Source organism: Macaca mulatta, chromosome 7 (assembly GCF_049350105.2).
Source record: "Macaca mulatta isolate MMU2019108-1 chromosome 7, T2T-MMU8v2.0, whole genome shotgun sequence".
Lineage (NCBI taxonomy): Eukaryota > Metazoa > Chordata > Mammalia > Primates > Cercopithecidae > Macaca > Macaca mulatta.
In genome coordinates, this window is record NC_133412.1 from 17,454,212 (window position 1) to 17,596,084 (window position 141,873).

Genomic DNA, 141,873 nt, shown 5'->3' on the forward strand with positions numbered 1-141,873 from the left:
ACCCTCTTAACAAAGGAGAGCAGGGAGAATTGGTTTTGGGCAGGCCATGAATACTAACAGTTGCAGTGAAGCTTCCTAAGGCCGGGGAGGCAGCCTGTGTACAATGTGACAGTGAACAGAAACTGAGACAAGCTGGTGGAGAGCAGTGTCTGTATCCAGAGATACGTTTTAGGGATACACTGTCCCTGAAACTACCTCATGCCCAGTTCCCCACCTCAGTGAGAATTATCAAGACCACATGGTGTAGAGACAAACCCTAGACACAGTCAGAAGACTCCTCTGCAAATCTTCCACAGCCGCCTCAGCATTTCTCTCTCCCTCCTCCATGTGCCCCGGCTTCATATGATGCTCCTGCTAAACCTCTGACCCACTGTATTGCAATTATCTTTCCACACAAGGCTGTCCTCACCCACTAGACCGGGGACGACTTGGGGACAGAGATTCTGTCTTGTTTGTATTTGTGATCCCTTGCCCAGTTAGTGCCTGACATAAAATAACAATAACAATAACAAATGCTCAATAAGGACAAGGGGCGGTGGCTTATGCCTGTAATCCCAGCACTTTGGGAGGCTGATGCAGGAGAATTGCTTGAGGCCAGGCAGTCAAGACCACCCTGCGCAACATAGCAAGACCCTGTCTCTACAGAAAAAAAAAAAAAAAAAAGCCTGGCATAGTAGTGTGCATCTGTGGCCCGAGCTACTCAGGACGCTGAGGTAGGAGGATCACCTGAGTTTGGGAGGTAGAGGTTGCAGTGAGCCATGATTATGCCACTGTACTCTAGCCTGGGCAACAGAGCAAGACCCTGTCTCCAACAACACAAAACAAAAACAAAAAGACCCACAAATGCTCAATAAGGATTTGTTGACTGAGCAACTGATTGACTAAATAAAGGAATGGTAGTTGGGTTGTGCTGCCTATCCTAATACACTGGGTGACCTCAGGCAAATAAGTTTTCTGAATCTGGGTACTTCATCTGTCAATTGGGAGAGGTGCACTAGAACATCTCCAGGACCCCTTCTCACTCTGACATTTGGTGATTTTTAACTCCCATAGAACCATAGAACTCCCACCTCTGGAGTTATTTATTTGGTTTGAGGTGTTAGCTATCCAGATATTCTCTGTTAAAATGTACATAAACCATATGAGGAAGTTATCCAAATAAGAACTCCATCAGCATCACTGTGGAAAAATCTCTGGCGTTATGATTAGCAGGTCTTAGAGTGAAGTGTCTCGAGAGAGTGAAGCGCAGAGAGATAAGCTTTGATGTGGACAGGAAAGTCTGAAGTGAGATATACTGTCCAGTCACTTTGGGACTCGTTGAGATTCTGCAAGAGGAGACAGGGAGCCTGGGTAACTGGTATGTAGGTGACATAAGGACAGTGGGGAGTTACGGAGGCACAGAAAGGTGCCAAAGAAAGTGCCATTCGTTTGTTCATGCCTGTCTAGCAGAATAGCTGAACATGAATGAGCCAGGCTGTGTGTTGCAGAGGGGCACTGGGACAGGGATGGAGCAAAAAATGATGCTTTGATCCAATCAGGGTGGCCAGAGGACCTGATGGGAGACTCCTCTGGGCAGGTTGTCAGGGTGTGGTCTGCGGCCATCTGTCTTCCACTGCGATACCCCATGGGACAGACCTTTCCCTGCATGGCTGAAACAGAATGAAAGAGGGAAGAGCCTATCACTTTTTCATGCAGTCTGTACCTTCGTTCAGCCTGCACCACGGCATGCACAGGGAGAAAGTCACACACAAGGCGAGTGGCATTCTTCCCAAGGTGCGTACTTTTGCCTTTTTTTATAACCTGTCATGCGCTCTCCCCCTCATACATATTTTTGCCATGAATATAATGGTATTAATTTATTATTAATCATCTTCTTGAGTAATTTACTTTTTTTAAAACCTCAGGTACATTGGATTAACCATAGTCTTTGGTCTATAACACTCTCTTTTTACTGATCCAGGCCTGGCCCATCTTTGTGCTTCTTTTTGTTTAATTATTTATTTATTTCAAAATAATATAAGAAACACTCACAAACTACCACCCGGGGCTAGAACTAAAATATGAAGCAGACCCACATGTACCTATATGCTCCTCATCCATTCTATCCCTCTGTCTGTTGTCCTGCTACCCCACATAGATTATTATTATTTTATTTATTCATTTATTTTGAGACAGGGCCTTACTCTGTTGCCCAGGCTGGAGTGCAGTGGCGTGATCTCAGCTCACTGCAGCCTCGACCTCCCAGGTTCCAGTGGTCCTCCCACCTGAGTCTCCTGAGCAGCTGGGAGTACAGGTGCACGCCATTATCTCCAGCTACTTTTTTAGTTTTTGTAGAGATGGGGTTTCACCATATTGCCCAGGCTGGTCTTGAACTCCTGGGCTCAAGCAATTCACCTGCCTCAACTTTCCAAAGTGCTGGTATGAGCCAACGCACCCAGCCAAGATTTTTTTTTTTTTTTTTTTTTGAGGCAGAGTCTTGCTCTGTTGCCCAGGTAGGAGTGCACTGGCCTGATTTCGGCACACTGCAACCTCTGTTGCAACCTCCTCCTCTTGGCTGGGTTCAAGTGATTCTCCTGCCTCAGCCTCCCAAGTAACTGGGACTATAGGCGCGTGCCAGCTAATTGTTGTCGTTGTGTATGTGTGTGTGTGTGTGTGTTTTGTTTTGTTTTTTTGTTTTTTTTTTTTTTTGAGACGGAGTCTCACGCTGTTGCCCAGGCTGGAGTGCAGTGGCGCCATCTCGGCTCACTGCAAGCTCCGCCTCCCGGGTTCCCGCCATTCTCCTGCCTCAGCCTCCTGAGTAGCTGGGACTACAGGCGCCCGCCACCGCGCCCGGCTAATTTTTTGTATTTTTAGTAGAGACGGGGTTTCACTGTGGTCTCGATCTCCTGACCTTGTGATCCGCCCGCCTCAGCCTCCCAAAGTGCTGGGATTACAGGCTTGAGCCACCGCGCCCGGCCTTGTTTTTTTTTTAGAGGGAGTCTTGCCCTTGTTGCCCAGGCTGTAGTGCAATGGTGTGATCTGGGTTCACTGCAACCTCCACCTCCCGGATTCAAGTGATTCTCCTGCCTCAGCCTTCCTAGTAGCTGGGATTACAGGCATGCCCCACCATGCCCGACTAATTTTGTATTTTTTGTAGAGATGGGTTTTCTCCATGTTGGTCAGGCTGGTCTCGAACTCCGGACCTCAGGTGATCCACCCGCCTCAGCCTCCCAAAGTGCTGGGATTACAGGCGTGAGCCACTGCGCCCGGCCAACTTTTTAAAATAGAGACAGGGTTTCGCCATGTTGCCCAGGCTGGTCTTGAACTCCTGAGCTCAAGTGATCCACCTGCCTCGGCATCCCAAAGTGCCGGGATTACAGGTGTGAGCCACTGAGCCTGGCCATCAGCCTAGATTATTAAAAAATTTTGATCTCTTAAACTGTGTGAGCTGTGAAACCGTGAGCCGGTGTGAGGCTTATAAAGAATCACACCTACTACCGCAGTTTAGTCATCAGGACCTGAGCCAGTGCTTCTAAGTCCTAACTGGCTGAATTTGCTTATGCCTAGAGGGACCAGAACGTCAGTCAATGACACATGTTCACAGCCTTGTGGCTGGAGTCCCCAGCTTGCAGTGAAGTAAGATTGTCCACAAATATATTTCACATTGTTTTGAAATTTCACCTAAGCTAGGGTGTCTCAGCTTCGGCATTACTGACACATTGGGCTGGGTAATTCTTTGTTGTGAGGGGCTGCCCCGACCCTTGTAGAATGCTTAACAGAATACCTAGCCTCTACCCAGTAGATGCCGGTAGCACTCCCAGTTCAACAAATTCTGCAGATAAAGTTTCCCCAAAATACAATGCCCCTCCATAAAAGAAAATACAAGGCTGGGCACGGTGGCTCAAGCCTGTAATCCCAGCACTTTGGGAGGCCGAGACGGGCGGATCATGAGGTCAGCAGATCGAGACCATCCTGGCTAACACGGTGAAACCCCGTCTCTACTAAAAGTACAAAAAACTAGCCAGGCGAGGTGGCGGGCGCCTGTAGTCCCAGCTACTCGGGAGGCTGAGGCCGGAGAATGTGGCGTGAACCCGGGAGGCGGAGCTTGCAGTGAACTGAGATCCGGCCACTGCACTCCAGCCTAGGCGACAAAGTGAGACTCCGTCTCAAAAAAAAAAAAAAAAAAAGAAAGAAAGAAAATACAAGTACAGTCTGTATTGTAGGGCCTAGCTACATAACCCGTGGTCCTCAAACTAGCAGCCTGAAGGATGCCTGGAAGCTCGTTAGAGATACAGAATCTCAGGCCCCACTCAGATCTAGGAATCAGGATCACATTTCAACAAGATCCCGGGTGATTCGTCTACACAATGAAGTTTGAGAATCACATTCGTAGAGATTATACAAACTGCACATCTGTGTGTGAATAAAGTGGGCCCAGCTGTGTTTCTCAAGGGTGGGAGAGGGATTACTGCCATTTTGGGTGGGACAATGTGTTGTTGTGTGGGATTGTCCCATGCTTTGCAGGACAGAGTATCCCATCCCCATTAAATGCTCACAATGCTCCCCAGTGCCCAAGACAACTAGACACTCCCTCTAACACTCTTGGTGGAGTATAGCTGCCTTGGGGTGTGAACCCCAGAAGAGGAGAGTCCCTCCACTCTTAAGACCTTGGATGAATGCAATTTGCCTGACAATAGGACTGCCTGTCCACAGATGGGTCTGGGAGGAAAGGAAAGATGCAGAAGTTAAAACATCACAGTGCTCTTCATCACGGCTTCAAGGGGTTAGGGGCTTGCTAGGAAGTGCCAGGTGATAAGCACTGACCAAAGGGGAGCCAGGGCCATAAGCCTGGCATATCCCAGGCAATGTCTGAGCTAGGAGCATTGAGGAGTGGAACAGAGGAGATACAGGAGCCCTCTGGGAGAAGCAGGAATTACAAAGTGCTGCCCAACCAGTCAGACCAGCTGGGCCGGTTTCCCCTGAGTCCTGGCAGCCCCAAGGGCTAGTTAGAATAAAGCAAATGATTGAAAACAGTTTGGCATCCCAGAGCTGTGTCTGGGGTGAGGAAGGAAATGCATACAGGTGGGTGAGGTGCCCATTCTGTGCCTCACTCCCTTCTCACCTGCAGGCCCTTCCCAGAAGTGGGAGGAATAGGTGGCTCCACAGCTGGGAAACTTGAGAGCTTAGGGGGAAAAGCCCCTGCTTTGAGAATGCAGCTGGACTCAAAACTGAAGGGGCTGGGTTTGCTCCCCGCTTGCTGCTTGTCAGGCACAGTGAGCCAGGGTCTCCTTTCAGGTCCTCACAACTCTCCTAGGCTCCTACCATTGCAACCCCCTGCACTTCCCCAGATGCCGAATGCACTCTCACTCTCCTGCCTCCCAGTTCCTCCTGTGCTGTTCTCTCCACCTGGAAAGCCCCTTCTCTCCTTTTAGTAACTCCCACTCATTTTTAAGACCCCTCTTGGCAGCACTCCCAACCTCCCTTTCTCTCGTTCTCTCAGCCTCCATGCTTGGGTGTGGGAGGGGCTCCATCCTCTTTCAAGTTCCGCTAACTCCAGGCTCCTGCTGGGGCTACAGCTCATAAGCTGTTATATCATAGATTGCTTTGTTTTTCTTGAGTATAGGACTGGTGCTTTTTTCATATATATATCCCTGGTGCCTGGCACAGCACCCAACACAAAATATTCAAGAAATGTTTGTCAAATGAATGGGGGACATCCTAGAGTGCTTGGTCTAACGAGGTCATGTGCTAGCTATTCTCTTTAGTTCATTACTGTCAATCAGTCAGTTAACCAGTATTGATTGAGCGCCTGCCTCGGGCCAGGACTTAGGGATGAAGAGTTAGAACCCACATTCTCATAGCTTTTATACACCAGTGAAGAAAACAAGGCCAACTGGAGCCTTTGCTAGAAACAGGTCAACGGGTCCAATATCTTTGTTTCCCACTGAGGAGGAAGGTGCAGCCTGTGGCTAGAGGGATGGGCCTTTCTCCTGCTTGTCTGTGTAGTGGGGTCTTCCTCATGTCAGCTGCCATAGGTCACTCATATTCATTGTTGGGAGTCTGTTCCAGGCACACATCCCACAGCTGGCAGCAGTCAGCCTCTGAAATGCCACATCTTCCTCACTGACAAGGGAACCAGAGCTAGCAAAAAAAAAAAAAAAAAGCCTTTTCTCTTGGAATGCCCACTGCCTTCTATAGCTGCATTAGGCCGTTTCTGCATTGCTCTCAAGAAATACCTGAGGCTGGGTAATATATAAAGAAAAGAGGCTTAATTGGCTAGAGATTCTGCAGGCTGCACAGGAAGCATGGCACCAGCATCTGCTTGACTTCTGGTGAGGCTGCAAGGAGCTCAAGGAGCTTTTACTCCTGGTGGAAGATGAAGAAGGAGCAAGAGAGAGAAGGGGGAGTGCCACATACTTTTAACGACCAGATCTCAGGTGAACTCAGAATGAGAACTCACCTATCACCAAGGGGATGGTGCTAAGACATTCATAAGAGATCTGTCCCACGATCCAAACACCTTCCACCAGGCGCCATCTCCAACAATGGAGAGAGAAGCCCCTTCTTTCTGTATGAGATTTGGAGAGGACAAACATCCAAACCATATCAACAGCTCCTTACAAAGGGGTTGGATGGAAAACTAGAAATAGGCTCAGATAGATCCAGAGAGGTTTGCAGCCCTCCACGCCATCTTTGGCTGTTAGGAGATGACGTTTCTAACTCTGCTTGTCCGGATTCTGTTCTCCCTGCTTTAGCTTGGGAGCCCATGTTGGAAGAAAGGCACTGAAATGCCTTAGAGCAACAAGTGTCGAAGACCTACATGGACAGGGGAAGCTTGCCTTTCTGTCTGGGCTCAAGAGGCTGGGGTTGGCTGGGCACGATGGCTCACACCTGTAACCCCTGCACTTTGGGAGGCCGAGGCAGGCGGATCACCTGAGGTCAGGAGTTCAAGACCAGCCCGGCCAACATGGTAAAACCCACTCTCTACTAAAAATACAAAAATTAGCCAGGTGCCTGTAGTCCCAGCTACATGGGAGGCTGAGGCAGGAAGATCTCTTGAACCTGGGAGGTGGAGGTTGTAGTGAGCAGAAATTGCACCACTGCACTTCAGCCTGGGTGGGACAGTGAGACTCCGTCTCAGAAAAGAGTCTGGGGTCCTCATCTTTGGTATGTTCAGTCATCCCAGAGGTGAGCCTGAAATTCTGAAACGTAAAGAGTTCCTCCAAAGTTACTCTGGGGGGGTCCCAAATTCAAGTTTCCCACTGGCCCTCAGTCTCCTAAGGCTGTTTTAAGAAAGGGAGAATATTGGCCAATTCTGGTTGGGACCCACACCTCCAGGTAAAACTTTAAAAGGACAGCCTTTAGAGAAGAAGGCAGAGATGGGAAAGAGGCAAAACAGCTGTCACCTCTCTTTAACAATCTTCTCTTCTCGCACCTAGCTGTAGCCAGCTTCGTTCCCACATTCAGCCAGACTAAGTTGTTTCCAATCATTTGGCCCCTCCCAGCCTGGGGGCCTCTGACCTCTGGCCTTTCTTTGGAAAAGCAATGCAGAGCCCAGATCTGCAGGAGTAGCTCCCAGCTGGGCCCCCTAGCAGGGAAGAAGCAAACTTTCCACAGTTTGCACCAAGCCCCAGGAGGCAATGTCAGAGAGGAAGTGAGGAAGCCTGCCTGGCAGAAAAGCAATGGAGGCTCGGACATATCCACCCACAGACACTCCATTCTCCTGCCAGTGTCCCCACAGTGGATTGGCTCTGCCAGGAGCCATCCCTACCCCCATTCAGCTATCTTAGAATTGTCACCTCCTCAAATAAGGACAGAGCATTATGTACACCATTTCCTCAGGCCTCAGAGCTATGGCGTCACATGCACTAGTCAGGAGAATCCCACTGGCTCTTCCATGGGCCCCCAGGGCCGCTGCACACAGGGCTTTGTGTGCAAAGTGGCCCCTCTGGGCACTTTTGAAGGTGTCTTCTCTGAGTAGACAAAGCAGAAAAATGTCCCCATTTGCCTGACAGGCACTCTTGGATGCAGCAATATTGATGCAACTGTATGTGTGACCCTGAATGAGTCCCTCCTTTTGAAGCCTTCCCCAGGGGGTCTGGATGTTTTCAGAGCGTCTGCCACGTTCTTCCTGTCCTGCTCAAGCTCTCTCTGGTTGATGGCCTCTGTCTCCAAGGCTACTGGAGGATGACTTGCTTCTGCTGGTGTCTTCTGTGGGGTGCTGACGTCCTGGCTCCAGGGAGGGCCTCCCTATGCTCTCAGAATGGCCAAGTGAGACTGTGCCCTCGGCGCCTGGGCACGAAGGCAGTGCTGTTGGAGGCTGGCATCACACAGAACTAGCTTTTGTTTTTCTTTTTTTGAGACAGTCTCACTCTGTTGCCCAGGCTGGAGTGCAGTGGCATGATCTCAGCTCACTGCAACCTCCGCCTCCCAGGTTCAAGCGATTCTCCTGCCTCAGCCTCTGGAGTAGCTGGGACTACAGGCACCACCACACCCAGCTAATTTTTGTATTTTTAGTAGAGACAGGGTTTCGCCATGTTGGCCAGGCTAGTCTTGAACTCTTGACCTTAAGTGATCCGCCCGCCTCAGCCTCCCAAAGTACATAGAACCAGCTCTTATGGCCACTGCCTCAGGCCCTCACTCCACAACACCGTAAGTCCTTGGGGCCAGGCCAAGAAAGGGTCACGATCCAAGGTGGATATCCTGTGCCCCCAGTCACTCCAGTTCCCCCCAAGCCCACAGACAACCCTGCTGCTTTCAGCATTCCTCTTCCTCAAAGGCAAACCTTGCTTGCTGGGAGCTCCGCCCATCAGTCCATGGGACATCCCTTATATACGGGAGTGAGTGGAAGCCCCCGCTACCTATGGTGCTGAGAGACCCTGAATTCGCTTCTCCCTCAGAATGTGGTGCCTAGATGGTGAAGTTTATTAAACGTCAGAACTGGTCAAATCTCTTAAATTAGAGCTGAGGTTTCTGGCACCCAGAGTTTGAAGTAAGAAGCTGGCAGCATTTAGATCCTACTCTGCTCTTCCTCCATAGGCAACTCAACTCCTCTTTGCTTCTTAGAGTTTGGATCACCTCATGTGTAAAATGAGCACAATCATGAGTAGTTGGAAACTCTAAGATTCTCCAAGACCTTCCTGAAACAGAAAATTCCTGTCAGAATAACGCCAGGGCAAAACAGTCTCATTTTGCACTTCCTATTAGCTACATAGCTCATTTACTCCACATCTTTTCTTGTTTCTTTTCTTTCTCTCTCTCTTTTTTTTTTTTTTTTTTTTTTTTTTTTTTTTTTTTTTTGCTTTGTTTTGTTTCGTTTTTTAGATGGCGTTTCACTCTTGTCGCCCAGCTGGAGTGCAATGGTGCGATCTCGGCTCACTGCAACCTCCACCTCCCAGGTTCAAGTGATTTTCCTGCCTCAGCCTCCTGAGTAGCTGGAATTACAGGCACCCACCACCATGCCCAGCTAACTTTTATTTTATTTTTTTTTTTTTTTTTTTTTGAGGCGGAGTCTCGCTCTGTCGCCCAGGCTGGAGTGCGGTGGCGCGATCTCGGCTCACTGCAAGCTCCGCCTCCTGGGTTCCCGCCATTCTCCTGCCTCAGCCTCCCGAGTAGCTGGGACTACAGGCGCCGCCACCACGCCCGGCTAATTTTTTTGTATTTTTAGTGGAGACGGGGTTTCATTGTGTTAGCCAGGATGGTCTCGATCTCCTGACCTCGTGATCCGCCCGCCTCGGCCTCCCAAAGTGCTGGGATTACAGGCTTGAGCCACCGCGCCCGGCCACTTTTATTTTTTTTATTTTTTATTTTTATTTTTTTTGAGAAGGAGTCTCACTTTGTCGCCCAGGCTGGAGTGCAGTGGTGCGATCTCGGCTCACTGCAAGCTCCGCCTCCCGGGTTCACGTCATTCTCCTGCCTCAGCCTCCCAGTAGCTGGGACTACAGGCGCCGCCACCTCGCCCGGCTAATTTTTTGTATTTTTAGTAGAGATGGGGTTTCACCGTGTTAGCCAGGATGGTCTCGGTCTCCTGACCTTGTGATCCGCCCGCGTCAGCCTCCCAAAGTGCTGGGATTACAGGCGTGAGCCACCACGCCCGGCCAACTTTTATATTTTTAGTAGAGACGGGGTCTCACCATGTTGGTCAGGCTGCTCTCAAACTGCTGACCTCAGGTGATCCACCTACCTCAGCCTCCCAAAGTACTGGGATTACGGGTGCGAGTCACCGTGCCTAGCCCTTGTTTCTTAACAGCCCTGCCATATGACTGCTTCTATTCTGAGTTTGTGGTCACTTCTGACCTTTTGGTTCTTTTTTGCCAAATGCAGAACAGTTGATACCTGGTATCTCTCCATTTATTGCATGTATCAGTGTGGAAATTCTCGGTTAGGCAATTTCCAATGTTTTGAGAAGACCATGAAAAGTCGGGTACTTCTACCTAAAAGCAGAAGCATAGTCCAGAAAGGAGTTTTCATGGAACTGAAGAGAGAAACTCAGCTCCTTGGAGAGTTCCCTAGAACCCTGTTAGCAACAGCTACTGTGAGATGCAACTGGGCAGCAGCCAGCAGCCCCCAGCCTTGGGCCAAGGCATCTTTTCACCTTTCATCTCCCTTCCTCCTGGCAACACAAATTGGTTTGGCTTATTGTGCCCCCTTCTCATTGGTTCTTCCACCTCAAGACACCTAATCATGGGTAAATTGAAGATGCAGCTGCTGTTCTGATGGGCAGATCTGTTAACCGCTAAGGTAAAAGAACAGCATGCTTTCCCAGATGTGGCATATTTCTAGTCCTGAACACCACCCCTCTCCTTCAATTCTGTCCCCCTTGACCCTCCTCCCACCCCAGATAGTCCCTCCTTCCTTCTGTGGTTATGCAGTAAACAAGCAGTCAGCCCAAGAGTTCCCTGGAGACCCAGAGATCTTCATCTTTGGAGTGTTTGGCCTGCTAAAGCTGAATTTTGTATTATCTATGAAGGCAAGGCAAAGTTGGGGAAATCAGGCTTCACACAATTAAGAACACAGACATATCCACAAGCCCAGGCAACAGATCATAGACTTTTGGACAACTAAATCCATCTAAAAACCACTGATGAAGGTAGGGTTGGCTTTGATGTAAAGTAAATACATAAAATTGAGGAGCTTCCTAGAACAGTCCCATAATGCTACTAGTTGCCACTGTGCCTGAAATTCCACCATTAAGATTTATTCCTGGCCAGGCGTGATAACTTACTCCTATAGTCCCAGCACTTTGGGAGGCCGAGGCAGGCAGATCATTTGAGCCCGGAAGTTCAAGACGAGCCTGTGCAACATAGTGAAACCCCATCTCTACAAAAAATACAAAAATTAGCTGGGCATGGTGGCACACACCTGTAGTCCCAGCCACTCAGGAGGCTGAGGTGGGAGGATCTCTTGAGCCTGGAAGGTAGAGGCTGCAGAGCCAAGATTGCAGCACTGCACTCTAGCCCAAGTGGCAGAGTGAGACCTTGTCTTGAAAAAAAAAGAAAAAAAGAAAAGAGAAAAATAAAAAGATGTATTTCTTCATAAATTTTCTTCTCCTGGAGCCTCCTGTTAAAATACAAGGAGCCCTGGAGGGGCAATATATTGAGTAGCACGTCCCAAAATCTGTTCTGAAAGGAGTGTGGAAAGGTTTCTTTATGGTCAAGTAAGTTTAGAGATGCAAACATATTTTAATACCCCCTGTGGTAGGCGGAATAACAGCCCTCAAATATGTCTGTGTCCTAATGCACAGAACCTGTGAAGATGTTACTTTACGTGGCAAAAGGGATCCGGCAGATGTGATTAAGATGCAAGACCTTAAGATGGAAAGTTTAGCTTGGATCATCCAGGTGAGCCCAATTTCATCACCCGCGCAGAGAAACGTTCCTGACTGTGCTCAGAGAAAGAGATGTGGCAACGGAAACCAGGTGAGAGAGATACTCTATTTCTAGCCTTGAAGATGGAAGAAGGCAACCATGAGTTAAGGAGTGCCAGTATATGCCTCTAGAAACTGGAAAAAACGAAACAAATTCTCCCAAAGAGCCTTCTGATAGATACCCGGCCCGGCCAATATTTTATTTAGCACAATGAGACCCACGTCAAATTTCTGACCTATCAAACTGTAAGATAATAATAAATGTGTATTGTTTTAAGCTGTTAAGTTTGTAGTAATGCGTTACAGTATCATTAGGAAACAAACACACCCCCATCCTTGGAGATTCAGGTGCACTTTGGCATATTAAGGGCTCCACGAAGCTTCTCATTTAACCCAGCACTTTAGAGACTTAATTGAACACCAAACTCTTAATCCACCGTAACATGTATTAGCATCTTAGAACATGATGTGAAAAATACTGCATCTCAGCATTAACTATTTTTAACACCTGAGTGTGATTTAGTTCCAATGTTTTCAATGTGATAAGTGAAAGAATGGGACACAGGACAGATAAGTTTTGATGGCCCAGCATGGAGGTCTAAAGAGGCGAGGCCGGGGTTGGAAAACTCATGGGAGAGCGGTGAATGGATAGGTGGGCACATCCTATGAACTTTGGCTGCTACACAACTTGTGTTGTTGTGCTCAATAGTTTGTGCCAAGGCCTCCTTGCCCTTCAGGCTGACCATCTTCTCCAGGACATTTCCCCTGACCTCTCCCCAGGACTAGGTTGGAAGCCTCTCTCATATGCTTCCATGGCCTCCTGAGTTTCTCTCCAGCTGAAATTGCCTGTTTTTGTCTTTCCTACTGGCCTGAAGTTTCTTTTCTTTTTTTTTTTTTTTTTTTGAGACGGAGTCTCACTCTGTCGCCCAGGCTGGAGTGCAGTGGCCGGATCTCAGCTCACTGGAAGCTCTGCCTCCCGGGTTCACACCATTCTCCTGCCTCAGCCTCCCGAGTAGCTGGGACTACAGGCACCCGCCACCTCGCCCAGCTAGTTTTTTGTATTGTTTTAGTAGAGACGGGGTTTCACCGTGTTAGCCAGGATGGTCTCGATCTCCTGACCTCGTGATCCGCCCGTCTCAGCCTTCCAAAGTGCTGGGATTACAGGCTTGAGCCACGGCACCCGGCCTTGGCCTGAAGTTTCTAGAGGGCAAGTTCACTGTTCTCATCTTCTGTGTCCCATCCTGGTTCAGCACATTGGGGTGAGCCTTTGTCTCACCCTCATTAGACCTTACATGTGTACGAGCTTAATCCTGACTTTCTTAGAATTGGCAGGTGCAGTTAAAGCCTATCCCCACCCAGGCCCTATGTTGGCTGCCAAGCTACAGTCCAGCCTAAGAACTCATTTTCCAAATTAAACCACAGAGCACCTCCTGTCATACATTTTGGAGTTTTGTTTTGTTTTGTTTTGTTTTACCTACCTCCTTCTTTCTCCGTAGTGAAACAAGCAAGGGGTTTAGCCTGAATGAGTTCTACATTGTACCACAGTTTATGGGAAATCCGACTAGATTATAGGAAAGACTGAGATCAAAAGACCAAATGCTACATTTCCAAGATCGTTTGTAGGAAATAGTCAAAACTGAGAAGCCGTAGATATGAACAGGACACCCTGTTAAAAGGAAATGAAGTGCTAGGCCAGTACTGGCATAAGGTAAGAGATAAAATGAGCCAGTGAGAGAATCCCATGCACCACATCTCACATGATCCAGGAAAGCTTCCTGGATGTGGAGGACTAGGATGTAAAGAGTAACCAAAATTTCCTATGAGGAATCACCCCTTCCCCTCTCTCAGTCCCAAGGTGAAACACATGACTTGGTTCTGAACAATCAAAGCCCTGAAATCTACTATCCCCAGTGACTGTTTGGGAGGAAGGGGTTAAGCAGGGTGACTCCTAAGTCTGAATTTGAACCTGTAAGGATAAAGTCCTGAATCTGTTGCCCAATGGAGAATGACAATAAACCAACAACAAGAGTACAGGCGAGGTGGAGAGAGGCCCAGTCCACATGACTCCTGGATTAAGCTTTATCTGAAGTCTTTTATATATAAAAGACAGTAAACTCCCTTTTCTGAGTAGGCCAGTTTAAGTTGGATTTCTATTTCTTTGGAATCAAGAGTCCTGATGATTCAGAGGAAAGAATGACTTACATAACGTGAACAAAGACAGAAAGCTGGGAACTAAGAAACAGGGAGTAGTGGACAGTATCCTCAGCACCTGCCTCTGGGAACTGCTGCTTCTCCGACCATCCCCACAGTCATAAAGGAGAAATCCCCTGTACCTGTGCTTTCTTAAACGACCCTGTTCTTGCCTCAAGGTGGCTAGTGCCTGTAATCGCAGCTACTGGGGAGGCTCAGGTGGGAGGATCACTTGACCCCGGGAATTGGAGGCTGAAGTGAGCCATGATCAGGCTACTGCACTCCAGCCTGGGCGACAGAGCAAGAAGAAGACCCTGTCTCTAAAACAAAACCAACCAAACAAAAAGATCCTACTCCCCTGGTCACATCTGATCTATCACAGTTTCTTCCTCAGAAAATTGAAATTGCGACGAACAGTTTAATGTCAGTCAAGGCTCGTCTCCTGAAGGGGAAAAGAGGTGAAACCTTGGGAACCATAGCATGGCTGTGTTTACTGCTTGTGGACTGAGCAGAAGAGAAAGCAAGACAATATCATCACTTTATAGATGAGGAAAGCTGACGGTCAGAGAGATTATATAGCTTGCCTAAAGTTGCACATTTGGTATGATTTTACAGAACTAGAATCCAGCTTTTTTGAATTCAAGGGTGGGGCAGGAAACAGCTAGGTCCGTGGCCTAAGAACCCCGCACGGGTGAGATTTGGGGCAGACAGCAGGGGTAGTCACTCTAGAAGAGTCAGGCCAAGTGCAAGCACTCAGAGACATCTCCCAGCACTCAAAACAGCAAAGAAATTCTGGTGCTTTAAGTGTTCCTCGCTCAGCTCATAGACTCGCCTTCCAGCCACGACTCAAGACAGCACCTGCAGAGAATATGTTTCGCCTAAGCCTATTGTACTTCCGCGGCCATTGACTCCGGGAAACTACAATTCCCATTATGCACCGCGACTTCGCAGACTACACCGGTATAAACTACAAGCCCCAGAATGCCTTGGGCGAGAGGCTAGAGCACGGAGGAGCGAAGGGGCGTGGCCACGTCGACCGCGCGGGACCGTTAAATTTGAAACTTGGCGGCTAGGGGTGCGGGCTTGAGGTGGCTGATTTGTAAGGGAGTCGAGTGCGTGCCGTGGTCGTTTCTGTAGCTCCGAGGGCAGGTTGCGGAAGAAAGCCCAGGCGGCCTGCGGCCCGGAGGAAAGACCTGCAGCAGGACGAGGACCTGAGCCAGGAATGCAGGATGGCGGCGGTGAAGAAGGAAGGGGGTGCTCTGAGGTAGATACGGGAGAAGAGCTGCTGGGGGCTGGGCCTGAGAGGACCCGAAGGTGCCTGGTAGGTGATAGAAGGTTCCGCTCGGAGTAGTCGAGGGGGAGATCGGCACTGTCAGAACAGGCCCCGCCGGAGCCTCCTTCCTTTTGGAGTCGAATGCCAGAGGTGGAGGGGAAAAGGCAGTGGACTGAGGGCACGTGCGAATCCTGCCTCATCCAGCTTCAAAGCGAAGAAGGCTGCGGGACCCCAGCGGAACAAAGACTTTGGAAGTTGTAATGTGGTCTTGTTTGTAACTCAGCTCAGCCACCTGCTAGTTGTTTGACCTTGGGCAAATCGTATGTATGGAAAACGCTGATGTTAATGCTGCCTTACGTGGTTCTGGGGGAATTCAAAGTATTTGTTAAGTAACTGCTTCCAAATAAGCCATCAACAAAAGGCAGGTGCTATGCCAATAGCACAGAGATCTAAAAAGCCTTTAGCCAATATCATAGACATCTAAATTATGCCAATAGCGTAGAGATCTAAAAAGCCTTTCTCTGCATGTTTGCGGCTTTTCCTTGTATTAAAAAAAAAACTATATTGCAGTTCTAGGTTGGAAATGTGTATGTGTGTTCACCATGGTGCCCACAATACCTAGATAAGTGCTATGTCATGGGCTCTTTCATTCACGTAACGAGTATTTTTTTGGCTAAGCTCTGAATGCAGCAAATATACAGACACCCAAATCTCAACCCTCATGAAGCTTAAATTCTGGGTTGGATGAAGGTGGGGGAGTCAGACAATAAGGAAACTGTTAGGTGGAGATGGTGGTCAGTATTTAAAAAAATAAAGCAAGTGTGGGTAGGGAATATTGGGAGTGGAGACTGGTGCAATTTTAGCTTGAACACTGGAGCCTCACTGAGATGTCATTTTGGTCAAGATGTGAAGGAATCTCAAAAGCTAGCGGTTCTATATCTGAGGGAAGTACAAAGGCTGAGGGTGAGAGCTGGGGAAGGAAGTTGCATCTGGCATGTCCAAGGCCATTGTCACTGGAGCAGAGTTAACTAGAAGAGTAAAAGGATATTACATAAAAATGGTGAAGATGCAGACATTGTAAGGACTTAGCTTTTACTCTAGTTGTAATCAAAAGTCACTGGAAGGTTTTGAGCAAAGGAAGGACATAATCTAACTTGGGTTTAAGTGGGGTCACTTTGGCTGTAGTGTTGAATACACTAAAGGCAGCAAAGGATGTAAGCAAGGGACACTAGTTAAGAGGTTGTTGAAATAATTCAGCCTGAAATAATTCAGCTCAAAAGTGAGTTGAGCCAGGTGGAAAACAGTGGAGATGATGAGAAGTGGCTGATTTCTGTATATATTTTGAGGGTAGAACCAGTAGGATTTGCTGACTGACTGAGGGGTATGAGAAGGGCATCAAAGTTGGCACTAAGATTTTTGGCTTGGGCAACTGAAGAATGGGATTGCCATTTATTTGAGAAAAAGGAAGACTGTGGGAGGAGCAGGTCTGGGAGGAAGTGGGGGCAGTCTTAGCTCAATTTGGGATATTTAACTGAGATAATGTAATCACTATTTTTAAGAGCAAGAGAAGAAAGTTCAGATGAATTCAACAAACATTCAGGGCATAATAGTGTTATATTTTGTATTAGATCGTGGGCATACAAAAATAAATGGCATAGCCTTTACCTTTACAGGGTTCACACAATATAGAGCAGGTCCTGGTATAATGTCGTTTTGTTATTATGTTGATGAGAAAAAAAAAAATTCATTGCGGGGCTGCTGTGTATGTGAAGTTTGCATGTTTTCCACATGTCTGCATCGGTTTCCTTAGGTACTCCAGTTTCCTTCTACATCCCAAAGATGTACCTGTTAATAGGCGTGTCTAAATGATCCCAGTCTGAATGAGTGTGAATGTGAGTGCTCCCTGTGATGGAATGGTATCCTGTCTAGGGTTGGTTCCTCACTGAGTTGCTGAGATGGGCTCTGGCCACCCTCGACCCTGAACTAGAATAAGTGAGTTGGAAAATGAATGAAGGAATGAATACAAATTATTGTAAAATAAAAATCTGTAAAGGCTGGGCGCAGTGGCTCACACCTATAATCCCAGCACTTCAGGAGGCTGAGGCAACAGGATTGCTTGAGCTCAGCAGTTCAAGACCAGCCTGGGCAACATAGTAAGACGTGTCTCTATTTAAAAAGTTTATAGAAAGTGTGTATGATAATCATACAAATGCATGACAATAAACAATGCCTTATGAAAGTGCCCAGCATGCCCGCTATAATGTTACTGTTTGTTTTTGAACTTTGTGGTGGTAGGAGGTACTTCTTGAAATTTTCACTCTCAAATGTTTATTCCTTGAGTTAACCCACCAGCACTATGACTGCAGTCACTCACGGATTCACGAAAAATTGGGTAAATGATTATTTTTTGTTTTCATTAATTGTTCTTAAGTGTATGGATAGCTCACATTTATTTCAATGTTTAATATTAAAAGTGTTTCGAGTCTTTATTTAGAAGTTTGGTGATGTTTTTGTGACCAGAAATATGCCATAGGAACATAACTCTTGTTTATGTCGATCAGCCTGTGGTAAAATTGGTTTTGTTACATATCATTTTGATTAAAGTCATAGTTTCCAAGAAGCTGTCTCCAATGTTAAGTGAGAACTTATTGTAGTTAAAAAGATGTAACTGATTACAACTCGAATTATTCATCACAGTTAACTTTAAGTTTTCAGCGCTCATCTAGACTGAAGTCCCATATAACTTTCACTCTATTTCAAAGATTAGTTCCAATGTGTCTCTCTTTTTAAGTCCAGAGATGATGTCTCTTAGAAGTAGTCTTCTATCTAACAATTGCAAACCTCTGAAGTGCAGAATGCATAATGGCAATTACCTCCAAAACGTTTTGGGGATTCTCTCAGTAGGCTTGATAGAATTGGGTGTGGGGATACAGGGGATGTGACTAGTAAACTGTGTGTGTTTGCTTCTGCTTTTGGCTACCTATATGTACAGACTTCAGTTTTGAGTCATCATTGAAACATGGGACATTAGTCACACCCACACGTTGCTAATTTTAATTTTTTCTTTTTGAGACAGGGTCTTGCTCTGTTGCCCAGGCTGCAGTGCAGTGGTGTGATCATGGCTCACTGCAGCTTCGGCCTCCTGAACCCAAGCAATGCTCCCACCTCAGTCTTCTAAGTAGCCATGACCACAGGCATGTACCATCACGCCTGGCTAATTTTTCACTTTTTGTAGAGATGGGGGTCTTCCTGTGTTGCCCAGGGTGGTCTTGAACTCCTGGGCTCAAGCACTCCTCCTGCCTCAGCCTCCCAAAGTGATAGGATTATAAGCATGAGCTACCATGTCCGGCACTAATTTTAAATTAAACTAGATGATGCATTCAGTGGTAGGCATAGAATTACTTATTGCCTTTTTGTCTACTTTGCCAAATTTATAACACTTTTGTTCTCTTCTTTTCTTTCTGCATTAAGCCCTATTCATTTTTCTTTTCTTTAAAGAAAGAGGTGGGGTCTCGCTATGTTGCCCAGGCTGGTATCAAACTCCTGGCTCAAGAAATCCTCCCACTTTGGCCTCACAAAGTGGTGGGATTACAGGTGTGAGCCACCACACATGGCAATGCCCTATTCTTATAGTGCTGTCTACAGTATCCTTGCCAAGTTGTCTTCCATTGGGCAATACTGTAGCCATAAACTTGAAAAACAGCTAACAAAGAAGCTTAGGCGTATAATAATAATAATAATAATACTGTGTCAGTCCACTATATTCAACCCAAGACCGTGAATAATCACCTATCGGAAGACATTTACAATAATCTAGTGCTATAATAGTCAATGTTGGTATGAGATTTACATTTGTTTCCTTCTTCACAGTGAAGCCATGTCCCTGGAGGGAGATGAATGGGAACTGAGTAAAGAAAATGTACAACCTTTAAGGCAAGGGCGGATCATGTCCACACTTCAGGGAGCATTGGCACAAGAATCTGCCTGTAACAATACTCTTCAGCAGCAGAAACGGTGTGTAGAATGGCTGAGTCTCAACCTGTCATCATTCATCCCAAATGTTGTAGATAACGTGGGTGTGGATCCGTGAGGGATGGCATAATGAGTACTCTTCAAAAATTGGTAGTATGAAAATCTGTTCTCTATCTGCCTTCATATCACATGACAGCCATCTGAAGATATCCTCAAGTATAATTAAGAACAAAGGCTATAGGATTTCATTTCATTGTGGTGCAGCCAAACTCTTTATCAATAGAAATGCAATTTATACAGGGGACAGTGATAAACATAGTAAAGCAAGTATTACATTGCAATGCTTCCCAAAAGTATTATGTTAGGAAGTTATTTTTGAGAGTATGACAAAAAAAATAGTGGTCTCCAAAGACATGTAAACCTCAGAACAATTGAATTTATACTAGAAAGTTCTCAATAATGATTTAACAAACTCTGGATAAATAAAAGCTGAAAAATACTCTTACGTTATTCAAATGGACCTGTGGATCTTGTTCTCCTTTAATACATGTTTTGATAAATATGCTTTTTAAAAAAAAAAAGGTAAATCAAAATATCAGTTTCTACCTTCAATCTCTGACAAAAAGAAATACTGCCATTACAGGCAAATTATCATAATTTGGGATTATAATGTAATGACTATTCTTATTAATCTCTTTGGATTTTTTTTTTTTTTTTTTAAATATGACAGGGTCTCCCTCTATCACCCAGGTTGGAGTACAGTGGCCTGATCTCAGCTCACTGCAACCTCTGCCTCCCGGGTTCAAGTGATTCTCCCACCTCAGCCTCCCAAATAGCTGGGATTACAGGCATGCACCACCACGCCCGGGTAATTTTTGTATTTTTAGTAGAGATGGAGCCTTGCCATGTTGGCTGTGCTGGTCTTGAACTCCTGAGCTCAAGCAATCCACCCACCTTGGCATCCCAAAGTGCTAGGATTACAGGTGTGAGCCACCACACCCAGCCTCATTCATCATATTTTTTCATGTTACATGCATCAGTAGATTACTGTTTTTATTGCTGAATAGGATTTCATTTATTTATTCACCAGTTGATGAATATTTAGATTCTTCCAGTTTTGTGCTTTATGAATAATGTTGCTATGGACATTCTTGTACAAGGCTTTTTGTATACATAATTTTCTTTTTTTTTTTTTTTTTTTTTTTTCAGAGATGGAGTCTCAAACTGTTGCCCAGGCTGGAGTGCAGTGGCATAATCTTGGCTCACTGGAAGCTCCACCTCCTGGGTTCATGCCAGTCTCCTGCCTCAGCCTCCCTGGTAGCTAGGACTACAGGTGCCTGCTACCATGCCCGGCTAATTTATTCTATTTTTTAGTAGAAACGGGATTTCACCGTGTTAGCCAGGGTGGTCTCCATCTCCTGACCTTGTGATCCGCCCGCCTCAGCCTCCCAAAAGTGCTGGGATTACAAGCGTGAGCCACCGCGCCTGGCAGTAGACATAATTTTCATTTCCCTTGGAATGGAATTGTTGAACCATAGAATAGATGTAAGTTTAACTGTTGAAGAAACTGGTTTACCAAAGTGGTTGTAAGATTTTACATTCCTACCAGCAACTCGTGAGAGTTCATTTGTGCCAAATCCACTCCAGTATTTGGCGTTGTCAATCTTTTTCATTTTAGCCATTCTAGTTTTGTGGAGTTGTGTCTCATTACTTTGCATTTCCCTGGTGACTAATAATGGTGAACGTTTTTTCACATGCTTTTTGGCCTTTTGTATATCTTCTTTTGTGGTGTATCTGTTTAGATATTTTGCCCAGTTTTCAAATTGTGTTGCAGGGGTTCTTTATTTACTTTTCTCAGGAGCATAGATTCAAGTTTTCCCTGATACAAGTTTCAGGAACATAGTTCAAGATTCCCTGAATCTATGCTCCCCAGTAGGGGTTCTTTAGTCTCTGTAGTCTCCGTATTAGTCTTTTATCAAATATGTGTTGCAAATATTTTTTTCCCTCACCCATGGCTGTTTATTTTCTGGGTTTTTTTTTTAACTGCTAAGTTTTAAATTTTGATGAAGTTCAATTAATTAGTGTTTTTCTTTTATGGTTAGTACTTTTTGTGTCCTCTTCAGGAGACTTTTGCCTACCCCAAAGTCACAAAAATACTCTCTTATGTTCTCTTTTACTAGTTTCATTATTTCAGCTTTTTTTTGAGATGATGTTTTGCTCTTGTTGCCCAGGCTGGAGCATAATGGCATTCTCTCAGCTCACTGCAACCTCCGCCTCCCGGGTTCAAGCGATTCTCCTGCCTCAGCCTCCCAAGTAGCTGGGATTACAGGCGCACACCACCATGCCTGGCTAATTTTTTGTATTTTTAATAGAGACAGGGTTTCACCATGGCCAGGCTGGTCTGGAACTTCTGACCTCAGGTGATCCACTGGCCTCGGCCTCCCAGAGTGCTAGGATTACAGGCGTGAGTCACTGCGCCCGGCCAAGCATTGTTTTAGCTTTTACGTTTAGGTGTATGATTTATCTTAATCTTAAATTTATCCTTATATATGGTGTGGGGTTGGAGTAAAAAAGTTTTTTTCCCCCCATATGGGTTATCTTTCTAGTTGTTCTGCCGCCATTTGTTAGATTTTTTTTCCTTTCCTCATTGAATTGCATTGGGGCCCTTTTCAAAAATCATTTGACCACATATGTGTGAGTTATTTCTGGACTCTATATGCTGTTCTATTGATCAAATTGTTTATCCTTTCACCAATAATACACTGTCTTGATTAGTTTTACATAGCAAGTCCAGCAGAGTGAGTTCTACAGCTTTTGTTGTTTTTCAGAATTGCTTTAGTTATTCTTGGTCCTTTGCCTTTGCAAACAACTTTTGAAATCATCTTGGCAATTTCTAGAAAAGAGCATACTGAAAAGGAGGAAAAAAAGGCTGGGCGTGGTGGCTCACGCCTGTAATCCCAGCACTTTAGGAAGCCGAGGCGGGCGGATCACCTGAGGTGAGGAGTTTGAGACCAGCCTGACCAACATGGAGAAACCCTATCTCTACTAGAAATACAAAATTAGCCGGGCATGGTGGCACATGCCTGTAATCCCAGCTACTTGGGAGGCTGAGACAGGAGAATCGCTTGAACCCAGGAGGCAGAGGTTGTGGTGAGCCGAGATCGCGCCGTTGCACTCCAGCCTGGGCAACAAGAGCGAAATTCTGTCTCAAAAAAAAAAAAAAGAGAGAAAAAAGAAAAGAACCTACTGGGATTTTGATTACGTTGGTTTGAATCTACAGATCAATTGATAAGATTGCTGATTTTTATCAGTAACATCTTAGATTTTATTTTTTCACCATTTCTGCAGATAATCTCATTATTTCACACTTTAATTGCCATATTAGCCTCATAATTGTGGTCCCTTCTTCTTATGCCTGGCTATCCTTATAAAGTTCTTGATTAATCTTTTTGAAATCTTATATTTAAGATGCCCTCCAATAGTGGCTGGAGTAGATGGAATCCAAAGTCTTTAAATTTACATTTAAAGCATATGCTTCTTACTTCTCCAGGGGTCTCCGTTTGTTCTCGGTACTGACTTTATGTTATAGCTTAGGGTCCACTCACCTTCCTTTGGATGAACTCTTCCACCTTCGTAATTTTATTCAATATTAGTTTCCCTCTGTCTTGAAAAAACTGTTTTTCTTTCAAATTCCGTGGTTCCTTCAGAGTCTCACCTTCTGAGGCTACTTCTGTGATACCTCCTTTTGACTTCTTAAAGCCTTTACTATCCATTCTTGGTAACTATAATTTCGTATACCGCTTTGTATTACTAGTTCATTTTTCATTTGTGTACTTTGTTTTTCTTATTAGAGTATAGATTCCCATGTGACAGGAACTAATTTATTATTTTTAGATCAAACATAACTTCTTATCCAATTTTTATTAATCATTTATCCAAATTATGGCTTATTACCTAATTCTTCCCCTCTATTCTAACTGGTCAGTCTTAACTTGGTCTTAGCCCTCCCTGCCTTTGCCAGCATTTTATAGTCATATGTTACCCTTTCTTTGAGGTATTCTCCAAATTATCTATGGTATTATTCTTCTCTGACTAATGTTACCCATGGAATTTTTTTTTTGAACTTTAAAATTCTTATTTATATATTTGTTCATGTGTGTAAACCCTTTACATTTAAGACTGGTCAACCTAATAAAAAAGTACTATTATTATCCCCTTTTACAAATAAAGAAACTGAAAACAGAGTTTTAAGTAGCTTGTCCATGTTACTCAGCTTGTGATTGGTGGAGCTGAATTTGAATCTAGGTTGTCTTGTTCCAGAGTTTTTAACTGCTGTGTGATATTAATACTACTTTTCTGTATGTTGTCTTGAAATTTATTTCTCTAATTTCTATATATTTTCTCTCTCTTCTTATGTTAAGTAGAATCTTATTTCTATTCTTTTTTTTTTTTTTTTTTTTTTTTTTGAGACATAATCTCGCTCTGTTGCTCAGGCTGAAGTGCCGTGCTGCGATCTCTGCTCACTGTAACCTCTACTTCTGGGTTGAAGCGCTCCTCCCACCTCAGCTTCCCAAATATCTGGGATTACAGGTGCTTGGCACCACGCCCAGCTAATTTTTGTATTTTTAGTAGAGACGGGGTTTCACCATGTTGCCCAGGCTGGTCTCAAACTCCTGACCTCAGGTGATCCACCTCCCCTTGGCCTCCCAAAGTGTTGGGATTACGGGCATTCGCCACCATGGCTGGCCTTTTTCTATTATTTAACAAACCCATAAACTCTAGTGCAATAATTTAGATCAATATGACCTACTTATTACATGAATAAAAATGGAAGTGATACTTGTTCATTGGCTGTTGTCACTATTGCATATGCTAACTTTTTCTGTTTAAATTTCAGGGCATTTGAATCTGAAATTCGATTTTACACTGGACATGACCCTCTGGATGTTTGGGATAGGTGGGTCTTTTTATTTCACAAGGACAATAGAAACATTAACAGATAAGTCTTTATGGCCATGTTTCTCAAATTGGGGTATATGGAGTGTGTGTCAGAGTAGAGAGTGGTGTCCTGGCAGCACAGAGATCCAGAATAATCAAAATATATTTTCCTGAGGTGTTTAAGATTCAGAAAATTTCGAGTTTATGATGTATGCCTTTGAACTACACCCTTGTATCCCTATCCTCAGTTTTTCCCAGAAGCATGTATTAGAGATACTTTGGAGAAGTTTGAGGGATACAGGCTTAGGGTATGTCATTGAGGACCTCAAAAGAAACATGCTTTACTTCTGCTTAAATCCAGAATGGGTCTTGGAGCAGGAACAAAAGTATCTGTTCAGTTTAAAATGTGTTCTTATCTTTTTCTTCCCATTTAGGTATATCAGCTGGACAGAGCAGAACTATCCTCAAGGTGGGAAGGAGAGTAATATGTCAACATTATTAGAAAGAGCTGTAGAAGCACTACAAGGAGAAAAACGATATTATAGTGATCCTCGATTTCTCAATCTCTGGCTTAAATTAGTAAGTCTTTCTCAAGTGTCATCTGAGTTTTAAACTAAGAGAAAGTAAAACCTGAGCCATTTTGAACCATTTAGTAGATTGGAAACATTTAATAAATATGCAATACTTCTTAAATTGGTTCTACTTAAAGGTGGACTTAAATATAGTATAATAAGGTATTTTCGCCCTTTTAAGATTGATTGCAAAGTCTGTAGATCTCTCAATGAGTATGGATTATTAATTTATTTTAATTTTTGAAACAGGGTCTCACTCTGTCACCCAGGCTGGAGTGCAGTGGCTCCATCATGGCTCACTGCAGACTAAACCTCCTGGGCTCAAGCAATCCTCTCACCTCAGCCTCCTGAGTAGCTGGGACTACAGGTGCTATGCCATTGCATCCAGCTAATTTTTCAATTTTTAGTAGAGATGACGTCTCTCTCCGTTGCCCAGGCTGGTCTCGAACTCATGAGCTCAAGCCATCCTCCCACCTTGGCCTCCTCCCAAAGTGCTGGAATTATTTGACCTCCCAAAGTGCTGGGCCTCCCAAAGTGCTGGGTGTAGGCATAAGCCAACACCCCTAGCCCAGATTACTTACTTATTTATTCTAAACATAACTGGGTGTAGTGGTTCATGTCACTGGTCCCAACATTTTGGGAGGCTGAGGTGGGCTGATTGCTTGAGTCCAGGAGTTCAAGACTAGTCAGGGCAACATGGTGAAACCCCATCTCTACAATAAGTACAAAAATTAGCCAGGTGTGGTGGCACAGCACCTGTAGTCCCAGCTCCTCAGGAGGCTGAGGTGGGAGGGTCACTTGAGCCCGGGAAGTCCAGACTACAATGAGCTGAGATTGCACCACTGTACACCAGCCCAGGTGACAGAGCAAGATCCTGTCTCAAAAAAACAAAAACCAAAGCAGAAAAACATAATTGGGCCATTCAACTGTACTGGATGGGAAGGTGCAGGAACTAACATTTGGCAGCAGTGTGGTTGTTTGGGGGAAAACTTCCCTCTGTGATTCTGGTATCCCTTTTACCCCTTTATGAAAGTCATCAACATAAAGAAGTGATATTTTAGTTTTTTATTGGTCTTTGGACTTTTTTCACCTAGTGTATTGCTACAGCCAAAAATGTCTGCCTCAGCTGGGCATGGTGGCTCATGCCTGTAATCCCAGCACTACTTTGTACTGTCTCACTTGACATGTAGGAAAAGCATATTTTTCATTTAAAAAATGACCACGGTTTCTTAGACATTAATATTACTGCTTTTATTCTAAAATAGAAAAAAAAATAAATATTTGGAATTATTTACAACCACTGCAATATGATGAAATATTGACATTAAAACTGATAAGATTTCTTTCTAAAACCTCTCGACATTAAAAGTGATAAGATTTCTTACTAAAATAAAGTAAGAAATAAATTTCTTACTAAAATAAGTCTTGAGGAGGACTATTTTAAACTTCCAATACAGTTGACCCTGTCCATAATGGAACACACACATACACACAATAAAACTGGCCCCTTTGCCACAGATTATTATCCTACCTCTTAAAAAAAAAAAAGACAAGGAACAACTTAGAAGAAACAGTTGCTAAATTTAAACAGCTAAACTGTTTATTTATTAGTTTTTTGTTTTTTTGTTTTTTTGTTTTTCTTAACATATGGGGTGTCAGTCTATCATCCAGGCTATAGTGCAGAGGCAGGATCATAGCTCACTGCAGCCTCCCACTCCTGGCCTCAAACGATCCTCCCACTTCAGCCTCCCAAAGTGCTAAGACTACAGGTATAAGCCACCATACCTACCTCCACATAAACTACTAATAACTCAGGACACATTTATCAAGAATTCTTACAAATCAATAGGGAAAACAAGCCAGTATCATAAAAAGCATAATCTAGATCAGTGCTACTGAAAGAAGGGTTTGCATACTGTGTGAGATAAGTACAAAAATTGAAAGTGAGCTTTAGAAACTTTGGTAACAATTTGATGTTGCCGGGACATCCAAACACATCATCATTCTTCGAGTAACTTCTGTTTTTATTGTATTTTATATCAGTCCATAATGGAACACACACATACACACAATAAAACTGGCCCCTTTGCCACAGATTATTTGAGAAGCACTGGTATAGACAACTATCAAATTCAAATGATCAGCACTAGAATGATCAGCAATAATCTGAACTTTGTATATGGCTGACTTGGTACATATTAAACTATTGCTTTTTCTTTGTGGTTCTGGTCAAGAGGAGTAACAGATTAATTCTTCACACTACTTTCTTTTGCTTTGCAGAAGGATTTCTCCAGTGAGTTATTTTATGTGACTCCTACAGTCTAGCTAAGGAAAAAATTGTTTCTGGAAAACATCTGGTATTTTTATTTAAAGGTATAAAATTATTTTAGTTTGGCAATTTAAGGGTTACCAAAAAAAAGGTTTATTTAACTTTTAGATCTATTAATCTAACCATATAGTCCTTTTATTTATGTTATTTCTTAAGTGATCTCATTCAGCACTCTGAATAACCTGATCTTTACTGGCTATCCCATGCACAAGAACACCAGAACCATTCAGAAAGCTCTCAAAGTAGTGAAATCACTGTTAAACTATATTTATGTAGTGACAGATATCAAAGATTGGATCTTATGCTGGTAGCACATTCAGAATTATAACTTTTCTTGAAACACCACCACATATGAGAAAACATCGCTAATTTAAATAAGCAAGAAAAATCCGTTTACTGAATTACTGCAAAATTAAACTATAAAATACTAATAATTTTTGTTAAAGATATAAATAAAACATTTCATTTATTTAAGCATTTGTTGTACTAGACCATGATTAAGGGCTAGCATATAATAGATAGCAATGTCTTCTGACTTTGTAGAGCTTAGTTTATCTGAAAGACAAATGTGAAGCCATTAATTGTAACTGTAACAAAAACAAAATTACGAGTTCTATAGGAACACATACAAGAAGGACTTAATCTAGGCTAGACAATTAGGAACAGATAAATAGGAGACATTTAGTAAAGTAACAAATGGTAGCTTCTCTAGTAGTAAAAGAACTCCTAACTAGAACATTGAAATGCTATTTTTGGCCGGGAGCGGTGGCTCATGCCTGTAATCCCAGCACTTTGGGAGGCTGAGGTGGATAGATCACGAGGTCAAGAGATAGAGACCATCCTGGCAACATGGTGAAAACCCGTCTCTACTAAAAATACAAAAATTAGCCCGGCGTGGTGGCGCGTGCCTGTAGTCCCAGCTACTTGGGAGGCTGAGGCAGGAGAACCACTTGAACCCAGGAGGCAGAAGTAGCAGTGAGCCAAGATTGCGCTGCTGCACTCCAGCCTGGCGACAGAGCGAGACTCCGTCTCGAAAAGAAAAAAAAGAAATGCTATTTTTATGTAAAATTAGGAATTGTTTTTAATAGCTTCTAATGCTGATTAGAGTCTGGTGGAATGAGTATTTTTGCGAATTATTAAATTTTAGCATTAACAATTTTTACAACCATCTCAGAAAGCAATTTGTTACCTTTTAACATAGTTCTAGGAATTTCTCTTAATGGAATAATGTAAAATGTGAAAGGTTGTATGCATGAAGTTATTTATTTTAGAATTATTTATAATTGGGCAAAAATTAGAAGTTGTTTAAATATCCAGAAGTAGATGAACAGTTAAATTATGGAAGCTCTATTAGATGAAACATGATGCGTTCGTTTAAAAATAATAGTGAAAAGAATTCGAGGCTGCAGTGAACTATGATTGTGCCACTGCAGTCCAGCCTGGGCAGCAGAGCAAGACCTTGTCTCTAGAAATAAAAATAAAAATAAAAAATAATGGTTAAGTGTAAGCAGGCAGCATGGAAAAGTGAATGATGCAGTATTATAGTGGAATAAAAGCAAATTTTATTATGATCAAAACTTTATAAGATAATATATAACCTTTTATCCTTAAGGAAAAAAAGACTGAAAACATTTATCAAAATGTTTATGATGTGAGGTTTTTAGTGATATTTTCCTCCCTCTTGCTAATAATCTACATTGTATATGGTCTCATAATGTCCCTTCTAAAACACAGATTTGACTATGTCATTCCTTTGCTTATCGCTCACCCACCCTTAACACATATAACAATTACTATTAGGCAGATTCAAAATTGATTAGCTTGACATTCAAGGCCTATCACAGCCTTTTTCTCCAGACTGCTACCTTACCTGGACCCCTGCATAACTTTTAATTTTCTGTATCTTTGCTTATGCTATTTTCTGTATCTTTGCTTATGCTATTTTCTGTGGCTGAAATACCCTTCCCTTCCCAGTTTCCACCTGATGAAAGTCCATTTCTCCTTCAGGGCTAAGCTCAAATGTTAACCCCTTCCTCCCCGCTTTTTTTTCTTTTCTTTAGAGACGGTCTCACTCTGTCACCTAGGCTAGAGTGCAGTGGCACTGTCATAGTTCACTGCAGCCTCAAACTCTGGGACTCAAGTGATTCTCCTGCCTCAGCCTCCTGGGTAGCTGGGACTATAGGCACCTTCCACCATGCCCAGCTAAATTTTAAAATTTTGTTGTAGGGTCTTGTTATGTTGCCCAGGCTTGTCTCAAACTCCGAACCTCAAGCGATCCTCCTACTCCTACCTCGGCTTCCCAAAGTGCTGTAATTACAGGCGTAAGCCACTGCACCTGGCTTATTACTCCTTCTTGAAGCCTTTACTCTCCAACTCTTCTTCTTACAAATCTCTCAATTTTGTCTCTTTTTTAGGTCCTCCCAGTGTATGGTCCTTATCACATTGTAATAATGGATTTTTTTTCAATACAGGAATTGCATGTAGTATCTCCAGTGATTGTTTGGCATCTAATAGGCATTCAATATGTGAATAGAAATTAGTTAACTGTTAACACTTTTGTTACAGGGGCGTTTATGCAATGAGCCTTTGGATATGTACAGTTACTTGCACAACCAAGGGATTGGTGTTTCACTTGCTCAGTTCTATATCTCATGGGCAGAAGAATATGAAGCTAGAGAAAACTTTAGGAAAGCAGATGCGATATTTCAGGAAGGGATTCAACAGAAGGCTGAACCACTAGAAAGACTACAGTCCCAGCACCGGTAAACTTTCTTTGGAGCTTGTCTTAACTCTTTAAAAATAATAGAAATAAATTATCTCTTTTTTGCGTCTGAATAAAGTGCTTTCTGGTGGATTGGCATGTTAAGTTTACTTAGTTACTATTCAATTTTTTTAAAGATATATTTAAAAAATTTTATTTATCATAGAGTAAAATCCACTCTTTGGTATACAGTACTATGAGTAAAAAGACTTGTAATCATCAACACTACCAAGATACAGAATAATTTCACACTCCCTAAAAGAATTCCCTTTGTAGGGAACATCACACAACGGGGCCTGTCGTGGGATGGGGGGAGGAGGGGAGGGATAGCATTAGGAGATATACCTAATGTAAATGACAATTTAATGGGTGCAGCACACCAACATGGCACATGTATACATATGTAACAAACCTGCATGTTGTGCACATATACCCTAGAACTTAAAGTATAATTAAAAAAAAAAAAGAAGAAGAATTCCCTTTGTAGTTAGTGCCTTTGCTTAACCCAAACCCCTGGCAAACACTGATTTATTCTCCAGCCCTGTGGTTTTGCCTTTTCTAGAGTGCCATATAAATGGAGTCATATAATATACAGCCTTTTGAGTCTGGCTTCTTTGATTTAGCATAATGCATTTGAGTTGTAAAAGTTCTTTATAGATTGTAAATATAAGCCTTTGTCAGATATGTGATTTGAAAATATTTTCTCTTGGCTTAAGCCTGGTCTGTTCATTTTCTTAGCTGTCTTTTTTAGAACAGAAGTTTTTAATTTTAAAGAAGTCTAATTTACAAGATTTTCTTGTATGAATTGTGCTTTTGATGTGTCTAAGAATTTTTTATCTAGCCAAAGGTTGTCGTAGAGATTTTCATCTTCAAGTTTTATAATTTCACTTTTTACATTTAGATCGCTGATCCATTTTGAGTTAATTTTTGTAGAAGTTAGAGGTTTTTTTTTTTTTTTTTTTTTTTTTTTTAGCATTTTAATGTTCATTTGCTCCAATGCCATTTGTTGAGAAGACTAATCTTTCTCCATTGAATTGCCTTTATACCTTGATTTAAAAAAAATTAGTTGGCCGGGCGCGGTGGCTCACGCCTGTAATCCCAGCACTTTGGGAGGCCGAAGCGGGCGGATCACAAGGTCAGGAGATCGAGACCACGGTGAAACCCCGTCTCTACTAAAAATACAAAAAATTAGCCGGGCGCGGTTGTGGGCGCCTGTAGTCCCAGCTACTCGGGAGGCTGAGGCAGGAGAATGGCGTGAACCCGGGAGGCGGAGCTTGCAGTGAGCCGAGATCGCGCCACTGCACTCCAGCCTGGGCGACAGAGCGAGACTCCGTCTCAAAAAAAAAAAAAAAAAAAAAAAAAAAAATTAGTTGATCATATTTATGTAGGTTTATTTCTATTATTCTGTTTTTTTCTACCGATGTCTGTGTCTATCCATTAGTGTTTACCATGCTATCTATACCCTTATAGTAAGTCTAGAAAGCAGATAAAATGAGTCCTCTAACTTTGTTCTTACATTTAACTCTGGTAGTTCATTTGACTTTCTATATAAGTTTTAGAATCAGCTTTCTGGGATTTTGATTAGGATTATACAGGAATATGGTATAATTCTCCATTTATTTAGGCTTTTTTTTTTTTAAGTAAACTTCGGTAGATTTTTGTCTTTCAAGGAATTGATCCATTCATCCAAGTTAATGAGTTTGTGGGCATAGACTTGTTCATAATATTCCCTTACTATGCTTTTAATGTCTGCAGGTTATGTAGTGATTCTCCCTCTTTCTCCTGATATTGGTAATTTGTGTCTTCTCAGTGTAGCTAAGATATCAATTTTATTGATTGTTTTAGAAAACCAGCTTTTGGGTTCATTGATTTTTTTTTTTTTTTCTCTTAATGATTTTCTGTTCTTAATTTTATTTCTGCACTTTATTTCTTTCCGTTTACTTTGGGTATAACTTGCTCTTCTTTTTGTAGTTTAAGGTGAAAGCCTAGATCACTGATTCTAGACCTTTCTCTTTTTCTAATATAAACATTTAATGCTCTAAATTCCCTTCTAAGCACTGCTTTAGTTGTATCCCACAAGTTGTGATATACTGTATTTTCATTTCAATTTAGTTCAAAATATTTTCTAACTTGTCTTGTGTCTTCCTTTTGACCCATAAGTTACTTAGAATGTATTACTTAAGTTAGTAAGTGTTTTTGGATTTTTCAGATATCTGTTATTGATATCTAGTTTAATTCCATAGTGGTCAGAGAACATAATGTATATGGTTTCAAGTCTTAAATTTGTTAAGATTTGTTTTATCACCCAGATTATGGTTTATCTTGTTGAATGTTTCATGTACACTTGAAAAATACGTGTATTCTGTTTTTTACAGTATAATATTCTGTAAATATAGGGCAAGTTGACTGGTAGTCTGTTCTGGTCTTCTGTATCATTGATGACTTTCTGTCTACTTGTTATATCAATTACTAAGAAGGGTTTTGAAGCCTTTTTGTGATTTTGTCTATTTCTTTTAGTCCCATCAATTTTGCTTAATATGTTTTGAAGTTCTGTTGTTAGATGCATAAACATTTAGAATTGACCCCTGTATCATTATATAATGTCTCCCTTTATCCCTGATAATACTCCTTGTTCAGAAGTCTACCTGGTCTGATATTAGTACAGCTACCCCAGCTTCCTTTTTGTTTGTGTGATACATCTTTTCCCTTTCTTTACTTTAAAAAACAAAACAAAAAAGAAACAAAAAAAAAAAAACCACTTTTAGAGTTGTGTAATCATCATTACAATCTAATTTTAGAACATTTTTCACACCCTAAAATGAACCCCATGCCCAGTAGCAGTCACTCCCCATTCCTACTTACCTCGCTCCTAGGCAACCACTGCTCTGCTCTTCGTGTCTATGGATTTGCTTATTCTGGACTTTTCAGTTAAACGGAATCCTACAATACATGGTATTTTGTGATTGGCTTCTTTCACTTAGCATACTATTTCCTTTTTTTTTTTTTTTTTTCCAGGGAAGGGAGGGTGAAACGGGGATTTTCAGCATACTATTTTCAAGGTTCATCATAAATGAACATAGTTGCGACATGTATCAGTACTTTATTCCTGTTTATTGCCGAATGATATTCTATCATATGAATATTATTTATCCATTTTATTTATCCATTCATCAGTTAGTGAACCTTTAGGTTGTTTGCAACTTTTGACTATTACAAAATAGTACGGTGTGAACATTTGTGTAACAGGTTTTTGTGTCATTTTCTTTTTACCTTTTTGTTAAGCCAGTCGAATTTAGCAGTGGAGGGTTATATACCAACTTTAGTGACACTTATGTTAATTAACTTCTTTAACTTATAACCTGTCTATGTCTTTATATATATATATATATATATTTTTTTTTTTTTTTTTTTTTTTTTTTTGAGACGGAGTCTTGCTCTGTCACCCAGGCTGGAGTGCAGTGGCCGGATCTCAGCTCACTGCAAGCTCCGCCTCCCGGGTTTACGCCGTTCTCCTGCCTCAGCCTCCCGAGTAGCTGGGACTACAGGCGCCCGCCACCTCGCCCGGCTAGTTTTTTTGTATTTTTTAGTAGAGACGGGGTTTCACCGTGTTAGCCGGGATCGTCTCTCGATCTCCTGGCCTCGTGATCCGCCCGTCTCGGCCTCCCAAAGTGCTGGGATTACAGGCTTGAGCCACCGCGCCCGGCCGTCTTTGTATTTAAGTGGGTTTCTTATACACAGCAAATAGTTGGATCGTGTTTTTTCCATGAACTCTAACAATATCTTTTTTGTTATGTTGAGACCATTCAATAGAATTTTTAATGTTGTTGGGTTTAGGTCTACTATTTTATTATTTGTTCCATGTCTTTTGTTCCTCCTTGTCCTCTTTCCTACCTTCTTTTGGATTATCTGAATATTTTTTAGTATTTCATTTTAAATTGTATTATCGGCTTTTTGTCTATTACAACTTTTTATGTGGTTGCTATAAGGTGTATAATATACCTAAACTTTCACATTCTACTTAGAGTTAATATTTTACCATTTAAAGTAAAATACAGAAGCTTTATAACCATAAAGGTTCCTTTATATTCCCTACTCTTTTGGTATACTTGCCATATGTATTGCATCTATATACATTAAAAACCCCACCAGACAATATTTTGTTTTGCTTTCAAAAGCCATATATATATCTTAAATAACTTAGGAAAATAGTCTTTTGTGTTTACCCTTTTTTCTTGTTGTTGTTCTTTCTTCATTCCTGAAGCTCCAAGTTCCCTTCTAGTATCATTTCCCTTTAGTCTGAAGAACAACTTTTTTTTTTTTTTTTTTTTTTTTTTTTGAGACGGAGTCTCGCTCTGTCGCCCAGGCTGGAGTGCAGTGGCCGGATCTCAGCTCACTGCAAGCTCCGCCTCCCGGGTCCTCGCCATTCTCCTGCCTCAGTCTCGCGAGTAGCTGGGACTACAGGCACCCACCACCTCGCCCGGCTAGTTTTTTTTTTGTATTTTTTAGTAGAGACAGGGTTTCACCGTGTTAGCCAGGATGGTCTCGATCTCCTGACCTCGTGATCCACCCGTCTCGGCCTCCCAAAGTGCTGGGATTACAGGCTTGAGCCACCGCGCCCGGCCTGAAGAACTTCTTATAGCCATTTTCTTTCAGAGCAGGTCTGTTGTCAGTTCTCCTAGTTTTTCTTCATCTGAGAATGTCTTCATTTCATCTTCTTTCCTGAAAGATATTTTTACTGGATATAGTATTCTGGGTCCACTTTTCTTTTCTTTTCTTTTCTTTTCTTTTCTTTTCTTTTCTTTTCTTTTCTTTTCTTTTCTTTTCTTTTCTTTTCTTTTTGAGATGGAGTCTCTCTCTGTCGCCCAGGCTGGAGTGCAATGGATGGCACGATTTCGGTTCTCTGCAACCTCCACCTCCCAAGCTCAAGTGATTCTCTTGCCTCAGCCTCCCGAGTAGCTAAGTAGCTGGGACTATAGGCATGCACCACCACACCCGGCTGATTTTTGTATTTTTAGAAGATATGGGATTTCATCACATTGGCTGGGCTGGTCTCAAACTCCTGACCTCAAATGATCTGCCCACCTTGGCCTCCCAAAGTGCTGGGATTACAGGCATGAGCCACCATGCCCAGCCAACATTTATTTTCTTTCACCACTTTAATGATGGTATTCCACTGTCTTCTGGCCTCTGTGCTTTCTTTCCTTTTTTTTTTTTTTTTTTTTTGAGACGGAGTCTTGCTCTGTCACCCAGGCTGGAGTGCAGTGGCGCAATCTTGGCGCTCTGCAAGCTCTGCCTCCCGGGTTCGCACCATTCTCCTGCCTCAGCCTCCCGAGTAGCTGGGATTACAGACACCTGCTACCACAACTGGCTACTTTTTGTATTTTTAGTAGAGACAGGGTTTCACTGAGGTAGGATGGTTCGATCTCCTGACCTCATGATCCACATGCCTCGGCCTCCCAAAGTGCTGGGATTACAGGCATGGGCCACTGCGCCCGGCCCTCCGTGGTTTCTAATAAGAAATCTGTAGTCATTTAGTAGTTCCTGACCTATACATAATGTGTTGATTTTTCTCTGGCCTTGTCCAAGATTTTTTCTTGTTTAGCTTGGGCTTTCAGAAGTTTGATTGTGATGTGTCTAGATGTGATTTTTTTTTTTTTTTTTGAGGCAGAGTCGAGCTCTGTCACCCAGGCTGGAGTGCAGTGGCACAATCTCAGCTCACAGCAACCTCCACCTCCTGGGTTCAAGCGATTCTCCTGCCTCAGCCTCTCGAGTAGCTAGGATTACAGGCATCCGCCACCACACCCAGCTAATTTTCTATTTTTAGTAGAAATAGGGTTTCTCCATGTTGGTCAGCATGGTCTGGAACTCCTGATCTCAGGTAATCCACCCGCCTTGGCCTTGGAAAGTGCTGGGATTACAAGCATGAGCCACCACACCCTGCCTAGATGTGATTTTCTTTACATTTAATCTGTTTGGGGTTCACTGGGCCTTTTGAATTTGCAAATGTATGCCTTTCACAAAATTTGACAAGTTTTCAGCCATTATTTTTTAAATGCTTTTTTATACCTACATCTCTTTCTTCTTTCTCTCTCTGGGACTTCAGTTGCACAAATTTTAGATCCTTTCTCCCCACTCTGCTACCAAGAATCTGCCAAATTAAACTTTTTGGTATCATTCCATAGGTCCCTGAAGCTCTGTTAAGCCATTTTTCTTTTTGTTTTTTAGATTGGCCCATTTTTATTGCTCTGTCTTCAGGTTCACTTATTCTTTTCTCTTCCATCTCCATCCTGCTATTGAAACCATTCAACATAAATTTTTTATTTCAGATACTGTATTTTTCAATTCTAAAATTTCTATTTCATTCTTTTTTATAATTTCTGTTTCTCTGTTGAGAATTTCTGTCCTTCCATTCATTTCAAATGTTTTTGCCTTTATCTTATGGAACATAGTTATATTAGGTACTTTAAAATCTCCAAGCTGGGCACGGTGGCTCACGCCTGTAATCCCAACACTTTGGGAGGCCAAGGCGGGCAAATCACTTGAGGTCGGGAGTTTGAGAGACCAGCCTGGCCAATATGGTGAAACCCCATCTCTACTAAAAATACAAAAACTACCTGGGCGTGGTTGTGGGTACCTGTAATCTCAGCCACTCGGGAATCTGAGGCAAGAGAATCGCTTAAACCCAGGAGGCAGAGGTTGTAGTGAGCCGAGATTGCGCCACTGTATTCCAGCCTGGGTGACAGAATGAGACTCTGTCTCAAAAAACAAAATAAAATAAAATCTCCATCTGAAAACGATACCATCTGGGTCATTTTATGTTTGCATTCGCTTATTGTTTTTTCCTTTGAAAGTTGGTCACATTTTCCTAGTTCTTTGTGTGTCAAGTAATTCTTGTACCCTGGACATTTATCCTGACCCTATGTTATAAGACTCTGATCCTGTTGGCTGATATTCTCTGGAGAATATCTATGTTTTTGTCTTAGTAGACAACCACACTTCAGATATTACAAGTTCTTTGTCATCTTGTGTGGCTATTCGTTCCATTGTCAGTTCAGTTTTCAAGTCATTTGCTATATTGCTTTGGGTCTGTCCCATGCACGTCCTGCTTAAGGGTTAATCTGGGGCTTGGGCAGTGGTTTAATCGTAGTTCAGTTCTCAAAGCCTTTTCTGTGCTGCTTTGAATCTACCCTGTGCATGCACAGCTCAAGAGGGAACCTAAGATGTGTGCCAATTCACATACAGAATTAGGAGATCCTCTTGTTCAGCTCATTCCTTTGCAGTTCTCCTCCCATATTCTTTGGCCTTCAGAGTCCTCTTTTCCCAGTCCTTATGCCAGTAAGGATTGGGGTTTCTTTAGGAGTTTCAGATTCACATACCACCATTGCAACAGTTCAAAACCACAAGAGAAAATAGAAGAATAAAAAACAGGAAACAATCCTGCGTGGGTTGTTTCTTCAAGTTTTGACCCCTCTCCACAGTCCATTTGCTTTTGTTGACTTTTCAGAGCCCTCAGTTAGTTGCTTTTTTTGTATATTGTCTACAGTTTTTGATCCTATCAGTGAGAGAGAGAGAGAAAAAAGGTATAGTGGGCATACTCCATCTTGGCCAGCACCTGCAATTTATTCTGGGTTTTTGGGGGGTTTTTTACTCTTACGATAATACTTTTCAAGGCTGGTTGAATGAAGCAGTGGTAGGAATGGAGAATCTTTTCTGATAATACTTAAAACTGTGGCGGCAGCATAGGAAGTTTACTTTTCAAACTTCTGCCAGCTTTGCTAAAGTAAAATGTCATGTCACATGCAACTTCATTTCATATAGGTCAGGAGAAACTATATGTGCATGTGTGCGCATGCATGTGTATAGAAAAAGACACTCAGTGATAAAATAGATGTGGCATAATATTAACAATTGGTGGGTCCAGTTTTCTAATAAAAAGTTGGTGGGGAAACTCTAATCTTAATAAATTCTGTGATCTTAGTCTTAATAACCCTAACCTGATCCTCAGATCAACTTAATGGTGATTTTCAGAATAATTTAAATTGGTCAAACTTGGGCATTTAAAGGGAAAGTTAAATCATTCTAGCCAAAGCTTTTCATGATCTTAAGGTGACTCTCTTTACTTCCGAGAGAATAAACATGTTCTTTGGGATATTTCTGCATTCTTCCCCCAGCCTATTCTTCTAATCTGTTTACTTTAACAAATTGGAAATTTAGAGTCTGGTAAAGTCGTGGTCACCTCACTAAAAGTTAGTTGTCCATTCTGCTGCTTTAGACAATTCCAAGCTCGAGTGTCTCGACAAACTCTGTTGGCACTTGAGAAAGAAGAAGAGGAGGAAGTTTTTGAGTCTTCTGTACCACAACGAAGCACACTAGCTGAACTAAAGAGCAAAGGGAAAAAGACAGCAAGAGCTCCAATCATCCGTGTAGGAGGTGCTCTCAAGGGTAAGTTTGTTAAATGTTATTTCGGAAAACTGTTAGTTTTTAGTGGTAAAATCACATAAGTGGTAAACTCATGTAAGCAGATAATACATAAGTATACCTGTGGGCGCTGTTCTAGTTTGCTGAATACTGAGTAGCACAAAGAAGGAAGTCAAAGGAGAGCTAATATTACAGTGTACAGTAAAATCAAAATGCATCAGTAACTTTGTGTCTTAATTAAGAAAGACCTAATATTTAGGAAGCATCAAGATTTTCTGAGTTTGAATTGTAAGTTGAAAGAAGATATGTAGTAACATAGCAGGTGTTGTTAAAGTGAAACTTATGTATACCAAAGCCTCAGAGAATGATACTAATATGGTTAAGAACCCTGCCTTCAGAGCCCTTTGGGACCAGACATTAGACTCTCTGTATACCCAAAGATCAGCAATAATTTTGTTTTAATTAACATTGACTTTTTTTTTTTAAGAGATAGGTTCTCGCTCTGTTGCCTGAAACGTGATGGTGCAATCATAGCTCACCACAGCTTCAAACTCCTAGGCTCAAGCAGTCCTCTTGCCTCAGCCTCCCAAGTAGCTAGGATTATAGGTGTGAGCCACTGCATCTGGACAACACTGACTATTTTTTAGAGCAGTTTTAGGTTCATAGCAAAATCGACCAGAAGGTACAGAGAATAATAAGCTTTTATTTATTATATTTATAGCAGTTAGACATGTAAACCAGACTTTTTTAAAATCTCTTATTTCTTTCCTGGTATCAATTTATCAATAATCAGAATGTTGCTTGGTGATTCTAGAATTAGGATATAGAAAATGTATGGTCCCAAAGGCTATTTCATCCAGATTGTGATGAAGCTTGGTTAATAACCAGCCCCACAACAGAGAAAACCCCTAATAAATGGGTTAATTTTGTATTCTCTAGTTCCAGTATATCTCTGGATATACTCCATTGAGAGAAAGTTTAAAACTGAAGAATAAAACTTAGGTTAGTTTCTGATAAAACTAGATAATGTTATAATGCTGACTGAAGGAAGATGTAGAATGTCTTTTTTGGAAATCTGTGAATAAAAGATGGGGGGTGACTGGAGGAGGGAAAAGGCAGAATATAAGTAACAAAGAATGGATAAAACGATTCTATTTTTGATTTATTAAGTTTTTTATTTAAAAAAATACTTTTTTCTATTGTAGTGGAAATATTCTCCTTGAGTTGGGGAAGAATAGGTATACTTTATCTGGCATCTAAGTTAATAATGAAACATTTTACATGAAGTTTTAATATTTTTGCTCCTAGCTCCAAGCCAGAACAGAGGACTCCAAAATCCATTTCCTCAACAGATGCAAAGTAATAGTAGAATTACTGTTTTTGATGAAAATGCTGATGAGGCTTCTATAGCAGAGTTGTCTAAGCCTACAGTCCAGCCATGGATAGCACCCCCGGTGCCCAGGGCCAAAGAGAATGAGCTGCAAGCAGGCCCTTGGAACACAGGCAGGTGCTTGGAATACAGGGTAAGGACTCTTAGATCCAGTGCTTTGCTGACACAACAAAGACTTCACATTTAGAGTAGAGAAGTATTTTTACCACCTCTTTTAATTCCTCTTGAATATTTAGGTATGGTCTATATATGCTGTCTCAGAACATAAAACTATGGTAATTTTAGTTTTCTTCTTCATCTCCAGCCTCGTGGCAATACAGCGTCACTGATGGCTGTACCCGCTGTGCTTCCCAGTTTTACACCATATGTGGAAGAGACTGCACAACAGCCAGTTATGTGAGTGTGATTTTTGGATATTTTGAAGTGAGAATTATTAAGAGTGGGCAGAGGCACCTATTCTACTTCCCAGAGGCATTTTCTTCTTTGTGAAGATGAAAGTAACCAGGCCAGGTGTAGTAGCTCACACCTGTAATCCCAACACAGGTGGAGGCAGGAGGATCCCTAGAGCCTAGGTGTTCAAGACCAGCCTGGGCAGCCTAGTGAGACCCTGTCTCTATTTATTAGAAAATAGTAACCAAAGTTTTGTATATCCTTTATGTTTGTATTCCTTTGAGTATGTTAGGGTTAAAAGACCATTTGTTAATATTTTATTAAGGAATAAACTTATTAATTAGGTTTATATTTTCATTACTGAACATTGCTTTAGGAAAATTAATGGCGGCTATTCTGGAAGATGGATTGAACACAGATAAATAAGCTATTGGAATGGTTCAGGCAAGGATGTTAAGGAGTGGTATTTGGGCAGGGTAGTGGTCATGAAAGCAGAAGGGAGCATGGATGGGAGAGGCTTCAGCAGTTAAGTTCGAAGATTTGTCTGATGGGATAATGGGGATGTAGGGAAAAGATAATGTGATTTAAGTGAGACGTTCTCATTTTGTCATTGATAGTAATGAGAAATGATGATAGTTTTCCCTTTTATCCTGCTTTTTCCTTCTGGACATATTTTTCTCCTTTCTTCCTAATCCTTAGCGTTTCTGTTTTTAAGAAAAAGTATAGTAGCTGGTGGTTAAATAAACAAGTCAGCAAGCCAGCCTGAGATTTAGTCTAATGCTTAACATTGCCTAGTTCTTTTTTTTTTTTTTTTTGAGACGGAGTCTCACTCTGTCGCCCAGGCTGGAGTGCAGTGACGTGATCTCGGCTCACTGCAAGCTCCACCTCCCGGGTTCATGCCATTCTCCTGCCTCAGCCTCCCAAGTAGCTGGGACTACAGGCGTCCGCCACCACGCCTGGCTAATTTTTTGTATTTTTAGTAGAGACGGGGTTTTACCGTGTTAACCAGGATGGTCTCGATCTCTTGACCTCATGATCCGACCGCCTTGGCCTCCCAAAGTGCTGGGATTACAGGTGTGAGCCACCCCCGGCCCTGGTTCTAATACTAGGTTGAATTCTGTCCCATTGCAAGAGTTACCTCATAACTAATTTATAACTCCCACTACATGCTAGGAATGCAAAAATAATAATTAAGATTTTGAGCAAAAATTCTGTTCTGCCTAAGTGCTCAGGACAAGGGGAAGGCTATTTTTTTTTGTTGTTTTTAAACAGTCTTGCTCTGTTGCCCAGCAGGCTGGAGTGCAGTGGCACCATCTTGGCTCACTGCAACCTCGACCTCCTGGTTCAACAGGCATGGCAGCCCATGTTTGCCATCCGAGCACTTTGGGAGGCCAAGGCAGGAGAATCACTCGAGGCCAGGAGTTCGAAACCAGCCTGAGCAACACAGCAAAAACCTGACCCTACAAAACAATTTTTTTTTTTTTTTTTTTTTTTTTTTTTGAGACAGAGTCTCGCTCTGTTGCCCAGGCTGGAGTGCAGTGGCACAATCTCAGCTCACTGCAAGCTCCACCTTTCAGGTTCACACCATTCTCCTAACTCAGCCTCTGGAGTAGCTGGGACCACAGGGCCCGCCACCATGCCTGGCTAATTTTGTCTATTTTTTAGTAGAGACGGGGTTTCACCGTGCTAGCCAGGATGGTCTCGATCTCCTGACCTCATGATCCACCCGCCTCAGCCTCCCAAAGTGCTGGGATTACAGGTGTGAGCCACTGCACCCGGCCAACAATTTTTTTTTAATTATCTGGGTATGGCAGTGGGTGCCGGTAGTCCTAACTACTCGAGTGACTGAAGGAGGATCACTTGAGCCCAAGAGTTTGAAGCTACAGTGAGCTATGATCATGCCACAGCACTCCAGCGTGGGCAACAGGGCAAGAACCTATCTCTAAAAAATAAATCAATTGTAATAATAAAGAAAAACCAGCCTGGCATGGTGGCTCATGCCTGTAATTTCAGCACTTTGGGAGGCCGAGGTGCAAGGATTGCTTGAGCCCAGGAGTTCAAAACCAGCCTGGGCAACACAGGGAGACCCCATCTCCACGAAAAATTTAAAAATTAGCCAAGTGTGGTGGCTTGCACCTATGGTCCCAGCTACTTGGGAGGCTAGGCGTCACTTGAGCCCAGGAGTTTTAGGCTACAGTGAGCTGTGACTGCACCACTGCACTCCAGCTTGGGTACAGAGTGAGACCTTGTCTCAAAAATAAATAAATAACAAAAATAAAAAAGAAAATCCTATGAGCCTTTATAGAAATTGATAACATACATTTATCGATGTCTGGTTTTTCTAATGTTTCAAGTCATTTTGTAGAAATACGACTTATGTTAAAATTAATATGGTATAGGAAATATTAAACTTACTATTTTTGAGACAGAGTCTCACTCTGTTGCCCAGGCTGGAGTGCAGTGGTGCAATCTTGGGTCACTGCAACCTCCGCTTCCTGGGTTCAAGCGATTCTCCTGTCTCAGCCTCCCAAGTAGCTGGCATTACAGATGCCTGCCACCACGCCCAGCTAATTTTTGTATTTTTAGTAGAGCCGGGGTTTCACCATGTTGGCCAGTCTGGTCTTGAACTCCTGACCTCGTGATTCACCCACCTTAGCCTCTCAAAGTGCTGGGATTACAGGCGTGAGCCACCACACCCAGCCTTTTAGAGCTTTTTTTTTTTTTTTTTTAAACTTCATTGAAGTATAATCCCGTGGCTTTTAGTATGTTCACAGAGTTGTGCAGCCCTTACCACAATCAATTTTAGAGCATTTTCATCACTCCAGAAAGAACCTTGTACCCAATCCTGTAAGACTGAATTCCCCACCATTATCCTAATCCCCACCTTAGCAATCAACTGTTTTTTTGTTTGTTTTTGTTTTTGTTTTTGTTTTTTGAGACGGAGTCTCGCTCTGTCGCCCAGGCTGGAGTGCAGTGGCGTGATCTCTGCTCACCACAAGCTCTGCCTCCTGGGTTCATGCCATTCTCCTGCCTCAGCCTCCCGAGTAGCTGGGACTACAGGTGCCCACCACCACGCCCTGCTAATTTTTTGTGTTTTTAGTAGAGATGGGGTTTCATCGTATTAGCCAGGATGGTCTCGATTTCCTGACCTCATGATCCACCCACCTTGGCCTCCCAAAGTGCTGGGATTACAGGCGTGAGCCTGCGCGCCTGGCCAACTGTTTTTGTCTCTAGATAATTTACCAATTCTAGACATCTCATGTAAATAATATAATATGTGGTTTTTGTTTTTGTTTTTGTTTTTAGACAGAGTCTTGCTCTGTCACCCAGGCTGGAGTGCACTGGCGCAATCTCTGCTCACTGCAACCTTTTCCTCCCGGGTTCAAGCAATTCTCCTGTCTCAGCCTCCTGAGTAGCTGGGACTACAGGCATGTGCCACCACTCCTGGCTAACTTTTGTATTTTCAGTAAAGACAGGCTTTAACCACACTGGCCAGGCTGGTCTCAAACTCCTGACCTCAAGTGATCTGCCCACCTCGGCTTCCCACACTGCTGGGATTATAGGCGTGAGCCACTGCGTCCGGGCAGTGTATGGTCTTTTCTAACTGGTTTCCTTCACTTAGGGTAATGTTTTCAAGGTTCATCCACGCTGTGACATGTATCAGTACTTCATTCTTTTTTATTGCCAAGTAATATTCCATTGTGTGGATCCACAACATTTTATTTAACCATTCATCAGTAGATAGAAATTTTAATTGTTTTCATTTTTTGGCTATTATGGATAATGTTGCTGTGAATACTGTATATACATTTTTGTGTGGACATGTGTTTTCATTTTTCTTGGCTGTATACCTAGGAGAGGAATTGTTGGATCATGTGATAACTCCATGTTCAATATTTTGAGGAACTGTCAAATTGTTTTCCAAAGAAGCTGCACCATTTTACACTCCCACATTCCCCTAATGTACGAGTACTCCAATTCCTTCCCTACACTTGTTATTATGCCTTTTTTGGTTACTGTCATTCTAGCGGATGTAAAGTGGTATTTCGCTGGTTTCGATTTGCATTTTCCCAATGACTAATGATGTTGAGCCTATTTTCATAGGTTTATTGGCCTTTTGTATATCTTCTTTGTAGAAATGTCTGTTTAAATCCTTTGCCTATTTTTCCTTTGGATTACAGTAGTCCCTCCTTATCTGTAGGGGATATGTTCCAAGACTCCAGTGGATGCCCGAAACTTCATAGTACCAAACCGTTTATATACTATGTTATCTTATACATGTACTGTGGCCATAACTTTTGCAGTTTGAGGTATAACAGCAAAACTAAGTTTTTTTTTCCTTCTTCACAATTTCACCGATAGAAGATTCATTCTTACTGTAAATCTTATCAACTTCAGCGTATGATTTTTTGTCTTTGGGAGACTGGGGCAGGAGGATTGCTTGAGACCGGGAGTTCAAGACCAGCCTGAGCAACATAGTGAGACCTCATTTCTACTAAAAATAAACTGGCTGGGCACAGTGGCACTTGCCTTTGGTTTCCCTTACTATGGAGGATGAAGTGGGAGGATTTTTTGTACCCAGGAGTCCATGGCTGCAGTGAGCCAGGGTCACGCCACTGTACTCCAGCCTAGGCAACAGATCCAGATCCTGTCTCTAAAAATGAAATAAAATAATAAAATAAAAGTTAAGAACTTTCACCTTTGGCGTATCCAAATCACCAGCAGCACTACTCTCGTGCTTTGGGACCATTATTAAGTATAATAAGGGTTACTTGAGCACAAGAACTGCAATGCTGGGACAGCTGATCTGATAAGAGTCAGCTACTAAGTGACTAATATGTGGATGCTAAACAAAAGGATGATTCACATCCTAGGTGGAACAAAATGGGAGTATATGGGATTTCATCAGGATAGTCAGAACGCCTTGTAATTTTTATTTTTATTTTTTGAGACCGAGTCTCACTCTGTTGCCCAGGCTGGAGTGCAGTGGTGCCATCGTGGCTCACTGCAACCTCAGCCTCCTGGGTTCAACCAATTCTTGTGCCTCAGCCTCCCAAGTAGCTGAGATTACAGGCTTGTGTCATCACATCCAGCTAATTTCTGTGTTTATAGTAGAGACGGAGTTTTGCCATATTGCCCAGGCTGGTCTCGAACTCTTGGGCTCAGTGATCCACCCGACCGACTCAGCATCCCAAAGTGCTGAGATTACAGGCATGGGCCACTGCGCCTGGCCAGAATGACTTGTAATTTAAAACTGATGAATTATTTCTGGAATTTTTCACTTAATATTTTTGGACCACCATTGACCGTAGATAACTGAAACTGCTGAAAGTGAAACCATGAGTAAGGAGAAACTACTCTATTTAGTTTTTTGTTGTTGAGTTTAAGAGTCCTTTAGGTATTCTAGATACAAGTTCTGATCAGATATATGATTTGCAAATATTTTCTCCCATTCTGGGTTGTCATTTTATTTTCTCAATGATCTCTTTTGAAGACCAAAAGTTATTTAAAATTTTGATGAAATGCAATTTATCTGTTTTTTAAAATTTTGTCCCTAAGCTTTCGGTGTCATATCTTAGAAGGCTCTGACTAATCCAAAGTCATGAAGATGTACTTCTATACATTTTCTTCTAGGAGCTTTATAGTTTTAGCTCTTACATTTAGGTCTGTGATCCATTCTTAGCTAATTTTTGTGTATGGTATAAGGAAGGAGTCCAAATTCATTTTTCTCCATGTAGATATCTAGTGGTCCCAGCACCACTTGTTGAAGACTACTCTTTTGCCATTAAATGGTCTTGGCACTCTTGTTGAAATATCAGTTGACCGAAATGTATGAATTTATTTCTAGACTCTTAATTCTATTCCATTTATCTATTCGTCTGTCCTTATGTCAATACCACACAATCTTTTTTTTCCCCCTACACAATCTCGATTACTGCAGATTTGTAGTAACTTGAAATTGAGAAGGATGAATCCAACTTTGTTCCTCTTTTTGAAGATTGTTTTGACTGTTCTGATTCCCTTGTAATTCCTTATCAATTTTAAGATTAACCTGTCAATTTCTGCAGAAAAACCAGCTGGAATTTTGATAGGGATTCTGTTGAATCTGTAGGTTAAGTTAATGAATATTGACATCTTAAAAATATTAAGTCTTCTGGTTCATGAACATGGGATGTCTTTCCAGTTATGTATATATTTAAATTCTTTCAATGTTTTGTAGGTTTCAGAATACAAGTTTTGCACTTCTTTTTCTTTAATTAATAGACTTTATTTTTTAGGGCAGTGTTAGGTTTGCAGAAAAATGCAGTCGAAAGCACAGAGAGTTCCCATATACTCCCTCCCCATCCCTCAACCCTGTGCACAGTTTTTCCTATTACTAACATCATGCATGAGTGTGGTACATTTGTTATAATTGATGAACCAATATTGATACATTATTATTGGTTAAAGTTCTTTGTTTACATTAGGATTCACTCTAATGTGTTTTACAGTTCTGTGGGTTTTAACAAATGCATAATGTTATATATCCATCATTACGGTGTCATTCAGAATAGTTTCATTGTCCCAGAAATCCCTGTGCTCCATTTGTTCATCCCTTTCTCTCTCTCCCAAAATCCCTGGGAACTATTGATCTTTTGATTGTCTTTACAGTTCTGCCCTTTCCAGAAAGTCATGTAGTTGGAATCATAGTATATATAGCCTTTTCAATCTGGCTCCTTCCACTTAACAATAAGGTTCCTCTGCATCTTCTTCTGGCACAATACCTCATTTATAGTGCTGAATGATATTTCATTGTATAGATGTGCCACGATTTGTTTATCCATTCACCCACAGGAGGTCATTCTGGTGACTTACAAGTTTTAGCAATTATGAATAAGGTTGCTGTAGACATTCATGTGCAGGTTTGTTTGCTTGTTTGTTTGTTTTAAATAGTCTTGTTATTTCACCTACAGTAGCATGATCCTGGCTCACTGCAGTCCTGACTCCTGGACTCAAGTGATCCTCCCACCTCATGCTCCCTAGTGGCTGGGACTACAGGTGCGTGCCACCATGGCTGGCTTATTTTTTTTTTTTTAAAGACAGAGTCTCACTGTGTTGCCCAGCCTGGTCTTGAACTCCTGGGATCAAGTGATCCTCCTGCCTCAGCCTCCCAAAGCACTGGGATTACAGGCATGAGCCACCACACCCAGCCAGGTTTTTGTGTAGACGTAAGTTTTCAACTCATTTGGCTGGATTGCATAATAAGACTAATTTTAGCTTTGTAGAAATGTACCAAGTTATTTTTCAAAGTAGCTATACTGTTTTGCATTCCTACCACCAATGAATGAGAGCTTCTATTGTTCCACATCCTTGGCAGCATTCAGTGTCATCAGTATTTTAGATTTTAACCATTCTAATGTGTGTGCAGCAGTATCTTACTGTTTTAATTTGCAATTCCTTAATGACATGGGAAGCATCTTTTCATATGCTTATCATCTATATATGTATCTATATATATACCACCTATATATATACTATTTTTAGAGACAGTGTCTCTAAAAATATATATAAATATATAAAATATATATAAATATATAATATATAATATATAAAAAAAATATATATATATATATATTTTTTTTTTTTCGCCCTTAGAGACAGTGTCTCACTCTGTTGCCCAGGCTGGGCTCAAGTAATCCTCCTGCCTTATCCACCCTGGTAGCTGGGACTACAGGTGCATGCCACCACGCCTGACTAAATTTTTTTTATTTTTTTTTTTTTGAGACGGACCGTCGCCCAGGCTGGAGTGCAGTGGCCAGATCTCAGCTCACTGCAAGCTCCACCTCCTGGGTTTACGCCATTCTCCCGCCTCAGCCTCCTGAGTAGCTGGGACTATAGGCGCCCGCCACCACGCTCGGCTAGTTTTTTGTATTTTTTTAGTAGAGACAGGGTTTCACCGTGTTAGCCAGGATGGTCTCGATCTCCTGACCTCGTGATCTGCCCATCTCGGCCTCCCAAAGTGCTGGGATTATAGGCTTGAGCCACAGCGCCCGGCCCTAATTTTTTTTTTTAAAGACAGGGTCTCAGCCATGTTGGCGTCAGAAGTTCGCCAACATGGCAAAAGCCCATCTCTACTAAAAATACAAAAATTAGCCAGGCCTGGTGGCAGGCGCCTGTAATCCCAGCTACTTGGGAGGCTGAGGCAGGAGAATTGCTTGAACCTGGGAGGCGGAGGTTGCAGTGAGCTGCGATCGTGCCATTGCACTCCAGCCTGGGTGACAAGAGCAAGATTCTGTCTCAAAAGAAAAAAAAAAAAAAAAGACAGGATCTTACTGTATTGCCCAGGCTGGTCTTGAACTCCTGGCTTCAAGTGATCCTCCTGCTTCAGCCTCGTGAAGTGCTGGAATTACAGGCCACTGTGCCCAACCTCCATCTATATGTCTTCTCTCACTTCCTTATTTTAAATTTATTGTGAAGTATTTTACTGTTTTTGAAGCTATAGTAAATAGAATTGTTTTCTTAATTTCATTTTCTTTTTTCCCTTTCTTTACATGCTGCCTTGAGATGAGATTAATTTTATTTTCAGATTGTTCACTGCAAATGGATAAAATACATTGATTTTTGTATACTGATCTTGTATGCTTTGACTTTGATGAACTCGTTTGTTATCTAAGATCATATCTTCTGCAAAAAGAGATCGTTTTGCTTCTTCCTTTCCCATCTGGACTCCTTTTATTTGTTTCTCTTGCCTAATAGCCTTGACTAGAACTTCTAGTACAATGTTGTGTAAAAGTGACAAGAATGGACATCCTTGTCTTGTTCCTGATCTTAGGGGGAAAGCATCTAGCCTTTCACCATGAGTATGATGTTAGTATGGGTTTTTCATAGATGTCCTCTAGCAGGCTGAGCAAGTTGGGGAAACTTTTTAAGCATATAAATGCTTGGACCCTACCATTACAGTTTTTGATTCACTGAGTCTGGGAAGGACCGGTATCTTTTGTTGTACAAAGGTATATAAGAAAAGGTGGCCAGGCGCGGTGGCTCAAGCCTGTAATCCCAGCACTTTGGGAGGCCGAGATGGGCGGATCACTAGGTCGGGAGATCGAGACCATCCTGGCTAACACAGTGAAACCCCGTCTCTACTAAAAAATACAAAAAACTAGCCGGGCGTGGTGGCGGGCGCCTGTAGTCCCAGCTACTCAGGAGGCTGAGGCAGGAGAATGGCGTGAACCCAGGAGGCGGAGCTTGCAGTGAGCTGAGATCCGGCGACTGCACTCCAGCCTGGGCGACAGAGCCAGACTCCGTCTCAAAAAGAAAAGAAAAGAAAAGAAAAGATATATAAGTTATTCTGATCCACAGGGTTGAAAATATCTGCTGTATCATGGTTGAAGTATCTTATACTTCATTTTTTTAAAATCTCTGCTACCACTCTGATTCTCCCCCCTCAACTGAGCACCTTGGACTTAATATTATTGGGTTCCTACTGCTATATTCTTAACTCTAATTCTTTTGGATACTAAACCATGAAAAATGGTTTGTATTGCATAGGTTAACTTATTTTTTTATATACTGGGTATCATTAGGATATGGTATTAAGATTTATTTTCACCTATAAATAATGTAAGCTACTTGATGATCCCACTTGTGGCTGATTTCCTTCCTTATCATAGCAGAGGTGGTACTCAGAACATAATTTTATTTTCCTTTTTTTAAAATTTCAATAGGTTTTGGAGAACAGGTGGTATTTGGTTACACAGATAAGTTACTTAGTGGTAATTTCTGAAATTTTGGTGCACCCGTCACCCGAGCAGTGTACACTGTACCCGATGTGTAATCTTTTAACCCTTATTCTCCCGAATCCCCAAAGTCCACTGTATCGTTTTTATGCCTTTGCATCCTTGTAGCTTAGCTCCCACTTAATGAGTGAGAACATACGATGTTTGGTTTTCCATTCCTCAGTTACCTCACTTAGAATAATGGTCTCCAATTCCATCCAGGTTGCTTCAAATGCCATTATTTTGTTCCTTTTTATGGCTGAGTAGTATTTCATGGTAGATATATACCACATTTTCTTTATCTATGCATTGACTGATGGGCATTTTGGCTGGTTCCATATTTTTGCAGTTGTGAATTGTGCTGCTATTCTGGGTAGATACCCAGGAATGGGATTGCTGGATCGAATGGTGGATCTACTTTTAGTTCCTTAAGGAATCTCCACACTGTTTTCCATAGTGGTTGTACAAATTTACATTCTCCCCAACAGTGTAAATGTGTTCCCGTTTCACCACATCCATGCCAGTATCTATTATTTTTTGATTTTTTTATTATGGCCATTCTCACAGGAGTAAGGGGGTATCACATTGTGGTTTTGATTTGCATTTCCCTGATAATTAGTGATGTTGAACTTTTTTCATATGCTTGTTTGCCATTTGTATATCTTTTGAAAATTGTCTATTCATGCCCTTAGCCCAATTTTTGATGGGATTGTTTGTTTTTTTCTTGCTGGTTTGCTTGAGTTCCTTGTAGATTCTGAATATTAGTCGTTTGTCAGATGCATAGATTGCGAAGATTTTCTCCCACTCTGTGGGTTGTCTGTTTCCTTTTGCTGTGCAGAAGCTTTTTAGTTTAGTTTAGTCCCATCTAATTATCTTTGTTTTTCTTGCATTTGCTTTTGGGTTCTTGGTCATGAAGTCTTTACCTAAGCCAATGTCTAGAAGGGTTTTTCCAATGTTATCTTCTAGAATTTTTATGGTTTCAAATCTTAGATTTAATTAAGTCTTTGATCCACCTTGAGTTGACTTTTTGTATAACGTGAGAGAGGAGAATCCAGTTTCATTCTCCTACGTGTGGCTTGCCAATTATCCCAGCACCATTTGTTGAATAGGGTATCTTTCCCCACTTTATGTTTTTGTTTGCTTTGTCAAAGATCAGTTGACTGTGAGTATTTGGCTTGATTTCTGGGCTCTCTATTCTGTTCCATTGGTCTATATGCCTGTTTTTATACCAGTATTATGATGTTTTGGTGACTATGGCCTTACAGTATAATTTGAAGTCAGGTAATATAATGCCTCCAGATTTGCAGAACATAATTATTGATGGCCCTTGTAAATTATTTTTTGTTTATTTTATCAATCTTATTTTTTTAATTTTTACCCATATGAATAATAGTAATTTTGCTTCTTTAGGACACCATGTAAAATTGAACCTAGTATAAACCACATCCTCAGCACCAGAAAGCCTGGAAAGGAAGAAGGAGATCCTCTACAAAGGGTTCAGAGCCATCAGCAAGCATCTGAGGAGAAGAAAGAGAAAATGATGTATTGTAAGGAGAAGATTTATGCAGGAGTGGGGGAATTCTCCTTTGAAGAAATCCGGGCTGAAGTTTTCCGGAAGAAATTAAAAGAGCAAAGGGAAGGTGTGTGTAATTCAAGTTTGTGAAAAGGACTTAACTTAGTTGTGTGAAGGTTGAGCTGATCTACTACGTCTGAAGAAAACTAACCTTATACTTTGCACCTTTATGTGATATTTCTATGGTTGTACTGTTTCTTTCTGTGTATCAGCCAAACTCCCATTGCTGCCTTCCACGAAAACTCCTTGAGGTGTGGGGGTACTGAGTATGTTTAGAAGTAAAGGAAGAAGTTCTGAACTGTGTGAACAATTTATGTTCCCCAATACAATAAGCAGGTGGCTGTGATCCCTGACATGCATATATGTGCATTCCATGCATCCCTATTAAGTACTTTCCTAATGCTATTGCTTGAAATATTCCACTTTACCTTTGATATTTTGTCTGAAATTTCTCCAGGAGCTTATTTAGATTAACCTAAGGTCACACTGCAATGATTTAGATTATGGATATTCATATATTTTAAAGACATTATAAATTAAAAAGGTTTAAAAATTGAGATATGGGAATTTTTGGGAAACAGGAAACAGTTCTGATTCTGGAGCCTTGAGTACTTGAAAGCAAGAGGTGGGGCAGAATGGGCTGGAAAGTAGGGAAGTAAGGCATATGAGGCTTAAGGCTTGAGAAGGTGAAGGAGAGTAAAGAAGGGTACAGAAAATGAGGTAGGGGAGGGTCCACTTCCATTTAGACATTTTTTATTAGGATCTATAAGGAGAAAGTAATGTTTCTTTTATACATGGATATCCAGAATAACCTACTAATATAGCTCAGCTCTCTTAAGAGGATGTAGTGTTTGTGGGGTTAGCTGGGAAACTTAACCATCACTTATACTTTGAGGAGCAATCTTTTCTGAGTTCCAGGTGACAACTTTGGTAAAGCAGACTGTTAGTAAGTTTGGAATTGTTTTCATTTGTTTCACTAATTAGTGTCATCCAAGATTGTCAAAAGTGCTCTGGGTTCAAATTGAACCTGTGTGTCTAGGTAGGAGAGAGGGATAGTTGCAAAGCAAGGTGTTAGTTGAGTAAGGGTTTTAGAAAAGGAGAACCACTCCAGCAAAGAAATAGGCTAAAAGGGTGGCCAAATATGAACCAGAAAAGGAACTAGGTATCTAGATAAAAACTGTTTCCTAAGGGAAAAGCTTAGTCTGTACCAGGTATATAGAAGGAAAATGAAAGTCCATTTTAGGGCTGAGCATAGTGACTCACACCTGTAATCCCAGCACTTTGGGGGAAAAAAGACCAGCCTGGGCAACATGGTGAATTTTCATTTCTGTGGGAAAAAGAAAAAGTACATTTTGTTTTCAACTAGCCAGAGAAGGACCTACTCTAGATTAGATGGGATTTAATTAGGAATAAGAAGGCACTGACCTCTGAGAATTTTTTAATATTCATTTCTATTGTGTTGTGTTGTGTTGTTTTGTTTTGTTTTGTTTTAAATAGACGGGGTCTCCCTGTGTTGCCCAGGCTGGTCTCAAACTCCTGGGCTCAAGTTATCCTCCCACCTTGGCCTTTCAAAGTGCTGGGATTATAGGCATGAGCTACCATGCAGACCTTAATACTCATTTCTCAGCTGGTCTCTGAATCTATTTCATGAGCTTGTATAAATTCCCATCTGTGTATAAGTTTGTACCCTTATATAAATCCTCATTTCAATAAATGTGGTTTCTAGTTATTGTCAAAAACTGGCTTCGAAGACTTGCTAACTACTTACTCTCAGGGAAGAATACAAGAAAAGAAGAAGCCACAATCAGGGCCTAAACAAAGGTTGTTTTTCTTTGCATTGCACTTCCAAATCATTTTTCCCTCTTCTTTCAAAAACTCTGGCTTCTTTCAGATTTCTATCCTCTAATTCTTTTCTATTTCCTGAGCCTCCTTAGTGTACTCACCTCAGACTTTTCAGTCATACCCCATCATTCATTAATTGACTAATAAGCACATGGCTCACTATCTATGCCTCTTTACCCTAACCTGCAAAACCCTGCATGGCCAAGCATGGTAGCATGTGCCTGTAGTCCCAGCTACTCAGGAGGGTGAGGCAGAAGGATTGAACCCAGAAGTTTGAGACCAGCCTGAGCAATATAGCAAGACCTCATATCCAAAAACAAACAAAACCCCATGTGACTTAGCCTTTGCCTATCTCTCCAAACCCATCTTTTTCTATTCACCCTCTTACTATGCTGCAACCACACTGAACTTCCTTTGGATTCTTAGACACAGTGGTCTTTTCCTGCATTAGGGCCTTTGTGCCACCTAGTTGGTTAGCCTAGAATCTTACCCCAGAACTTTGGCCCCTTATCATTTAAGTTACAGCTTAATAATGTCACTTTATCAGAATGATCTTCCCTGATCACTGGTCTTAAGTAGCCCTCCCTTGGTTCACCTCCATCTGTCTACCCAGTCACACATTCTCACGTCATCTATTTTATTCTTTTTCTAAACTGATTTTCTTGTGTGTGTGTTTCCCCCAAATTTGATTGTTAGCATCACATAACCAAGGACTTTGTATTATGTACCACTGAAACCTAAGTACTCAGAGTTGTGCTTGGCACATAGTAGGTATTCAATATTTTTTTCCTTTTAGTAGAAACCTGTGTTGTTCAAAGGTATTCTGTTTTTTTATTGAATGGATAAATAAAAGAATAGAGGCCTAGACCACAAGTTGAGGACCTTGTTCCACTTAAATCATTTTCATCTGTATTAGTAACATATGTGTTGAGGAGATGAGCTCCAAAGGCAGTTTTGGACAGAATGAGTTACTATGAGGAATAATACCTCAAGCAACTTTACTGTTTCTAGCCGAGCTATTGACCAGTGCAGAGAAGAGAGCAGAAATGCAGAAACAGATTGAAGAGATGGAAAAGAAGCTAAAAGAAATCCAAACTACTCAGCAAGAAAGAACAGGTGATCAGGTAATTTTTCTTTTTTCAATACACAAAACTAAAATTTATTGAAACAAACTTAAACATTGTAAAAATATAGAAGGTTAAAATCCTCCCAACCCCCATTTAGAGTTTCTGGTAGCTTCCTAGCTGTTAGTAGCAGGAAAGTTCAGCGGGAAAGTAATTTAACAGGTGACTTCAAATAGAATTTGTGTCATGTGAAATAAGTGGTGCAGTTTATTGACTTCTTAGTTATACTCCAAATCATTATGTTGTTAATTCTGGCTTAAGCTATTTATTCTAGCTATGTTCCATTAAAATGGAATTGCCTAAAGAAATTTAGTATATGCCTGGCACTGCTCAGTTGAGTACAACAGTACCGGTTTAGAGTAGGAATATAAATTATTGGAAATGACTTTTGTGGTATACTCATCTTATCTTGTTAGTGGATGTCTAGGGAAAGAGTACAGTAAAGCTAATGTTAGAGCTTGAAAATAGTATTTTCTGGGTGCAAGCGACATTGATTTTGTTTATTTAATGCAAACAGCAAGAAGAGACGATGCCTACCAAGGAGACAACTAAACTGCGAATTGCTTCCGAGTCTCAGGAAATGCCAGGAATGACTCTATCCAGTTCTGCTTGTCAAGTAAACTCTTGTGCCAAGTAAGATTACATTGGTGGAAGGGACAGTGCCTATAGGAGGGCATTTAGACACAACCCTTGATTCTCTAGTGCCTTGAAGTCTCTTTTACAGTATTGAGACATGGTTTTTATAAGTCTCTGTCACAACATAAGCTTTGATTCTGATTAGGGAGGACAGAGCATTGACTATTTTCCACTGAAGAAACATGTTTCTTATAGAAACAAATACATTAAATGTTTTTAAAAAACAAAATCACCCATTTCTACCACCAAGAGATGACTACCATTAACACTGTTCTGTCTTTTCTTTTGTGTTGCATTTTTGTTTTATTTTATAAAAATGTCAGCTTACCATTTTGTAATCTGCTTATACTATTAATGCAACTTGACATCTATTATCAAATATATTTCTGCAACATTTTTGATAACCAAAGGTTCCATCTTCTTTAAGAGAATTTGGATTGACAGTAATAATTTATCTTAGAGTAAATATTATATTTAATGGAAAAACCTCCTGGACTTTTAAAAACTAAACAGTTCTTTCTGTGGGTATCAAGCACATGATTTAAAACAAGTTTCTTCACAGAGAAACTTCACTTGCGGAGAACATTTGGCAGGAACAACCTCATTCTAAAGGTGAGTTGTATTTGACAACCTTGAGAAGAACTTGCTGATAACAAATGTATTATGTAATAAATGGTAAATATTTTTATTATGATAAAGGGATTGAAAGAAAGAGGGGGACTAGGATGCTAGGAATTTAGTGTAGGCATATGCTTTATGATAGGAAAGACATTTGAAAGAGTTTTTTTTAAAGATTCCTCAGTGTTTCAAAATATTTGGTTTAATTGTAATTTTAAATTTACACTAACCACCAAATCTTATATTTTAGTTACTGTACACTAAACAGCCAAGACACTAAGGAAGGTGTTTCTTTTCAGGGAAAAAAAAATTTGAAGCTACTTTATATTCAAATTGGTTTTCTTCAGAACATGTTAAAAGTGGCGAAACATGAATATCTACTTGGAAATGGCTTTGCAAAAATAAAAATAAAAAACATTAAAATCTAATTAAACCTCTGTTTCTAACCAACAATTTATTGGAAATGTAAAGCATGAAGGAACATTGTTAATAACACAGGGGGATGAAATTGGCAAAATCCAGCATCATGGGGCTAGCAACCCAGTTTGTTGAACAAAAACTCCCCCCAAAACTCTATAGAATAAAAGAGATTTAAGAGGCATTTGAACAATCACAGTATACGGATCTTAACTCTGCATTCCCAATTCAAACAAACTTTAAAAAAAAATTATTTATATTTTTTTGAGACTGAGTCTCACTCTGTCACCCAGGCTGGAGTGCAGTGGCGCGATTTCAGCTCATTGCAAGCTCTGCGTCCCGGGTTCATGCCATTCTCCTGCCTCAGCCTCCTGACAGGCTGGGACTACAGGCGCCCGCCACCTCGCCCGGCTGATTTTTTTTTTTTTTTGTATTTTTAGTAGAGACAGGGTTTCATCATATTAGCCAGGATGGTCTCGATCTCCTGACCTCATGATCCGCCCACCTTGGCCTCCCAAAGTGCTGGGATTACAGGCATGAGCCACTGTGCCCGGCCAAAACATTTTTTTAATTGGTAAAATATGAAATTTCTGACTGGACATTTGATGTTCATAAATTGCTCATTTTATAGGTAGGTATCATGTTTTGGGATTGGGATTTTTAAAAAGCCTCTTTTAGAAATATGTACGGAAATATTTGCAGATAAAATGACATGTCTGGAATTTGGTTTAAAATAATCCTGTTGGATTGGGTTTGGGGAGTAGTGACAGTGGTAGGGAATCTAAACGGAACATGATCATCTATGTTTAGGTAATTATTAAATTGTTTAATGACCTTTTATATGTTTGAAGTTTTTTGTTATTAAAAAAACATTGCCTTGCTGCTTTCAAACAATACAAAATATTGATTAATTTATCTGGTTGTCTTGAAGAGTAAAGCATTTACTCCTAGAGTATGTATCTAGTCTCTCTTTCTCTAGGTCCCAGTATACCTTTCTCCATTTTTGATGAGTTTCTTCTTTCAGAAAAGAAGAATAAAAGGTTTGTTTGTTTGTTTGTTTTTAACTTAAGAATTTTCTGTTATTATAAGTGAGGATAAATTAGGGGCTACTGTTATGAAAAAAATTGCTAAGTGAGGTATGTCTTTTTCCAGTCCTCCTGCAGATCCCCCACGAGTTTTAACTCAACGAAGACCCCTTGCAGTTCTCAAAACCTCAGAAAGCATCACCTCAAATGAAGATGTGTCTCCAGATGTTTGTGTAAGGAGCAGTATCCTTAAGTTAATGTAAACGGGCTAGTGGATTGTTTATTCAAATCCACAAAAGCTTAAGGTTAAAATTGAAACCACTGACTTGAATTAAGCACATGAAAAGATGCTCAGCATTATTACTCAACAGGGAAATGCAAATCAAAACCACAGTGAGATACTACTTTATATCCACTAGGATAGCTATAATAAAAAATTATGCACAATAACAAGTGTTGGCAAAGTTGTGGAGAAATTAGAACATACATTACTGGTGGGAATGTAAAATGGTGTAGCAACTTTGGAAAACAGTTTGGCAGCTCTTTAAAATGTTAAACACAGTTACCATATGATCCCACAGTTCTGTGCCTAGGTATATACTCAAAATAATTGAAAACACATGTTCACACAAAAAATTTATACACAAATGTTCATAGTTGTATTACTCATGATAGTGGAAACAACCCCAAATGTCCATCAACTGATGAATGGATAAACAAAATGTTGTATATCCATACCATGAAATATTATTTGGCTATAAAAAGGAATGAAGTACTAATACATGTCACAACATAGGTGAACCTTGAAAACGTTATGTCAAGTGAATGAAATCAGATACAAAGACCACATATTATATGATCTCATTTTCATGAAATATCCAGAATAGGCAAAGGTATGGATTGAAGTTTTCCAGGGGATTAGGGAGAGGGTGGTGGAGAGTGACTGCTAATGGGTATGGGGTTTCTTTTTGGAGTGATGAAAGTATTCTGGAATTAGATAGTGATGATGGTTGTACAACCTTGTGAATATACCAAAAACCACTGAAATACACTTCAAAAGGGTCAATTTTATGGTGTATGAATTATATATCAATTTTTATAAGTGAGGATAAATCACTAATTTTAAAGCCTTTTGCACTTTTAATTTTTTAACCAACATAGCAAAAGACATTTGTTCTTTTTTATATAAAATACCTTTTGTGGCAATGCAAAAGTTATGTGGGCCAATCATTTTTCTTCAGTAATGTTCTATATTAACCGCTGTAGACTAATGACATAATGCTTAGGGTGAAAAGACCCTGTGTAGACATTTAAGTCAAAATAACCTTTATCATTGGCATTTTATTAAAGTTTTAAGGAGGAAAAATCATTCTCTTCAAACCAGCCTCTGGAAGCTTGTCATGAGACTGAAAAGAATTGAGTATGTTTAATCTGAAGGCTTTTAAGGGGTGATGTGAGCAGTAGCTTTAGTGACTTAAAGCAGCGTTTTCCACATCCTAGGGAATCATTTGGAGGAAGTTTTTTTGAAAACACTTTTTCATTTTAGTTTCTTCTCTATTGAGGTATATTTTATATCCGGTAAACTGCACAAATATTGTACAGCAGGGTGAATTTTTCCATGCAATTTTTTCTCCTATCAAGATATAGAATTATTTCCATCAACTCAGAAGAGACTAGGGAGTCTTTTGTGACTAACAGTGCTTAAGCCCCATTCCATCAATGTGCCATTGGAATTTCCAGGGAAGAAGTCCAACCATGTATTTTTGTCATTTAAAAAATACTTTCTCAGATAATTCTGATACAGTTAGTCTACTGACTGCTATGAAAAGACAGTGATGTAAGAGTAATTGATTACATACTGTGTTCTGGAGTATACCACCAGAGAACATGATTAACAGGCTGGATTTGGATGCAGTGGTTCTAGATTCAGCTGTTCAAGGATACGCTTATTTGTTAAAGGAGTCCAACTTCATCTACCTTTTTTTTTTTAACCAATCTTTTACTTGAATTTTGTTACTAGGTACCTAAAATATCTAAGCTACTAGGGCTATAAGTAGTATTTGCATAAAATGTATAGATTATAAACATCTATTTTACTTTAATCACATATATAAATACATATATATATATATATTTTTTATTTCTTTCTTTCTTTTTCTTTTTTAGATAGGCTGTCTGTCACCCAGGCTGGAGTATAGTGGCGTGATCTCAGCTCACTGCAGCCTCTACCTCCTGGACTCAAGCATTCCTCCCACCTCAGCCTCCCAATTAGGTGGGACTACAGGTGTGAGCCACCATGCCTGGCCAATTTTTTATTTTTTGGAGAGACACGGTTTTGCCATGTTGCCTAAGCTGGTCTCAAACTCCTGGGCTCAAGTGATCCTCCTGCCTCAGCCTGCCTCCCAGAGTGTTGGGATTACAGGTGTGAGCCAATACACCTGGCCAAATCTTTTTTTTTTTTTTTTTTTTTTTGAGATTGAGTTTCACTCTTTCCCTCAGGCTGGAGTGAAGTGGCATGATCTCAGCTCACTGCAGCCTCTGCCCCCTGGGTTCGAGCAATTCTCCTGCCTCAGCCTCCTGAGTAGCTGGGATTACAGGCGCCTGCCACCACGCCCAGCTAATTTTTGTATTTTTAGTAGGGACGGAGTTTTGCCATGTTGGCCAGGCTGGTCTCGAGTGCCTGACCTCAGGTGATCCACCCACCTCAGCCTCCCAAAGTGCTGGGATTACAGCCACTGGACGTGGCCTATTATTTTTTTTAACTATACTTTGTTTCTTCCAGATGTACCGCCCACCTTTAGTTACTCAGTCAGAAATTCAAAGTACATGTCAAATTGGTAATGATCTAGAAGATTAATCTCTAGTATCCATATGGGTTAAATCAAATAGGCACTATTTGTATACTACAGGTAAATATGTAAAGTGGTGTAATTTCTCTGAGGACAGCTAAGTAATACATATAAACTTTAGTGTTTATAACCTTTCGACCTGATAACTCTACTTTTAGGAATTAATCCTAAGAAAATTAAAGTGTTTCTAAAGATTTATGTATATTTAAAGTAGTTTTAAACTAGTAAAAAACAGAATAGCCTGAAAGTTGGTTAATTTCTTATAGACCCACAGTGTGGCCATTATGTTTTTAAAGAATTTTATATAGCATAGGAAGGAAAAAATACAAAAAGCATGAGAAACAGCAATACACAGTATCATGAATGTTACATTTTCCCTGGTTTTAAAACTCCTTTTTAAATGCATAGAATATACTGTGCATGTATCCTACCAGACATACATGAATTATCTTTAAGAAATAAATAAAAATTAGGTATGTAGCATAGAGGAAGAAGACCTAAAAACTAGGAGGATAGCAGATTATTAGAATATTTACTAAGTGAAAGCCAGAAGAAAGATAGTATTTGTGCTTTAGTTCATAGGTGAAATTTGTTGAGGAACAAAACATTGCCCAATATTTTTCTTTATATGGAGAATCTTCCTGGTACATTTTTTGGATGAAGTATAGTTTACTGTGTTCATGATATAAAAACCTTTTTATCTTTGCCTAGATATTCTGATATGCTATTTCTGTATCCTATGTCACTGAGCTAATGTGTCTCTCTCAGTAAAAAAGTTCTTCATGTATTGAAATAGTTTAGCTAAACTTTATATGGTTTTCACTTCAGGATGAATTTACGGAAATTGAACCCTTGAGTGAGGATGCCATTATCACAGGCTTCAGAAATGTAACAATTTGTCCTAACCCAGAAGACACTTGTGACTTTGCCAGAGCAGCTCGTTTTGTATCCACTCCTTTTCATGAGATAATGTCCTTGAAGAATCTCCCTTCTGATCCTGAAAGACTGTTACAGGAAGAGGATCTAGATGTAAAGACCTCTGAGGACCAGCAGGCGGCTTGTGGCACTATCTACAGTCAGACTCTCAGCATCAAGAAGCTGAGGTGATTGGGAATTTACAGGTTTTACAAACCAGATTGTTTACTCTCTTATTCTGTGTGTGTTTGTCAGTTATAGTAATCAGTTATCAAGTTCTTACTAACTGCCAGGTACTGTGCTAAGTGCTTTATATGAGAGTAGGGCTGCCCCAGATAAAGTGTCAATGGTTGATTTGGATGTGAGGGTTAAAAGTAAACTTTGATGGTGAAGAAACTAAGTGGTCCGAGAGGGGTATTGTACCACTGAGGAAACTTTGCAAAGTGTACATGATTGTCAAAAAGGAGGCATTTAGTTTTTCTTTAATATTGAGTTTAAAATAGTGGTAGGATAGCTTTTGTTAATTTTATTTATTTATTTATTTATTTATTTATTTACTGAAACGGAGTCTCTGTCACCCAGGCTGGAGTGCAGTGGCGCTATCTTAGCTCACTGCAACCTCCTCCTCCTAGGTTCAAGCGATTCTCCTGCCTCAGCCTCCCAAGTAGCCGGGACCGCAGGCGCGCACCACCATGCCTGGCTTATTTTTATATTTTTAGTAGAGACAGGGTTTCACCATGTTGGCCAGGCTAGTCTCAAACTCCTGATGTCAGATGATCCACCCGCCTCGGCCTCTCAAAGTGCTCGGATTACAGGAGTGAGCCTCTGCGCCCGACCAGCTTATGTGAATTTTAAATAGGCAACTAGAGATGTGCTTTTTAAAAAAGTATCTTTTGATAGAGAGGTGAAAATGAACTACGGAATAGATATGAGGGAATGGCTTACAGCCAGGGTCTGAGCCTTGTTTTAGGTCAGCTAATTTAAACTAATTCCAGTTTTAAGAATACTTTTTAATTTGCTAATTTTTGCTTTTAAAGCTGCATTTTGAGAGACCGGATGCAGTGGCTCACCTCTGTAATCCCAGCACTTTGGGATTTGGGAGGGGGCAGATCACTTGAGGCCAGGAGTTGAAGACCAGCTTGGTCAACAAAAAAAAAAAAAAAAATTTTTGAGCTCTACTCAAAAAAACATTTTTTTTGAAACTTTTTCCCTACAAGCTTTTAAGCACATTTGCTAGGATGTATTCACACTGCATGATTTGGGTTTCTCTTTTCTTTGCCTAATCTTTTCTTATTGAAGAAAAAAAAGTCCAGAGAAAGGATAAAGAGGAAGAAAGTGTCAATGTTAGTCAGTGTTTCTCAATATTATGGAATATAGAGTAGATATTTACTATAGGTAATATCTTTATTTACTATAGGTAAATAAAGCATAAATCCAGAAATGTATGCTGGACATGGCTTGTTCACCAGATTTAGAGGAGGTTACCTAGATTCTGATTTGGGGAAATAATGGACTTGAAAAATGAGATTATTGCTGAGTGCATTGGCTCTTGCCTGTAATCCCAGCACTTTGGGAGGCTAAGGTGGGAGGATCCCTTGAGGCCAGGAGTTTAAGACCAGCGTGGGGAACAAAGTGACGCCTTGTGTCTAATAAAAATCAAAAAAATCAGCTAGGCATGGTAGTACTCACCCAGCTATCATTTCCTGGGCTCAAGTGATTCTCCCACCTCAGCTTCCCAAGTAGTCGCAGAAATTAGCTTTTTTGTTTTACAACCTTTTAGCTACTTGGGAGGCTGAGGTAGGAGGATCACTTGAGCCCAGGAAATTAAGGCTGCAGTGAGCCATGATCGCACCACTGCACTCTAGCTTGGGTGACAGAGTGAGATCCTGTCTCAAAAATAAAATGAAAAGTAAAAAAAAAAAAAAAAATGAGTATCAAATAAATTGATAACAAATTATAAATTATTTAAACCTAAATTTTATTAAATTGTATTAAAAATAAAAGTATAACATAAAATTATAAAATTTATAGATTAAGGGTGGGTGCAGTGGCTCACACCTATAATCCCAGCACTTTAGGAGGATGAGACAGGTGGATCACATGAAGGCAAGAGTTCAAGACCAGCCTGACTAACATGGTGAAACCCTGTCTCTACTAAAAATACAAAAATTAGCCCAGCGTGGTGGCAGGTGCCTGTAATCCCAGCTACTCAGGAGGCTGAGACAGAATCACTTGAACCTGGGAGGCAGAGGTTGCAGTGAGCCAAAATCGTGCAGTTGCACTCCAGCCTAGGTGACGAGCAAAACTCTGTCTCAAAAAAAAAAAAAAAAAAAATTATACATTAAGAATTTATGAAATTATAACAAAGTTTATATATATTACTCCTTTTTTTTTTTTTTTTTTTTTTTTTTTGAGACGGAGTCTTGCTCTGTCGCCCAGGCTGGAGTGCAGTGGCGCCATCTCGGCTCACTGCAAGCTCCGCCTCCCGGGTTCACGCCTTTCTCCTGCCTCAGCCTCCCGAGTAACTGGGACTACAGGCACCTGCCACGACTCCCAGCTAATTTTTTGTATTTTTAGTAGAGATGGGGTTTCACCGTGTTAGCCAAGATGATCTTGATCTCTTGACCTCATGATCCACCCACCTCGGCCTCCCATAGTGCTGGGATTACAGGCGTGAGCCACCACGCCCGGCCGCCAATATATATTGTTCCTATAAGAATTAACTTATTTGTGATTCTTTTAGCCCAATTATTGAAGACAGTCGTGAAGCCACACACTCCTCTGGCTTCTCTGGTTCTTCTGCCTCGGTTGCAAGCACCTCCTCCATCAAATGTCTTCAGATTCCTGAGAAACTAGAACTTACTAATGAGACTTCAGGTAGGATCATACATACCACTATATCCATGCCTAGCGAACACTTGTTTATCTCAGCAAACTGAGCTCTATGTTTTTCTTTCCTTCTTTTTTTGAGACAGGGTCTCACTCTGTCACCCAGGATGGAGTGCAGTGGCACAATCATAGCTCACTGCAGCCTCAAACTTACTGGGCTCAGGTGATCCTCCTACCTCAGCCTCCCGAGTAGCTGGGACCACAACTGCACCACCACCATGCGCAGCAAATTTTTGTATTTTTTTGTAGAGGCGGGGTTTCGCCATTTTGCCCAGGCTGGCCTCAAAGGATCCTGCCGCCTCGGCCTCCCACTCTCTGGGATTATAGGTGTGAGCCACCATGCCTAGCCTAGGTGTTTTTCTTAAAGAAGTTGCCCGCCGGGTGCGGTGGCTCACGCCTGTAATCCCAGCACTTTGGGAGGCCGAGGTGGGTGGATCATGAGGTCAGGAGCTCAAGACCATCCTGGCTAACACAGTGAAACCCCGTTTCTACGAAAAATACAAAAAATTAGTTGGGCATGGTGGCGGGCGCCTGTAGTCCCAGCTGCTTGGGAGGTTGAGGCAGGAGAATGGCGTGAACCCGGGAGGCGGAGCTTGCAGTGAGCCGAGATGGCGCCACTGCACTCCAGCCTGGGCGACAGAGCGAGACTCCGTCTCAAAAAAAAAAAGACAGAAGTTGCCTTTGTGAAATTTCTAGAATAGATTAGTACGAAGTGAACACAGTTTCATAAACACCTGAGACAGGTGAGTGTAGTTAAATTAACAGTGCTGACTGTGTAACCTTGTTTTTTTTTTTTCTTCTACTCTGTTATAATATCCAGTTGAAGCATTAGGTTCTTTTTTTGGTGATATCTTTTCACCTTTCCCTCCCACTAGCAGAAAACCCTACTCAGTCACCATGGTGTTCACAGTATCGCAGACAACTACTGAAGTCCCTACCAGAGTTAAGTGCCTCTGCAGAGTTGTGTATAGAAGACAGACCAATGCCTAAGTTGGAAATTGAGAAGGAAATTGAATTAGGTAAGTACCATTGAACGCATGTCCTCTGGTGTATGACAGCATACAAATAAGTGATTATTTGTACTTAAGCTTGATGCTTGAGCAGTGTAAATATTCCTAGATTGTATTTTTTAAAAAAGCAATACAGAGGATGACACATCAGTAACTTCATGTCTTTTTTTTTTTTGAGACGGAGTCTCGCTCTGTCCCCCGGGCTGGAGTGCAGTGGCCAGATCTCAAGCTCACTGCAAGCTCCGCCTCCCGGGTTCCCGCCATTCTCCTGCCTCAGCCTCCCAAGTAGCTGGGACTACAGGCGCCCGCCACCTCACCTGGCTAGTTTTTTGTATTTTTTAGTAGAGACGGGGTTTCACCGTGTTAGCCAGGATGGTCTCGATCTCCTGACCTCGTGATCCGCCCGTCTCGGCCTCCCAAAGTGCTGGGATTACAGGCTTGAGCCACCGCGCCCGCCACTTCATGTCTTAATAATAGGAATTATGTCTTCTCCTCTTACAATTTTTAACAAATTATTTTTAAAAGTATTCTAGATACTACTAACTGGCAAATATACCAGTGCCTCTGTTCCTTAAACCAGGAGGTAAAAGCTAGAGGGCTGTATATGTTCACAGTGATTTTTAAATGGAATCAAACTTTATCAACAGGTAATGAGGATTACTGCATTAAACGAGAATACCTAATATGTGAAGATTACAAGTTATTCTGGGTGGCACCAAGAAACTCTGCAGAATTAACCATAATAAAGGTGGGACTGATTCTTTGTAATTTCAGTTACTTTGTAAATAATATGGATTGAAGCAATAACTGTCCTTATGGTACCATCACATCTTTCTAATAATCTCTCTCAATATGTCCAAATATATTAAGTATCCTTTCAGTTTCATTTTTTTGAGGAAATCTCTGCTGATAGTTTCTGGCCTGCTCCAATCTGGACAAGTTATACATTAACTTTCACACAATCACCATCCACAGTCACCTTGGAATTTCCATTTATTATCATCCTAGGTATTCACGTTACCTTTTTCTTATATTGGATACCTAGTTTCTTTTTATCCTTTTCTTTCTTTCTTTTTTTTTTTTTTAAGGACAGGGTCTCTCTCTGTCATCCAGGCTGGAGTGCAGTGGCATGATCACAGCTCACTGCAGCCTCAACCTCTTGAGCTCAAGCAATCCTCCCACCTCAGCCTCTGGAATAGCTGGGACTGTAGATGCACACCACCACTCCCAGCTAATTATTTTTTGTAGAGACGAGGGCCTCCCTGTGTTGCCTAGGCTGGTCTTGAATTCATGACTCAATCAATTGAATCAATCTTCCCACCTTGACCTCCCAAAGAACTGGATTACAGGCATCTAACTTTGCTTTTGAATTTTTTTGCCATTCTGAGTCTCAAAGCTTTGTGTGAAGTTATTTTTCCCGCTTTCTGGATCCTTATAGGATCTTATTCTTGTCCCCACTATTCTGAAATGTCACAATTACATGCCTTTTCATAAGTTTGTTGTCACTTATGTGTTAGATACTCAATGGCCATTTCAATCTGTCAGTTCCCTCAGTTCTGAGAAATTTTCTTCAATGGAGAAATTATTTTTTCCTCTCAGTTTCCTCTGTTCTCTTATTCTCTAATTCCTTTTATTAGAGGTACATATGGCATCTTTTGGACAGAACCTCTAAAAATTTAACTTTTTTTCTCCTATGTTTTCTCTTTTTACTTTCTGAGTATTTTATCAGCTTAATATTTTTGATCTTTTTACTAGGTTTTTATTTCTATATTTAATTTTCAAGAGCTTTTTTTATTCTCAGAATTTTCTTTGTAGCATTCTATTCTTTATTTCAAAGACAATATTCCTTGTCTTTCTGAAAATACTAATGATACTTTAACATTTTTTTCTCCCTTTGTCATCTGTTTCTTCTTGGTTTTTTTTTTTTTTTTTTGGTTTTTTTTTTTTGGCGGTTTTTTTTTGTTGTTGGTTTTGATCTCTTTCACACTACAGGCTTTCTTCAAGTCTCTGACTCTCTATTCATATTTAAGTATGGGACACTGAAAGCTAATTGAAAGCTCTGTGTATATGGAAAGACCTTGACAGCTGTGGACCTCAACGTAGAATGATCTAGCTTGGCCATTTTATTGGAAAACCCTCCAATCTTTTTTTTTTTTTTTTTTTTTTTTGAGACGGAGTCTCGCTCTGCCGCCCAGGCTGGAGTGCAGTGGCCGGATCTCAGCTCACTGCAAGCTCCGCCTCCCGGGTTCACGCCATTCTCCTGCCTCAGCCTCCCGAGTAGCTGGGACTACAGGCGCCCGCCACCGCGCCCGGCTAGTTTTTTTTGTATTTTTTAGTAGAGACGGAGTTTCACCGTGTTAGCCAGGATGGTCTCGATCTCCTGACCTTGTGATCCGCCCGTCTCGGCCTCCCAAAGTGCTGGGATTACAGGCTTGAGCCACCGCGCCCGGCATTGGAAAACCCTCCAATCTTTAGATCTTTTCTCTTGAGCTGATCAGAGAAGTCTTCTCCCTCAGAGGAGACTTCTGATTTTCTGCCTGGAGCATATAAGCCTGGCTTCTAGCTTTCTGAAAGCTGAGTAAGGAAATTGGTCTGAAGAATAGAAGGGCAGGGAGGTACATCTTAACATCTTAACCGCTGCATATATAACATCCGATATATACACTTTTCCCTGTTTTCCATGTTATTTCTATGCCCCCCAGTGGTGCCTAGTGCTCTGTAGTCCAGAGCCCTTCTGTTTTTTTTGTTTTTTGTTTTTTGTTTTTTTTTGAGACGGAGTCTCGCTCTGTCGCCCAGGCTGGAGTGCAGTGGCCGGATCTCAGCTCACTGCAAGCTCCGCCTCCCGGGTTTACGCCATTCTCCTTTCTCAGCCTCCCGAATAACTGGGACTACAGGCGCCCGCCACCTCGCCCGGCTAGTTTTTTGTATTTTTTAGTAGAGACGGGGTTTCACCGTGTTAGCCAGGATGGTCTCAATCTCCTGACCTCGTGATCCGCCCGTCTCGGCCTCCCAAAGTGCTGGGATTACAGGCTTGAGCCACCGCGCCCGGCCGCCCTTCTGTTTTATACTCACTAGGTAATAAACTTCTGGTCTTCGAGAATAGCGGAGAGGTAGTTGCTGGGCTGGGCTATTGGAGCAGAGGAGGGAAGCTGGGGTCTACCTTCCTCTTTTTTTTTGAGACGCACTTTTGCTCTTGTCACCCAGACTGGAGTGCAATGGCACGATCTTGGCTCACTGCAGCCTCTGCCTCCCAGGGTCAAGCAATTCTCCTGCCTCAGCCTCCCGCGTAGCTGGGATTAGAGGCACCCGCCACCAAAAACCCAGCTAATTTTTTGTATTTTTAGTAGAGACAGGGTTTCATCATGTTGGTCAGGCTGGTCTTGAACTCCTGATGTCAGGTGATCCACATACCTCGGCCACCCAGAGTGCTGGAATTACAGGCATGAGCCACTACACTAGGCCTACCTTCCTCTTAAATGGGATTCAGTCACTCCTGTCTTAGCTCCACCCTCAGCGTCACTTCCATGGGTAATTGGTGCTGGCGGTTATATACTATAGGGAAATAGCCTTGTAGTGTAAATGTAGCTCAGCTTTCTCCTCTGCCAAAATCAGTTTTTATTCTAACTGGATTGTTACCTCCTCTTCTCTTTCCAGCTTATTCTCTTTCCAGAATTTGTTGCTATTGTGTCTTTTATAGTAGATTTATGCCTTTAAAAATATCTCTTTATTATTTCTCTATCAGAAGGGCTGGAAGGAATGTGTTTCAACCTGCCAGCCATAACCATATACTTAATTGAATTTAATTTTTAAAATACAATATCTTACAGGTATCTTCTCAACCTGTCCCATGGGACTTTTATATCAACCTCAAGTTAAAGGAACGTTTAAATGAGGCCTTTGATCATTTGTGCAGCTGTTATCAATATCAAGATGGCTGTATTGTTTGGCACCAATATATAAACTGCTTCACCCTTCAGGTTTGTAATACTAAAAATATAATTTAAAGTCCTCAAGTAGAGAGATTTGTGCTCCATTTCTCATAGGAATTTAGTACAAAACCTATCAATCTTCTAGAAATAGACCAATTCAATTATAAGTTAAAAGCATTGATCATTTTCTCAAGTTATTTTGACCAAAGATCTCTTTGGTATTCTTTTAACTTTTTTTGGTCAGTTGTCAAGCATAAATAAAAGTAGAATTGTACAATGAACTCCCATGAACTAGTCATCTATGATAATCTTAGCTCATGGCCACTCTTGTTTTAGCTATGCTACCCCCACTGGATAATTTTTTAAACCCAGACACAATATGTCATTTTACTCTTTGGTTTCTTCTTAAGAAGGTTTGCTACAGATTTTGATGATAATATAAATTCTCAAAAACAGTTGGAATGAGGGTATTTTAAAACATTTATTAAGTACCTATTTTGGGCCAGCTCACTCTTGATGCCATTCATCATTATGTCATTAAATCCTTACAAACAATCTTATGGGAGATTGCAGTATTATTAAAACTGGGACATAGACTCAGTCTACAGAGGTGCCTGTGTTCCAGTAGAGAACAAGGAAGACTACAAACCATCAGTGACCAAGGTATTGAGTATAACTACAATCTGCCAAACTTGAGAAATAGTGAGTTTTCTGTCCTTCAATTTCCAGGATCTTCTCCAACACAGTGAATATATTACCCATGAAATAGCAGTGTTGATTATTTATAACCTTTTGACAATAGTGGAGAAGCTTCACAAAGCAGAAATAGTCCATGGTGACTTGAGTCCAAGGAGTCTGATTCTCAGAAACAGGTTGGTCCTTTTCATTGTTATAATTCTATCAGCTTTCTCTTAAAACATGGATAGTTGCCACTTTTTTTTTTTTTCTTTTTGGAGGCGAGGGTCTCACTCTGTCACCTAGGTTGGAGTACAGTGGCATGATCTCGGCTCACTGCAGCCTCCGCCTCCCAGGTTCAAACGATTCTCCCATCTTAACCTTGCTAGTAGCTGGGACCACAGGCGCGCACCACCATGCGCGGCTAAGTTTTTGTATTTTTCGGTAGAGATGAGGTTTTGCCATGTTGCCCAGGCTGGTCTCAAACTCCTGACCTCAAGTGATCTGCCCACCTCAGCCTCCCGAAGTACTGGGATTATAGGCGTGAGCCACTGCACCCGGCCAAGTTGCCAGTTTTTAAAGCATTTTGATAAATGCCATATGGAGGAACACATTATGTTAAGAGAATATTTACCTAAAAGTAAAAAATCATTGAGAATAATTTAAAATAATTCAAAGAAATAAACACATTGAGGAAATAGACTAAATCAGATAAAATAATTAATCACTGAGTATTGTGATGATATACATCAAGACAAGATATAAAATATGAATATTTTGAGGAATATAAAGTGGATTGTTTAGTCATTCTTTGAGTGGGACCCGTGCCAATCTAGCGAGGATGCCAGCAAAATCAAGGCACTGCTCAGTTTCATAGACCAAAGCTTAAATCAGGCCTGACTGACGTGTTAGCCAAGAGAAGTGGGTAAAACCAGAGTTCAAATACAAACTATGCCAAGGAATGGGGCTTAGTGTTCAAATTAAACCCAGTGTGTCCATCAGGTTCAAGGAGTGAGCACAGAGCAGGATAAATGAATACTAAGAACTGAGAAAATATAGATCACATTCAGGCATTAATTAGGCAAAAACAGTCCAACATTTTTGCTTTGTGAAAAGGACTAGAGGACTACTACGTTCTTTTAGTGATCATTGGTGTTATAGTGTTTGAGTAAAAGCAACCTGGTTTAAAGATGCTTTGTCTGCCCAAGCGGATGTCTTGGATGAGGTGTTAACTTTGTTTCTGAGGCCACTGGTATATACTAATAGCTGGACTTATTCTTTACATTTCTTCTGACTACTTAATCTATAAGAAGAGATTGAATTAGACTCTAAATTACAGTTAACATGGAAATTAAAAGAACCCTCAATGTGTTCCCGTGATTGTAACCAAAAGAACTAGAGAATCCCACCTTCTCCCCTGAGATAGCAGAGTCAAAGTCTTTCCCAGACATAATGTAGCAGCATTTCTCATCCAGGGCACCATAGATATTTTGGATGAGACAATTCTTTGTGCAGGTGTGTTCTAAGCAATGCAGGATGTTTCATATTCCTATTCCCCCCACCCACCCAATTAAGTGCAAGTAACAATCCCCTAAGCCGTTGTGACCACCAAAAATCCCCCAAAATTTCCAAATATGAGAACCCCTGGTATATTTTCACTCTACTTAACAACATTAAAATGACAGTGCTGAAATTCCCAGGGCTATGGAAATTGGAAGCAGAGGTATTTTCTAAGCCTTTTAGAATTAGGCATTTGTGGTCTATGGAGTACGATAACCCTTCTCTCAGCCACCAGAGGCTCTAGGAAAGCACATAGTATTAAAGAGGCATTGCTTTTTACTTTGTCACTGCTTATCAAATTTAATCAGAAATTTCACATAGATTGATAAGGAATTTAAAGCTAGAAAGGGGCCGAGCACAGTGGCTCATGCCTGTAATCCCAGCACTTTTGGAGGCCGAGGTGGGCAGATCACCTGAGATCAGACCAGCCTGAACAACATGGAGAAACCCCATCTCTACTAAAAATACAAAATTAGCCAGGTGTGGTGGTGCATACCTGTAATCCCAGCTACTTGGGAGGCTGAGGCAGGAGAATTGCTTGAACCTGGGAGGCAGAGGTTGCAGTGAGCCGAGATCGTACCATTGCACTCCAGCCTGGGCAACAAGAGCAAAACTCCATCTCAAAAAAAAAAAAAAAGCCAGAGGCCGGGCGCGGTGGCTCATGCCTATAATCCCAGCACTTTGGGAGGCTGAGGCGGGCAGATCATGAGGTCAGGAGATCGAGACCATCCTGGCTGACACGGTGAAACCCCGTCTCTACTGAAAATACAAAACGTTAGCCAGGCATGGTGGCAGGTACCTGTAGTCCCAGCTACTCAGGAGGCTGAGGCAGGAGAATGGCGTGAACCCAGGAGGCGGAGCTTGCAGTGAGCCGAGATGGCACCACTGCCCTCCAGCCTGGGTGACAGAGCAAGACTCCATCTCAAAACAAAACAACAAAAGCCAGAAAGGGCTGGATGCAGTGGTTCACATCTGCAGTCCCAGCACTTTGGGAGGCAAAGGCAGGAGGATCTCTTGAGGCCAGGAGTTCAAGACCAGCCTGGTCAACATAGCAAGACCCCATCTCTACAAAAATAAATAAAAGCCAGAAAGAACCTTTTGAAATTGCTTAGTTTAGTTGCTTACTTTAGTTTCTACATATTTTTTGTGAGGAAAATGAGATCCAAAAAAATGGAATGTCCTACCCAAAGTAACAGTGAGTTAGTAGCTGATTAAAGGACTAGGACACCTTCATGCATGCTTCTTTTTATTAATCTATGAAACATTTTTTCCTGTGCCTCCAAATTTATATAAATATTTTACAATTACACTGGGCATGGTGTCTCACATCTGTAATGCCAGCACCTTGGGAGACCAAGGCAGAGGATCACTTGAGCCTAGGCATTCAAGACCAGCCTGGGCGATATAATGAGACCTCATCTCTACAAAAAAATTAAGAAATTAGCCAGGCGTGGTGGCACACACCTGTAGTCCCAGCTACTTAGGAGGCTGAGATGGGAGGATCGCTTGAACCCAGGAGGCAGAGACTGCAGTGAGCTGAGATCACACCACTGTACTCCAGCCTCAGTGACAGTGAGAGCTTGTCTAAGAGACCAAACAAAACACACACATGCACACACATATTTTATATATATATAAAATACACACATATTTTTTATATATCAGAATCCACAATCCCTATGATTGTAACAATAGATATATATACTATATATATATATATATTTTTTTTTTTTTTTTTTTTTTAATTATAGTATAGTTTAATGGTGGCCAAAAAAGGTTGGATCTTGTGCGAAGGAAAAATGGGAGCAATTGTCAATTTTAAAGTAAAATACATAGATCATTCTGTGCTGTGGAGGTATGTAATTGGAGTAGTTAAAGCCTGTATTTAGGAATATTGCACCAATATCAGGAGTTTGAGGGAACTAATTGAGAAAAACAGAGACAAAAGGAGCACATGAAAACCCACTCTTTTCATTTATAAACAGTTCCTATGTCTCCATGGAGAATAGCGTTATTAGGATAGATAAACCCAAGGAAAACAAAATTAATTGATAATTAATTAGTATTATAAAGGTTTTTTTTAGTAAATAAGAACTGGAATTACGAATAAGAGTAAGATAAAATACGGTGTTTTACAATATAGGTAGGACTTTATGAAACAGACTTGCATTGTTTTCCATTAAACTCTGGAAGGAAGAATCTGAACAATACCTGGAAAGCCTATCTGGAATAGTAAACAAGAAAGGCTATGACACCTATAAAATTTTAATTTCCTCCATCGTAATTCCTGTCAGTGTATAAATCATTGCAATTGTATGTGTTAATGTGTACAGTACAGGGAAGAAGCCTGTGCTCTGCCTCCATACTTACTTTATATAATATGGAAGCTTGATAAATGTTTAATGGTGGCCATGCATGGTGACTGAAATATACTTTGTGTCACCAAACTGGTGACATTCCTTCCGCATTGGGTGGACACTGCCACTACTCTTGAGTCTTACAGGTGCATTTTCAAAATTAACCACTGGAGGGAGTTGTCGGCATAGCTAAGATGTACTCAAGGTACCTTTTTTTTTTTTTTAAAGACCAGCTATGCAGCTTCTTTCATGGCCTATTTTTATTATCTCCTTCTCTTAAATCTGGGCTCAGAATCCACGATCCCTATGATTGTAACGAGAACAATCAAGCTTTGAAGATAGTGGACTTTTCCTACAGTGTTGACCTTAGGGTACAACTAGATGTTTTTACCCTCAGCGGCTTTCGGACTGTACAGATCCTGGAAGGACAAAAGATCCTGGCTAACTGTTCTTCTCCCTACCAGGTAAGTGTAAAACAAGCCTGAGCAAATATGGAGAGGGTTTCTTAATCTCTTTATTATCTGGATAAGCTATAAAAGCTGGTGTTTACTGATATTGACTCTCCCAGAATAGATGACCTAGTTTTCAAATATCACCAAGTGAAGTAAAATGTAACATTTTTGTGTTACAGCATTGACGAATATACACATACACGTGCAAACACATGACTAACTGTAACCAAGTGCCAGGGCCATTCCTACTGCCTACCACCCATGTAATCTTTTATAAGTCATTTTCTGTGATCTTCTCTGTAAAAAAGGGATAACAGTCTCTGCTGTGTGTTTATCAGAATTGTTGTGAGGAGTAAATGAAGTAATGTATATAAAAAGAACATTAGCACAAACGTAAAGTCTTTTGTATGGTGGCGTTATATGCAGAAATTCACTCTAACTCAGCTCTAGACATAAGACATTTGCTGATTGAATATGTAGCACAAACCTGAACTAATCATGTGGACCCCATTTAGATCACAGTTGGAGTTCATGCAAACTCAGTAGGTCTACAGATTTGAATGTGATAATCCAAATATTTCATCTTTTGTTCTTAAGGAGATCTCCTAGAGTTGGCTCTATTGATCATTTCTTTGGAGAGCTTCTCCCTTTACTGTAAGGGTGAGGAACAGTCTACTAAAATGTATGTCATAAAATAAACTTAGTTAAGCACTGTAATACCTTTCAACTTCCTACCGAAATAAGCTGCCATGGTAGAGGCAGAGAATTATTTTAGCTGATGGTGCTTTTTGTGATTTCAGGTAGACCTGTTTGGTATAGCAGATTTAGCACATTTACTTTTGTTCAAGGAACACCTACAGGTCTTCTGGGATGGGTCCTTCTGGAAACTTAGCCAAAATATTTCTGAGTAAGTATTGATGAATTTCAGGGTCTCTGCCCGTCCCTGTAATTTTCTGTTTCTCTTGGGTGCTATCTCTGCTTTGGCAGCCTTAGTTTTTTTAACCCAAATGCCATGATTCCAGTAGTTTCAGCGAGTTTTCATTAGAGTATCAGCAGAGCATCTAGTGCAGGATAAAAGAACTGCTCATTAAAAATAAGATTCAAAACTATTCAGACTTCAGGACCTCTTTCTGAATGTAGCTGTATCTTCCAGACTACAGCTATAGTATGGAAGCTTCCCACTTTAGATATGTGAAAATAAACATTTCATGAGAATAATTTCCTAATCAATTGGTGTTAGCCTTAAATTCCTATTTATTTATTTATTTATTTATTTATTTATTGAGGTAGAGTCTCGCTGTGTCACCCAGGCTGGAGTGCAGTGGCACAATCTCAGCTCACTGCAACCTCTGCCTCCCAGGTTCAAGCGATTCTCCTGCCTCAGCCTCCTGTGTAGCTGGGATTACAGGCGTGTACTACCATGCCTGGCTAATTTTTGTATTTTTAGTAGAGATAAGGTTTCACCATGTTGACCAGGATGGTCTCGAACTCCTGACCTCGTGAGCCGCCCACCTCAGCCTCCCAAAGTGCTAGGATTACAGATGTGAGCCACTGCGCCTGGCCTAAATTGCTTTTTAATAACGATTATTACCAAAAGTTAATAAGCATCTCTTGAAAAGACTTACATTTCTAAACTGTATGCTAATTTTAGGCTATTATGTATTTAATAAGTGGATAGAACCGAACCAGATAATTGAATCTCCTGGTGAAGAAGTAAATGGTCTCTTAATAAGCACTGCTTGGTCTCAGAACCTTAGTACTCCCTCAAGCCTGCTCATAATTATTAAGTTGGCCGAGCATGGTGGCTCACACCTGTCATCCCAGCACTTTGGGAGGCTGAGGCAGATCACCTGAGGTCAGGAGTTTGAGAGCAGCCTGGGCAACATGGTGAAACCCCGTCTCTACTCAAAATACAAGAAAATTAGCCGGGTGTGGTGGCCCATCCCTGTAATCTTAGCTACTTGGGAAGCTCAGGCACGAGAATCACTTGAACCTGAGAACCCGGGAGGCAGAGGTTGCAGTGAGCTGAGATCGTGCCACTGCACTCCAGCCTGGGCAACAGAGTGAGATCTCCATCTAAAAAAAAAACAACAACAACAACAACAAAAACAAACAACTTAAGTATCTATGTTCCATTTTAGCTTAGCTTAGCAAATAAGTTCCCAGCATAAGTTTGCCAGTCTGTCACCTATTGTTATATTCTTTGGTTAAAAAAAAAATCCGTGTTGAAGATTTAATGCCCCTTCTCTATTTTCTTCTTTGAATAATTGAATTATAGTTTTATCTTTATTTAATTGAGAACTTGGCCAGTGTTATCTCTTACATGTACTTTTTAAAATAGGCTTGAAATACAATGTAAGACATATAGGATAGATATAGGTATGTCCACTTGGCTATGGGCCAGACAGGTCTGGCTAACACAAGCAGAAACAAGTGGGGTCAGGTGGGGTTTCCTAACAGCCCTGCCTTATCTAATAAGGGAAGTTTCTCTGATCAAAAGAAAATAATAATAAGCAAAGGTACAAACATATTAAGCAGTAGTTACTTTAGTCAAGCTTACAATTCTCAGAGAATTGTAAAGATGATCCGCTACTTGGGTGGGAGAAAGGAGCTATAGCCTTTTTGATGACCTAGACTCTAGGAAAGTTGGAAGAAATAAAATTCCTTTTTCTTCTATTTGTAGAAGAAAAGTGCTATGCCTTAGTACACAGAGGAAATTTATAGATTTAGATGAGAGAACTTCTTTCCCTTTATGTGCATTGTATCTTGGCTTTTCCCACTATGGTAGCCCTTTTTTGTAGTTCTTCCCTGGGCTTTCAAAGGACTATTTGAATGATCTCTAACCCTAGAGTTCTAGGTATTACCTTACACCATTTTGGTGCATAAATGTACCACTGAGTTAAACTAAAAGAAATTATAATTTTCATATGCCTAATCTTGATGGAAATGGTTTTATATATTTTTAGGCTAAAAGATGGTGAATTGTGGAATAAATTCTTTGTGCGGATTCTGAATGCCAATGATGAGGCCACAGTGTCTGTTCTGAGGGAGCTTGCAGCAGAAATGAATGGGGTTTTTGACACTACATTCCAAAGTCACCTGAACAAAGCCTTATGGAAGGTAGGGAAGTTAACTAGTCCTGGGGCTTTGCTCTTTCAGTGAGCTAGGCAGTGAAGTCTCACAGATTCCTGCCTCAGAGCAATGGTTGTATTGTGGAACACTGGAACTGTATATGCTGTAATTTAATTTAGGACACATTTAGATGCACTACCATTGCTTTTCTGCTTTTTGGTAGACGTATATTTCGAATATACGAAAAACTGACATTTTTTACACAGTGATATGCTTACTCATGGCCTTGTCTAACTTTTAAGAAGAACTATTTTATTCTAAACAGGCTCATTACAAATGGTTACCTTGTTATTTAACCCATTTGTCTCTACTTTTCCCTGTACTTTTCCCATTTGTAATTTGTAAAATGTTCTCTTACGATCACCATGTATTTTGTAAATAATAAAATAGTATCTGTTAAATTTGTGCTTCTAACATGTCATGTAGTTTTTGCAAACTAAAATAACAAATGGCTTAATTTTGCAGAGAGGGGCTATTTTGCCATGGAAATTTATATATCCTAGACTTAGAATTGTTGCAATAGGGTTGTGATGAGACAGAATAGCCAACTGCTTCTTTAGGTGGGTCTGACCTTCAAATAAGTGGTCTAGACTGAAAAGTAGGTAAGATGATATGCATAAGACCAAATTTCCTTCAATTTCAAGTGGCATGATTGTATATGTGGCTTATGTTTTAATGTTTTCACTTTTTTGGAGACAGGGTGTCCTCTGTTGCCCAGTCTATCACCTGGCCTTTCCAGACTCTGGCAATTTTCCCACCTCAGCCTTCCAAGTAGTTGGGAGCACAGGCTCACACCACCACATCTGGCTAATTTTTTGTACTTTTGTAGAGATGGGGTTTCGCCACATTGCCCAGGCTGGTCTCGAACTCCTGGGCTCAAGTGATCTGCCCACCTCGGCCTCCCAAAGTGCTGAGATTAGAGGCGTGAGCCACCATGCCCGCCCCTAATGCTTTCACTTTTATCCACCAAGCCCCTTGGTCTATTTATATGATCTAGTGGCGCTGCTACTGGGTCTCTTGATTAGGAATCTGACTGTTAGAAAATAAAAGCAAATGTGTTAAAGAGGGTTTAGCAACCTTTCAGAAATTGAAAAATCACCATTCTATTACATGCAGAATGACTTGGAGGGGGCAAGGGTCAGTGAAAGAATAAAAGGAAATTTTGTTTGAAAGATTTGAGGAAGCAGGAGGTCAGAATAAAATGATAACTTTGAAGTATGAAATAGTTTGGAAGAGAATAGGCCTAGATAAAGTACTGGACTCCCAAAAGGAAGCATGAATTACACCTGGCCTCAGGGATAGGGAAGAAAATTGGTAGAAAAAGGCAATGAAAATTATCCAGCTATCAGCTGGGCACCGTGACTCATGCCTGTAATCCGAGCACTTTGGGAGGCCAAGGAGGGAGATTCACATGAGGCCAGGAGTTTGAGAGCTGCCTGGGTGACAAAGTGAGCCCCATCTCTACAAAAAATAAAAATAAATATAAATTAGTTGGGTGCGGTCTCACATGCCTATAGTCCTAGCTACTTGGGAAGCTGAGGCGAAAGGATTGCTTGAGCCTGGGAGTTCAAGGTTTAGTGAGCATGATTGCGCCATTGCACTCTTGCTGTGGGCGACAGAACAAGACCCTGCCTCTAACAAAAAAACGAAAGAAAATTATCTAATAATTTCATATCTAAATATCAAAATTACCTAATGTTCCTCCATGCTAGTGCCTTATTTTTTTTTTTACTTTAATTGTCACTGTTACTGCTCTAAGATTGCTGGAAAGCAAAAAATCCTACGTATGTCTCAACTAAAAATATTTAAGCATATATAGTTGAAGCACTGCAACATGACTTGGATCTGAAAGATAATCAACTTAGAAATATTTGCTCTTAACCGAAATACAGCTCTCCAAACATTCTCACATTTGCTTCCCGTACTGATGATGTAAAATGATATATCTGTATCTTTTACGTAATCAAGCCCCTCTCCTCTCTGCTCTCCTCATTTCTCAGTTCACTCTGTTGACACATGAAGTTATTACTCTGAGACTGGACAGTAAATTTAGATTTATTCTTAATATAGGCTTAGCTACTATGTAGTGAATTCTTTAGCAACCTTGACAGCAGGGTGCTGTGTTAAGTAAAGCTTTGTTTCTGAAAGTAGGCTGTGAGGAAAGGGAGGAGAATCTGAGGAAGCTACTTTGTTAGAGAACTTGCTGTTTTGCCACCCCTCCTTGCATTCCAATCTCCTCCAACCCCAGCCCTTCTTTGTAGAGAGAAGAAAAGGCACCTGACCAGTTAGGACTTACAATGTCTTAGGTTTTCTGTTTGCCTAAGCATAAAACCACAAAGTGAGATCCTTTCTATTTACCTTATATTTTATGCTTATTTGTCTTGGGAGAAGGAAGCATTTCCTTTTTGGCAGAAGTTTCAAATGGTTCTTATTTCTTGTCTCACTAAGGCAGTAATAGTGTAGTGATGGACCTGGTTAGGTAGTGAGGGACAGCTGAAAAGGCAGGAGTTTTACTTTTGTTTGAAAAGAGACCACATAACATATAGCATCTCACCATTCACAAAGTGTTTGTACACCCACTGATAGTGCTCTAACTGATGCCAAACCTGAACCTGGAAATAAAAAGATTTTCCTGGAGCAGTAGGATTTCAGACTGTTGGTTGAGCTTATCTCAAGGTGGATAAGAAAGCCTTTGAGAAGGTTAGCACAAGGTTCTTTGAAATAACTCATTGGTGTCTTTAAGCTGAAGCCTTTAAGCAAAGACAGCAAAGAAGTGCTTTTCTGTTGCATCTGAAAATAAGGAATTCTTCCAACTGCACCAGTTCTTCTAATGTGCCAAAATTAGCTTCTAATTTGGCTCCTAAAATTAAGGTTTCCCTAGTGAGGAAAATGCATTTAAAAAAATTTTTTTTGTGGCCGGGTGTGGTGGCTCAAGCCTGTAATCCCAGCATTTTGGGAGGCCAAGGCGGGCGCATCACGAGGTCAGGAGATCGAGACCATCCTGGCTAACACGGTGAAACCCCATCTCTACTACAAATGCAAAAAATTACCCGGGCGTGGTGGCGGGCGCCTGTAGTGCCAGCTACTTGGGAGGCTGAGGCAGGAGAATGGCGTGAACCCAGGAGGTGGAGCTTGCAGTGAGCCGAGATCGCGCCACTGCACTCCAGCCTGGGCGACTGAGCGAGACTCCATCTCAAAAAAAAAAAAAAAAAAATTTTTTTTGTAATACGGCAAACTTCTACCTTAATGGGGTCCTTGGTTCTACTAGAGACATAAGAAGCTATGAATATTTAATAGGACAAAGATGGCATTTTAAGTCAGTATATGAAAAGATTATTTAATAACTGGTATTAAAACTGTGAATTAGGCTGGGTGCAGTGGCTCACACCTGTAATCCCAACACTTTGGGAGGCTGAGGCGGGTGGATCACCTGAGGTCAGGAGTTCATGACCAGCCTGGCCAACATGGTGAAACCCCATCACCACTAAAAATACAAAATTAGCCATGTATGGTGTCGCATGCCTATAATCCCAGCTAGTTGAGAGGCTGAGGCAGGAGAATTGCTTGAACCCAGGAGGTGGAGGTTGCAGTTAGCCAATATCATGCCATTGTACTGCAGTCTGGGCAACAAGAGTGAAACTCTGTCTCAAAAAAAAGAAAGAAAGAAAGGAAACCCACAATGGATTAAAGCTTGAACTCTATCCCCAGTGCCACTACTAGTTCATATAGCACCTTTGTGCAAATTAGAAAAGGCCCCTTCCTCTAGTGGATTCAGTACCTCCCAATGCACCATAGCTTGACTGAACTTCAGTCCCCACTTACGCCCTCAGCCTGGTACCTTTGTGCAGCAAATACACTGTGCAGTCTTATGCATTGATCTTGCCTGTTTCACTGCTTATCCCCAAAATAATTTTGGAGAAATCAGAAATTTTAATCAGAATTCAGTGTAATAGATGGTTTTGCAATCTTTTGCCTGTGTGACATAAAAGCAAGATATAAACAAGAAGATTACTATTACTATAGTAGATTAAAAAAAAATTAAATATAGCATGGCCACCTATCCTCCCCTCCAAAAAAATTAAAACACCATAAATTCAAACTAGGAACATTTACTGGCAACAAATATTTACATCTTTTTTTTGCCTTGACCCAGGGATCTTGCTCTGTCGCCCAGGCTGCAATGCAGTGGTGAAATCAATCTCCTGGTTTCGGGCCTCCCAAGTAGCTGGGAGTGTCGGTGCACACCACCACACCTTGCTAATTTTTTTAATCTTTAGTAGAGACAAAGTCTCACTGTGTTGTCCAGGCTTGCATCGACTTTCATCTGGTCTCATGACTCATCTCTATTGTTCGTACCCACCTCCAGCCAAATCAGAACCCTCCAAAGACTTTACCATGGCCTGTAAGACCCTACCCTATCTGACCCCACTCTTCCTCTGACCTCCTCCCTGACTCCCCTCTTCCTCACCCACACTGCTGTAGTCAGCTTCCTTGCTGCTTCTCAAATGTGCCAACTAATTTCCCTCTCCCTCTCTTTAAAGACTTTTGGCTTTAAAGGCCAGATGTTTTTTGGCAGAAAAAACATTTCTGCCTGAAAGTTTTTTCCTTGATCTTCAGGTAAATTACTCCCTTTCTTCCTTTCAGGTAGGTGTCTTCTCAAATCTCCACTCTATCAGAGAGGCTGTCCCTGACCATTTTGTACACTGTACAGAATAGCATCCCATCCCACACACACTGCTGTCACTTTCTATCCCTTTTTACCCTCCTTTATTTTTTTTCTATAGCACCTGTCACCGCCTCGTGCGTGTGTCTGTGTTGTGTGTGTGCGTGTATACATACACTTTTTTTCTTTATCTTTCTACTAGAATTTGAACTCCTTAAGGGCAGGGATTTTCGTTGTTTCCTGTTTGACTGCACTGTCTAGAACAGTACCTGAACGAATAAAAATGTTTTACCTAAAGTCCAAAAAACTCTTAAAAATAAAAAATTGAAAACCAAAAGAAACAGGCAAAGGACATGAACAATCCACTAAAACATTTTAATGGCTCATATACATGAGATGTTCATTCTTAACTAAATAAAATGCAAAATAAATGAGAAATTGTCATTCACTCTAAATGGCTGAAAATTGTATTTGTAAGGATGATAAGAAACAGGCACTCATATATTATTAATTGGGACGCAAATTGGTACATTATTAGAAGTTGATTTGGCAAAATTCACTTAAATATTCCCTTTAGCTGAGAAATTTTTCTACGAATTTATCTCACAAAAGCATTGACACAGGAGCTCAGAGAAAGCACTGTTTCTAACACTTGTCCTCTCCACTTCCAACACTCGACAGTCCCCAGAGGGATAATCCACGTGACAGACCCCAGGAAGGTAGTCCTGGCACTAGTGCAGAGGCACTGGCAGACCATCTCTGCAGGCTTCAGGGTGCCTCGCCATTGGCAGGGAACGCCCTTCCAATTTGCCATGAGCCCTTGTAGATGGCAGAACCTGAGCTAGGCAGACATTTTCAGCCGATGTAGGGAAAAAAGCTGTGGGGAAAAGGTGATTGCCTTTCGTGGGGAGAGTGTATGGGAGTGGAGAGAGGAAAGAATGAAGGCTCTTACTTTTCAATTTGTACATTTATAAGCATTTTGAATTTTCTGACCACGTACATGAATTGCTTTTTTAAAAAACATACTGGGTTAATCTAGGCTAAGAAATTATAGGCCGTGTTTTTGTCATCTTTTCCCTCCTCTATGTTATAAAAAATAAGCCTTGTTAAATGTTCATTTTTTAAAAAACTGGGACATTGGAAAGCTTTATTATCTAAACATGAAAGCAAGGTTGATATGGAATTCAAATGAGAATAAAAATAATTTTAAATCATTGAAGATAATATATCTGAGCTTTTATTTTTAGTATATGAAAAGTCATGTTTAAATGTTTTATAATGTTCTATTAGAGATGTGCTTTGTAAAATTACCATCTTCCTACTATTACAACTTCCTGTGTCTGTGAACAAAGTATAAAATTATATAAAATCCAACTATTTTCAACACAAAATACATTTTTTATGGCTTTCATATAAAAACTTGAGTTTTCACAAAGTGACGTATGTTTAAGAAAAGAACAAACAGTGATGAACTTAGGCTAAACTTCTGTAGACATGTGCTTTTTCCCTCAAAGCATATTACTTCTGATAATCTTGCTCCTTAGAGGCTCGTGTGGCCAACCTTCGGCTTATGAGCAGTGTTGTCCTGTAAATTCATGTTAGCCTTTCCACGGGAAACTGTGGCTGTCCCGCCAAACTGCTAGTTTTTAAGCCCCTTGTGAGCAGGGGACTATGTGTCTATTAATTTTATATACTCCCAGAAATGAGCACATGGTTCTTAAAAATAAGTCGTGAATTAAAATATTGGAAAGGAGGAGCCACAAGTTCAGAAAGTAGTTACATTGGAGCCTTGGTGAGAGGGAAAAATATCTGAATAAGGCTCTAGGTGTAGCTGAAAGTGTAATCTCACTTTCATTTTTAGTATGCCAGTTTATATATGTTTCTTTAACATGTAATAATTGACTGCTGACCTTACATTGCAATATACTTCACCGTCCTGTTTACACCTTTTTAAATTAAATGTTATTTTCACAAGTATATTCCACCAAAATGTGTACTGTATTTCCTATTAAATTGCATCAGTCTTGAAATTAAAGTGAGGATGGCATTTCATGAAAACAAATACCAATTAAAATCTGTGGACAAAAAGATAGATATGCATCTTATTTGTTTTCTTTTTTAAAACTTTTTTTTTTTTTTTGGCATTTTAAAGCCTAGCTGGAGGGCCGGGCGCGGTGGCTCAAGCCTGTAATCCCAGCACTTTGGGAGGCCGAGACGGGTGGATCACGAGGTCAGGAGATCGAGACCATCCTGGATAACACGGTGAAACCCCGTCTCTACTAAGAAATACAAAAAACTAGCCGGGCGAGGTGGCGGGCGCCTGTAGTCCCAGCTACTCGGGAGGCTGAGGCCGGAGAATGGCGTGAACCCGGGAGGCGGAGCTTGCAGTGAGCTGAGATCCGGCCACTGCACTCCAGCCTGGGCTACAGAGCGAGACTCCGTCTCAAAAAAAAAAAAAAAAAAAAAAGCCTAGCTGGCTCCCCACACCCCCGCACGCTCCCACCAAGAAATGGGGTTTCACCATGTTGCCCAGGCTGGTCTTGAACTCCTGAGCTCAAGCAGTTCACCCCCCTTGGCCTCCCAAAATGCTGGGACTACAGGCATGAGCCACCATCCTGGCCCTTATTTGTTTCCTTTTGCATTCTAAACAAAATTGAAAAATCTGATAACCCTAGAACAAAATGATCACACAGTTTAAAAAGATGACATGCATGAATCTTCAATGATGTTTTCTCATTCAAGGAAATGATAGCTAAGGGTGAATGAGTGTGCAGTGAGTCCAGAGTCCCAGCGAGTCAAGGGGGTCAGGCTGGCAGAAATATGAGTGAGACAGAGTAGACAAAAGCTAACTAGCATGGCCAGGAGGGACCTTTTCAGATCAAGTGTACCCCATCACTGAACAGGCATAAAGGCCATTGCTCAGGACTCACTCAGACAGGCATGTTCAATATCCTAGCATATGGACCAGTGGTCAAGGTTCCATGGTATAGGCCTTTGGGGGCAGCTGCACAGCTCCTCCCTGTACCATTCCTCTGTGACATTTTATTATGAATTGCCTTGGACTTGTCTATATGTATGGACTTACCTCTCCAACTCATATGAGTTTGTTGGAGGCAAGTTCTCTTTTATTTTTTCGAGATGGAGTTTCACTCTTGTTGCCCAGGCTGGAGTGCAGTGGCACAATCTCAGCTCACTGCAGCCTCTGCCTTCCGGGTTCAAGAGATTCTCCTGCCTCAGCCTCCTGAGTAGCTGGGGTTATAGGAGCCCACTACCACCCCCATCTAATTTTGTATTTTTAGTAGACATGGGGTTTCTCCATGTTGGTCAGGCTGGTCTTGAACTCCCGACCTCAGGCGATCTGCCCCCGTCAGCCTCCCAAAGTGCTGGGATGACAGGCATGAGCCACTGCGCCCGGCGGGCAAGTTCTCTTTTTATGCCCTGGTTAGGATTTCAATATAGTGCTCACATTATAAGGGGTCGACTTTACAGGCCCAAGGTCTGCTTAGAACTTTCTCAGCATTGAGATGGCGCTCTGCCTATGGTACCAAACCAAACACTAGCATGGTGGCTAGAAATTCTGCCTTTAGCCAAAATATCTGGACTTGAATCCTAGCTGTTTAGCACTGGACAAGTTACTTCACCTCTCTGAACCAGTGTCATCTATAAAATGAGGATAACTGAAGTGCCTACTTTACGGAGTATTGAGAACTGAAGCTTTTAAGTACACATACTTGTAGATGTTTGTATTGATTTAGTTCTAATGGTCTAAGGTTCTCTGGAAACCTCTCAAGTAATTTGAGATCTCCGCTGGTTGGAGCCTTACTATCTTTTGACTTAATGTACACAGTATAGCTAAACCTGTAATATAATAAAGGTAAGTGAAAGAAATGCAGTATTCTGTAATTTAAAGATAAGGGAAAATTAGTTGTTTCTATCAGGATAAGTTTCAGGGAACCAAATATTTGTACTTAAAGAGATAGTCCTTAAGATCAGCTACATACCAAGGTATCAGGAAAGTCCATCCAGTCCCCATTCTCATTCCACAAGGCCGTTTCAGCCCAAAGGACCTCTGGCTTACAGCTGGGCTGCTTCTGTGCCATGTTCAGAGCGCAGAGATCTTTAAAAGGCTGTCTTGGGTCCTGTTTGCTCCGAGGTACCAGGCAGGGTCTTGCTGCCCACCAGCCACTTACAGGTGCATCTCAGTCTTCCTCTCCCCAACCAGGAGAAATGGCTTTCTAGCATGGGGGCATGACCTACTGATCCCATTTAAGGCATCTAGTCCCTTCATGAGACTCTCTTGTTGCTAGCGCATCTAGCCACACAACAGTGTTGCGGTCAACAGTGAACCTCATATCTGACTGTGGTCCCATAAGATATAATACCATAATTTTACTGTACCTTTTCTATGTTTAAATATGTTTACTTTTTATTTTTATTATTTTTTGAGGCAGGGTCTCACTCTGTTGCAGGCTGGAGTGTGGTGACATGATCAGAGCTCACTTCAGCTCCATTTTCTAGGCTTCAGCGATTCTCCCACCTAAGCCTCCCAAGTAGCTGGGACTACAGGTGTGTGCTACCATACCTGGCTAATTTTCTTTTTTTTAAATTAGAGACAGTATCTCACAGTGTTGCCCAGGCTGGTGTCAAACTCCTGAACTCAAGGGATCCTCCCACCTCGGCCTCCCAAAGTGCTGGTATTACAGGTGTGGGCAACTGCCTGCAGCCTAAATATGTTTAGATACACAAATGCGCACCTTTGTGTCACAGCTGCCTACAGTATTCAGTACAGTAACATGCTTTGCAGGTTTGTAGCCTAGGGGCAATAGCCTGCACCATATAGCCTAGGTGTACAATAGGTTTATACCATCTAAGTTTGTGTAACTACACTCTGATGTTTGCACGATGAAACTACCTAACAATGCATTTCTCAGAATGTGTCTCTTATCATTAAGCTAGTATCTGTCATTAAGTAATGCCTGACTGTATTTCTATTTTATGCTGTGCTACATCCCTCACCTGAGCCAATGAATAAAAGGTGATCACTTGCTTAATAGGAAAAAGGAAAGGGGAAATAATAGGAAGCCCTGTGAACTCAATTCAGGAACTGGAAAACCTGGGCTCAACAGCTGCTTGATCTGATTAGGTCACTGCCTTTGCTTGCCCATCTAAACTAGTACTGACGGCTCCTACCTCAAAGGGTTCTTATGAGAATGAACACAAGACAGTAGGTGAGCATGGAAGTTCCCTGACTTAGAGCAAGCAGTGATTCGTGTCTGTTTCCCCAGCATCCAGCCCAGGGCAAGGCACATGGGAGGCAGTAGGAGCTGGTGCAAACCACTGGTGAATCTAAGCCACTGTTGAGAGAGATGCCTGACATTCTCATTCACTCCGGCCTGCAGCTGCAACCTGTTGACTCCCGTTTTACTCTTTGTTGAACACAGAAATGTGTTCATTTTTGCCCTCCAGGGCAGCAAATAATATCTTGGAATGTGGCAAAAAAGATAAGCCCCTAGGGTCAGGTGCAGTGGCTCACACCTGTAATCCCAGCACTTTGGGAGGCTGAGGCAGGCAGATCACCTGAGGTCAGGAGTTCAAGACCAGCCTGACCAACATGGAGAAACCCCGTCTCTACTAAAAATACAAAATTAGCCGGGCATGGTGGCACATGCCTATAGTCCCAGTTACTCAGGAGGCTGAAGCAAGAGAATCACTTGAACCCAGGAGGTGGAGGTTGCAGTGACCTGAGATCATGCCATTGTACTCTAGCCTGAGCAACAAGAGCAAAACTCTACCTCCAAAAAAAAAAAAAAGCCCCTATATATTAAGTTTTGCTGTGGCCTCCACAGTGATGATGGGTACCACAAAGAATATAACAAAATGTAAGGCATGCTCACTCCCTTCAGATAGCTTATAATTTGGAGAAACAGGCCACAGCACTTAAAAGCCAAGATAATATATGAGAGAAATAAGTCAGTTAAAAACGGACATCTCAAGGGAAGCCATGAGCAGGAGCCGATGGAGTGGAGCAGTGTATGTGTTAGACTGAAGTAAGGGCTAGTGTGGCATGACAGGGGCTGGAGCTGGCTTATATTAGGTAGTTTTCAGCTGAAAAAAAAAAAAAAAAACAAAAAAAAAACAGAAGAACAACCAAAATATCTTAAGGGGTAAGAATATCTGTTATTTCACATAGCAGCAAACCTGGAGCTCAGAAGTTCATGTAGGGCCCAAGTTGTTTCCACCTTCCTATTCCTCCATCCTCAGCATGTTGGCTTTTGTCCTCGAGCTGGTTCCCTTGTGGGTCTCAGTTGGCTACCACAGTTCCAAGTTCCACAACAACTTGGAGCAGCGTAAGAAAACTTTCTCCCAAAACCCTCCCAGCTGGCTTCCTCACATGTCTCTTGGCCAGATTGTCACATATCTGGGCCTACACCAATCCCTGGCAAAGGGAAGGGCGTTACCAAGATTAGTTTAAACTTAAGATTCACCCCTAAGGGCTGGGGCTGGGGAGGGGCGTTTCGCTGAGTACACAGTTAGGAGAGGAGTGTACATTCTAATAAACAGGGTTTCTTCCAGCAAGGGAGGTGAGATGGATTTAGAAAGGCAACCAAGCCGGGCATGGCGGCTCACACCTGTAATCCCAGCTACTCAGGAGGCTGAGGCGGGAGGATCAGTTGATCCAAGGAGTTTGAGGTTACTGTGAGCTATGATGGCACCAATACACTCCAGCCTGTGTGACAGAGCAAGACTCCATTCTTTTTTTTTTTTTTCTTTAAAAAAAAGGTAACCAACAGTGTCTGCTATATAGGTAGTATGTTGTTGGGAAGAAAAAAGGAAGGATTTGGTAACACAATAGCATCCTAGACTCTGAAATAGATCACCTGGGTTCAAACCCATGTCCTGTCATTTAATGACCTGAGTAAGTTAACATCACAATGCCTTAGTTGCCTCATCTCTGAAATGGGATTATGATGGTTCCCAGCCAAACTATAAATTTCATGGGGACAGGGTCTCAACTTGCTCACTGAGTTCTCCCCAGCACCTAGCAGAAAGCATTGTACCTAGCAGGTACTTAGTAGATATTTGTTGAATGGGTTAGTTAATTGTATTGTGAGGATTAAGTGAGTTAGTGTATGGCAAGGGTTCAACACAGCACATAATCTAAAGTATATGCTCAAAAAAATAGTGTTTCACTGCAGGCTTTGTAGAGACCTTTGGAACCCTCTGTCAGCGGTCCCCAACCTTTTTGGCACCAGGGACCAGTCTCATGGAAGACAGTTTTTCCACAGATGAGGGGTGGTGGGGGATGGTTTTGGGTGAAACTAAATTCTCAACCTAGATCCCTTGCGTGCACAGTTCACAATAGGGTTCGCATGCCTATGAGAATCTAATGCCACTTGCAGGAGGCAGAGCTCAGGCAGTAATGCTTGCTTGCCTGCTGCTCACCTCCTACTGTACAGCCCAGTTCCTATCAGGCCACAGACCGGTACCAGTCCGCACCCCAGGGGTTGGGGACCCCTGCTCTGTGTGTGTCTTTTGGCTCCTTTGCACCACCTATGCTGCCAGGCTTAGCAGCAGCCCTAGAAACAGGTGTGTCAAGAAGGCTCTGCTCCTGGTGGGCTGGGGCTGAGATGGCAGAGGCCCATCCCATCATATGCCAGAAAGAGGACACACCTGTGAGTTCAGGACTTGGGACTCTACAGTTTGCAGCTCTGCTCAGACTGGCTTCTGGGCAGCTCCTCACTTTGCCATTAACTCCTCAGAGTCAAGACCCAGACGCCGCTTGGACCAGCCCCACTCCTAAGGTCATCTGGTCAGAGTCTGCAGGGGTGACCCTTTCACTGACAAAAGGCTTTTGGTCCTATCCCTAGTGAAGTCCCAGCCAGTCTTTGGTAGTCTCCCCGTTTTCCTGCTCTGACAGAGATGGGCCAGCCCCTCCCATAGGCGCTGCTCTGGGGAAAGGCTCATCCACAGGCTAGGCCTCTGCCGGGCCTGCTGCCAGCCCCTGAGCCTTTGGAGATTGAAAGCTGACTCCCCACTGAGGTGTGGGCCTCTGTCCAGCCAGCACAGAGGGAGGCACAACCCTTGCAGCAGTACCCACAGCCCCAGTCACAGCAGGCTGTGGCCAGACCCTGATTGAGTGGCTCCCTCTCAGCCATCTGTTCAGTCACCCAGAAACAAGTCAAGTCAAAGCTCCCAGTGAGTTCCTGCCTCAGCCATGTGGTGTCACAAGGAAAGCCGGGGCGTTGCGACTTCCTGATTTGGGAGAAGATGTGTACACACATTGAGCCTCAGACTCCTTATCTGTAGAACCTGGGGTAGTGATACCTACTTCATGGTGTTTTACGGAGTCCATGGAATCACAGATGGAAAGGCCTAGATGTACCACACCTGACATGTCGGAGACTTCACATAAAAGGGTTTTCAGCTGCTGCCACCCCATCTTGTGAAATCAAGGATTTTCACAATTTCATACACCTAGTCCTGGAAAAAAGCATTGCATTCCCTGTTCACTTACTTGAAAATCCCTCTTCATTTTTTCCGAGAGAGAGGGTCTCACTCTGTTGCCCAGGCTGGAGTGCAGTGGCCAAATCTCAGCTCACTGCAACCTCAACCTCCCAAGTAGATGGGACTACAGATGTGCACCACCATGCCTGGCTAATTTTGTTTATTTTTTGTGAGACAAGGTCTCGCTGTTGCCCAGGCTGGTCTCGAATTCCTGGACTCAAGAGATCCTCCAGCCTCGGCCTCCCAAAGTGCCAGGATTAAGGCGCGAGCCACCACGCCCAGCCTGAAAACCCTTTCTCCTGAGGGAAAACTGTTCGAGAAGTCAACAGCAGAGTCCTTTGCCAGGGCCTCTTCCAATACTGATGAGATTCTGGTCTGTGCTCCCCTCCCTCATATCTTGTATAGCTTTGTGACTAGAGATTGGGTAAAAAGGGAAGACCTTGCCAAATGGTGCCCTCCTGCTACCCTCTCTGGCTGTCTGCTGACATTGGCTACTTGAATCTCTTGTCAGTTACTGTGCCCACCCTTGGCCCCTGCCAGCATCCTCCACACACCTTGCCCACAAGAGGACAGCAGGAGCAGGGCCACAGGGGAGGGCTTGCAAGGGACCTATCTGACAAGGCCCTGAAACTTCCCTCCCACTGAGGACCCCAGGACTTCACTTAGTCATCCCCTACTTTGCTGCCAATACTTTGGGGCAGATGTCCAGGAAGCATCTGTTCCTCTGTACCCTCCCGGCCAAGGAAGGCACTTGAGAAAAATCTCTTGAAGGTAGAGCCCCTGCTTCTGGCCTAGCTTTCCTGGAGACGCAGGGCTGACGAGTGCCGCCAAGGTAAGGCCAGCTCTGGAGTGTGGGATATACAGGCCTCCAGTGGCAACACCTCATTAATCAAGCCCTTCCTTTCCGGAACCTGCCCTGACTTGGGATGGTGGGAAGGAAGGCGGGCAGAATCTGTTCCTCCCTTCCTGGCCCTGCGGTGAGAGGCGCTGACTAGTGTCGGTGGGTGGAGACAGGCCCATCAGAACGCCTGAGTGAGGCACCTTCTGAACATGCAGCACAAGCGGGTGTGCAGTGTGGGGAGGAATCTAAAGATCTAGAAAAATCTGGCAGCAAATGAATTTTACCCACACACTGGAGCCCTAGGCTTTGTTTCTAGAAGTTTTTATTATTTAGGAAAACTTGGGAAGCACTGGTGTATGAAAATTTTTGGAACTTCATTGCCACATGGCCTTTCCAAAGACATCCCCAGATGGTTTTTTTAAAACCATACAGTGGGACAAGGTTGATATAAACAGTTGTTCCAGCTGAATCCAACTCACCAAAATGACGCAGGTGAGGCAAATTACTTTTGAGACTGCAAGTACTGTATATGTCCATTAACAAAAACACAGTAAAAGACTAAGAAATTGTAAGGACACTGGCTTGGCTGATTCACGCTGCTGCAAATCCCTAGGAGCCAAGATTCAAAGGTAGAAATGTCTGTGGTGACAGCACCACCACTGCCTTTGACCAAATTACAGATCTGTCACACTCAGAGCTTGCTGCTAGCATGGGGCTGCCATCGGCAGCAAAGGGAACTCCATGGGTCTGTGAGGAGGAGCAGCTGAGTTCCTGACTGCCTTTAATTTTCTCTGAGGCTTTGCTGAATCACCTAATCTCTTGGGGCTGTGGTCTTCTCACCTGTAGAAGGAGGGCCAGGGCTGATGACCCTAGAGTGCCTTTCAGCTCTGGGATGCACGCATTCTAAGGAGGGTGGCTAGAGCACAGAACCTCTAAAGATGTTCATTCGTTCCTTCAACAAAGTTTACTTGAGCACCTGCCATGTGCTAAGCACCAGGGCCCACCACTGGCCCAGAGACACAAGCATCTGCTGGCCTGCCCGCTGCAGCAGCAGCCACCTTTGCAGGCTGGTGGAGCCCCCTTTCTACAGCCTTTGGAAAAAAAAAATGGTTCTAAATTTGCAGATCCTCTCATCAAATCAGGAAGTCATGAAACATGATATAATAGAGGAACTGGTCTCAGTTTGCACAGGCCATCAGGTTCACAAGACAGGAATCAAATATCAACAATGGCTGATTATCACACTCAGGAATTGAAAATAATTAGAAAAAGTGGCAGAGATGCTGTGGCAACCATTGGCTGGTCCCCTTTGGTCTCCAGCACCCATTCCCCCTTTGGTTTAGTAACAGCACCCTAACTTTCCTCCCTATATCGTGTGATAACGGAAGCACTGTCTCCAGGATACCCTCCCTGAGAAACAGGCATACGACCTGAGCCAGCCAATCAGACTCCTTCCCTGCAAGGATGCACTAGGTGGACAGCATGGTGGGAGCACCTCTCATCCAGGCAGGGGTGATCTGTGGGACTGCAGTCAGTCCCGATGCTTAAGAGACCCCAGGACTGCCATGGCTTCTGTCCTGGACTTGATTCTGCAGGCTGACAGAACCTGACTGATGCAGATTCAGGGGAGGTGGTTTGTTTTGTTCTCAGTTCCTTTCATGAAATGGCTATTATCTCTGCTAGCTACTATAGCAGAAATCTGGAAAACATGATTTTTCTTGATTTATGAAATTACTGATGTTTCTTCAGGAATTTCTGCCTGCTTCTCAATAAACAGGCAGAAACTTAGAAATGTTACATTTCTTAAAGAGAGTCATGGTAATTCTTATCTGAAAAAGATGATAGTGGTTTGAATTTAATGTAATGTACTCTATCTCCTGCCTTAGTGCCCTCACATCGTCATGCTGCCCTCCCTCTTAACATTTCTGAAAATGGAAAGACACGAGGGAAGAAAAAGTGTTTTCCACATCCCCACATTTTTGCCTTAAAGTGGAATTTGTAGAGGAAAATGTGCAAATATACAAGTTTTAAGTACTCTCCATAGCTCTTGGGTTTCTATTATTAGGTTTTGTTTGTTTGTTTGTTTTGAGACTGAGCCTCGTTCTGTTGCTGCCCAGGTTGGAGTGCAATGGCGCAATCTGCTCACAGCAAACTCCACCTCCCGGGTTCGAGCAATTTACCTGCCTCAGCCTCCTGAGTAGCTGAGATTACAGGCGCCCACCACCACACCCTGCTAATTATTGTATATTTAGTAGAGACGAGGTTTTGCCACGTTGGCCAGGCTGGTCTCGAACTCCTGACCTCAAGTGATCCACCCGCCTCGGCCTCCGAAAGTGCTGGGATTACAGGTGTGTGCCACTGCGCCTGACCTATTATTAGTTTTAAAAACATACATTCCTTTATTTTTAATTTTGTATTGTTTAAATACAACAATACATGTTCACTGAAACAATGCAAGAGTGTAAAAAGTCCAAGGTGAAAGACCCCTGTCACCACCACTCCTATTTCCAAGGATAACCATATTGACAGTTTGTGGTTTAAACATACAGATATAGAAATATCTTTAAATAAAAAACTTATATGAGATTATGCCATCTCATATTTTCAAGTTAACATTGATCAACCTGGTCTTTTCTCTCAACTATGGTGGTCATCCTTCCTCATACATACAGACTGACCAAACTCATTCATTTTAAGGCTACAGATACTTCATTGCATGGGGATGTATCGTCCTGTATTAATCTGTCACCCAATTAATCTGCCCAATTGATGCGCATTTTGGTGGCTTCCAGTTCTTTGCAGTTACAAACAGTGCTACCGTGAATATTCTTATACCAATATCTTCAGGCCGATGTGCAACTATTTCTTAACTTGGATTCCTAGAAGTGCATTTGCTGGATCAAGTACATACACATTTTGAAATTTTGGTCAAAACTGTGAAATTGCCCCCCAAGAAGAATGTACCGATTCACTCTCCCACCTGCCTTTTTTTTTTTTTTTTTTCCACTGTATTATGGCAGGGAGTGGTATATCCCTTTTGTTTTGGTTTGCATTTCCTGGATCATTCGTTAGTGAGACAGAGCAGAAGTGGATTATATATAAGTTTACACACAAAATTACATGGAGATACAAAAAGAAGAAAAATACAGCGTTCCTCTTCAAAGCGAACTGATAACTTAGTTAGAGGGAAATGTTTCATGATGACCACAAATGGAATTTTTTTTTTTTTTTTTTTTTTTTTGAGAGAGTCTCGCTCTGTCACCAGGCTGGAGTGCAGCAGCGCGATCTCGGCTCACTGCAACCTCCGCCTCCCGGGTTCAAGCGATTCTCCTGCCTCAGCCTCCTGAGTAGCTGGGATTACAGGCACACACCACCACGCCCAGCTACTTTTTGTATTTTTAGTAGAACGGGGTTTCACCATGTTGGCCAGGCTGGTCTCGATCTCTTGACCTCATGATCCATCCGCCTCGGCCTCCCAAAGTGCTGGGATTACAGGCGTGAGCCATCATGCCCGGCCACAGATTGAAATTCTTATGTTTAATGCCATGATATCTAACACTGCGTTCAATCAAAATGTCTACGCATGCGGCCTGAGACCTTTGCGCAGAAGGTGCCTAGGGTCATGGTTTGGGAAGATTAATCTGCCACCAGTGGAGGGGTGGATAAAAACTAATGTTTATTAGGATCAAGATGAGCAGTCTCTGTGCCAGAAACTTTATTCATTTAATTCCCACAGCCCTGTGAGGCAGGTGAAATCATCCCCATTTTATGGATGAGGAAATTGAAGTTCAGTTGGTTCAATAACATGCCAAAGGTCACTCAGCTGACGAACAGTGGAGCTCAGATGCGGAAGACTGAAAACTCAGAGCCTGGGCTTTTAACCAAACACCGCATGGCTTCGCTACAGAAGAAAGTTAGAAAGAGTTTTCAAAAATAAAATGTGGGGCCAGGTGCCACCTTGGATATAAGGGACTGGGGGACGGAAAGAGTCAAGAACTCCCAGGCTTCCCTCTGGCTGTCAATAGCCAGTGGGTCCTGGCAGTGGGAGCTGGGCCATCAGAGGTGGCGCCCGAAGTGGGGCAGGCACAAAATGGGTTTTGGGGCCAGCGTTTGCCCGGGTGATGGTCAAAGCCACAGAAAAGAGGTGTTTTGACGGAGTGGTGGCTGAATGTGGGGAAAGATGAGCAGGGGACCAAGCCTGGAGCTTGGGCAGCCCACGATTGGACACTGGGAGAAGAAAAGGAGCCAGCGGAGGAGACACTGAGGCTAGGAATGGGAAGGGCACTGTGGAAATCTGGGCTCCACCTGGCGCTCCGGGGAGCGGGTAGGGGGGCGCATCAAGGAGCTCAAGCTGCCTCACCAGCAAATGCCTCTGTTTTTGACCAGAGGCAGTGAAATAAAGGGACCCAGTTAAGTAACTGGTTTCTGGTTCCTGCCAACCCAGGAAGCCGGCACCGGCCCTGCTTTACATCCCATGTGCCACGCTCAGCCTTCGAAGCAAAACCAGCTGAGGCCAGCACCTGCCAGGTCTGAATGCGCAGCTCCAAGTTCTGGGGGGTGGGGGTGGGGTGAGCCAAGGAGGTCTGGCTTCTCTAGGGCAAGGGTCAGGAGGACAGCAGGGAGGCTCACCCTGAGCCCGCAGGCAGCCCTTCCTCCTCCTCCCCTTCAGCAAAGAAAGGCAGAGAAAAACGTGTTTTTATAAATAGCTCCAGCCCCAGCTGATTTGTAAATTCCGTGGGTTTTTTTTGTGTCAATGACATCACCTTCCTCCCCATGGCAACCCCCGACGATATCAAAATTGCCAAGCAACGTTGGAGCAGCTCGGCGCCCCAAACGAGCAGGTCGCTGCCTGAGGATTTAATGGAGAAATCCCAAAGTGAGCCGGGGCGCACGGTGGAGGAGGGGCGCGCCGCAGCCGGGGCCGCCGGGCCCTGATGGGCGGGAGCGGGGTGGAGCGGCCTCGCCTGACAGGCAGCCCTGGGCGCTGGGCTCCGCGGCCACACTCTGGAGACAGCCACTGTCCAGGCAGGTGGGGGAGGGCGCTGCTCCCGTCCTGATGTACCAGGAGCCGCCAGCAGCCATCCAGGTGACTAAGCCGGCCCACTAGCACTGAGTCACCGCCCGCCTGGAGCTGTTCTTGCTTCTCCTTTGCATCTGATTATTTTGGGAGCTGGAAACTTGGAGCTGCACCTGAGTCCCGCCCCTTCTAGCTCTCCCCTCCCTACCTTGGGCTCCAGGAAGATGGGACTTGCTGTGAGTCTGCTGCCACCCGCTAAAGATATGGAAGACGCTGTGGGGGCCAGAGGTGCCCGGGGGGCCGTGGCAGCAGGCAGAGTGCAATAGCAGATATGGTGGTCAGGCTGCCCGTGTGTGTCCTCTGGAGGTGTAAGGACAGAAGGGCAGTCTTGTCCCAGCTGACTGGAGTCCTCCCGGGCTGGCTCTGAACTCATCTCCCACGGGGATGTTTCTGTAAAGGAGTGGCTTCTGGGGTCGGAGTGGCATTTGGAGACCGAGGCTGGATTGGCTTAGGCTGGCCTGGGCAGGTAGGTGGCTCTATGCTGGGCGTGGACCCACGTGTGTGTGAGTGCGAGAGTGTGTAAGCCAGTGTGTGTGCTGGGGACAGCAGCTGGGTCCAGCAGAGCTGGCTGGGGGCCTGACAGCAGTTTATCCTAACTGATGCTGGGTGGGCGTAGGCCCTGAGATGGGCATCAGGGAGAGGGGACGCCAGACACACGGCCTAAGCAGGGTGAGGAGCAGCTGCCAGCCCCGGCAGGCCCAGGCCCTGTCTGGGTGCACAGGACCGAGACACAGCAACATGCCCAGGTAGGAAGCCTTCCGGAGGGGCTGGCCAGGGTGAGAGCCCATCACTGGGGGGCTGGGCTGCCCCTTCATTCTGGCAGGTCTGGGTACCAAGGAAACAGCTTCCTACCAAGAACCTCGTCACTCTCTCAGGCAGGGCCAGTCAGCACCCATGTGCGTCTCTGCTGAGCTCACAGGGACACCATTCAGTGAGAAGGGTGCTGGCCAGGGCACGGCTTCCCCACGATCAGGACCCAGTGGGTGCCACCCTCAAGCCCCTGGTCCCCACAGGGCATGCCCCAGTGTGTGTCAGGAGGGGGGAGGTCTCACCTCCCCCACACAGCTGGCAGCTTTGCGGGCACCAGTGAGTAAGCTGCCAGAGGGAGGGAGGCTCTGTGCCCACAGAGGCAGGACGACACCAACCAGGAGCCTTCAGGAGAAGAGGCTGGGTGAAAAAAGCACTGAGGTTTTCTTTTCCTTTTTTTTTTTTTTCTATTTTGCCTGAAGGGAGTGCCGCTTCCTGGGCTAGAAACAAGCACCAGCCTGCAGTGGAGAACGCGGGGCCCCGCTGCCCAGAAGGAGCGGCCACGGTAAGGTTCCCCCTGCCGCTGCATGCTCGGGATTCCTGGGCTAGGGACCGGGATGCTAAGGTGTCCAGGCTGCCTCCCACCTGGGACAGGGAGGCTAACTCCACAGCTGTGGGTTCCTGGGTCAAGGAGCTCCACTCCCAACCCGACCTGCCGCCCTCTTTCCAGATTGACTGTGAAACAGTCCAATCCCAGCTAGATGCTGGCTGCCTAGCTAGAGGGAGAGGTGCTTGTTTCTGCTGTTCCTGCATGTACTTCCTGCCCCTTCTGGGCCAACCCAGTGTCACCAGGACACCCCTATACCAGGCCCCTCTCACTTTACCGCCTCTGGGACATTTCCCTTGTGTATTCATTCCACAAATATTTAGGGAGCACTGCTGGGTTCCAGGCTCCAAGTCACACCCTTTTGCTGGGTTTCACCTGGCACAGATTCTGACTCTGAAACTCAGTGTCAGGGCAGGTTCGGGGAGCTGCCTGGCCGAGCATGGTCACTCCTCACAGGCCTTGGGCTCCCCACCCCTGCTGCAGGGTGGATGACCTGGTCAGCTTCGGGGACATCAGGCCCAGTGAGCTCGGGTTTATAAAGCACTGGGCCCCACCAGGAAGCAAGGCTAATGTCCTGTGGTCTCCAGTTGTCCTTTGCCTGGCATCATACACCAAGAGGTTTGCGCGGTTCTGCTTGTGGTCTTCCTGAGGCTGGTTCTGGTGGGAACTGGGCTGCAGGAGGAGAGGATGAGCTTAGGAGCCGTGTGGCCCCCAGGCCTGGTGGGCCTGGGACTCAGCCCCACGGGAGCCCATCGAGCTGGGGTTGAGGCCTTTGGGGCAAGCAAGGAGTCCCCTCTGCAAGCAGACTTCCCTGGCGGTTGTCCTGGCCAGGCTTGGAGGTGGTACCTGGGAGCCCTAGTGAGCAGAGCGCCTGGTCAGAGAAGGGTCAGCGCCAGAGGCAAGCCCTTCTGGGAGCAGCTGATTTGGACGGAAACTCTGTGCACCTGAGATGGGGAGTGTGGGGACTGCACGGCCTGTCCAGCGCCCCGAGGACAAACCGAAGCCCTCCCAGACTTGCCAGACACAGGGAGGATGCAGTGGGTGGGGTCTCCAGCCAAGGAAAGCCCACTCTGCACAACTCCTAAGGATGACCAAAAAGTTCCCTGTCCTGGAGGAGCACATGCACTCGGAGTCGGGAGGAACCCGTAAGTGTCTCTCACGCCAGTGAATTCCCACACCTGGCTCCTGGATGAGGAGAATGACCCAGCTGTGGGGGTATCTCCTGCTGCCTCACAAAAGGTGACTCTGTGCCTAGGAGTCTTCCACGAATGCAGAGCTGAGCAGGGGCTGCTGCCCAGTTGGGGGCAGAGGGGCCGAGGCTGTTGAGCACCAGGCAGACAGCAGGCCAGCAGCGGGCAGCAGGCTGGGCCGGGGGGAGCAGAGAGTACGGGCCAGGGCAGGCTGGGCAGGAGAGGAAAAGGTGCCTGGGGTCCTGAGGGCTCAGGGCGGACTCCAGACAGCTGGCCTTGTTATGCCAGCCCACTTCTGTGGGAGAGGCCCCCTGCATAGGGGACTGGGCAGGGAAGAGGCTGAGACACTGAAAGACTGAATTCCTCACCCAAATGGCCCAGAGATGCCCACTGCACAGTGTCCTGGGTGCGGAAGGCAGGAAGGACTCATGAGAGGCTGTCCTGTGGACTGAAGCAGAAGGTCCTTCCCATAAGATGCCCTCGTCACCCTGAGCAGGAAGGCCCGGGCTGCGGAAGCAGTGCCTGAGACCTGAGCAGCAGGAAGGATGCCAGTAAAACTCATCAGGAGGCATCTGGCTGCCTGCACCTAGCGGGCCTCAAGGAGAGAGCTTGGTGGACTAGCCAGCAGGTTGGGGTGGAGCAGCAAATGGAAGCTTCTGAGGGCAGAATGAGTTCCCAACTTGCTGAAGCCAAGGCTGGCCCTCCTGCCCAGGGCGAGCAGTCTGCCTGGGCCTGGGAAGCTGCCCCCTTCTGAGAGCTCAGCCCTAGGGCCCAGGAAGGGCTAAGGCGAGAAGAGTGAGGTGTGAGATAAAGGGGACCGTGTCTTTTCCTGGCAGGGTGTGGGGTCCAGGCCGCACCTTGTTCTGACGCACAGGCTGCCAAGCAGATGACAGCCATGGCCTGCCTACTAGGTGCAAGCACTGGTGGCAGGAAGAGGGGGTGGACCAGGCAGGACAGAGCTCTTGCCCTGGGGATGCTTATAGCCCTGGAGCAGAGCAGTGGAGAGGAAAGCTGAGCTGAGCGTGGGGCCAACTGCACCAGAAACAAGCGGAGCCACAAAACCACGATCAGCCCCCGGGTGGCTTTGTCCTTTTGCCCACTCTGTGTCCCAGACTCATCGCTGAACTTGGCAGCCATGACCCATCCAGCCCAGATAATTTATACATTTACACCAACACTGGGCGATGGTTCTTAACATAGAACTTTATAAAGATGGACAAAACAGACAACTTGAGAATGACAAACAAAGGAAGCAGCAGCTTCTATCTGCAGTTGCAGGAGGAGGTGAAGGCTGGGGGAGACAGACCAGGGCGGGAAGAGGCAGGACGGTGGTTGGTTAACATGAAGTCAGCAGCGTGAGCCTCAGGCCCGGTGCTGCCTCTTCCTGGTGACTCGGGCAAGTTATTTCATGTCTCTGGGTCTCAATTTCCTCTCCTGTTCAACAGAGATAATTACAGTACCTATGAGTTAGGGTTGTTGAGAGGATTAAATAAGATAATAAGTGAATGCTCTGAACGGCATGACTGGCACGTACGTACATGTTCAGCAAGAGATAACTATTATCACTGTGATGATAACGGGTGTCAGAGGAACAAAGTGCCAGGAGAGACCATACCTTGTTCAGGGGAATCAGGAAAGGCTTCACGGAGGAGGTGACTTTGAAAGAACCCTCCTCTGAGGAGAAACGAAAGCTCTCAGAATGCCCGGGAAAGCTGGGAAGAAACAATCATGCCAGGTCTATTTTTTCCCGAAACAGCACATTGTTTGTCCACTGAGACTTCCTAAGGAATAACTTGAGACTCCTCCTTCTGGGGTCTAGACTGGGAGATCTTGAGGACTTGAAGTGGGCTGCCCCTGGTGAAGGGATCCAGAGCCCAGCTGTGGCCCTGGCCCTACGCCTTTTGGGGCCTGGAAGCTTTTTTCACATGCTGGCCCTAACTCCAGGAGGAACCGCGTTCTGCTGCGTCCCATCTAAAGCCTACACTTGGCGATGCGGCAGGCAGAGGGGCCAGACCGGGCCACGGCAGGCTCCGGACCACCCTGGCAAGTGGTTTGGAAATGCCTAGTAATCGTGGGCCAGGCGCTGTGGTTCACGCCTGTAATCCCAGCACTTTGGGAGGCTGAGGTGGGCGGATCACGAGGTCAAGAGATCAAGACCATCCTGGCCAACATGGTGAAACCCCATCTCTACCAAAAAATACAAAAAATTAGCTGGGTGTGGTGGCGCACGCCTGTAGTCCCAGCTACCCAGGAGGCTGAGGCAGGGGAATCGCTTGAACCCAGGAGGCGGAGCTTGCAGTGAGCTGAGATCTCGCCACTGTACTCCAGCCTGGCCACAGAGCGAGACTCTGTCTCAAAAAAAAGAAATGCCGGGGCCGGGCGCGGTGGCTCAAGCCTGTAATCCCAGCACTTTGGGAGGCTGAGACGGGCGGATCATGAGGTCAGGAGATTGAGACCATCCTGGCTAACACGGTGAAACCCCGTCTCTACTAAAAATACAAAAAACTAGCCGGGCGCGGTGGCGGGCGCCTGTAGTCCCAGCTACTCGGGAGGCTGAGGCAGGAGAATGGCGTGAACCCGGGAGGCGGAGCTTGCAGTGAGCCGAGATCTGGCCACTGCACTCCAGCCTGGGCGGCAGAGCGAGACTCCGTCTCAAAAAAAAAGAAAGAAATGCCTAGTAATTGTGAGGCTCCATCTCAGAAACTTTTCGTTTTTCCTTTTTTTCTTTTTTTTTTTGAGACGGAGTTTCGCTCTTGTTGCCCAGCCTGGAGTGCAGTGGCGCGATCTTGGCTCTCTGCAACCTCCACCTCCCAGGTTCAAGCGATTCTCCTGCCTCAGCCTCCCGAGTAGGTGGGATTACAAGCACCCACCACCACACCTGGTTAATTTTTGTATTTTTAGTAGAGATGGGGTTTCACCATGTTGGCCAGGCTGATCTCAAACTCCTGACCTCAGGTGATCTGCCCACCTCGGCCACCCAAAACGCTGGGATTACAGATATGAGCCACCACACCCAACCTGTTTTTTCTACAAAGGGTTATCTGTTCTGTGAATTTAGGAAAGGTAATCCTAAGGCCTATTCACCTAAGAACAACGAGGCAACCCCAGAGCATGACAGGCTTTCTTGGGCTGGGGGAACTCACATGCAAAAAAAACAGGTTCCCTCATAACCACACGAGAGGCTGCAACCGCCTTGGCCCCAGCAAAGGGACACCTCTGCTGGCCAGCATTTCCTACCAAACCTCATCACGACACATCAGGCAGGGCAGAGACCCAAGTATTCACAGAGGGACAGTGACGACTTTTTTTGCACACCTGTGGATTCTCCGTGGCAACCTGTTCCCCAAAAGTGCTGCCTCGGTCAGCAAATCCCAGTGTCTCTCTGCCCAGGCAACAGTCTCTCGTGCTCTGGTGTGCCCACAGCCTCCATGCATTCAGCCCCTTGGGCCTCTTGCTATGGGGCCAGAAGCAGAGCTGTGTCCTTCAGGCTGTCAAGGACCTGGCTAGGGAATCCTCTGGGTGTCCAGGGAAGCAGGTTCAGAAAGCTCAGTTCAGCTGGGGCTGTGTTTTGATCTCTGATCCCAGTGCAGCAGGGACCAGCCCGCTCAACTCAGGGCAGACAGCAACAAACCAGTCACCTCGCCCGAGGCCTCCTGCTGCCTGCCTGCTACCTGCCTGCCTGGTGACCAGGACTCCTGAAGGCTGCAGCAGCGGCAGAGTTAAAACTGTAAAACCGGGAAGACTGGTTATGTGGCTCAGCTTCCTGGCCTGAAGAGGCTCCAGCCTCCATTTTCTTTCTTTCAGCTTATGGAATTGTGCAAGAAAGCACAGAGGGTGGAGGGAGCGAGGGGACCAGTGATGCCACAGCCTCCTGCACCACCAGAGCACAGTCCCAGGCCAGCAAGGAGGAGCTCTGAGGCGGGAAAGGCTGCCCCAGGAATGAGCTGGCCATCTCAGATTGCTGTAGCACATTCAAGCCAGCGGGAGTCCCCAGAGGATGTTTCATCCAGCCCCCATAATTTTAAAGTAGGAAACAGGTCCAGAGAAGGAAAGTGGGAACTGAGGCCACACAGCTAACTAATGGCAGGGTGAGTTTCCAGCCCAGAGATCCTCAGCTGCCTGCCCAGCACTCTTGCTACCCAGACTGCCCCCCATCCCACCCCCGTGCTACCAAGGGCCCGTGCGGGAGGAGGCAGCAGCCACTGGGTAACCTGATGGATTGGGAGACGCAGCCTGGCCTGACACATTGGGAGTCTGGGCAGGCCCCTACTTCGCTCCTGGGTGTCTCCTGCCATCCCCCCAGCATCCTGCTAGACCTGAAACCACAGCCCAGCCCATGCTTGTCAGTCAAGTGCTTCCCAAGGATGAACTTTGCACACGGCACCCAGGCCACTCTTGGGTACCAGGCCACTCTCTGATGAAGAGATCTAACTAATTTATGAATGGATTGAGTCAAGTTCTTTTTATCCCAGGTAACTTCATGTCTTAAGCCAAAGAAGGGAGTCAGGATGAGTGTCAGAGATGAAACAGAGGTTCTGGGGCGGAGGGTAGGGGAGGCACCTGGGAGGCCCTGTTCTTCAGGTGATCTTCTGATTGGTGTAGACTTTTGACCCCAGGCAGGCATTTACATGTCCAATAGCCACCATCAGAGGTCAGTTCCCAGAGGCAGGAGGCCTGTCACTTGTCGCCGGTCACCAGGCCCAAGCTAGACAAGAAAAGTTTTTCTATTCCACTAGAGTGGATCTTGCTTCAAGACCATGTGTCTGGGATCCAGAAAGGTGGGGAGAGGTAGAGGTCTCAGATCCTGGGGACGGATGGAGCTGGCCCCGGGGGTAAGAATGCAAGGCCAGGAGTGAGCAGGCATTCAGGACTCCTGTCGAGGAGAGGGTGGTCAGGACAGGAGGAGGGGCTGCCTCATGGACGATGAGGTCCGTCATCCTAGCAGAGGCTGTTGTACCAGCCGCTGGTGAGGGTATGGTAGCGGTGTTACCAGGACCCTGCTATGTCAGCGTTCAACTAAATGTCCCAGCAGGCCAACCACCCCTGCAGTAGTCCAGGGGCTCTGTCCAGTGTGTGACAGAATACTGGGGGAGGGAGGACCCTGAGAAGCGTGGCAGCACAGCACAGATCCACCATGTGGCCATTAGGCCATGCCTTCTGACCCAGGGCACGTGCAGAGGTCCACAGACTCTAGGACCAGCTAGTTAGAGTTCCTAGGGGGCCGCACAGCCCAGAGTCTGTGTGTTTTGTGCATCTGGAACTAAGGTGTTCTGCCCAAAGTGTTGGAGGTGGGCCTCAGGCAACAAATACCCTGCTTTCTCACACCCTTTTCTTCCTTGGAGCTTGGGCCTGGGCCCTCACCTAGTCAGGCACAGGCCTCCGCTCCCCCACACTCACCTGTCCTTCCTGAAAGTCAGCCACTGGGCTCCACGCAGGACTGTCACAGTCACACCCAATCTCAGACCTGGGGCAGTCGCTGGAAGCTCAGAAGGGAGAAGACAAGACAATGAAAGTTTCCCATTCAAGGAGGCATCCAGCTGTTAGTTCTGCCAGCAAACATGCCAGACAGAGAGCTAAACTGCCAGCAACAGATATTTGGATGAAACTTTGGAGGCCATTAAGAGCAGGCGCTGCAAAGCAATTGTAGCGAGAAGATATTAAATGAATCCATCATGTCTCTAAAATGAGTGTCCTTACCACAGACCTGGCTCTTGCTGTTCCTCAGCCCTTCCCAGGGTAGCCCAGGATGCACCTGGGATGGGCGCCGCAGCCTGCAATGGTCCCTGCATCTGAGGGGCTCCTCCCGGGTCACCAGGCCCCTTTGGGACTGTCAAGCAAGTTTAGCCCCCAGTGTCAGCTTGAGTTTGGGGAGGATGGTTTTATATATTCCCGTTGGCACAGGAAGCCTAGTACACTTGCAGAACCCGAGGGAAAGCCAGGCAGAGAGAGAGAGGCTCGAGGTTCTGCTGAGGCCCAGGGTATCAGCAGGACACGTCTGTCCAGCAGCCAGGCAGGGACCCATGGGCTTTTCCAAAACACCTAACCAGGCCCCAGACAGTGCTACTCCCTGGCGCTGGGCTCTCTTTCCGGAATCTGGGGCGAACAGACCTGTTGGGTTGATTTAGTAGCAAGTGGTAGCCTTGTTTTCTGGACGAATCCTGGGATTCTACTCCGTGGCCCATCAAACCAAGCTCCAGTGTGCACGCCGGGGGCGGGGAGGGGAGCTTTCTCCTTGGTCCCTTCCGCAACTGTGCGGGCTGAGGGTTAAGAACCTCTCAACCCATTTGGGGGTGCTGCTCCTCCATACTCCTGTATCCCAATGCTCTAGACCTCATTATTCCACCACCCTCCCAAGGGAGGGAGGTACTCTTTCCATTACACGCATCAGGAGACTGAGGCCAGAGACATGCCATAAGTCTCGAGAGGCAAGAGGGCTCCCACCCGCAGGACTCCACGGCTCTGCAGCTAGACTCCATCAACTTCCCTCCTGCCTGGGGGCCCCGAGGGCCTGGCAGTGTCAGCTTCCTAGGCTCACACTTCCAGATGCGCAGAGGTTCGGAGGCTTGCACCTCCCTCTTGGTCCCATCAGCAGAGAGAGATGGGTGGTCCCATCGGGGTGAGGAGCAGGAAGAAGCAGGTGCTGGGCAGCCTGGAGGAGAGTGGGAGGAAGGGATTTTCCCCCAAGAGTGCCTCTCTCCCAGGCCTCGGGCTCCAGGGTGAGTGGGCGGGGACCCTCTGGGAGCCCCGGCTCCTCAGGGCTCCTCCTGCCAAGCATCCAGCACACGTGCCCCCACCTCCCCAGCAGGTCCTGCCTGAGGGCCTGAGGCGGCTGGGGCGCTGCGTCTGTGAAGGGCAGATGTGGGATGCAGGAACTTCAGGCAGGGTGCTGGCTTGTGGCCAGGAAAGCCTAGCACCTGATTCCTAGCAGGGAACTCAGTGACAGAGTGGGGGAACCTGAGGACCCCTCTGCCCCTCACACCCAGTGCCATGTGGGGGTCCTCATATGTTACTCAGAAATAGGGAGGGAGAGTCCCCCTACCCCTACCCCCAGCCCTCTTGTGTCTCATGTGACAGCCTTCCTGGGCAGTGATTTTTTTAAAATACAAATGCCTTATATTAAGGTCTGAGTTGGTCTCTCTACACTGCCTGTTCAAACATTTCACGGCGCCAGCAGCCTCTAAGCAGCAGAATTGAGAGAACCAGCTTTGGGGTCAGATACACTTCCATTCAAATTGCAGCTCCTCCACTCAGTAACTGGCTTACTTAGTCTTTCTGGGCTGGATAACAAAGTACTGTGGGCTGGTGGTTTATAAACAACAGAAATCTATTTCTCACAGTTCTGGAAGCTGAGAAGCCCAAGAGCAAGGTGCTGGCAGATCTGGTGTCTGGTGAGGGCCTGCTTCCAGGTTCAGAGGTGGCTGTCTTTTTGCTATAATCTCACATGATGGAAAGGGCCAGGGATCTCTCTGGGGGCCTCTTTCATAAAGGCATGAATCCCGTTCATGAGGGCTCTGCTTTTGTGACTTAATCACCTGCCAACAACCCCACCTCCTAATACCCTCGTATTGGTGATTAGGTTTCAACAAATGAATCTTGGGGGGGACATAGGTTTCAACAGATGAATCTTGGGGGGACACAAACATTCAGTCTATAGCAGTAATTAGGAGATCTTCAGCTGTTCTTTAACCACTCCAAGCCTCAGTTTCCTCATTCGTCAAATGTGAATAATAATTGTACAGGACTTCCATCCCGGGGTTGTTGTGAAGACTAAGGGAGATAGCACAGGTACTAGCTTTGTACCGGGCCTGGTCCATGGGAAGCATGCCATCATTGGCAGCCATTATTATTTCTATTATTAGGGGAGGGCGGAGTCGCCCAGAGGAAGGAGGCTGGAAGGAGTAAAAGAGCTTGTTAGTCGCCTTCCTCATCCCCAGGAAGCTTTTCAAGTCATGGAGCAGAAAGATGCAGGGAAGGGATAATGTGTTTGTCTTTCTAAACCACAAGCTGATCCCTATCTTTCCTCTTTGGCCCTAGCCCGAGTGCTCAGCCCTGGCTGTTGGCGCTCAGATGTTACAACAGGCCCCGACAGCCACAGGCTGAGGGAGAACCAGGAAGTACCTGCCCCACCCGACGTGCCCGCCTTGCTGCCCTCCCAGACCATACTGGCCTGCCAATACCTCTGAGATGGCACCACTCCAAGAGCCATGTCCCGTGGTGAAATGCCTGTTTTGGGTGTCTCTTCCAGAGCTCCTACCCAATTTGTAGAATGGGAGTGCCTGGACAATTCCTTCAACCAGAAGGTCTGTGCCAGCAGCCAAGGCTCCTCAAAGGAGGATGTGCCTGGAGTCCCCCGTGCTCAGCATGGCAACCTGGGAACAAGGCAGAGGGTGGCACGTGGACGCTGCAGGAGACACTGTCCCCAGACTGCTCCTGATGCTTCCCGTGCTGTTGTTCTGCCCTTTTCTCCTGGGCAGGGCTGAGCTGGGCATGGATCAGAGGAGAATAGAGAAGGGGAAGAGTCACACACAGGAATTAATCACTCAGGACCTACCCTGAATGGACAATTCAGTGTGGATCCCCAGCTGTCTCAATGTGTGGGGAGGGGGGTGGCAATGGGGGGGGGGCGTGCAACCCAGTGCAGCTGAACTTCACGTAGATGAGACTGGAAGTGCAAAAAACTGGTGTTGTGATGGACCTGAGGGATTCCCTAGTGTAGTCTTGTATCCAGTTCTCTGGCCTACCTGACTGACAGTTATTCTTGAATACCTCCAGTGATGGGGGACTCATTACCTCCTTGGTCAGTCTAACTTGACCCTCTGCCTCTCTCAAGGCCCCAAACCCACTGTAGCTCCCAAGGGGTAGGAGGAACCCAGGGTTTCCTAGAGTTACTCTCTATAGGGTGAGGATGGGACTTGGCTAGTAGCCATTCTAGGGCACCTAAGCCTGAATTCAAACCAAATTAAATACCAGCTCATTTCTGGTAATATTCTAACATTCATACTTCATTGTAGTTCTGTTCAAAAGTACTGCTTGGAGCTGTGATTTGGGTATATAAGGCATTTGCAGTAAAAGAAAATAATTCGGCCGGGCGCGGTGGCTCAAGCCTGTAATCCCAGCACTTTGGGAGGCCGAGACCGGCGGATCACGAGGTCAGGAGGTCAGGAGATTGAGACCATCCTGGCTAACACAGTGAAACTCCGTCTCTACTAAAAAAACGCAAAAATCTAGCTGGGCGAGGTGGCGGGCGCCTGTAGTCCCAGCTACTCGGGAAGCTAAGGCAGGAGAATGGTGTAAACCCGGGAGGCGGAGCTTGCAGTGAGCTGAGATCGGCCACTGCACCCCAGCCTGGGTGACAGAGCGAGACTCCATCTCAAAAAAAAAAAAAAAAAAAGAAAATAATTTGCATGTGCATTCATGAATCAGTAAAAATAATTTAGGGTGTCAATTCTAGGTTAGACAATATAATGCATTTCATTCTAGCTTTGGTTCATGGTTCCTTTCAAATCCTCAGCAACCAATCTCTCCCACCTCCACGCAGCACATTCTGCTTCTGCAGCCAGCATTCGGCCAGTGCACCCATGTCCTTGGTATCTCATCTGTGGGGGGAGCCATTCTTGTAGCACCTGGTCCCCCTCCCACTGCCCCCTCATCCGAGGCCTAGCAGTCAGCTTCCTGGGTGACCACAGGAGGTCAGAGTTTGTCTAAGCGGGTCAGGCCTACAGTATTGTCCAGTCAGAGGAAAGAGAAAGAATCCGCGTGGGAAAGACACAAAGAGGAGGAGGAGAAGACGACGGAGTAGGGGGAGGAGAACAGAAACTAAATATAAATATTGTGTTGGGGATGTTGGGGATGGCAGCGAGGACCTATGGTTAGCTGGCTGGCTCCCACACCACTGTCCGCTCCCACACCACTGTCCCACGGCATACAGGGCCAGCATCTGCACCTGGCACCATGCTTTTCCAAGGAAAGCAGAGGGCATTGGGCTTGTGGTGCAGCCACACAGAGTACAGACCTGTTTGGGGCTGGCAGGTTCCCACGGGTTGCCTGAGCTCTATTTGGTGGGTGCCTTAGAGTAAACTGTGTGTAACCAATACAGCCTGTAATGCAAAAGATTGAGCCATGAGTAGCATTGATACGTCTAAAGAATCAGTGAACAAAAATAAGTGACCATAGTGACCTCAGTTAGTCATTGAAGTCTGAGGTGCCCAACAATGATTTTTTAAATCCCTGCACTGTCCTTGGTCCCCGCTCTGTGACACTGGCAGTCACCCAGCCACCACTTGAGGGCAGCCATTTAGAGGCCACATGTACTGAGTTTCCAAGCCAGAACCTCCTCAGCACTCAGCACTCAGCACTCAGCACTCACAGAGAAGAGCACACATCTTCTCTCTGGGGGCCCAAGACAAGGAGAGCAAAGGTCTTCTCACTTCTTTATTTGGGGAAGAGACAGGTGATCCCTGTCCCTTCCCCCAATATAGAAAACACCCGCTACCCCAAAAGAAACATGGCACGGGGGCAGCCAGGAGTGAGCCCCTTGGAATGGCCATTCTGATCTTAGGCAGAGACTGCTGAGGACAAGCAGGGGATGCCGACTCTGGAACAAAATCACAGGCGGAGAGCTCCGGAACAGGCCCCAGCCGTCTGGAGTGCGGGTCTCCTGCCCTAGGACTGTCAGGCTAGAAAGTCCTCAGGACTCAGGACTGCGCAAGGTCTGACAAGGGAACTCGAATCCCTTAAATCCCACTTTCCTGCCTGCGCAAGGGGCTACCTCAGCACAGTCTTGGGGCCCTGTCCACATGGGACAGATCATCCAAGGTGACAGGTTTTCGGACTTCCGCGTGGGCTCTCCAGGATGTGTGGGTGGGCACACGCGGCCCCGCGACAAAGGAGAGTCGGCCCGCGGCTCTGGAGCGTGCATCTGCGATGCCAGTGAGCCAGGTGATTACACACAGCCGGCACCCAGCTGGTTCTCCGGGTCGGGTCTCCGCGAGGCGGCCACCAGGCCGTGGAGCCGCAGGCAGGTCCCCGCGGCAGTGGCCCCCCAGGGCCCGGAGGCGAAGGGCGGGCGGGAGCTGGGGGCAAGCAGGTGGAGAGAGAGTTAGGCAGCGGGGCGCCCCTCGGGCAGAGGGGCTCCTGGCCAAGGCCCCAGCGACCCTCGGTAACTTCTCCCGCGCTCTGGGTTCGCCGCCGCGTCCTACCTGAGGCCACACCCTGAAATCAAAACCGCGGCCAGGTGAAGCCGGCGCTGCACCAACGTGTAAGCGCGGCCCCTCCTCGGCGTTCCCGCGCCGAGGTCCCTCCCGCGGAGGGCGGGCCCGGCTCCCACGGCCTCTTCGAGCGTTCCTGGGCTTCCCGCTCCGCAGGTGGGTGCCCCGGCTGCCCTGGAGGGTCGCGGCGAGAGGACAGGCCTCCCAACACGTGCGGCCCCCTTCCTGGGTGCCCATGCCCCGAAGTTCGGGACCAGCCGGCGCCAGGCGAGGGGCCTTGGGCGTAAGCATCTGGAGCTCCGCGCCCCTGGAGCGGGACCTCCCTCCGCGGGCGCCCGCCTGGCGCGGGGCATTCGCGTCCCCGAGAGGGCGCAGCAGTGGGGCCTGCGACCCGGGTGGCCGCGCCGGGTCAGAGTGCGGCGGGAGAGGGGCCGCCCCGGAAGCGGTGCTGCGCCCAACGTCCCCTTCTCCCCGTGAGCCCCGCAAGGAGGCTGCCGCCTCTTGCACCTGAGCCAGGAGTTCAGTCGGGAGGCGGGCGCGGGGCGGTTCCCAACGCCTGGACGCCAGCCAGTCGCAACACCCGCGGGAACACTTGCTACACTGGCCATAATGCATTTCTGATCTGTTTCCGCGCAGGCCTGCGGAGGACTGGCCCGGGAAGGTCCCAGGTCTTCCCTCGCCTCAGCGCCTAAGAGAGCGGTCCAGAGCGGGTGAGGAGTCTCGAGGAACAGGCGGAAGGCGCCGGAAGGTGAGTGAGCGAGCGGCCCCCGGCCCTAGAGCCTTCTGCACCCATTTTGAAGAGCAGGCAGGGAGGGACGGTGGGAAGGCAGGTGGCCCTCCTGGGCTGGCTCCTTCCTGGTACTGCTAGGCAGCGGAGGTGGTCCCTTCCAAGTGCCGTCTCTCGATCCTTAGTGGGTGCATGTTAAGTCACTTCCACCACTTTGCCCCATGGCCCAACAGTAGACTGGCAGACGTCAAGGCCTCAAATGGCCCGCCCTGCCCCCGGGCCCATCTTCAGGTCTGATTGCCATCAGGTCTGATGCCAGTCCTGGGTGAGGGTGTCACCGCGGCAGAGTGCAGGGAATTCATGCTGGGGAAGAGGTTCCCAAACAGGAAGGGTGGTGGCAGGCCCAGTGGCTGTGCAGGGCAGGGTGGGAGGCAGCCGCGGGAGACTCCTGCAGGAGTCACAGGTGAAGCTGCCGCTCCACACATCCCAGCCCACTGCTCATTCCCCGGGTCTCCAGACCTGCTCAGGCGGCATCCGATCTGGAGTGCAGGTGCTGCTAGGAGCACTGGAGGCTAAGCCATGAAGAGCTCCCAGGGTTGCATTTTCTGTATCTTGCCCCATTCTGGTGTTTTTGTTTTTGTTTGGGGGGAGTGGGGGCTTTTCTGACTCGTTTTTCTGGGTGAAGGGGGCAGAGGGGCTCAGGTCTGTATCCATGCTCAATTTTCGTAGCTGGTGTGGCATAGGTTGCCACACTGGGTAAAAAAACGCCTGATTCCATGCAAGGTTAAGAGTCAGCCTGCAATGCCATGAATTCTACATGGTATATAGGACAGTGGCCAAAGACACATTTGGAACCACAGAGAGTGGGGTTTGAATCCATCCAGACTTTGCCTTTGACTCGATAGACAAGTTGCTTCACTTCTCTACGAACTTATAAATGGCCTCATCTGTAAAAATGGGAATTCGAATGCCTTCCTCATAAGGCGGTTGTGGGGAGTAACTGCCTCATCAGCCTCCGGCTGCTATGTTGGGAAGGGCTAAATCACTCCGAATTCTCCCATCCTGGAGAGCTTTAAGGGCAGTCTGGCTGTTCAGCAAGCTATTGTCAGAGGGTATTAGAGCAAAGCAATAGGAATAAAGTAAAGGTAGGGGTCCTTGGACGGCGAGCAGTGAGAGACCCTAATTCAGGGTCTCTGGACCTTGTGGTGACCAAGGAAAGGGGCCATTTCTGGAAGAGCATCTGGCTTGGGCATCAGAAACAGCAGCATCCCCTGCATGTCACACATGTTCATGTGTTCATGGGTGACCCTGGAACCTCAACTGTTGCCTGGGACAGAGGGAGCCTCTGGCTTGAGCTTCCAGTCCCATCTCTGCTCTGCATACCTGTGTGATCCAGGGCAGGTCATTTGACTTCTCTGGGCACTGGGCATTGTGGATGAGCCTGGAGTTTGGAGTCGGAGAGATCTGACTTTGAATCCCAGCTCCACACTTAATGTCTTGGACAGTTACTTCTCTCTGAGGCTCAGTTTCTTCATCTGTAAAACAGAGCTTGCAATAGCTACAATTGGCCATTAAATACACTAATAAAAAGCACCTAGCACATTCTCTCCTGGTGGGCACTTTATAAACATACCTTTCTTTTCTTACCTCCTCCTCCTCTCTCCAGCTCCCTGCTTTCTTTAAAATGGGCCCAGCAGGTTCAGCCCAACTCACAGTGGTGTTGTGCGTATAAGGAGGTGAAGTAGAGGTCTGGAAAGTTAAGGGCTATAGGAAAAAAAGGCAATCTTGTGATTAGGGATGCCAGAGGTTCCTTCTACCTAGGCATTGAGGACCCTATGCTGAGGACTCAGACCTTTGTGTGCAGAGGCTGTTGAGAATCTGGGGTAGTGAGAAGGTTCCTGGCTTGCAGCCCTCCCAGGAAGCCATTCTTCAGGTCTTGCCTTAGAAATAACCGCACACCCAGGAAAGCCCAGTGCTGTGCAGCAGGAGGGGATAGGCAAGGGTTGGGATTCCAGGTACAGTAAACGGAGGTCAGAGGGCTGGTGTGGCCTGAGCTGCTGCTGGACCGCAGCACTGTCTGTGCAGGCTGAAGCTGGGCCCAGGAGGAGGGCCTGAGTCAATATTGACCTTCCTTGGCTGGCCGGCCTGCTCTTCAGCAGCTCATTCAGCTGGAGTGTTGACACAAGTGACTGAACGAGCTGTATTATTGTATTCTTTTAAACAGCAGCCCATTATCTCTCCTCTGGGGATTCACTGGGGCCAGTGGTATGGGAATGGTGACAAAGGCAGGCAGCCCAAACATTTGGGCAGGTTACGTGCCATGCTGTCTGCCCTGGCCCATGCTGCATCTCTCTGGGTCCCTCAAGTGGGACAGCAGAGCTTCAGGGTCCCGCTCATCCTCCCAGGGCCTCTCCGCACTTCAGCACAGTGACCCTGGGCAGGTTGCCTGAAGCTTGTGGGCATCCACATGAGGGCCACGACCTGCGTCTAGCACCCTCCTCCCCTGCAGGTGACAGCTGAGCAGAAAAGCAGATGAAATGTCCTTCCTCCGTGTATTTTGGGGGCCAGGATAGGGTGCTGGGGTGCCGCCTCTCCTGACTCTCGAGTCACGTGAAGAGTAGCAGATGGCAGACTCGGACCCCAGTGGAGGCTGAGGTGAGACAGAGTTCAGCTCCACATAAGGATCAGCGAGGGGACGGAGGGGACAGAAGGCAGGGGCTGCAGGGGGAACTTTTCATCACTGAATGAGTTCTAGCCGAGGGCGGGCAGCCTCCTGTTGGGAATACCAGAGGGGCTGAAATTTGGGCCGAGGGGAAGGTCAGACCCCGTCAGGAGCCCCACAGATCTTGCATTACCATCTCTTCTGGCTGCGGAAGGTTGGCCTAGAGCACCATCTGTCTGGAAGAAGCAAACAACCGCACAGGAGTGAGGATTTTCTCTCGTTTACCATGGTCCCCAGAGCCTGGAGTACAGTAGGTCCATAACAGATGCTGTTTGAATAAAGGAATAGTATGATTTCCCAGCTGGGCACGGTGGTGTGCTCCTCTAGTCCTAACTACTCAAGCAACTGAGGTGGGAGGGTGGGTTGAGGCCAGAAGTTCGAGGCTGCAGTAAGCTCTGATCGCGCTACTGCATTTCAGCCTGGGCGACTGAGCGAGACTCTGTCTCTAAAAAAAAAAATTTTTTTTTTAAACAAACTTCTGAAAGTAAAGTTTGAGAAAAATCCTTCTGGCCAATGAGAATAGTCCAGTGAAAGACTGTCTTCTGTTCACAGTAATTCTCAGCCAAGGGGTCGGGTGAGGCCTGTCACCTGTCAGAATGTGTGTGGGACGACAGTTCCCAAAGGGGGTTACGAAGAGGTCAAAAAATCCTGCTGCAGGTCTCAGGGCGTCAGGGCCCAGCCCTGGAGGTGACAGGGTCCTCTGGAGGCCACTCAGACAAGATGGTGATGGTAGTCGGGTACTTGCCTAAGTTTTGTAGCACTAAGGGGGCTCACCTCTGTCTTGGGGCTGTGATTCTAGGATAGGCCCTTCCCCAAAGTGTCTCGGGTGGGCCTGAGAATAAAAGAGGGTGGTGGTAGGAGCAGATGGCCACTGCAGCCAAGTTCACATCCGGTTCTGGGTCAGACTCGTGGCTGCCCCTTCTTTGCCTCTCGGCTTGAACAAGTCACTTCGTCTCTCCTTCTCTGCATCATGGAGACAGTACTAGTGCTACCTCACAGGCTTGTGGCGAGGAGATCACTTGTGTGAAATGCTCAGCCCGGAGCCTGCTGCTGACAACTTACACTAGGCGTTTCCTGAGTGACGACCATGAGAAATACCCAAAGCTCCTCTGTGAGCAGGAACAGATGCTCCCCCTCACTGTGCCTGGAGAAGCTGGCAAAGGTGAATTAATCCATCCCTTGTCACCTACAAAAATGCTGAGGGCTACAGAAGGCAAGTAGGCCAAGGTCACAGGCTGGAACTTAGGAACAGCAAGCCCAAGGTCCACACTGAACCGGCGCTCAGCCTTGTGGCTCAGGACTTGAGCCCTGATAAGCCTTGAGCCCTCGCTGTGAGAAAGCCGGGGCATGACACCCCCCTCTCACTCCCTGGCACCTTCAGCAACCCAGGAGCTGGCCCACTAGGCAGCAGCCTCCTCTCTTCCCAGTCACCCGGAAATGGCAGGGAATTCCACCAGCTTCATTTCTAACAGCTTCCCGGCAATCCCAGCACTTACACAGCCAACCCAATGCTGACCCCTCCAGGTGGCTGCAAACCCCTTTAGACTCACTTTTTGGAAGCCAGCTTCCCAGCCTCAGCACGTTCTTGGGAATCCCTTCGGTGGGCTTTGTCCCTTCCTTGAAAGGGACTCAATATGTGCAAATAGCCCAAACTTACCATAGGCCAGGTCTGGAGGGCCAGGTGGGTGACCACGTGGGAGACCACCACTTCTGGTGAAAAGTGGGGTGACGGGTTAGGAGGACAGCTGAGGTGGGCTCACAACGGCCCCAAAGGCAGTTCCCAAAGAGGAGTTCTGGAAATACCAGAGCATGTTTGAAACAGGCAGGTACATTCCCAAGGGGTCTGCCTCGCACAGCGACGCTCATTTGAATGCCCACGCTCTGGCTTGAGGTTTAAAGGCAGACTCATCCTCTGTAGTGCCACCCTGCATTTGTGGGGCCCTGATGGCTCTGGTGGCCCTGGCATCCCAGGGCCTGGCACAGGGATGTCTCCTCTCCAGGGAGGAGACGTTGTTGGGGAGGGTAGCCCACCCACAGCGCAGCTGCTTTTCTCAGCTGTGGACACTAGACCAGCCAGGCCTCAGTGCCGTGCTTTGGGAATCCCCTTGTCTCTGGGGAACAGCAGTGTCTGCCACAAAACTTACCCCGCTTCAAGCCAAGGCTACAGGTTGCCTTCGGCTTGGTGTTCCTAAGTTCCGGCGTCAGGCTGAGCCCCTGCAGAGGGGTTGTGGGCGCACCCTGTGCTGGAGAGAACACATGCCTGCTGTCCCTGTAGCTTTTCCCAGATGCCAGCCCCTGACCATCAAGCCCCCACCATGACCTCCTGGAAACATTTTACTCACCCCTTGCTGGGTGGAAAAACACCTGGTTCCTTGCAAGGTAAGGGTCAGCCTGCAAGTTCGGACGGCCCCAGGCCCCGTGGCCTCTGACTCACAGGTCAGCCCAGGAAAGAACTTAGCAGGCTCCTTCCCTGGAGGGGCCAACCCTGTCCTACATCTCCCACCATATCTCACCCGCTTCTGTTCATAAAGACCTCCAGGGAGGGAGAAGAACCACAGCCAACTCAGTCTGGGGTGAGCATGGTGGACGGAGCAGGGGCTCTGGAATCAGGTCTGGGTTCAAACCTCAACTCGGTCATTTCCTGGTTCTGCACCCTCAGGCAAGCTGTTGAACCTCTTTGAGCCACATCTGGATTTGTGGATAACAATTCCTCCTCTCAGGGTCGCTGTGAGGATTAAATGAGTTAACTCTCGGAAGGGGCTTGGCACATAATAGGTACTCAAGAAAAGTTCCTTCCCTTTCTGTGTCTGAGACTGCCGCTCCTCCAACACCACTGTCCCGCTCCTCAGCGACCCCAGGTGCACGTCTCCCTGAACTGTCCACCAGCTCTCCCCTCGGCTCCCTGAACTGTCCACCAGCTCTGCCCTCGGCTCCCTGAACTGTTCACCAGCTCTGCCCTCAGGTTTACTGGAAGTAGCAGCATTTCCTTCAGAAAGCCTGTGCCAGGAACTGTTGGCCCCCACTGGCCAGGCTCCGGCTGGAGGAAGCCCCACAGCAGGGGAGCTTCCTTCTTGAACTGGTTTGGGCTGGACCCTTCCCTCCCAGCCCTGGGCATCCCCCCCGATGGAGTTACGAGTCAGCCAGCAGGAAGATGTCCGCAGACATCCAGAAGAGGGAAGTTCAAAGCAGTCCTCACACACGGCGGTGCATTTCCAGCCTGAGGTGGAGTCTTCAGTGTGGCCTGCCTCCCCTGTGTTAGGGCGAGGTGTCAGCCAGGAGCGGCTGGGGCTGGGGCTGGGGCTGGGCCCGAGCTGGCCGCCCCGCTCTGCTTGTTGCCACCTCAGGGTCTTAGGCTCACATCACTTCTTTCAAGCTAGGCAGGAGAAATGGCAGGGTCTGGCTATCTGAGGGAAAGTCCTCCTCCTTCCTCCTCCGGGTGTCTTCTTGAAGGAAAGCTGCTCCTCTAGATGAATTGCGTGCCGATGGAGATGCTGGAGGGGTGACAGGTAACAGCTGGCATGGCCTGTTTGACTTAACCTTGGGGCCTCATGGCTGGTGCAGCACCTGCCTCCGTCAGCCTGGCGGCCTTGGAGATATGGATGGGAAAAGGAGCCCTGGAAATGGCAAGTGGAGGCCCTGGCTGACCAGGTGGGTGTGCTCTGAGGACGTGGCCTGATGCTGAGGAGAGTCACGGCATGTTTTGTCCTGGATGATTCACTCACGATGACCTGGGCAACACTGGTCCCATTCAGGTGGGCGAGCGTCTCTTAGGCACTCAGTCTCCATGGATCACTCTTCTCTGTATTTAAAATACTTTGTTTTCGGCCGGACGCAGTGGCTCACGCCTGTAATCCCAACAGTTTGGGAGGCTAAGGCGGGTGGATCACCTAAGGTCAGGAGTTGAAGACCAGTCTGGTCAACATGGTGAAACCTCATCTCTACTAAAAATACAAAAATTAGCCAGACGTGGTGGTGGGTGCCTATAGTCCCAGCTACTCAGGAGGCTGAGGCAAGATAATCACTTAAACCTGGAAGGCAGAGGTTGCAGTGAGCCAAGATTGCACCACTGTACTCCAGCCTGGGCAACAGAATAAAATTCTGTCTCAAAAAAAAAAAAGTGTTTTTTTTAAGAGAAGCAATCCGTCATCTTTAAGGAAAACTTAGAAAAAGAGTAGAAAGATATGATAGAAGGAAATCACCTGTAGCCCCACCAGGAAAATGGGACAACTAATATTTTGATGTATTTCCTTCAAATAGCCACTGTATTCACACTGCATTGACAAATTACCATAGGCAAAATCTTTAGAAATCCCCTACCCCTAATCTATATCATCAAGAATTCCACTTTGGGCAAAGAAAACCTTGATCGTTTAATTTGTGTCTGGGACGTATCAGTGTGGACAGGTTTAGGCCCCAGCAGGTTGTGGGCTCCGGGAGAGCCCACCAAACCGGGCCCCTCGGAATGACCACACTGGACCTGAGGGAAGGGACAGCCAGGCTACGGGTGCCCGCCATCACTCCTACCGGCTTTATTATTTTACCTTTCACACTGAGGTCTGTGATCTGTCTGCATAATTTCGGAGTATGATATGAGCTCATTCTTCCAGATTCATTTTTTTTTCCATGCAGATATAAAATTATTTCAACTACATTTATTAAAAAGATCATCCATCCCCCAGCATGTTGCAGGTCACCTCTGTCATTAATCAAATGACCTCAAAAGAGTGGGTCTGTTTTTGGATTCTCTCTTCTGTTCCATTGGTCTATTTGTCAATCTTTTTGCCAATTCCATACTAAATTGATTATTGTAACTTTATAATAAATCTTAGTATCTATTTAGTATAATCCTCCAATTTTGTTTGTTAAGATTGTCTTGGCTATTCCTAGTTCTTTATGTTTCTGTATACATTTTAGAATCAGTTTATCAATTTCTACCAAAGGAAATATGCTGGGATTTTGTTTGAGATTTAAGTAAATCTGCAGGTTAACTTGGGAATAATTGACATTTTTACAGTATTGAATCTTCTAATCTATGAACATTCTTTAATATCTTTAATAATGTTTTGTATTTTCCAATATAAGGACTTTGTATATCTTTTTGTTAGATTGATTCTAGATTTTTTTTTTTTTTTTTTTTTTTTTTTGAGACGGAGTCTCGCTCTGTAGCCCAGGCTGGAGTGCAGTGGCCGGATCTCAGCTCACTGCAAGCTCCGCCTCCCGGGTTCACGCCATTCTCCGGCCTCAGCCTCCCGAGTAGCTGGGACTACAGGCGCCCGCCACCTCGCCCGGCTATTTTTTGTATTTCTTAGTAGAGACGGGGTTTCACCGTGTTAGCCAGGATGGTCTCAATCTCCTGACCTCGTGATCCGCCCATCTCGGCCTCCCAAAGTGCTGGGATTACAGGCTTGAGCCACCGCGCCCGGCCAATATTTTGTATTTTTAATGTAAAATGGTATCTTTTTTAAAAAATTTCTTTTCTTTTTCTTTTTTTTGAGACAGAGTCTCACTCTGTCACCCAGGCTAGAGTGCAGTGGCATGATCTCAGCTCACTGCAAGCTCCGCCTCCCAGGTTCACACCATTCTCCTGTCTCAGCCTCCCGAGTAGCTGGGACTACAGGCACCCGCCACCAGGCCCGGCTAATGTTTTGTATTTTTAGTAGAGACGGGGTTTCACCGTGTTAGCCAGGATGGTCTCGATCTCCTGACCTAGTGATCTGCCCACCTCGGTCTCCCAAAGTTCTGGGATTACAGGCATGAGCCACTGCGCCTGGCCCTTTGTAAAAATTTTATGTTGTTACTGGTATGTAGAAATCCAGTTGATTTTTTAAAATATTGACCTTGAGGCCAGGCACGGTGGCTCACGCCTGTAATCCCAGCACTTTGGGAGGCTCAGGTGAGTGGATCACAAGGTCAAGAGATCAAGACCATCCTGGCCAACATGGTAAAACCCCATCTCTACTAAAAATACAGAAAGTAGAGGTGGGTGTGTTGATGCATGCCTGTAGTCCCAGCTACTCGAGAGGCTGAGGCAGGAGAATCTCTTGAACCCGGGAGGCGGAGTTCTCAGTGAGTCGAGATCACTGCACTCCAGCCTAGGCAACAGAGCAAGACTCCATCTCAAAAAGATATATATATCTCTTTTTGACTTATATATATATAGTCCTTGAATCAAGGACCTTTTAAATTCACTCCCTTAATCCCAGTTTTATGTAGATTCTTCCGCATTTCCTACTTACACAGTCATGTTGTCCCACGCAGTGTTGGCCTCACATTTCAAATGAGTCCTGGCAGCCTCCCTTTAGGTGGTTGATTTTCCAGAGCTAAGTGATGGCCTCTGGTTTCTAAAGCTCTACTCCCTAGCCCCCAAAGCCTGAGCTCAGCTGATTGCTTCTGCCGACTCCCACCCTCACCATCACCACTCCTGGCCCTGGGACAGCCTCTGGGCTGTCCTTTCTTCTCCAGCCTCCCTGCCGCCTCTGAGAAGAACTTCTTCCGGAATGGCTCACTATTAGAGTGGACTCAGGAGAGGCCCCCAGAGTCACTGAGACCATTTGCTAAAGATGCTCTCCCTGTGCATCCCCAGAGCAAAAGCTGAGTGCGTGGGAGGGGCAGGGGAGTTGGGGAGAGGGGTGTTCTGGGGTGGGTGGTGGGGGGCGAATTCGCCAGCTCTTCTTCAGCTGCAGTCTGTGTCCCTGCACCTCCAGAAGACTTCACAGAGCTAGGGAGGAGGGCACAACAGCAGCTCAACTAATCCCGGGATAGCAGGTCTGTCCGAGAGACTGGGAGAATAGACCTGCTGAATAAAGACTCTTCTGTAGCAAAAGGCAAAGGCTGTAATCCCAGCACTTTGGGAGGCCAAGGCAGGTGGATCATTTGAGGTCAGAAGTTCGAGACCAGCCTGGCCAACATGGTGAAATCCGTCTCTACTAAAAATACAAAAATTAGCCGGGTATGGTGGTGGGTGCCTGTAATCTCAGTTATTCAGGAGGCTGAGGCAAGAGAATCACCTGAACCTGGGAGATGGAGGTTGCAGTGAGTCCAGATGGTGCCACTACACTCCAGTCTGGGCGAGAGGGCGGCAAGACTCCTTCTAGGAAAAAAAAAAAAAGGCAAAGGCCAAAAGGGAGGAGGACAAATTTTACCAAGCCATGATGTATATATGGCAAGGTCCCCAGGTCCCAGACCCCTGACATCAGGCATGACCCCTTTGACTGGTAAGTCTAAGCAGAAAGTGGTTTGGTGTTACTCCCAGACTTGTATCTGCCCAAGTGCCAGTGTATGGAGGGCCTTCAAGCCAGGGGTACAAAGAGAGGTGACATCACAAGAGAAACAGCCATCATGTATGGGGACTCTGCTTACTTCACACACCCTAAACCCTATGAGCTGTGTTTCATTAACCCCACTGGCTCAGATCATTTCAGTAACTTGTTCAAAATCTCTCCAAATTAGTGGGAGACTCCCTACAACTCACCTGCAACTCACACAGGTTATTTTGTTACAAAGTGCTTGGTCTGTAAGGGTCCCGCCCATGTGGCTCTGCCTCTAGGGAGTGTCTGGTGGACTCCCGAACCTCAGACCCAGCAGCACGACTGACATCGAGATGTGACGTGGGTTCTGATTGAGTCATGCACGGTGAATTCCTAGTGGGGAACCACTGGCTGTCCAGGGTCCCTGCTTTTCTGCCAGCTGCCTCCCAGGTCTGCGACCTCCTTCAGAACCTGCCAAAAGGAAAATGCTGTTTCCAGAGGAGGAGCCGAAAGAGAACACGATGGCCCTGCACTCCAGATCTTCGGGTGGATGAGTAATCCAAGCATTCAGTTCAAGAATCACGTTTCAGTTTGTTTCTTGAAGCCTGGAAGTGACCTTTTCAGATACATAAGAACCCAGTGAGCTGTTCTGAGCCTCTTCAAATCCGAAAGCATTCAAGTGGCAGCCCTGACTCTGTCTGCCATCAACATGTGATCCCAGGTCCCGGGCTCCCCTGAAGGCAAAACTAGAGCAGCCCTTTGGAAGTGTCCCTCCCCTTCCCAGGCCCCCAGTTCCCCGCTCTCAGATCTACCCACACTATCCATTGCAAGCCTGTGTCACATCTGTGGATGGAGCTCAGCACGACCTTAGGCAAAGCCAGAATCAGCAAGACACGGGACACAGGCTTGATTGCAGGTTAAGTGTTTTTGTTTTGTTTGTATTTTTGAGACAGAGTCTCACTCTGTTGCCCAGCCTGGAGTGCAGGGGTGCAATATCAGCTCACTGCAACCTCAGCCTCCTGGGTTCAAGCAATTCTCCTCCCTCAACCCCATGGGTATCTAGGACTACAGGCACATGTCACCAGGCCCGGCTAATTTTTTTGTATTTTTAGTCAAGACAGGTTTTCACCATGTTGGCCAGGCTGGTCTCAAACTCTGACCTCAGGTGATCCACCTGCCTCGGCCTCCCAAAGTGCTAGGATTACAGGCATGAGCCACCATGCCCAGCCCAGGTGATGTTTTACATAGAGCTCCAACACCAGAGAGAAGAGTGTCAAGGGGAGGTGGTGCTCTCTGCCTTCTCTGGAGAGCTTTACCCCTAAGTTAGCTGCTCCTCACCCACCCCAGGCTATCCTCTTGGCTCAAGGCCTTTCTGGAATTGAGGTCAAGCACCTGGTAATCGTGAAGGCCCTTTGGGGGCTCCCTGATGCATAATACTCCCAGCCCAGGCGGCATGTCTGTGATCAGCTTGTTGGTTTTTTATTAATGTATCATATTAACAGGTTCAGCCATCCTGGGACAAAGCTGAGTTGTAATAAAAAAAACAAAAAGCCAACAAAAAAATAACTTTAATATACTGTTGGATTCAATGTGACAGTTTTGTTTAAGATTTTCATAGTTATGTTCCTAAATGATATTGAGTCAAATTTTCCTTTCTTGTACTCTCCTTATCTGGTTTTAAGAATCAAGGTCATACTCGTTTCATAAAACAAGCTTGCTAACTTTCCTCCCTCTTTCCCCCTTTTAAAAATTCGTTGACAGTGGAATGATACTTGTAATGGGCTTTGGATTTTATCAAAACACACGCCCCGAGTCTGCCTGCTTGCAGGGGACTTGGCACAGACAAGAAGACACCTTTTCCTTGTTTATAGTCTGCATTGGCTTATTTATGGCGCTTTTGTTGTTTCTGGGACTGTTCTGCTGGGAGCCAGCCATTTCCTTGAGGAAGCAGAGATGAAGGTGGAGGGAAGCCCTAGGCTTCTAGGGGAGCTTTGCTGGGGGAGGGGAGGGAGCCTGAGCCTGGTGCCCCAGCCCTGCTGCAGCCACCCGTTTCCTGCAGGAGCTCGACCTGACTCTACCTTTACAGGCACCATGTTCCGCAAGAAAAAGAAGAAACGCCCTGAGATCTCAGCCCCACAGAACTTCCAGCACCGTGTCCACACCTCCTTCGACCCCAAAGAAGGCAAGTTTGTGGGCCTTCCCCCACAATGGCAGAACATCCTGGACACACTGCGGCGCCCCAAGCCCGTGGTGGACCCTTCGCGAATCACACGGGTGCAGCTCCAGCCCATGAAGGTAAGAGGGGCAGGCAGGGATGAGGTTCAGCCTCTCCCAGTGCACAGACAACCATGCCTGGCTAAACTTCAGAAAGGCCCCTGGAGGAACCACCTACTTCACAGCTATCAATTCACCAGCCATTTTAACTCCCTGCCTGTCAGCCTGCCATTCTCTCCCTGGGTAAGCCAGGGTGAAGGGGCCTGGGAAGACCCTCTCTGCAGGGTGGTGTGGGGTTGCCAGATTCAGCATATGAAAATGTAAGATGCTCAATTGCATTGATATTTCAGATGACAACGAATAGTCTTTTAGGACATGTCCCATTCAATATTTGGACCTGCAGCCCCATAGGGACCGAGGGCTCTCCCAGACCAGGAGAATTTTAGTTGTGAGGGTCAGGACTAGTAGACCCAAGAGCCTGGCGGAAGTTGGGATCAGGGGCCCTATCAGGGTTTGGAGGCCACGACGCCAGTGTGTGTGGAGCAGCCCCCTGGCCTGGTCTCTTTTCCTCAGTGGGCTGGGCACCTCTCCCCCAGCCACCCGTGGAGCTAGAGAATGGAGCCCTGCCCCCTGAGCCTCAGCTCCCTAGCCCAGCCGACCACAGCCCTGGGCATGCCGGATGCAGCCCCATGGCACTCACCATCTGCTCTGCCGATGCTGGGCCTTCTCCCCGCATCCCTGCATCCAGCACAGGTGGGACCCACAGTGGCCCTGATCAATTATGGAAAACTTAATGGGCGGACAACACAGCAGGGAAGGTCTTTAGGCAGTCCTCCCCAGGGCCCCCAAGGACATTCTCTGACCCTGATCTCCCGGCTGCCCCTCCCTGCCACAATCAGGCGGCTCCCACATGCTTCTCTCTTCCCCCTACAGACAGTGGTGCGGGGCAGCGCGGTGCCAGTGGATGGCTACATCTCGGGGCTGCTCAACGACATCCAGAAGTTGTCGGTCATCAGCTCCAACACCCTGCGCGGCCGCAGTCCCACCAGCCGGCGGCGGGCACAGTCCCTGGGGCTGCTGGGGGATGAGCACTGGGCCACCGACCCAGACATGTACCTCCAGAGTCCCCAGTCTGAGCGCACTGACCCCCACGGCCTCTACCTCAGCTGCAACGGGGGCACACCAGCAGGCCACAAGCAGATGCCGTGGCCCGAGCCACAGAGCCCACGGGTCCTGCCCAATGGGCTGGCTGCAAAGGCACAGTCCCTGGGCCCCGCCGAATTTCAGGGTGCCTCACCGCGCTGTCTGCAGCTGGGTGCTTGCCTGCAGAGCTCCCCACCAGGAGCCTCACCCCCCACAACCACTGGTAGGCGTGGAATGAAGGCTGCCAAGCATGGCTCTGAGGAGGCCCGGCCACAGTCCTGCCTGGTGGGCTCAGCCACAGGCAGGCCAGGTGGGGAAGGCAGCCCTAGCCCTAAGACCCAGGAGAGCAGCCTGAAGCGTAGGCTATTCCGAAGCATGTTCCTGTCCACTGCTGCCACGGCCCCTCCAAGCAGCAAGCCAGGCCCTCCACCACAGAACAAGGTGAGTCAGGAGCCTGGTCTGCAGGTGTCCACTGGGGAGTGGGTGTAGGGATGCAGGCCCTGCCTGGCCTTCCCCTTGGAGGATTTGCAAAGAGGCTCCCGGGACTGCTTCTGCCTAAGGCGGCAGAAATGTGCACGGTAACCTCTCCTCTGAGGAGGGTGGCTGGCCGCCTCCTTCCCTCCCTTCCTTTCCTTCTTTTCTCTGTGGCAGTTGTGTTGTTTCCCATTTCTGTCATTATTTGTCCCGGAGTGTGTGGCCATAGGAAAAGCCGGATTTGCCTTGTCCGGGGGCAGCAGGAGGCCGACTTGTGGCATGCGTGACTGCTTCAGATGCGCATTTTTCTTGTGAGAAAGGAAAAGGTGAAGGGAGCTCCCGTGGTGACATTTCTTGGCAGGCAGAGTGGAGCACTTTTCACTTCTTGCAGGCTCTCCAGCATCCTGTCCATAGTGCCAGTAACCTCCTTCCCCATTTGGCAGAGGAGGAGACTGACACAGAGAGGGTGAGACACCCCCAGGCATGATGGAGAATGAGTCAGAGAAGGAAGGTGGGGAGTACTCTGGGGCTGCCTGTCTGGCCCGGGCCCTCTTGGCTCATGAGTCACGTATGAAGGCTTTACAAGCACAGCAGTCACTTGTTCTTTAGCTCCTTCCTGGGAGGGTGGAAGGCAGGCCTAAGAAACGACTGCCGACAGGGGGATGGGTAATAGAGCCTCCCCTCCCTCCTGGGAGGGCCTTAAGACAAGCCTGGGTCCTCCCCTGTCATCAGTGGGGTGAGTGTGGCCTGCACAGGGTGTGGGTTTGGGGATGGCCTGGACTACAACCTTTCTCGGTCACTGTCTGCCGGCTGAGGTACTCAGAGAAAGGTCTTGGCTTTGTGCACTCCAGTCCCCTACTAGGTTAAAGGACAGTGGGTTGGGATCCCCATGGGGTGTGGCTTGATGCACCTGTGAGAGGAACATGAGAATCTGTGAGCTGCAGGGTGTCTGGAAGGCTGTGCCCCTGGGGAGACTCGGCCAGAAAACCAAGGTAAGATCAGGACAGTGCACCCTGCTGGGAAGGTGAGAATCGGAGCCTGACCTCCCTCTGTCTCTCAGGAGTCCTGCTGGGAGGCCTCAGGGATTTGAGAAAGGGGTTGTCAACACTGGGCTGGGCACTCATTTGCATCCTTCTGGGCTCCTGCCAGCTCCCCACAGCATGGGGGAGGCCTGTCCATCCCTGCACAGTGCACTGAGTACTCACCGTGGCCACTGCTGCGGGGTGTGCTGGAATGTCCCCCATGCTTGCGGGAGCAGGTGGTAGTTATCTTGAGCTCGACAACATCATACTTCCAAATCCAGGGCAGTGGTTTCCTTCTGGGCAACTCAGACACACCTTTTGAGAGTGCTACTCTGGAGCCAGACCTCTCAATGGCAAGGCTGAGACCCCCTGAGCTGCTCTGGGCCAGGGCTTCTCGGTGTCTGCACTGCTGACGCTCAGGTTGGGCCATCCTTTGTGGTGCGCTCTCCTTGCACTGTAGCAGCCTCCCTGGCCTCTACTCACTAGAAGCTGGTGGTACCCCCGGTTGGAATAATCAATAATGCCTCCAGATATTGCCAAATGTCACTTGAGCACCCCCATTAAGAACCACTGCCTTAAGCAAATTCAATAACACAGATGGGGAGCATCAGCCTTCCTCCTCCTCCTCCTCCACCACCTACCCCAGGAGCCCCCAGATCAAGCCAGCAGCCCTTGGCACTGGAGCTGACTCTGGACACTCGCAGCAGCTTCCATAACAGCAGTTAGGCCACAGAGGCCATGCAGTGTGCCAGGCATGGCTGCAGGAGGGTCTGAGTATAGACTCCGGGGCTCCTGGGTATAGACAGAGGCCATGCAGTGTGCCAGGCATGGCTGCAGGAGGGTCTGAGTATAGGCTCCGGGGCTCCTGGGTATAGACAGAGGCCATGCAGTGTGCCAGGCATGGCTGCAGGAGGGTCTGAGTATAGGCTCCGGGGCTCCTGGGTATAGACAGAGGCCATGCAGTGTGCCAGGCATGGCTGCAGGAGGGTCTGAGTATAGGCTCCGGGGCTCCTGGGTATAGACAGAGGCCATGCAGTGTGCCAGGCATGGCTGCAGGAGGGTCTGAGTATAGGCTCCGGGGCTCCTGGGTATAGACAGAGGCCATGCAGTGTGCCAGGCATGGCTGCAGGAGGGTCTGAGTATAGGCTCCGGGGCGCCTGTACCTAGCCCCAGGCAGGGAGGCCTGGAGTCTCTCTAGCGAAAGAGAACAGGAAGACACGGCTTGGGGGCACAGAGGCCAAAGAGGCAAGACAGTTTGTTAGGAGCTTGCAGGGTTTAGACATGTTCCACTTAGAGTCAGAAGGGCAAACATTGGTTAAGCACCCACTGTGTACTCCGATATATGTCAAGGATACATGGCACCAGTGGGATTGCAGCAGGGGAGTCAGCAGACACAGGCGTCCGTGGGTTCCAGTGCCTACAGGACAACCAGACAACCCACAGGGTTATGAGGATTACATGAGATAGAGCATTGAAGGCACTTGTCAAAGTGCTAAGCCCTCAATAAATGGCTTTATTAGTAGTATTTGAGATGGCATCTCCCTCTGTTGCCCAGGCTGGAGTGCAGTGGCGCAGTCTTGGCTCACTGCAACCCCCACCTCCTGGGTTCAAGTGATCCTCCCACCTCAGCCTCCCAAGTAGCTGGCATTACAGGCGTGCTCCACCATACCCAGCTAATTTTTATATTTTTAGTAGAGATGGGGTTTCACCACGTTGGCCAGGCTGGTCTCGAACTCCTGACCTCAAGTGATCCACCTGCCTTGGCCTCCCAAAGTGCTGGGATTACAGGCACCTGAGCCACCATGCCAGGCCGGCTTTATTATTTTTAAAAATATTATGCCATGGCCTCTCCCCTTTAGGATACTTATAGTACAGCCCCCTGAGCCCACAGTGGAGAACCATGGCTCAGGGCGGGAAATGAGGCATTGATGTAAATGTATGCATGACTCTTCTAGTGGCTTTCTTCCCAAGAGGTCTGTCACATGAGTAACTTCAGAATTAATCCAGAGCCCATAACAATTAATTAATTCCATTGTCGTGTCCCCCTTTCCCTTTCTTGTGTGGCTTCACAAGTTTCATCTGATCCTTGCTTGTGATTACATTGATAAAAGCTCCCTCCCTGTGGAACAGGCAGTGAAGCCAATGAAAGGACACTGGGGACCCGACCTTGCCAGGCTGAAGACCGAGCCAGCTCCTGGGACTCCCCAGCCTGTGTCCCAGACTCTGCTGGTGCTGGGCTCCTGGCTGGGCCACCCCTCCGCCAGTCTCCAGACGCAGGCTCCGCCCTGAGCCCAGCCAGCACCCGCAGCAGCAGCAGCACAGGGACCTGGTCCGTGGAGACAGGGAAGGAACCCCACCTCGGCCTGTCCACGTGGCTCTCGCTCCCAGGCCCACACATCCTCAGAGTAGAGCTGGCCCATGCAGAGGCCCTGGAGGCTAGGAGGGGAATGATCTCATTTTAGAGCCTTTCTTAGGAGCTTCAGGACGAGAGGTCATCAAAGCCACCTCAAGAGGAGCTTTAGGTGGTCCCCAAGCTTCTGCCCCGACCCACACGGATGGGTGCCTGGAGAGCATGTTTTCTGAGTTAAGTCCACACTCAGGCCAGCAGGCAGCCTCCTTAGCACCCCGAGCCTTTCTACAGGTTGACTGTGTGATGCAGTGAGCCCTGCCCCACTTCCCTCCCTGTCCCTGCCTGGTGACGTCTCATGGAACCTCTGTTCCCAGGACCTGGCATCATAGCCTCAGTCATGGCCATGCTCCCTCCACCCCCCTCATAGCCCTCCCAGAGGCTCCCTGAGGCCCTAAGATCATACTGCCCACTCATGCAGAGCTTCTCAAAGTACGTTCCATGAGCCTCCTAGGACGCAGGGACATTGTTCAAATGCAGAGTCTCTGCTCTAGAGCCCCACTGAATCAGGCTGTGAGGCGGGAAGTCCGCAGTTCATCTAGCTCCCCCCATCACTGCACATGTCCCTGCCTCGTAGCGGAGACTGGGGCTCAGAGAAGATGACTCGCCTAAGGCTCACTGCAGGGCACAGCAGCCCAGGGCCGGGCCCCAGGTCCTGACAGCCCAGTCCAGGGGTCCCACTGCTCCACTACACAGTGGATGGTGACAGTGTCACACTGGATGGTGACAGTCAGGTGCTGGCGACGACATGGGAGAATGTTTACTGTCCAAATGCACTCACTAGGGATGGAGTGAGTCCAGGCAGTCCTGGGAGAATTTCTAGCTTCTTTGCTGTGAAGGTCAAGCACACACTCGGGTGCAGGCAGGTGTGGGGGTGGCAGAAGTCTGTCCCAGCGTGGCTGTCGGCCAGTAGGTGTTGTACCCTAAGCAGGCCAGGGACTTGACTGGAGAGTGGAAGCCCTGAAGCCGTGGGGAGTCGGGGAAGGAAGGGAGTGAGGGTTGCTAAAGACATTGAAAAGACTCTGGTGGGGCCCAAGGCCTAGATTTGGGGTTTGGGGTCCCTGAGCAAGCATCCCAGCCCAAACTTACTGCTTGAGATTTCCTATAAGTTGTTTCAGCTCTGGGATCAGGACCAGGACCCACTGGGCACCTAAGACAATGGCTTACATGATGGGTTTGCAGAAGTTCCTAGAAGGCCTTCTCTGCAGCCCCTGAAGCATCCCTCTCCAGGTGCCCTTTAAAAACACATAATCCCTGGGAGGGGTCATGGTGCACATCACCGCTCCTTGGGGAGAACCCAAAGATGGGCGGGCGCCTTTCCTGCCAGAGAGAGCAGGAGGGCTTGGGCTCAGAAAAGCAAGAAGCCTCACAGGCTTCCAGGGCTGGACCTGAGCAGGGCTCACCGGGCGCCCAGGCTGCCCCTCTGCTCCAGCTTCCCTCCCTCCCCGCCAGAGCCCATGAGGATAGGCCCCTACCTTCTCCTCCCTCCGGGGGCTCCTTAGCCAGGAGTTTCATGCCAAGGAGGAAGTGGAAGGATTCCTTTATGGGGTCTTTAAGACATCTCCTCCTCCCTGGCCTCAAGGCTTGGGTTTGGCTGGACCTACCCTCCTAACTCCAGCTCTTTCTGGCACCAGATTCCCAGCCCAGGGCAGACACCCGAGGACCCCCCAGATGGTGACATACCTCTGTGGTCCTCTGTCAGGGACATAACCTCCCAGCACAGATTCACAGACTACCTGCTGCAGGCAGAAGCAGGGCTATCGGGCCCCAGGTGTGGCTCCCCTGCCTTGGTTCGGGGAGTGGAGACACAGCTGCCCACTGCTCCCCACCCCACTGCCAGGCCTCTTCTGCCCCCATGGGTTCTGGAGTGGAGGAGCCTTGGGAGTGAAGAATGCCTCTGACCCAGATTCTTCAAGCAGCCTCTTAGCACAGAGGCAGATTCTGCCTTACAGCAGCCTCCCTGGGGTCTAGCTGTCCATCGCCAAGGAAGAAATACCCAGCACAGGACCCCGCGGGGAGGTGGCCTTCTCTGTCTTCCCAGGTGCAGTAGGGCGAGTGTAAGCAGCTGTCTTGGGCCTGCCCAGCTTGGCGCCCCGCGGGGGGCTGCTCACACAGGACTGTGGCTGGGCTTCAGCTCCGTCTGAAAATCTTTGCTCAGAGCACCTCCCTAGTTTGATCTGACACCCTGCCTGATCCTGCCAGAGTCCAGAGGTCACAGCGGCCAGTCCCTGCCTCTGGGAAGGTGATTCCAAATGCTCCCACAGCCATGCCCCTTCCTGTTGCTTTGTCCCTGCAGCCCAACTCCTCTTTCCGACCGCCACAGAAAGACAACCCTCCAAGCCTGGTGGCCAAGGCCCAGTCCTTGCCCTCGGACCAGCCGGTGGGGACCTTCAGCCCTCTGACCACTTCGGATACCAGCAGCCCCCAGAAGTCCCTCCGCACAGCCCCGGCCGCAGGTCCGCTTCCAGGCCGGTCTTCCCCAGCAGGTTCCCCCCGCACCTGGCACACCCAGATCAGCACCAGCAACCTGTACCTGCCCCAGGACCCCACGGTTGCCAAGGGCACTCTGGCTGGTGAGGACACAGGTGTTGTGACACATGAGCAGTTCAAGGCTGCACTCAGGATGGTGGTGGACCAGGGTGACCCCCGGCTGTTGCTGGACAGCTACGTGAAGATTGGCGAGGGCTCCACCGGCATCGTCTGTTTGGCCCGGGAGAAGCACTCGGGCCGCCAGGTGGCCGTCAAGATGATGGACCTCAGGAAGCAGCAGCGCAGGGAGCTGCTCTTCAACGAGGTGGGAGGACAGGGCAGGACGGGCGGGGGCGTTGGGGATGGGCAGTGAACAGCCAGCCAGGCTAGACATCTGTGAGCAGGGGCAGTGGGTGGCCATGCTTCTGGGCACCGTGCCCGGCACTCAGGCCCCCACCTGCCCCCAGGTGGTGATCATGCGGGACTACCAGCACTTCAACGTGGTGGAGATGTACAAGAGCTACCTAGTGGGCGAGGAGCTGTGGGTGCTCATGGAGTTCCTGCAGGGAGGAGCCCTCACAGACATCGTCTCCCAAGTCAGGTGGGCAGCTGGGAGGGCTGGATCCTGAGTGCGGGCTGCCCTCACCATGGCCCTGCCAGGGCAATGTGTTCTTCTGCCTGTGGCCCAGAAGACTTGGGATGCCTGTTGAATCATCCTGGGCTCTCCTGCCTGCTGGGGTAACTGGCATCCAGGGGTCTTGGGAATAGAGAAGAGAAGGGTGGCTTCTATCCAAGGCTCAGGCCCGTTTTCACCAGGGCTATGGCCTGACTGTGCTGCCAAACAGATTGCCTGGGAGCCATGGGGCCTAGCACCAGGGACTCCTACTCTGCTCAGCCACCCCACAACCTGCCAAAGCTAACGCTCTCTTCCTTCGGGCGGCCCCACCTTCCTATCCAGGCTGAATGAAGAGCAGATCGCCACTGTGTGTGAGGCTGTGCTGCAGGCCCTGGCTTACCTGCATGCCCAGGGTGTCATCCACCGGGACATCAAGAGTGACTCCATCCTGCTGACCCTGGATGGCAGGGTAGGTTCCATACTGTCCCCGGCATAGCCACGCTCCCACTTCCTCCCGGTCCACCACTCACTCCGCTTTCAACCCTAGGTGAAGCTCTCGGACTTCGGATTCTGTGCTCAGATCAGCAAAGACGTCCCTAAGAGGAAGTCCCTGGTGGGAACCCCCTACTGGATGGCTCCTGAAGTGATCTCCAGGTCTTTGTATGCCACTGAGGTAACCGTTCCCTCCACCCCGCAGACCTCCCAAAAGCCCTTCTGCTGTGGCCCCTCCGGTGACCTCACCAAAAGCAGCCCAGGTTTTCAGAGTCCCACCTAGTCAACACTCTTCCCCCTTTCCATGGGGCTGCTCCCGCCCATGGCCGGGCTGCCAGGAACGAGTCCTGCAAATGTTTCCTCAGCTCAAGGGCAGAATGGGGTAGGGCCAGGCCTCCCATGGATGATGGCCTTTCTCTGAGTGACTGACAGCTGTGTCCCTATAGGCAGTGGTCACTCATGCAGGCAGTAACTGGCCACGGGGCAGGTGGCCGGGGGAGGAAGGAGACACACTCACCAAGGAGAGCTGGGGCCAGCTGTCCCCCCTCCACCACTGCCGCCACCAGAACACGGCTAGCAACGGGCCAGGCCAGGCTCTGGCCATGGGGTCAGGGACATTTTCCTCCTGCAGGTGGATATCTGGTCTCTGGGCATCATGGTGATTGAGATGGTGGATGGGGAGCCACCCTACTTCAGTGACTCCCCAGTGCAAGCCATGAAGAGGCTCCGGGACAGCCCCCCGCCCAAGCTGAAAAACTCTCACAAGGTCAGTTGGCACACAAGGGTGCGACCTCGCAGACCCCATTCCTCATGAGGCAAGAGGACCAGAGCCTAGGCTCCTAGCATCTCCCTCCCACAGAAGCTACACGGTCTGGGCTCCTGGAAAAGGCTCCTCTTTCTCCACACAAAACCTGCACCTGGGTGTGGAGCCGCATCTATGCACAAGTTAGCATGTGCGCTCCAACAGGTCGCCTCCCACGGCTGTGGCAGGAGGGTTGCTACTCGGCAGGCACTGGTCAGAAGCCCAGGGGTGCCCATGAGCAGGGAAAGCCAGGACACCAGCAATCCCTGCTGTCCTGGAAGGAATCCGGAGAAGCTTCACTGAGCACAAACCTTTCTACCCCAAGTGTCGGGAGATCCATACCATGATTCGATGTCCCTGTCCATCACAGCGAGTTAGCTCATGCTCCATTGTTGCACACCCCGACACAGCTGAGCCACAGCATTCCCCTTAAAGCCAGTATATGTGCATTGACGTGTATACATGTAACCCTTTTTGCCAAATCCGCCCCAACCCCGCAGGCCTTACTGTGGACGCCCCCTGCTGGCAGGTCAGCACGAGGCTGCTAAGTGGCATCGCCATCTGGTGGCCAAAGCTAGAAATGTCTCAGGGGCTGAAGCCTCACCTCTAAATAGCAAAAAAAGAGTTCTGTGGCCCCAACACAAAGCTGGATGAGAGGACCAACAGGAAACATCTTCCAGGACAACTGCTCCTTGGAACCTGCACCGCTAACTCCAAAATTAGCATATAAAGATCTCTAGTTGGCTAATCGCTCAGAGGATGTAGCCTTCTGCCCAAGACTGAGTCTCATGCCAAGATACTGGCTCAAAATGAACCAAGATAAGCCCTTGCCTTAGACTCTAAGGCCTAGAGCAACAAAGAAATCTTCCTTTTCAGGTCTCACTTTATTTTCTATTTTTCAGAGCACTTCCTCATCCTTGACCTGTTTGTTTTTGTTGTTTTTGTTTTTTGTTTTTGTTTTTGAGATGGAGTCTCTGTTGCTCAGGCTGGAATGCAGTGGTGTGATCTCGGCTCACTGCAACCTCCGCCTCCTGGGTTCAAGCAATTCTCCTGCTTCAGCCTCCTGAGTAGCTGGGAATACAGGCATGTGCCACCACGCCCGGCTAATTTTTGCATTTTTAGTAGAGATGGGGTTTTGCCATGTTGGTCAGGCTGGTCTACAAACTCCTGACCTTGTGATCTGCCCAACTTGGCCTCCCAAAGTGCTGGGATTACAGGCAATGAGCCACTGCACCCAACGACCTGTTTTTAAAATCTTCTCAAAAGCCCTATGTGGCAGACAGGGCAAGCATACTTTATCACTAGCCCATTTTACAGATGAGAAAACTGAGGCCTAGAGAAAACTGTGACTTGCCTGAGATCAGGGATAGAGCCAGGCCTGGATCACTGATGCCAATTCTCTGCCCCTTCCACAGAGCTATAGCATCTGGATACTGAGAGCCTTGGGGGGTGGGGAGGGGCAAGGGGACAGGAAGTGAAAAAACCAGCGAATTCAAGATTTTCAAACAATGACAGGGCCAGGCAATCAGGTCACCCCAAAGTGACTGCAAATTGTGGCTTAATCTCACTGCCCTGTCTCTACAGGTCTCCCCAGTGCTGCGAGACTTCCTGGAGCGGATGCTGGTGCGGGACCCCCAAGAGAGAGCCACAGCCCAGGAGCTCCTAGACCACCCCTTCCTGCTGCAGACAGGGCTACCCGAGTGCCTGGTGCCCCTGATCCAGCTCTACCGCAAGCAGACCTCCACCTGCTGAGCCCACCCTGAGTACACCTGCCACCTGTGCCCACAGGCAGGGCACACGGGGCAGTCAGCCTGCCGGCAGGGCTTGCCTGCCTCCTCCTCTCAGTATTCTCTCCAAAGATTGAAATGTGAAGCCCCAGCCCCACCCTCTGCCCCTCAGCCCACTGGGCCAGGCCGGACCTGCCCCCTCAGTGTCTTTCCCTCCTGAGTCCCCAGATGGAGACCCCTTCTACAGGATGACCCCTTGATATTTGCACAGGGATATTTCTAAGAAACGCAGAGACCAGCATTCCTGGCCTCTGCAGCCAACACAGTAGAAAAGGCTACTGTGGTTTTTTAAAGGTAGTTGTCCACTAGCGTCCTAGGCCACTGCAGAGGGCAGGCTGCTGGTCTCCACAGATACTTGCTGTTCTCAGCTCCAGCTTCAAACCTCGGGTCTCGAGAGGGCCACGGGCCACGGGCCACGGGGTGATTTTTATGACCTGAATCCCTCTTCCTCCCTCACGTCTGATGTCCTGAAGGTGCAGTCCCAGCTGTACGGCCCCTCCCCGCCCGAACTGTGAATGGCCTGCTCCAGGTCATGGCTGTGGGCAGGGAGTGAGGGGACAATTTCTGAGTGAAAAAGAAAGAATGGGGTCGGTGGTGAAGGTGCTCTCGCTTTACAGAATGGAGAGAACATCGTGTGTGCGTGTGTGTGTGTGTGTGTGTGTAAGGGGAGGAAAGCCACCTTGACAGCCCAGGTCCCTTCAGGTCACCCACAGCCAGCTTCAGGAAGGCTGCCCCATCCTCTCTCCCACTAAGTTCTGGCCTAAAGGGACCTGCTTTCTTGGCCTGGCTTCCACCTCTCCAGTCCTGTGTCTCCCTGGCCAGTGGAGTGGTCCATGCTAAGTCTAACACATCCTGGGGGCTCAGGAGGCTTCTGAGCGTCTCCTGTACTGTGCAGCGTGAGGGCCAGAGACAGGAATGTAAGGAATGGTAACTGTGTTACCTTTCAAGTTTATCCCAATAACCAGGTCATCAGGGACCCATTGTTCTCTTCAGAACCCTCTCTGGGAGAGAAGGCGAACCACCTCCGGGTTTCCATCACGTCAAGGTCACAGGCGCCCATTTGTGCAAACCATCTGCCCCGGCTGCCTCCACAGACAGCTGTCTCCTTGTCCTCCTCGGCCCCGCCCCACTTCAGGGCTGCTGTGAGATGGAATTCCAGGAAAGAACTTCAGGTGTCTGGACCCTTTCTATTTAGATAATATTTTTAGATTCTTCTGCTCCCTAGTGACCTACATGGGGGCAAAGAAATTGCAAGGACTTTTTTTTAAGGGTCAGAGTTTTCAAAACAAAAGCATCTTCCCTAGAAATTTTTGTGAATTGTTTGCACTTGTGCCTGTTTTAAATTAAATTGAGTGTTCAAAGCCATTGGGCTTCCTGTGCCTCTGGGAGCGGAGACCGGCGGTCTTGGAGGGGGGGCCGCCTGTGGTGGGTGAATCTCGTGGAGCCTCCCCTCCTCCCCACATGAGCTCTCCAGCAGCCACGCCACAGAACACCCAACTTCCCTGGTGACCTGTGGGCCCGAAAGGCAGGCAGAGAGGAAGGGAAACAGGAAGTGAACGGCCCTTGGGAATGAAGGCGATGAAAAATAGACGGGGCTACTCTCCCAGGGGAGAAGAGCCCACGAGGAAAGCCAGGGCCCTGCGCTGCATTTGCTAAGGGTGAGCACAGTGGCTGACGACCACCCTACGTGTCGGCTTCTCCCATCCTCTGCGGCTCCTCACCCCCACCCCGGACCTCCAGCGTCCACAGGAAGTGGTCTGAAACTGCTTCCAGTGGGAGAGCAGTCCGTCTCACTCCTCAGTACTGAGGGAGATGGTGTGGAGTTGAGAAAGAATGGAGCAGAGCCTGGAAACCAGGGAGCCTGGGCTCTCGTCCTGGGGTTGGGGAGGTGGATACAAGTATCTTGAGATTTCCAGCTCCCGAACGGATTCCCGCACTTCCTTCCTGAGATCTCCCACTGCCCAGGGTTCAGGAGCAAGCCAGGAGCAAGAAACCACGCAGCCTTTTTCACTTCCCAGTGCATTCACACCCTGACAGGTGCCCTGGTGTTGCTGCCGGCCTGGCCCCGCCACCCAGCTCAGCAGAAGCAGCACCTGTGACTTACCTTCAGGAGCCAGCACAGTGGGACGGGCCTGGCAGAGGCTCACTAAGGCAGGGGCCTCCATAGGAGGCAAGGGCTCAGTACATCTCTCCAAAGGGAGCCGAGGGTCAGGAGTGCTTGATAAGGCAAAGAGAGGCCAGTTCTCGCAACGGAATAATACTGGATTTATTAACTATTCTTTGAGTTCTAACAGTCCTTCTACCACACAATATCACTCTGAAAGGGTGTGCGTATGTCCCACAGCTCACACACAGACCGCTTCTGATCTTAGGGTACCGAGCGCCAGCATCCTGGGTGACTCTTCACAATGACAAAAGCAACAAGAATTGGAAAAGCAAAAGATTTAGAAAAGTCTCTTCTGAAGGTAGAGATTGCTAGAGAGGACCCAGCCTCAACACCCTGGGGCTGACAAAGGGAATTCAGGGGAGAAAAATGTGGAAGTTCTGCACGGAGCCGGGCCTGGGAAGGAGTCTGTACGGACAGCAAGGCAGTCAGACACACGATGCAGTTGTTTAGGAACGTCACTTTCTACTACCAAGCTCTCGGCAGCTCCACAGAGAAGAGCCCTCATGGTTGTTTATCCAGTCAAGAGGACCCAGGGTGACATTCAACCAGAAAGCCGCATATCAGAGATACTGGAAAAATTACAGCACCTCTGATACAATGTGTAACCCAGACTTCATGCTGTTGAGCCAAAATACTTGCATTCCTACACCACTAAAAACGTCATTAAAATTCAACACAGTTGAAAAGGGAGTACATGAGCAAGCAAGGATCAGAAAGCAGCAGTTTGCACTCGGGGTGTCCAGTGGTCCCCACCCCACCCCAGACCCTCTCTCTCAGGCTTTTCAGGCACTCGGTATTGTGCACCCACCACCCAGACAGGGGGACTGAGGAGAGGCAGATGTTTTGGGAGGAGAGAGGGAGAGGGCAGAATACCTCAGAAACCAAAGCAAATATCAGAAAAAACTGCATAATCGGCAGGTCCCAAGGGAAGGGTTGGCAGCTCCGACTTTTCGGAAGAGAGCAGTAGCTCTCAGCAGTAGCTCTCAGCCTTAACTTGGAAGATTTAACTTGGGGTCCTTAGTGAAGGGTCTGGGCTCCTGCTACTTTCGATGCGAGTGTTTTGTTCATTATTCCCTCGCTTCACTGCTGTGAAGTGACTTCAAGTATCCGGATTTAATATTCTACAAGAGGAAGAGGATCCCACGATAAATGCACATGGAGGAAGAAGGACACAGGGGTGATCCCAAAGAAAACCAGGTGTCTGAGCTCCGAGCCGGGACCCAGCGGGGAGGGCCCAACGCTGCCACCAGGGGGCACCAGAGATCACGTCCAGTGCGCCGGCCTGCGTGGCCTAGCGGATGCGGGCTGCGGGGTGCAAGGACTGGGTAGGTGTCCTGACACCTGCACGAGGCCTACTCCTGGCCCCCCACCCCTCACCGCCAGGCCCAGCAGTATCTCGGCACAGTCATTCTCGCTCTGGGCAGTTCCCTGGGGGTTACTGGCGAGAAACCTTCCATACTGCAAAGGCAAACAGATCGACGTCTTGCAAAGACCCGACTGCAGGCAGGTGAAAGGCTTCAAGTTCCACCCTCAGGGTTCACAAAACAGCCCCACCTGCCGCCTCCCCGCGGGCCAGGCGCAATGACACACGTGCTAGCACTTCCGCAGGGTCCTAGCGCACGCGCCCCGCCGGACCCCCGCCCCCAACCCCGCCGCCTCGCTAGGCTAGCACGGGGCAGAGGGGTGGGGGCGAGCAGGCAGGGGGCAATGTCAGGAAAGGGCCTCTGACTCACTCATCTGCCCAATAATAAACCTGGGCCGGCCTGCTTCCCACGCGGTGGGACCAAGGCAGGAGCCCCGGGTCTCTACCTACAGCATCGATCATCCGCCCTGCCCTCCGTTAACGGCCCAGCGAGAAGCAGGAGCCGTTTAACAGGCCCCTTCCAGCTCTTGCCAGAGTTTGATGTAATTTAAACCTGGGCCTGCGGCTCGTGTGGGCTCCCGACTCCCGCGCGCCGCCGTTTCACGTCGCAAACACTTCAGTCAATTATCCCCCTCGCGGAGCTTCTATTTAAAGAGATATTGTCAGGCTCTTAAGCCTCAGAATCAGACCCGCTGCTTTCTGCTTCATATACAAAGGCTTAACACACGAGTTCTTTGAGGATTGGAAGAAATACAATTAAGCACAGCCTTCGCAACCGTTCCACCCCGTGGGAGCACCCACGTGCGGGACGGGGGAGCTGGGAGGTGGGGAGGCGGGGAAGCGCTCAGTCCTTTCCCTTTCAGGCCTCTGTGAGCCAGCGGAAATAGGGCTTGGGCCTCCAGGGGTGAGGTGTTGAACCTCGATGATGGAATTCAAATGCACCCGCGCTGAAGAGCGGGCTGGCTCAGGAGCCCGGATTTGGCCTGGGTAGGGGTTGTGTGGAGCAGTGACCCCACATTATCAATGAAGCTGAATCCTGGGGCAGAGACAGAGGGAGCTGGAGTTACCCAGGAGCTGATTTAAGGGACAATTGGTGTTCAACACTAGGGACTCTCCCACTCCCAAAATACGGTTTCATTGTCTTGAGGCAGGAGCTTCTACCCTAGAAAAACATAACAGCCAGACCCCTTCCTCCTCAACCCTCCAGTCCAGAAAGGCTCTAGGGCCCCCTCGGTCCTTTCCTTCTCCCACACTTCGAGGGAAAGGAGACTTTGGTAGTTTGCGGGATTATTCTCAGCATCAGTAGGCAGAGAGTGGGGAGGCTGGGTCTTTATTCTCCAAGGTGGACCCTTCTATTTGCCTGGCTGCCCGGGTGTTAGGAAACCCAGCGAGGGGAGGGGGGCCGGAGAGGAGCGACAGGTGGCTAGGCAGACCCAGGACTGAACTTGAGGGCTGGGGAGGGGGAATCCACCTTCCTGGCTGTAGCCTACGGAACCAGTCAATCGACACTTCTAGACCTAGGCCGGGAATACCGAGGAGCACAAAAAAGATGGAGGTCCCTTAGGGCTGGTGGAGGTCTCGCCTTGGCAGAGAGGCAGGTTCCAAAATGGGCTGCGGGGGGCGGCTGCCGAAAAGGTGAGGGACCTATAAGGAAGAAATACCAGTGGAGTAAAAACGGGAGGGTGGGGGAAGCAGGCCTCGGGCCTTGGCGCCGTTTACCGCTGAGCACGCAGCACCACAGCCTCGGTGCCCGCCTGCCAAGGGTTCGGCCCAGGCACCGAGACAGGCAGAGCGTTGGCCTCTAACTCCGGGCCACTCTCGGGCCCTGGCGCCTCACCGACCAGGCTGGGGATATCTGGGGCTGTGGAGCGTCGGCGCAAACCCAGGCGGCCGGAGCCGGGGCCGCCCTCCGGATGGGGGCTGAGGCCAATGGGGGCTTGCACTAAGGTTGGGGGCGCTCCCTCCAGCACCTCCTGTGAGCGCCACCGCCCAGTCCCCGAAGACTGGGGCGAGTTTGGTAGGGCCATCAGGGCCCCAGCCCGCAGGCGGGCCGCCTCCTCCTCGGTCACCGCACCCAGCGCCAGGCTCATGCTCCGACCCAGCTCGGGCCGTTCACTGCCCTGCGCCCGGTGCCGGCCCGAATTCTTGCCCGCTAAGCCAGCCTCGCCGCCGTGGCCGTGGCCGCCCGCCGCTCGCGCAAAGCGCGCCAGGAGAGGCCGCGGGAGGCGGCGGGGGCTGGGTCGTCGACGCTCGGGGCTGGGCGCGGGGGCGGGGTGGCCAGGGGGACTATCGGAGTTGGAGCCCCGGGCCGCGGCTGCGGCGGCGGCGCGGCCCCAGGGCCCGGTGAGGGCCTGCACACAGGTCCCGTGGCCGCGGGCGGCAGCCAGTTGCAGCGCGGTGAGCCCCGCACGGTTGGTGCGGTCGAGGCGCAGGCCTAGGCGGCGGAAGGACCGCACCAGGAACTCGAGCACTGCCCCGTGGCCGCAGGCCGCCGCCCACATCACCGGGCTGTTGCCCGCAGAGTCGGCCGCCTCGGGGTCACCACTGAACTGCACCAGCAGCTGCACGGCGTCCAGGTGGCCTCGCTCGCACGCCAGACTGAGTGCGGTGCGGCCGCGCTCGTCCCGCAGGTTCACGGCAGCACCCTGCTCAAGCAGCAGCCGCACGAAGCGCGCGCGCAGAGCCGGGTCCGGCAGCCCCACGGCCACCATGAGCGGCGTACGGCCCTGCTCCGCGCGGCAGTCGATGATGCTGCGGTCCAGCGCATCCAACACGAAGCGGGCCAAGTGCACTTTGCCCGCCTGCATGGCCTCCAGGAAGGTGCGCGTCCCCGCTCGGGGACACAGGTCCTTGGGTTTGAGCATGGCCCCGACCGCCGCGCCCGGGCAGCCTGGCAGCTCCGCACGGGGGCGCCCCTGTTCTCGCGCCCCGCGGGGCACCGGCCTCCGCCCGCGCTGTGATACCTCTCCCTCCGCGCGTGGGCGGCTGCAGCCGACGGTCCCGATGTTCCTACTCCGGTGTCCCGGAGGCTCCGACTGCCCCGCCGCTGCTGGGCCGTACGCCTGGCGTCTCGCCGCTCCTTCCCCGGGCCTCCCGCCTGGAGGTGTTGATTGCTCGCTACTCCGGGCTCCGCTCCTGGCCCGCCACCAGATGTCGGCAGCCGAGTCTCGACCCTCTCCCGGCTCTCCCGCCGCTTTCCCCGTGTCCGGCGCCCCTCAGTCCTCGTGGTTTGGAGCCGTGCCACTCACCCGCACCCAGGGCAGCCCCCGCTCCCCCGCAGCGACGGTGGCGCCCGCCGTGCACGCCTGCCTCCAGCCCTGGCGGGGCGCGCCGCTCCTCAAGCTGCTGGCGCCGTTCCTCCGCCTCCTCCCCTCTCGCGGGGGCCGGGCCACGCCGGGGCGCTTGCTCCTTACTTGGGGGGCTCGGCGGCGTGGGAGCTGCCGCCCGCCTGGATACCTGACTTTATAGCCTTGGGGGTCTCCATGGCAATGGCTGCCCTGGGAGCCGACTGCCCCGTCAGGGCAGAGACGGACGGGGCGGGGGAGACCGCTCCGGACCCCCACCCCTTCGTGGCCCACGAAGTCGGGGAGCGGCTCCTCCTCCGCGCTCCGCTGGGAATGCGGCGGCGGTTGCGGGGCGGGGGCGGGGGCTGCTCGCCGGGGGCCACATGCACCCGACCGGGCCAATCCCAAAGTCTCAGTCTTCTCTCCCCGCCCTCCGCCCCCACCCGAGTCCGTGCCCTCGGCTCCTTAGAAACTGGCGGGAGCTCGGGCTCGTCGGGGAAGACTGAGAGCTGCCCCCAGCAGTCCAGGGTGAAAGGAAATGGGACCCCATGAGCGCAGAACTAGACCACGCGCGAGCTAGGGGTGGCAGCGAAAGGCGGATGAGGAGTAACTTGGGGGAGGGGGTATACGTCCCGCGGGTTGGGGGCGCTCAGCCTGGCTGGAAACTGCTACTCGAAGTGCAGAGAATCACGCACTTACACACAATTGTTCCTCCCGCACACGCTCCCTGGAACGAGGGGTGGGGGCCGAGTGCGCTCTCCAATTTCAGACGTCTCCAACCCCGACAACGCACCCGCGTGCCAACTCCCGGTGGCTGCCGAGCGGGCAGAGTGTAGACGCCCAAACCAGGAAGGGGCTCCTTAGGATCCGGGAGTGCCCCGGGCATGTTAGGAGTTCCCTGGCGCCGCCACCCTGGAACAAGCTAGGGACCCATGCGAGGTTCCCTGCCCCTCGCTTCTCCCTTGAGCACAAAACAACCCCCAGGCCACAGGGTTCTGGCTCTGACCACTGGCTGGCACCTAAGGACAGGAGGCGAGCACAAGTTCCATTTGCTGTAAGATGCTTAGAGAAGCCACTGCATCTCCTTCTCCCTCCGGCCAGCAGGTCCCCCTCGGTCCTGGAGGAGGGGGATGATACACAAGCCTGGGCGGAGCGGAGTTAGGGCGCATCAGAGCCTGGGTGTGGGTGGTGGGGAGGGAGTGAGTAAGGTTGGAATGGGTATTTGTAAAGGAGTGAAGCAGGTATCAGCTGCAGAATTGACTGA

At 46.7% G+C, this 141,873-nt stretch overlaps 3 protein-coding genes and 2 long non-coding RNA genes across 20 annotated transcripts; 2 read left to right on the plus strand and 3 right to left on the minus strand.

Annotated features, from left to right (window-relative positions):
• Positions 1 to 15,013: 15,013 nt before the first annotated feature.
• BUB1B (BUB1 mitotic checkpoint serine/threonine kinase B) lies at positions 15,014 to 77,237 on the plus strand. Of its 11 annotated transcripts, none has more exons than XM_028850732.2 (23): positions 15,014 to 15,299; positions 19,179 to 19,322; positions 24,178 to 24,237; positions 24,653 to 24,797; positions 29,685 to 29,881; positions 38,153 to 38,322; positions 39,607 to 39,821; positions 39,993 to 40,084; positions 51,244 to 51,473; positions 54,260 to 54,372; positions 54,890 to 55,005; positions 55,571 to 55,620; positions 57,008 to 57,083; positions 57,196 to 57,301; positions 60,746 to 61,020; positions 63,576 to 63,709; positions 64,597 to 64,740; positions 65,379 to 65,479; positions 68,559 to 68,708; positions 69,390 to 69,532; positions 73,545 to 73,716; positions 74,505 to 74,611; positions 76,671 to 77,237. In XM_028850732.2, the coding sequence occupies exons 1-23, from the start codon at positions 15,265 to 15,267 to the stop codon at positions 76,864 to 76,866; spliced, it is 3,171 nt and encodes a 1,056-aa protein (XP_028706565.2). In that variant the 5' UTR covers positions 15,014 to 15,264; the 3' UTR covers positions 76,867 to 77,237. The 11 variants fall into 11 exon arrangements, with proteins under 11 accessions (XP_028706565.2, XP_028706566.2, XP_028706567.2 ...); XM_028850733.2 differs by having other exon boundaries at positions 64,600 to 64,740; XM_028850734.2 differs by having other exon boundaries at positions 57,023 to 57,083.
• Positions 77,238 to 95,658: 18,421 nt separating this feature from the next.
• On the plus strand, positions 95,659 to 135,160 carry PAK6 (p21 (RAC1) activated kinase 6). 6 transcript variants are annotated; one of them, XM_015141860.3, is made up of 11 exons: positions 95,659 to 96,388; positions 97,152 to 97,234; positions 110,310 to 110,421; positions 122,456 to 122,664; positions 123,517 to 124,167; positions 129,926 to 130,423; positions 130,566 to 130,699; positions 131,057 to 131,183; positions 131,262 to 131,387; positions 131,838 to 131,972; positions 133,593 to 135,160. In XM_015141860.3, exons 4-11 carry the CDS (start codon positions 122,461 to 122,463, stop codon positions 133,758 to 133,760), a joined length of 2,043 nt encoding a protein of 680 aa, XP_014997346.2. In that variant the 5' UTR covers positions 95,659 to 96,388; positions 97,152 to 97,234; positions 110,310 to 110,421; positions 122,456 to 122,460; the 3' UTR covers positions 133,761 to 135,160.
• On the minus strand, positions 99,650 to 108,099 carry LOC114679380 (uncharacterized). The gene is made up of 2 exons (XR_013395502.1): positions 103,864 to 108,099; positions 99,650 to 99,900 (listed from the first exon to the last, which is right to left on the minus strand). It is a non-coding gene; the product is annotated as an uncharacterized LOC114679380 (long non-coding RNA).
• On the minus strand, positions 120,017 to 123,503 carry LOC144329838 (uncharacterized). The gene is made up of 2 exons (XR_013395501.1): positions 123,284 to 123,503; positions 120,017 to 120,840 (listed from the first exon to the last, which is right to left on the minus strand). It is a non-coding gene; the product is annotated as an uncharacterized LOC144329838 (long non-coding RNA).
• Positions 135,161 to 136,041: 881 nt separating the features above from the next.
• On the minus strand, positions 136,042 to 140,946 carry ANKRD63 (ankyrin repeat domain 63). Its single transcript, XM_015141929.3, has one exon. It carries the CDS (start codon positions 140,187 to 140,189, stop codon positions 139,041 to 139,043), a length of 1,149 nt encoding a protein of 382 aa, XP_014997415.1. The 5' UTR covers positions 140,190 to 140,946; the 3' UTR covers positions 136,042 to 139,040.
• Between the last annotated feature and the right edge of the window lie 927 nt (positions 140,947 to 141,873).

Excerpts from the sequence above, each read along its gene's own strand:
- BUB1B (XM_028850732.2), top strand. The coding sequence starts at position 15,265 with ATGGCGGCGGTGAAGAAGGAAGGGGGTGCTCTGAG. Across the intron at positions 55,006-55,570 it reads CAAGTAAACTCTTGTGCCAA|AGAAACTTCACTTGCGGAGA; the intron begins GTAAGATTACAT and ends GTTTCTTCACAG. Across the intron at positions 74,612-76,670 it reads CTTAGCCAAAATATTTCTGA|GCTAAAAGATGGTGAATTGT; the intron begins GTAAGTATTGAT and ends ATATATTTTTAG.
- ANKRD63 (XM_015141929.3), bottom strand. The coding sequence starts at position 140,189 with ATGCTCAAACCCAAGGACCTGTGTCCCCGAGCGGGGACGCGCACCTTC.
- PAK6 (XM_015141860.3), top strand. The coding sequence starts at position 122,461 with ATGTTCCGCAAGAAAAAGAAGAAACGCCCTGAGATCTCAGCCCCACAG. Across the intron at positions 131,184-131,261 it reads TGCTGACCCTGGATGGCAGG|GTGAAGCTCTCGGACTTCGG; the intron begins GTAGGTTCCATA and ends TTTCAACCCTAG. Across the intron at positions 131,973-133,592 it reads AGCTGAAAAACTCTCACAAG|GTCTCCCCAGTGCTGCGAGA; the intron begins GTCAGTTGGCAC and ends CTGTCTCTACAG.